Source organism: Haemaphysalis longicornis, unplaced genomic scaffold (genome assembly GCF_048455015.1).
Source record: "Haemaphysalis longicornis isolate Haplotype H1 unplaced genomic scaffold, Haemaphysalis longicornis Haplotype H1 scaffold_1, whole genome shotgun sequence".
Classification (NCBI taxonomy): domain Eukaryota; kingdom Metazoa; phylum Arthropoda; class Arachnida; order Ixodida; family Ixodidae; genus Haemaphysalis; species Haemaphysalis longicornis.
The window spans coordinates 460,160,497-460,271,012 of record NW_027526203.1 but is presented as its reverse complement, the minus strand read 5'-3'; the positions used below and the strand labels follow the sequence as shown (position 1 = coordinate 460,271,012).

The 110,516-nt window shown below is 48.1% G+C and overlaps 1 protein-coding gene and 1 long non-coding RNA gene across 2 annotated transcripts; one reads left to right on the top strand and one right to left on the bottom strand.

The window, feature by feature from the left end:
* Positions 1-9,055: 9,055 nt before the first annotated feature.
* LOC144156133 (uncharacterized) lies at positions 9,056-15,625 on the top strand. Its single transcript, XR_013319692.1, has 3 exons — positions 9,056-9,362; positions 10,901-11,170; positions 14,054-15,625. It is a non-coding gene; the product is annotated as an uncharacterized LOC144156133 (long non-coding RNA).
* A 13,630-nt stretch (positions 15,626-29,255) lies between these two features.
* LOC144156132 (ionotropic receptor 93a-like) lies at positions 29,256-82,026 on the bottom strand. The gene is made up of 14 exons (XM_077687963.1): positions 81,913-82,026; positions 46,177-46,338; positions 45,288-45,548; positions 43,747-43,964; positions 43,016-43,168; positions 42,739-42,870; positions 41,531-41,740; positions 36,725-36,834; positions 36,156-36,243; positions 35,517-35,672; positions 34,903-35,065; positions 33,955-34,175; positions 32,778-33,040; positions 29,256-31,519 (listed from the first exon to the last, which is right to left on the bottom strand). Exons 1-14 carry the CDS (start codon positions 81,986-81,988, stop codon positions 31,060-31,062), a joined length of 2,673 nt encoding a protein of 890 aa, XP_077544089.1. The 5' UTR covers positions 81,989-82,026; the 3' UTR covers positions 29,256-31,059.
* Positions 82,027-110,516: the final 28,490 nt, after the last annotated feature.

Sequence of the window (110,516 nt, the reverse complement as noted above, 5' to 3'; positions counted from 1 at the left end):
CGGGACATTCTCGACGCTTAATGTTGCGTCGGAATAAAGTTTTTTCCTCCTCCTCCTCGTTGTAAACGGCTACCAAAATATGTGAGCGAAGTAACCCAGGCACGGCAAGAAACCGTTTATGGCTAGAAAGGCCATAATTGCTGTGCATCTTGCGTGAACGTAAATTATTTGGCGGTTCAAACGAGTGCTCGGTAGTTAAGAAGAACCGCTGATTGGATCGATTAGGTGTCCGACAATAAGGGTCGCCACGTTTGAGAGTGTAGAGCGCAAGCCACGGAGGCGTTGAAACAGAGAGGACCAGACCACGTAGCAAGGCCGGTTTATTCAGAACGCCGTGGGGTCTCCTTCTGATGCCAGGGGCGCGCGAGCCCTCCGGAGGGTGAGCGCGCTCGTTGTCCTACGTCACGCTGCTGCCGCTGGCACTGTGGCTTGCCGCTACAAGAGCATCAAGGTGTAGGAGGGGTCGATACCGCGACTGTTACCACGGGTAGGTAGTCGTCGTGTGAAAACGGTGAAACATTACCGAAAGATAAGATGACTGGGCAAAATGAAGCATATCTGCGCCAACAAATTTTTTGCCTGACTTGTAGTTGACAATGCAGACATATTATCTGTACGAGGGGGATTCAATGGCCTTGACGTTCTTGGGTGTTCTGTATAAAATACAACCAAAACAGAGCGTGACGAGCTGTGATGATTGTAAAGTGTCGTGCGCATAAGTATGATGGAACTTTTGGGGAGACCAAACAACAGCATACTCCAGTGTTTTCAGTGCGTGTGACTTTTTCTTCCTTTACTAAGAGAACGACCACCTTGTACCACAACACGCTCCCGAAAGCCTGAACCGAGTTGAAGGAAGACGACACCATGGCAATACTCAGTAGCTTTCGTGTAAAGGAAAGTGGACTTCAGTTCATAGAAAAGCACGAAACCGCTCCTGGTGTGACAGCAGGGTTCAGCTGTGTCCAAGCCTACCCCCGCCCCACCCAACCGTCTTGGTCGAAGAATCCAGAATCTGGCGCCGACTACAAGCCGGCCTACTATCCTCGCCACATATTTTCTATTAGGCTTCACATACCATTGCCCGGACTGCCAACTAAGCCCCTGCCACACTGCCCACCTCGTCTTACTACGCCCTCAACGTTCTGATCCTTATCGTTCACCAGCCCCCCCCCCCCCCCCCCCCCCAAGCAGTGGGAATGCGCGTTGACCACCTCGGACCTGCAGGCGCAGCACAGCCAAATCCAGCGGGCCACTCAAGTAGCGACGGCGCGGGGACTACTGAACCGAGGAGGCCGGACACCACCGGATATTCTTTGGGTTTCTATTTTAGGCCTAATAAACATTTCACCTACCTGCCTACCCTTTGTTTTTAGATGCAGAGCATCTGATTCACTCGCCTTGTCCCTCCGGCGTCGTCGGCGTTGTCCGCCCCTCCCCCATTCTCCACGCCGCGCCAGCTGCGCTCTCCGCCGCTCACCCCCTCTCCTCTCCGATAGCGAACACTCTCTCGCGAGGGGCAATTGGATTGGCTTGGCTTGGCTTGGCTTGGCTTGGCTTGGCTTGGCTTGGCTTGACTTGGCTTGGCTTGGATTGGATTGGATTGGATTGGATTGGATTTGGATTTGGATTTGGATTGGGATTGGGATTGGATTGGATTGGATTGAATTTGGGTTGGATTGGATTAAAGTGGATTGTGTTAAATTGTGTTGCGTCATAGCCGCGGCCCGTTGCGTCATAGCCGCGGCAGACGCAACGGTGCATGCGAACACAGTGTGGACGACGGGCTGTCTCCCCGCCTCCTGGAAAACGTCAAAGATCTCACTTATTCCCAAACCAGGTAAGGAATTGGCTATAACAAATCTCAGACCGATTTCCCTAACCTCTTGTCTGGGCAAATTACTCGGACACGTCATCCTGGCCCGTCTTCAAGCCTATATGGATGATCAGGGTCTGTTCCCTCACACCATGCTGTGCTTTCGTCCTAAACTCTCTGCCCAGGACGTTATGCTGCAGCTTCAGCATCAAATTTTGGATAACCCCCTTATCTCCCGGCAAGACACTAAAGTCATCATGGGCATCGATTTGACCAAGGCATTTGATAATGTCACTCATCAAAGCATACTGACCGGGCTTAACCAACTGTGCGTGGTACCCCGCACCTACCAGTATATTGCCAAATTTCTTACTGGTCGCACAGCATCTCTCTCGGTCCAAGGCCTTGAGTCGAATCCCATGCCCTTGGGCAGTAAAGGCACACCTCAGGGGTCAGTCATTTCCCCTTTTCTGTTCAATGTGGATATGCTCCAGCTCCCTCCCCTCTTGGAAAGCATCCAGGGCCTGCACCACAGCATCTACGCGGATGACATCACCGTTTGGACAGCTGGGGGCAGCGATGGTGACATTCAAGACCGCCTTCAACAAGCTGCCAACATCATCGCCACTTACGCCCACGAACGGGGACTCAGCTGCTCATCACAAAAGTCGGAGCTCTTCTTCTATCGCTCGAAGCGTCGCCATCGTGATGCCTGTGCCCCTGATATTCAGGTCAGCGGAATATCCCGACCGTGCAGCCCGTGTCGCCGTAGTTCTCAACTCCCGAGGAGACTCTGTTGCTTCCTGCTCGGTCTCCACGCCTCACCCTGAAGTTGGGGAAGAAGTCGCCATTGCCCTGGCCCTTACAGCTGCCCCGGCCACCGCAATAATCTCCGACTCGCAGACGGCTCTTCGGAACTTTGCGACGGGTCGTGTATCCCCCATCACCGCACACATCCTGCAGACAGCACCAACTCCGCCTGCACACTGCCCACGCCTGATATGCACACCGGCCCATTCGTCCCTTCCGGGTAACGAGCTGGCTAACGAGGTAGCCTGAGATTTCTGCTACCGGGATGCCTCGGATGCTGCCTCTCCACCTCGGGCGGGAGGGAGGGATCGCTTGGTTAGGTATCGGGAAATCACGCAGCACTACCGCCTTAGTCGGACGCACTTCCCCGGCCCTGCTCCCACCTTAAAGCGTAGGCAGTCTGTCCAGTGGCGTCGGCTGCAAACTAACACCTTCCCACATCCCGCATTGTGCCACCTCCACTTCCCCACGCGATACTGCCACACGTGCACATGGTGCGGCGCGCCTTTCGCTTCCCTCCACCACATAGTGGGCGCGTGCCCCTCCAAACCCCCTCTCCATGCTACACTGTCCCTGCCCCTTACCACGGTAGAGCAATGGGAGGCTATGCTGCTCAGCTCCGACCCACAAATGCAAGAGTGTGTGATCCAGCTGGCCGAACTCGCTTCTAGGGCCCACGGGCTCCTGGCCGTCGACTAGGGGACTGTAGTGTGCCGGTGCTCCCAGCCGGGGGCCTCTTTCTTAAAGGGACAGACAACCGATTTTTGTCGAGTATATATTCTCTATCCCAAATGAAAGGGCATCACTTAAAGCACCTTGACGAGAAACGGTTTTGCTGTTAACGCTCTAGAACTTTTTAAATCGAATTTTTTGATCTACGAGCCGTATGTGTCCCTCTCAAAACTAATGCTGGCAACCATGACATAGAGTAGCTTGGCAACATACTTTTGTCTTTATGCGAAATAAAAAACGATATTTAAAAAATTGTTCCCAGCTAAAAAAGTTTGAATCGCAGGTTTTCCTGTTCCTTTATGTGTTTTTTAATGCAACGGTCTATTTTGCACGAATGCGCCATCTGTTGGGATAGACGATAGTATAGTGCCTAGAATATACTAGGCACTGTAACGATAGGTAGAATCTGGCTTTACGTTGTGGAGGCGGGAAGTTCAATTCTCCCCGGGCGCGATGTTTTTTTTTTTTTTTAAGCTGCCGTTGGCGTATCTGGAGACTGAAATCAAATATTTTGGCAGAACAAATGCCCCTGACTCAGACAGAATCGTCAAAGCTCCTTCGCTGGGTCTGTTTACTGAACACTGCCGTTGATTCTGGGCATGGTGGCTCAGTTAGCCACACTGAAGCAACCCAGTGGCGGCGGGCGGCGTGTCTTTAGAATTTTCAAAGTAATGTTTAGAAATACATATACTATTTAGGCTTGTAAAAAAACTTGTGTTAAAAGGTTTTCAATACGTAAATAAACGCTTCAGCAGTTACAGTAGCTGCTAGGTTTGCAGGTCACGTGACAGGGACACATATTCTAGTGTCAAGTTTCGACACTACGAACCGCCACCCTTCCGATTTCAGGAAGTTTGCTGCCAAATTAAAATTCTTTCCGCCAGTTTGTTTAAAAATTGCTTGTGGTTACCCGGCTATATAAAACGCTGGCTTTCATATGAGCTAGAGAACATATACGCGACAAAAATCGGTTGTCTGTCCCTATAACAGCTTTGGATGAATAAAGTTTTCACCACCACCACCACCTACTCTCTCTTCGGCGGTTTCCTCTACTTCGGGCGCGCTGCGCATATAACCGCTGTGCCGTTCTCCGGCGAAGCAACATCCACGCTTGGCTCAAACACCTAGAGTCCCCGCCGCTTTACAAGTACGCCAACGTCGTCATCGACTGGGACCGGCTTACGCAGTCACCTCAACGTTATGCGCGCTATAAAACGCGGTCCCTTCGCCTCTCCGCCTATGCGTCGCATCTACTCAGGGGTTCCCGCGAGGGGAGGTGGGAGTTTTTTTTTTTTTTTTTGTGCGTGTATATATCACGTGTCTTATATTCTCGCAGCTGCAAAAATAAAGATTCCATTGGCGCTGTGTGTTGCGAGTACATTTCTTCGTCCTGTCCTTGTTAGCGCAGTCTTGTCACCAAAGTGTGAATCAACTCGTCCGAATCACCACCCGGGTGAATCGTGTTAAACGCGTGCTTCTTACTTCCCATACCACAGATAATACCTTTCTCATTCGCCGCTACCTAAATATCCTGCCTTTCGCTCGGACCTGTCAAAAAGAGGGATCCCCTCGTCAATTTCAAAGACTTACGATCTCGTCCATCGTACTGGAGTAGCCGACAACAAAACTGGGCAATCTAATCTTGAAGGCTGCGTTTGAGTCGCGCTTGTCGCGAACCCTGTCACAGTTCGGGCTCACCAGTCCGTGGTGGGATTTCTCAACCACCACACGAACGCCACTTGTTTGCCTTATTTTTGCCGAACACCCGCGGTAAAACCACCAAGAACAAAAAAAAAAAAAAACTTGCGAAATTAGCATTGAGGTTGCCAAGCGGGTGCGCGAAAATGCATTTCACGCAGCCAGTTTTCCTTCTGGCTCACGCGTGTGTATATTAATTAAGGGCACGTGTCTCAGAAAGTCCCAGATGCGTGAACAATCGAAGGAGGCTAGCCGCCTCCGAGATGGTCATTAGAGCAAAGTGCGGCTTGGAAGGTGCCATGCTGTACACACAGCCCTCGTCACGGGCGGAAGAGGAGGAGTCACTTGTCCTACACGCACATCTTGGATCGATGAAACCACACTCGCTCGATGGTCGCTGTGAAACTGTCTTGTTCGAAATAAGTACAGGCCCTGGACGGCACAATAAACGAAATGCAAATCGCATGACTGCGCCTTACTGCGTGGCTCAGATGAAGAAACGTACAAGAACTGAGTGCTTCCGTATAGCTCATGGCCTGGAGAAAAACAAAAAGCACGGGAGCTCTGGAAGCACTGAGACCTCTTTTCATCTTGAGATTGGCAGTGACGCCTATATGTGCGCGTGTATGTTTACAGCGGATTCTCCTGCCTGTGACAATTGAATAGCGTGGTGTGGTGGCCGGGTACTTTCTTCGTTTGATTTTATGCAAGGTTTTTGGGTCTAGGTTTGCGTGCGGGGTCGAATCTTAAAAGCCCGTTGTCAGAGGTGGCGAGAAGCGAAGGATGACAAACACTGCTATTCCGACGAAAATGAAATGGCTAATGCAAAAACCGCTAAAGAATTGTGCTTTTATTTTGGTGTGCATGAACAAAAATTTTTCAAGGTTTGTTGATAAAAACACACACAAGAACAAACCCCCCAATACACACTAAACTTTTTAACACCCTTAAAGGTGCTAAAAGGGTGCACTCAACATTTTGCACCCTTTTTGCACCTTTTAAGGACTAAAACATTGCTCCGGCACCCAATCATGAGGGTGCCACATATTAAGGGGTGTAAATCTTAACATTTTTACACCCTTTAAGGTGCAAGGAGGGTGTACTGAACATTTTGCACCCTTTTTGCACCTTTCAAGCACCCAAATATTGCTCGGGCACCCCACCTCGAGGGTGCCAAAATTCAGGGGTGTAATCAACAGTTTCATAGGGTGCTACGACCGTTAAAGGGGTGCTAAAAAGTATTTCTTCTCGATTGGGGTGTTACCACGGCACCTTATCGTTAGGGTGCCTAAAAGAACGGTGTGTGAATGCAAGCATGCAAAATTGCACAAAAACAGGATGAATGTTTAAACCGCACATTGCACTATTTCACCGCCCGTTGAGAGAATAAATATGAACTCTCCACATAGACCAGGGGAAAGGCTCTAAAATTGCTGTTCGTAAATTGAACAAAACGTGCTGAATGTTTAAATTCCACTATGCACTAATCTACTGCTTCGAGTGTATCACAAGGTTCGTTTCGATGTCTGGGTGCACGGGAAGGAAAGGCTACAAAATGCCTCTTGTAGTCCTATAAATAAAACTTTTACGCGAGGCATCGGTGTCCTCAACGAAATCGAATTTACCTAAGAATTTGTTCCCGTATTATTATGCCCCGGGCAAAAATTCCAACAAGACTTTCTTATTGGGCTCACAGCACGCCTGTGGGGCCAATACGAAGTTCTGTCGGCACTCTATCGTTCCAATAGCCTAGTCTTCCAACAGGGAGTTTAACCTTGATGGCGTTTGTGGGGCCAATAAGAAGCTCTGTCGGCACTCTATCGTCCCAACAGCGTAGTCTTCCAACAGGGAGTTTAACCGTGATGGCGTTTACCGGCTCGCCAACACGATAAGTCAACGCCAACAGACGCCTCGTTCGTAATCAGCGGCGCGAGCGCGCCATCAGACAGAACCGACAGACGCCCTGAAGGTGGTTTTTAGGGCCTAAACAGCAGCGTCTATGTCTGGCATAGACGCTAGACGTCAACGTTTGTGTTCTGAATTTTCCCTTCAGTAAGTAACAGTCAGACGGACGATAACATAACTATGTGAAGATATGCTTTGGCTCATACCACGGCAAGCGCAATCGTTTGTGGCTGCAGCCTCGGTTGCTCTTCGTCCACAACAAACTGAATCGGCTGTACAGCTTTTTTCGAGGGCGTGTATGCAGGGGTTCTATCTTCCTTTTTTGCGCAGGCCGACGGGGGCGGTCGTGTAAAATCATTTTCGCTCGTCGCTGCCGTAGGGTTGCCACCTTCCTGGTTTTGGACCGGCCCGACCGGTTTTTTAAACAGCGGGCCGGTTGCCGGTCCATATCTAAAACCAGCCGTCATTAGCCGGTTTTTTGGCTTTCAAGCATAGGCGTGCGCACAGGGGGGGCAGGGGGGGCGGCCGCCCCCCCTAATCATCTGAAGGGGGCGCCAAATTTGCCCCATGCCTTGCCGATGTAACACATGAAAGTAAAATTTCTGCTCAGAAATATTTTGTGTGTGTTGCAATTCCATCACATTGAAATAAAAATTTTATAACCATCCCTCTTTGCACTGCGTTCGCACCGCAAGGCCTTCAGTGAGAAGAGGTCGGGAGTTGCTCTGGGGGGGGGGGGGGGCGCAGCGGTAAGACTTTGCCCCCCCAAATTGAGAACTCTGCGCACGCCTATGTCGACAAGCTGCGCAAAGACACGCGAGCAGAGAAAATACGCGGGCGAGCGCGCTGCCTCAGATGGAGGGGGACCTAAGGGAAGAACAAAATAACGAAATTCTACCGCCGCGGTCAGCAATTGCGGTTACTTTTCAGTGAAGCACATGCAGAGCGATTAACCAAGCTCTCAATCACTTTCAGTACAAACGTTATGTTGATTTCTCTCTAAGAAAACACTACAATAAATGGCACTGCATGTTAAAAAACATGGCGTCTTTTTTCAACACAATCCCCCCTCCCCCCCCCCCCTCCACGGAAGGCCCGTTTTTTTTTCTGGGAAAGGTTGTAACCCTACGCTGCTGTTCTGCCTACCTGCTTGCTGTACCTATTACGTCGCCGCCACCGCAAATCCCCACTTGTTACAAACTCAGAGGTTTTCGCACTGTTAGCAGTCGTTTTACACGATGGGTTTGATGCGCCTGACATGCCAGGAGTGACATCGCTTGTAGTATTAGAGCGACGTTGCTTGTCTGCAAGACGGTGCCGGTCAAACAAGCGTTATCAACGCCATAATTCTAACGGCACATTCCATTTATTTCGTGGCTGCCGTGGCTTGCGCAGAAAAGGTCGGGTTGACTGCGATAGCTTTTCTTGAGTCAAATAATGGAGCTTTGGCTCAATCGCTTGCAGCGCTAGCAATGCGGCCTCGTCTGCAAGACCGGTGCGTGAGAAACAAGCGTTAGGTCAGCCAGATTTTCAAAAATGCAGCATAAACTAGACCATCATTAAAGGAGGCGATGACTAGACACAAGCAACAATATTCGTTGACAACTTACGTAAGTATAGAGTTCTTTTAGGCGCCTTGAACACCGCCCGCCGACATAGCTGTTTGTTAACGCGTCCGTTTACTGTTTTGTAGGTCAATGGTTCGATTCCTCGTCTAACGTGTTTTTTTTTTGTTTTGTTTTTTTTACGTGAGGGTTTCATTAGCTCCTTTTTTAACGACCAGGGTAAGCACCTGTTCCTTGCTTTCTATCACGCCGACATTTACCGCCCTCTTCCTAAACCCAAAGTAGCTCGTTTTCTCGCACGTTCTCTCTTGAGAAGCCCGCCGTGAAAACAAAACCAAAACAAACGTCAAACCTCTTTACAATATCAGTATATATGTCAATTACTTTATGTGTATTCACTTTTTGTGTTTAAAAACCTTAAATTTAAGTTATAAACACATTTCAGACTTTGAAAGCAGAAAGATAATTACCAACATTACAGTAGTAACACAATTTTCGTCAAACCTAGAGGTGCTGCATTTGAAGTCTGGCAACTATCTCTCACTTTTGTGTGTGTTTTTTCATGGCGTTTTGTGCCGAGTGGTTGGTGGCGTGATTTAATCTGTTTTATCTATTTCAAGCTTAAATCATAGTTATAGAAGCTTTATGGGTGATGTCTACCCTTCTAACCTACGCGTGTGTTGAACATGGGGACCCCGAAGAACGATCATCGCCGGATAAAATACTGCGCGTCAAACGTGGATGACATTGCATCAGAACAAAGCGTGTTCGTGTGTCCGCGAGATGAAGACGACAGTGAAGGAGAATTTTACGTTGGAAACATCGTTTTTGCTCGGGTAAGTACGCATTTTTTATTATTCTGTATTTGGTTGGAATGAGTTCTGGTGTTTATGGGTCAGTAATTCGCTAGACCCCCATCTCGTTTGCTCTGAGAGCCTACGTGAGTTAGTATACTTGTTTGGCGCCCAGTCCACCGTTTCCGCAGAAGTCAGCATCAATTTACGCTGAAGCTAGACCTTGGCTACGATGCTCGCGCTATGGTACACGGCTGCTAATAATTTCACATCACGCAAGGCTCTTTAACACCGGGGCGTTTGTTTATGTGTCCCTCAAACAGTGCCTTTGCGGTTGCAGATCGCAGTCGCAATTTCGCGTGAGTGGCACAACGCTGTGATTAGTCCTCCCTCGTGAATACACGCGGTATACCAAGAAATAACATGAACAGGAGGTTCCCTGGAAGTGCATGTGAAAACGCGTACACGTGATTCCACGGCTGGCGTCTCGTAGGTGTTGTGAAATCTCTCCCCCCCCCCCCCCCCCCCACACGAATTCCGTGCAGTGCGCTTCGCAGCTATTGCGCTCGCGAGACCGGCGACCGTACGCCTCGCGGTCTTCGGGCCGCGATATGTGTGCTGTTGTCGTGAAGCTCGACAACAGCGAAATTGCCGTACTCGCTCGCCAACGCGCCCCGACAGCGTACGCGTCGACCGGGTGCTGACGGAGTTGTGCTGGAAGAAAAGCAGGCAAGAGATGAGGGCGCACGAGGTGTAGTTAAACATGAGAATTTACAAAGTGCAAGGTGGAGAAAATAGTATGCAAGGGCCGGAAACGGTGAGAGAGTTCGGGCCGCGCGCCAGCGAGCGAGTGCGGTAATTTACGTTGCCGAGTTTCACGAGTCCGGCACGAATATGACGACGCCCGTCTGAGAGTTCATAGAGGTATAGAATTCACATACGTGCAAATTGAAGGTGAAATGCGCGCATGTGGCCTCGCAGGGAGTTAGCATAGTCTCGGGGTAGTGGGGGAGATTTCACAACGCCTACGAGGCGCCTGCCGATTCTGTCAGAGTAGCTCTCGGGAAGTCTGGGGCTTGATATCAGAGGCATATGTATTGTTTAAATTAGTGCAGAAAATTGAGCCAATTCGCAAGTTCTCATTTTCGCAAAACCGCAGGCCATACAGAGACTAACAAGAACGCTGTAGGCACTCACTCAACTCGATTTATATTGGAGAATTGAACGTGCAGATACAAGTCAGACATTGAAATGGAGGAGCCTCAACTATCACACACCAGTTCCGATTGAAAGCAAGGGATACAGATGAGCTGCTAGCATGCGTTTCATGCAAATTAGCTCAGTAGCTAGCTTTGCATATATCATGCATACCCCACTCACAGTACCTGCGGGTCTAATAAATACATTCTTACTGTGACCTAAATTTCACTTGGGGTGTTCCGGGAATGTTCTTATTAGTGCCTTGGAGATTACTGTCTTTAAACGATTAAAAATCTACTTGATGTAAGCATTCGTGCTTTGTGTGTGCTCTTCTTGTATTTCAACAAGTGTCAGCACACTCACAGATTATGCACCTGCAGGTGCTGCTGCTGGCTGTCCTGGGTCAGCTGCCTTCCAGTCCAGTTTCAAAGGCTTTGCCAGGGCCTCCCTTGGCCAACCGACACTGCACCTGCTTTACCCAAGTACTGCCTGGCCTTTCGTTGGTGCTCCGTACGCTTTGCCGCCAGGAATGGTCATTCATCCATCATCTGGCCGCTTGGACCACCCGTTCAGAAGTCAGCGCATTTGCTCGACACATCGGTCCAGGCACTGCTGCCATATCGGTGCACCCACCGATTATGTATTTTCAGGTTAGTTATTGCATGTTGTGGAACTTGCCATGATGTATACCTGTTAGCAGTGCTGTGGCATCTGATTATTTGAAACATTTTCATGAAGCAGTGCTGTGCGTATGGAGCGTGTCATTGCTTAGCAGAGATATTGAAGAGAATCTGGGGCTGACGACTAAAGGGAAAGAAGAGAAATTGAACTGACTTTGAAGCAAGTATTCGTATGTAATCAAGCCAAGCAAACATTTAGGATCTTTCGATATGGTTTTAAACTTGCAATACAAACTGGTCTACTTCAGGTCATACTGGTAATAATCATACTATACCGAAAAGTACATCCCGCAGTCTGTAGAATTCTGACAGCGCTTTTTTCGCAGTCTCTCATGACAGGCACTAATCTCAATGGTTGGAAGATAGTCGAGGTAGCACCAGTCTTTAAATCAGGAGACGGTACTTCACCATTAAATTTCCCTAACTAGCACCATATGCAAGGTCAGGAAACATTTCATCCACTCTCAGGTCGCTAATTATTTATAAAATCACAATATCACATTCGAGTATCACCATGGTTTTCACAAGGGTTACTTGAGAAACACAACTTTCAGGATTTGTTCACGATCTACATTGATCCATTGACACAGGCTTACAAACTGCGGTAGTTTTTCTCGATTTTTCTAAAGCATTCAATCGCATTGCATACCACAGACTACTTCTCAAACTTCACCCTAATGTCCTCACTTGAGCAAAAGATTTTCATTCTTCTCAAATGCAGTTTACTTCTAATAACTATATACTTCTTTTGCTCGTGCCACTTTGTTGTCCCCCCAGGCAGGTTGCTTGGTCTATCTTCCATGTTGCATATCCTCCCATGTAAGTCTATTTGCAGATGATGTTGTAATTTATCACACAATTTCTTTCAACTACTACCGTCAATGCTTTCAATCTGATCTTAACACAATTAACTCCTGGTGCTGCAAATGGCTAATGTCGCTTATCTCTAAAACAAAGTGCATGACTTTAACGGTGGCAAGTCTCGGATTGTAAATACTTACTTCATTAACAACAGCCTGATTACCTCTTGAGACAAAGGTGTTTTGGTAGGCCGGTAGGGGAGGGGGGATTGCATGGTGGATTTCAAAAGGTACATCGATTGGGAAAATAAGACGTGTGATTAATATTTTCATTTGCACTCCAAAACTCGCTTTATTTCATATGTTTAACCCACTGCCGTGGCTAGGGTGGTGTGCTGTGGAGGCGAATGTCGGTTAGATACTGCTTGGTGTAGCCGCTTTTCAGATGGAGGCAACACGTAAAGACGCCCGTGTTTGGAGATTTCGATGCGCACAAAAATACCCAGATGGTCAAAATTAATGCGAAGCCTTCCCCTACAGTGCTCCCCATATCCCAAGTGTAGCTTTGGCGTGTTAAACCACCGTTTTTTTTTCGTTTTTTTGGTATAGTACCAGCTGCTGTAGCAGGTGCAACTTAAAGGTAAAATTATACATAATGTTTCCAAGAGCTAAATATAAAGGCCATATTGAAGTGCGTTTATGGGTCTATCTCATAGCAGTAGTGAAAGGTTATATACTCTGGTGCAGGTTAAGAACGCCAATGGCTCATGTGTTGTAGTCCAGTGTTTGACAGAATGCCGTGTAGGCAGGTAAAAGCATTATTGCAGTGATGAAACGTAGGTCACTGACCAAGTCAAGAAAGCCATTTAACGGTTTGTTGCTTGTTCACGGTGAGCATGTGTCGTGGAAAACGAAGCTATATATTGGGCATTACGCGGCGCAATGAGTTTGCATAGATATGGTGCAGATTGCCATCCATTATGTTGATAATGTTGGGCGTCGTCTGAACAATGAGGGACTCGAGCAGTAATCGAGAAGATAGATTACGCTCAGTTGTCAGTAATTTTGTCTTGTTCCAGTCGACCACGTGTCCCGTCCTCTCACGGTGCTCTGCCAGTGGACTTGTTTTTGCATGGCCCTTGTTCACTTCATTCCAGTGCTGCATTAATCTTCTGTGCAGATTGCCCGTTTCGCCAATGTACACTGATTTGTATTCAGCGCATGGAATCTAATAAACAATACCCGGAAGCTTGGAGCGTGAGAGGGGGTCTCTCACGCTGACAATGTCAGAACGCAGCTTGCTAGTGGGCACATGCACAATGTATGCACTGCGTGTCTCGAAAATGTGTGCGAGAGTTTCGCCGATGTGTGGGATGTAGGTAATTGCTGCACGTTTTGATGCAGTCGTTGTCCTGAATATAATGCCTAAAGCATTATATTCAGAAAGAAGCGAAGAGGGCGACTAGCAAGAATCCACATTGACGTTAGCAGGCAGAAGCGTCCACAAGGCCTGTGTCAAAACGTGCTGCAATTCTCGTCCTACACATCAATCAAACTTTCGCACGCATTTTCAAGAAACACATTGTGCACATCGTGCAGGTGCCCACTAGCAAGCTATGTTCTGACATTGTCAGCGTAAAAGACCCCCTCTCACGCTTCAAGCTTCCAGGTGTTGTTTATGTTTTGAACAAAAAAAGTGCCATTTAAACGTGACACCTCCTTCCTTGCCGATTTCTGATGCCTGATTGTTCAGTTTGTGGGGATACGTTTAGCAGATTGCTCACATGTCTAACCTGTATTTGTGCTTGAGCAGTCAAACGCTGATGTTAGCAGTGAAGTAGGTGAAAATTGTAGTTTGATTGTAGTTGTGTGCAGATTACCTACATTGTGTTAATTCGTAGAAAAGCAAAATTGAGGTAACCCTGCTAACTGTTCCGCATTGCAGCATTTTATTATGCGAACGTTAAGGAGTTCAGCTGCTTGTTAAAGGTGAAATAAACAGTGGTACAAAAAGAAGAGCATCTACTAAACAGAAATATCTTCACAATCGCAGGATGCCAACGGTCCGCCTACCAACTTGTGTCCTGCATCGTTTCTGCTGGCTGGAGCGGTTCATGGAGCATTTTCCAGCTTCTCAAAGTTTGTGGTCAAGCGCTCCTCCAAGTGAAAGATGCCGCAGAGGGATCTTTTGTTTTATGCCACAATTTCACGTGCTCAGCAGCAAATTTACTCGTAAGGCTTTTTAAATATTCATCACCCAAGAGGGCATGTTACCTTCGTCTTCGGTGGAATGTGTCTGCACTCAGGTTATTTGTGACAGAAACAAGTGGACCACGTCATGAGAGTCAATGAGGCCTTGTTGATTGTGCATGCTTCTGAAATGACATTTTCATTAAGCTGAATACTTTCCACATATTACGATTTGTGAACAAATTATTGTAAAAGTCATGATTAGTTGTACTACACTGCAGGAAGGAAATGCCAACATACGTTTTAAGCACCTCTGATATTTCAGATCGTTGGCTGGTGAGCAATAAAACAAAACTGAAATTTTTTTAAAGTAAAATCAAATATTCGTTGTCACCAGTGCATGACCATAGTAAAAGCTATCTAGTCACCAAATTTAGAATTAGACACGAAATGCCAAGAAAAATAGGGAAATAAACTAGACAGCTGGCTACAATAAACCAATTCGTAAAATTCCTCAATGTCTATCAAGTGATGATTCAGGTGGGTTAGTTAAGATGTCAGTGGGTTTACACACCCAACTTGCAGGGAAGCACATGAGCTCCCAATATTAACATGTTTTTAGTGAAGACCGTCTTCCTTCATTAAGCTGCTTTGCACATTGATGCCAGTCTGATAAATGTCCTGAATTTTTGTTATGATCAATCTTTGTATGGGAACCATATATTTTTATATGATGTCGCTGTGTATTTCTGAAACTGTATCTAGTCACTAATTCCAATTTGTCGTGGTCAGGTTTTTTCAACTAATTCGTAGCTTTTTTAACAATTATGGCATATTTTGTGTGCCTAAAGGAATGCCTCATTGCATGTTTAGCCTATGTAGTGTTGAAAGCGGACATTTTGCTTCAAAGTGGAATGTCGGGCTAGCAACAAGGTACTTCGCGTGCTGCTCACTTTCATTCATGCCATTATTTTTTATATTATCATTTAAAATTAAAAGCCAACCAATTTGCTGTCGTTTTAATTTTGTCACCTACTTTATACTTCCTTTTTTTTCAACTTTGTGTAAGGATTGACTATCCATATTTTTATGATACCAAGGCGTTGGACTGGGCTAGCTGGTACATGTTTGAATGGATGAAAAACCATAGGAAAACCCAGGACACAGAAGAGAACGACAGGACAAACTTGTGCCGTCATTCTGTTTTAACTGTTTCTGTGTTTACCACTGGTTTTTTATGCATTCAAACATTTTTTATGAGTTTGTTGAACAGTGATTAGTTTAGCTGTGTTCAAACAATTGTTGGCTGCGAAGGCTCCCTGTAGCATTTGTATAAGTGCTCTCTGCTTTTTTTTTTGAGCCAATACCCCACCACCAGTCTTCATGAGGTGGTCTTTTGTAGAAATAAGTTGAAATAAATATTTGTTTGCATTGCTTTACATGTTTTGAAAGAATTTCTTGTTCATTCTTGTTTCATTCAACCCCGTTTCAGAATCCTGCTTAAGGCATTTCCTCTGTTATTTTTTTTCAAAACCAGGAAGGGTACTCATCCTCGGTTCTTGCTGAAGCAGCAGTATCCATACTTCACACGTGAGCTCTGAACACACCGTAATTATGGTATGAAACATTCTACCAGTATAAGCCTGCTTTGTAGACGTCATTGTAGATGTCAAAGCTCTTGACAGTGTAGTCCAATGTCTGGTGTAACGGGCAATGTCTACAACTTGTAAAAATTAATTTTGTGGCTATAATGTTTGTGATTATTTTAAAATGCACGTCAACTACTGTTTAGAATCGCTGTCTAAATTGGCAGCCATTTTCCTGGTGGATACAGTAAGTGAAAAAGCGCATGTGTAGAGATTTCAGTGCACCTTAAATGTCCCAAATTTGCTAAAGCTAATCCAAAGCCCTCCTTGTGGTGCACTTCATATCCCATGTACAGTTTTGCGTAAAAACAGCTAAAAATTTATGATCAATTTAAACTTATTTTAATGTTTTTAAATGCAAATATTCTCAGTTTAAGCTGCCATATTTAGAGTAAAATATTTTGTAACAATTATATAGCTACCAAAGGTTTACAGAAAAGCTTTTTGCTTTTGGTTGTGCACCTTCTTATCAAAAGAAAAATGTTGTTAAGAAAGGCAGAAGAAACCCAACTATGGAAATTAGCAAACCCTAAAGCTGCGGATAGAATGAATGTTTTGTAGAGAATCTTTTGCTGATTTCAGTTCTAGTCAACTCTAAAAAAATCTATCGACGTAGAATGCTTACCGTGAGGCACCTCGTAATACTAGCCAAAACTAATGGGCCCTGGCTGTTGGCTTTTCATTTGCAACAGTGACAAATGACCCCACATCCACCGGCAGGGACATAATGCAAGGCACCATGTACAAGCTAGCCTCATGATAAAATAATGTTTTCTGAACAATGGCATTACATTTCAACCATGGGCTTCACCAGGGAACTTGTATGCATTGTTCTGTGATGTTTGCAGTTCTTGTTATTGCTATGTGGGGTCATTTAGTCTAAAGGTATGTTTATAAAACTCCAAATACCACCAAACCTTGCAAGTGCTGTACCATATGAATATTTTTCCGTAAAGCAAAAAGAATAATGCAAACGAAAATAAATGGCTTGGGTACCCAACTTTTACAAGTAGATTATGAGCCGCAGTACGGAGGGAACTATATTATGAGCGTATTACGGAGGAAACTATACATTTTGCATTTGGTCTTCCTTGATATTGAACCTTCCTGCTCAGCTCAAGAATAAGGCACTAAACATTGCAGGTAGCTACCTTGATTGGAAGTTTGATGCAATACTAAGAAGCCAAGGGTTTTAAGGTTCAAGGAAGTTTTGTGTGGTTGAAGTGTTGCACACCTAATTGCTTTCACTGCACAGCATGGTTAGGCTCTGCAGTGAATCTCGAAGGATGTGTACTGCAGTTCGGCAAAGTGAACATATAATTGGTTTTTTACGAAGTTTTGGGTAATCAACTACCTCTAAAGTTATAACTGTACTGAGATGTGGCTCCTGACTTTTTAAATTGATGTTTTAACAATCGGTGACACAAGTTCAAGGAAATTATCAGCTGATGTTGAGCTTCAATGGAATGTCTCACAGAACCGAGCTTGGAAAGCACGAATGTTTCATACCATAATCGTGTGATATTGTGCAATATGTGGTCTCACACCTGCTGCACCTGTGAACCGAGGATGACGCACCCGTTTTGTACCCCTTTAGGTGGGTGCTTTTGCAGAAGATGCTCCTACAGATTGGGGTGCTAAGTAGCACCCTAGGATACTTTTAGGCGGAAAAGGGTGTTTATAAGGCACCTGTTTTCTGGGGTGCTTCAAAGAGGGTGCTCCTGCGGCGACAAAATCCAAGCACCCTAAAGGGCGTAAAATATTCAGTTTTTAGGGTGCTCCTGCGGCGACAAGCTGAAGCACCCTTTTGGGCGTAAAAATTTTTAGTGTGTAGTAGGAAACCTATACAGCAGCAACAGAAGGCATCAGTTTTCAGGGGTGCTCATGGAAATGACAAAACTTATATATTCAATGAGGCGAAAGTTGCGTATGAATAGCTTCAAAACCTTTTCCCCAGTACGCAAGAACAAAAGAAGCAAGCGGAGGCTTTCGATCGTTTTGTTCGGGCATTCACAATGGTCACTTAATTGATCTTGCATGAGCACTTCTAAATTACAGAGCCTGCATTCATGGACTTGGGCTCAAGTACCACGTACCGTAACCAGCGCGAGATTACGCTTGATTGCTATAGCGGCGAATGTGTCACGTCTCTGCAGTCCGGCACACACCTCTTGAGTATCTTCCTCCTCTTGTCCTTAGCCTCGGCGTCGCACAAGGAATTTAGCCCTCCTGGCCAGGAGCGCCAGCGGGCTTCGAGAACTGCGATTCCCGCATCAGAACCGGCGCTTCAGGAGTGAGAAAAACGAGGAAAGGCCGCATTTGCGGCGTGGGGCACGCCAGTTCGTTTTGCGCAGTCCTGTTGGATTTGACGGGAGTGAAAACGAAGCAGATACGTTTCGCCGCCCCATGCGCACCGCGCGCATCCTTTAAGGCTGGCTTTGGCTTTTCCAAGCTCAGGAAGGCTCTTCATGTATTCGCTGTGGTCGGGCCCACATCGAATTCGTGAAAAATTTTCAAGTCCAAAGAACAAGTTTCTTCGTTGAAACAGAACGCTTACGACAAATGCTTACTACACTTATAACGAACTTCGGATATAACGAACAAATTCAGCGTGACGGTCACATTCATTGTAAGTGGGTTCGACTGTGTATATGTATGTATATATATAAGCAGTAGAAGAACCTTCTCGAGGAGTCAGAGGAAATATTTGAGAAAATGGTTTTTCTTGACTGCCAACCCTTATTTCTGTGTTATATATATATATTGTTGCGAGAAACAGTTTCTTGGAGACCGGTGAAATTTATGAAAAAAACGGGAACCACGTCGAAAAAGGAATGGTTTTTAACGTTGCGGCCGGGGGACCGGCCTTCGCCAGAATAACCATTCTGGCGAAGACCGGTCCCCGGCCTAGGCACTTAGGTTTACGCGAAGACCTCATCTACAGTGAGGTTATGCGCCCAGGGGGACACATAATTAGGAGGTAATTATTAACCTAGGTGGCTTAATAGACCCTTTGCAAAAAGGCGGATAATACTGAAAATTCAGCGGTGGTAACACTGGTAATGAACGCGATGAGGCCATTAGAAAGGAAGCAGGTCGTAGCAACACGGGCAACGCCATTGCGGTTGCGCGTTTACGCCCACGGCTTCACGAGTCTGTTGCCCCATCGCCGTAGTCATATTTCTCTCCTAAAGTGGTGTTTTGCGCTACCTTTCGAAGATTAACGCTGGTCAAGTCGCTTCCGCTTATCTACCCCGCTGCACAACGGCTCGTCTGGGGCGAGTCGAGACGTGCCCTTCTTTTCTCCTATTTCTTCTGTGTTTGTTCCTTGCTCTGAGTTCCTCTCATGTTCGACTGCCTCTGCTCGCTGCTGACGCACGCGTGCGACCTATCGCTCCCGCATTAGCACCGCATTCACCGACGGAAAAATTAAGTGCCGCAAGTACAGAGGCGGTGAATCGCAAGCATGATCTCTAGCAGAGACATCAAAATCAATTTCATTATGCATGCTTTAGTCATTTTCGCGAATAGTTTTTAAAGTTTGAACATACGCAAAGTGAGCGCTCAACACAGACGGACCCTTCATGGCCCGTTCATAGCGGCCAGCCGCCGCTACCACGGGGCAAGGGCGCATCGATTAGACACAATTAAAACTCATCAACCAAACAAGGAGGCAGCGCTAAGGCTATTATTTATTAGCAACAAATCCTACCTTTGCTTGCTGCTGTTTGTCAACACTGACGATGGCGTAACGTAGGACTCCACGCTGACATATGATCGCTCGTACTCGTAGGACCTTTCAGCGGTCGACCTCGAAGAATAAAAATCCTGAATATGCCGCTCTTCTATCGAAGGAAGGGCAGCAGTTATTTTCCCATCCTGCAGTGGGAAACACCACTTCGCGGGACGCGTATGCAATTACGTGGACGGTGGACGGTAGCTACTCCATATATATACACTCCGTGGTCGCAGCGTATTCGCTTCCTTTTTAATGGCGGCGCAGCGGGTGAACAGTGTTGCCAGAGTGGCTTGCTGCTTTTCCGCCAACGATTTGGCCATTTTGCAAGGGCTCTATTAACTAAAATTGAATAATTATCTTTTTAGTGGCTGCAGTAACCAGACATGCCTGTATCGGAAAGTTAGACGCAATCGTGTTTCTACGCAGTTTCAATTGGCAGAATTCTTCTAGCGCATCCGTAGTCCGAGATATCAAACGGCGAAGTTTAATTGCCGTTCACATGATTACGCATGCTAGAAGTCAAGGCCGGCGCATAGCTCCTCCCTTTTGTTCTGTATTTCGATAGCGGTTCCGAGTACTGCAGATTGCGATAGCGCCAGCCAAGAATGAATGGGTGCCAGTTATCACTTTTTCCTGTGCCTCCACCCCTTTTTCGAACTAAACACCGTACACAGCAGGCACGTCACAGAAGGGAGGAGCTTTGCGCCGGTGCAGACTGTCGTGCATGCGTAATCATGCGAACGGCAATTAAACTTCGCCGTTTGATATCTCTGACTACGGATGCGCTAGAAGAATTCTGCCAATTGAAACTGCGTGGAAACATGATTGCGTCTAACTTTCCAATACAAGCATGCCTGGTTACTGTAGCCACTAAAAAGTTAATTAATCAATTTTAGTTAATTAAGCCCCCTTAATTAATAACTACCGCCTATTTATGTGTCCCCCTGGGCGCATAACCTCACTGTAGAGGTCGTCTTCGCGTAAAAATAAAGCGCCTATTTTTTAAAAATCCTGTTGACTTAACTTTGATCACCCTATATATTACCCACGTTACATATATGCAACGTGGCTAATAGGCGAGGGCAGAATGGCGAAAGGGACGCTCCGCCAATTCAGTGCCCAGCACAACGCGAGCTGTAACCAGGGGTACACGTACGTATGCATGCTGCAAGGTGTAAATGCTTGTTTGCAACTCTTCGCTGTATTGGTTCACTGGCTTTTGTGGGGCGTGTACCTATCCGTTAGTGCAGTCTCATTCCGAAGCGTGGGAATGTGTCACAACTGGAAACGGCGTAACTGTCCGGTTATGACCGGTTAGGTCTGTCCCGTCAGCAATCTTCCCTTGCGTTCGCGTCACTTTTTGCGATAGGAAACATGTCTCACTTGTCCTGTTATAACTACGCCTGTGAATCTGTCACTGCCCCGAAGAGCAAGCTGAAAGTATTGTTTCTATCGACTGTCTCCTGTCATAGCTACGGCAAACACAAGCAAAGTGTAGCGAGAAACAGTGGAATTATTCACTTTTCTGGCTGATGTATATCCTACCTGCTCAGGAATACATATACCACAGATAGCCTGACTACTACTGGTGCTCTAGGGACATATCGTCACTACACGTCCTTGAAGTTATCGCTCGGCGAAGGGAATCCGGCTGCAAGGCAAAAGAGATTAATTAGCCGATCTCTACAGTCTCGTCGATATTTACTAATAACGCTTAGAGACTGAAATCGAAACCGGGTCGCTTCTCGCTATCGGCCAGGTGAGAAATGGTGAGCGCCCACATCATGCTTCACCGAAAAAACGTCGTTAGTCGCCATGGAAACAGCCATCGTCAATGTCGCGGTACCGAAAAACGGCGACTTTTTCGGCTTCATTGCTTCAGATAGCGATCACGAGTCGATACGCCGTGAAACGGGGTAGCCAAAGTCGCTTTTCGGGGCCCCGTCTCAGCAATGCGCTGGAAGTGCGCCTCCTTTTATTTTTATTTTTACTTTTTTCTCTCTTTTGGCCGAGAGAAAAACGGGGCGACTCTGGTTGTCGTACCACGGACAGATTTATGTGGGTCAGTCCGATTGCATCGCGCGCCGCTAGAAGCCACCGCTTTTCGCGGGGAAGCGTTTTTGTTTGTTCCTCCGTGAGCGAGTGCTTCGGTCGATGAGCAGTTTATTTAGATGAGCGGCCAGTCCGGAGAAAAGTAGTCACGGCTGGCCGCGACGTCGCCCGGTGGCTTGCGGCGGGCGTCCCGGCTGCGGCGGAGTGTAGCCAGGGCTGGCACGGACCGGCAACGCGAACCTCCCTGCCCCGTGCGGTCCCGTCCATTTCTTTTGTCGTAAACACGTCCTAATTGCGATACTCAGTGCCGGGGAAGGAAATAGAGAGAGTTTAAAAGCCAATATAAGTATTTTAAATTTCTAATATCAGCATGATCCTACAACAACAACAACAACAAAGGAGTGATGCGCTTAGTAACCCAATTCACCTGCGGGATCCAGTGATCGTAAATGTACGCTGGCGGGAATGGGAGCATGAACTACGGCGCTGGTGGGGTACGCGATTTTACAAGGCCTGGCGCTTCTTTGAGTGGCCGATTTGTATTGAGCGCTCAAGTCCACTCTTCGAGTTTGTAAGAAAAAATAACAACGCATAAAACACTCAGAATGTGAATGGCTGAAATGTGTTTTTTTTTTAGAATTCTTCTAAACCTGTTCATTACCTTTCAGAAATTAATGAATTCAGCGCGCGTATGGTCGACCATAATACGTGGTCTTAGCTCACTAATCATGCACGTCTGCGTGTAGGTGGCGTTCCCTTTATTGTTGTTTATGATGGTGCGCTTGTTCCAATTTAAAATGAATATTTACGCCAGAAATTAACCTGCGGGCTAATAAGCGGGACGCACTGAATGGCTGTGACGTAATTAATAGCACCTGAGGCTTTTTAACCAACTTGTCTGCATGCATTGGAGTTTATGTGTGTTGCGTTTATATAAATACGGGCTTCGTGCCCGGAAATCGATCCCGTGACCTTGTGCAACATCTTAGCCACTGAGCCACACTAGGGTTTTTTTTTATTTGTTTCTTTGATGACACTCTTTCCATCCAAGCAGACTTTGAGCCGTTCATCCTAACCTGTTCGTGAATATTGCCCCATTTTGAGGTTATTGTTCGAGCGCACCCAAAGGACATCGGGAATATAAGAAATAATTATTGAAACTTGCCAGAATAATTCCCGCTGTACTAAGCGCTGGTTGGTCTTGTTGGCAATTCACTATAAATACATCGCTGTACAGATGAGGATGAAGGAAAGATCGGAACACCACGAGCACCGACTTTTAAGAAGCATATATTGCAGCGTTTTACAAAGTTGGTAGGGGGGCTGATGAAATTTCAAATTGAGGTTTTACGCGCTGACGCCGCACCTTGGCTATGATGCGTGTCGTAGTTCTTTCTGCGCGTGGAAATCTCGACGCACATGTTTCTTATACCTGAATGGATGTAGCTGCGCCCGAATCCTCTAAAAAATATTGTGGTTGTGTGTGCGCTTCCGCGGGGGAGTTTTAACGCGGAATTGAAAAATAAAGTGCATTATCACGTCGGGGCATCAAAATCACGCCGAACAGTTGCCGATGCATGAATCAAAACCACTTGCCCAGAATTGTTTTTTTTTTATTTAAAAGTATTCTATCCACTCGTGGGGAATGATATTTACAAGAAATATGTATACAAATTCCTGTACCGAATATGAAGAACCACGGGAAAGCTGGAATTAAGTGAACAATTGGGGAACTGGCATTGCAAAACAAGGAATAGTGGGAGGGCAAAAAAATATTACTGAGTTTTCAGAGAAATGTCTGCAAAATTGGTGTTTTGTTTAGTTGTTTGTGCCGCTTGGATCCGTTACACAGGAATCGCATAACACAGCGGCCTGTCTTCCTCTGTGGCGTACTACGGCTTCGACAGGCAGGCTGGTGGCACCTGGCCACATATCTTTCTCAGAATCACGGCGCGCACCTGTTCTACTAACGCGCCGTCACGTTTGCCCGTCACGCGACGTGACGTCAGCGCCGCGCGCAATAGGCTAATTCTTGTTCCGCCGCTAGCAACGTGAGGCGGTAGCGTGATGGTAACGCACTCGCCCCCTTCTCTGGAGACCCGGGTTCACTTCTCATACGAACTCAAATGTCACAGCGCAGCAGTACGGGTTTTTACAGCGCACTGGGCGAAAGGTCCATCCGTGCCCCGCATGGCCATTCGCAAAAGCCGGTGCGCGCATGCGCAAAAAAAAAAAAAAAAAAAAAACGTGTTGGAGAGGAGTTTGGAGCCAGAGGAGATGAAATGTCTGGGTTAGTGTCATTAGGTAAGGTTTCCGAGAATCTACCCTCTTTTCTCCCGTTGTTCCGTGCCACCGAAACGATCATTGATCAGTTCGCATAGCGTGACATTTGTTTACACTGCGACGGTTCATGGGCACCGTCATTTCATTGTTTATGCGTTTTAGTCGGTCAACTCTCGTAGGCCTAACTTCTCCTGCCTGCTCTGTGGCTGCGCGCGACGGACGTCATTCCCAACACTAATCAAATATAACGCGTGTAATAGCATTTCAGCAGCAAGAGGGTGTCCGTAGATGCCCTTTCGCTGCATCTTCGGCAGTGTTAATTGTTAAAAAATGACCTGGTCGAAGTTAGCAGCGAGGCCGTAAGAGCGGAAACCTCGCAATGCTGATAAACACCAAAATGGCCGCCGTTGCTGACTTGCGTGCCTCAGTGGCGGTAATCTGAAAGCTGATTTAATGACACTAGTCTGGGTTTTTCACCCCTGAGTAACTCGTGTTGGTTACGTAGTTCATACACTCTCGCAGCCTCGGCGTGGAGTGCGCATGCGCCAAATGGGAGGGAGCAAGAAAAAAATTCACGCATCTCTCCGAAGTGAATCATGACGAGTGGGCGAAGCACTGGGGATCGTTCTTACCGTAAATCACCCATGGCATTGCCCACTCGCCCAAGTAAACGAGGGACAACGCGTGTGTACAGTATATACAATTCCAGTCCAATCCAATCTGATACAATTCAATTTAATCCAATTCAATCTAATCCAATCCATTTCAATCCAATCCAATCCAATCCAATGCTCCTCGCGAATGCGCAACACTGTGTACACGGACGCCAAGCCCCGGACAAAGCGAGGTTGTAAGGTGCTTCGCCCCGAAAAGGGAATGCCAGGTTATTTTGCACCGGTGGTGTGAGCACGGGAAGTGAGCACGGGGTAAGTGCGGGAAGTGAGCACGCACCAAGTTTGCAAGGAAACGTCGCGTACGAAGAACTGAGCCGCGAACAACGCCAGGAGTCTGCCTGCCGTCGCCGTGACGCCAACTCTGCGGGAGATCGGGTCCGCGTTAGCGCAAGCGTCACCGTCGGGCCGACCCTGCAGACCGCCCATTGCTGGCGGTTTTGGGAAGCCGCGTGGGCGGCATCTAAATAAACGTTGTGAAAAACCCAAGCAAAACGTGTCCTTGTGTTCATGGCTCGGCATAAAGGGGCGCGTAAAGTGACACATAATTTCGCAACACCGTTCAGAAGCCCTTTAATATACCCGCGTTATAAGCCTTAAGATAGAGATCGCGGCCTCAACTTTTTTCTTCTTCCATGGTGGCCGCCCATTTTCAGCTTCGCCGCTCAATCCCCTTCAGGGGCTGTTGTAAGGGCCGAACATTTTTTCGTAGTCTTTACAGCGGAGGCCATTTTCTGTACTGGCCAACAACAACAACGGCGTTTTTTCTTTTTTTTCACAGTGGGGCGCCTAATGTTTTTTACCTTAAAAATTCCCCGCATTTCCCCTAGGGGAAGAATGTGAAAGTGCGAATGCACGAGTTGAATTTGCGCGGTTCGGTAATGTTCGCGAAAGAGAGATCACACACACACACACAACTACAAAGAAAGAAAGATGCATTTATTCACAGACACCTATTTGTGTTGTCGTTGTACTTGATTGCTAGAGCGGATCTCAGCTTTGAAATTTCGTGTCAGTACTCCTTTAAGCAGGTGCATTAGCCCTTCTCACGCCCGATTCTTGGCCAATCCCCCACGTGGGTATGTGCCATGTCAGCGGCCAGGCAGCGCGCGCCCATCTCTCCCCGTTGCCAAGGAAGACGAGGAGATTCCTGGCCAATCCCCCACGTGGGTATGTGCCATGTCAGCGGCCAGGCTGCGCGCGCCCATCTCCACGTGCGCGGACATCGCCGGTGGACACAGGTTCAGGGTCGCTTAAGAAGTGCATTAGCACTTAAAATGTGCAGGAACTCCGAACTTGTCGACTTAATGCTTTAGCCGCTCTGCGATACACTGAGCCCCTTAAAACTGCGCCACTACTATACACTCACGCGTTGCTGGGAAGACATTGCCTTTAGACGCCATAGAAGCAGTCAGCTACCCATGAAGGCCCTCTAGAGCATTTTATTAAGGTGGGAGAATTGTGTGCCCCATGAGGCGAAATACGTACCCGGCGTTGCAAGCAGTTGATGGACCGAGAATTCCACGCGACTTACACTAACCACACAATAAATGCCGCGGTAGAAACTGGAATTAGAACCCACGGATGCTCGATTATAGTGAAGTGGCTTCACCACTACCCTAAACCTACGTTTTGCAATATAGGACATTTACGCCATGCGAAACACGGCTTTTGTAGCGTCAGCTGCACTAGCCGAGGTTCAGCAGTTTGGCGTGGCTCCTGGAGAGCCGTGCTGTGCATGCGCGAGGAGCAGTGACGTCACACGGCGCACAGAACGTTGCTCGCTGCCCGGCGTCTCTCACACACCCCACGCGCCCAGCGTATTCGCCGATCTCCGTTCCACACGTGGCGGCCCGGTCCACTTGATGATCATGCGAAGGGTGACCGGGTGTGGAGCCGATGGCTCGAGCGTCGCAGCAACACCGGCGTGCGCCTGTGGAACCAGCTTAGCTCTGGGGCGATTGGTGACGCTGCGCCGGAGCCGCTTGATAAATATACATGTGTCACATAATGCGTATACCCTGTGTGTGTCATTGAAGCAGTAGTAAGCATGATAAACAAGCTAATCCTAGACAATCAGGAAAGCTAAGAATAACCAGCTGAACCTTGGCTCACGCTACGTATATCCTGGCATAGCCGACCTAAGCCACTGCTAATTTTTTTCAGGTACACTTAGGTCGGCTTACGTGCTTTGAACACGAAATAACTTCACTTCCCCTGGCAACACTTTACGTCGCTTCGGTGTCGAGCCGTTTCCATGAAGGCACCATGCTACAGATTTGTAGCTTCTTAGTACTTTGTTCTGAATGGCATTGGACTTATTGCATGCCCTCTCAACGTACATTAGCCAATGGCCATAACATGGCTTTCGACGTACACTTATGAATGCTTACGCTCTTGGAATGCTAAAACGCATGGCTTCCCCTTGCAATTCTCAACTGCTACATTGTGTGTCGGTCATGCTGGTTGCATTACGTTCCCATAATACATATTCGAAGCGTCTCAGCATGAAGTTCCAAATGACCTTCGAACTGGTCACACGCCCACTCAAGGGGATTGGTCACGATGATGGCAGCTGCCGCCAGCAACTTACAGCCGATTCACCAATTTTCATTGCACAATGCTCTTTCATTAAAAGTAGGTGAGCCAGTTCAAGTCTGCGCGAAGTAATTTTCAAATACCTCCTCAACAACCCGTATGCATCCCTATAAAACTCTAACCCTATGTACCGAGCCCCTTTAAAGTTGGTTTCACCAATATACATCAAAGTTTTACTGGGAAGACATTTTTGCAGAAACCGTGTGAGATGTCTTACATGAAAGTGCGACTTGTGGCTGAAATCCGGCTTGTGTATGGTCTAGTTGTCAGGCATGGGTACCTTCCAATGGCTCCAAGCCACTGAGGCATTGGTGGGTGTGAGTAGTATACGGACAAAGTGGCTCATTATGCCCATGAAAGTGTGTGATTGGCCTGCATCCCACCTATCGTACCATGAAGCTGCAAGGTTACTGCGCTCCATTGCCCGAAAAATCGCGCCAGCTATGTGGAATACCACAAATATATAAGTTCTGTATTTCTCTGCTCTACTCGCTCGACCCAGATCTACAGCGTCACCTGCTTACTAACAAGCCGCGCTCCGACGTCACCCTACTTTGTCGTGGTTAGGGGTTGTTTTCACCAGCGCTTGCTCCTTGATTATCGGCGTGGCCAAAAGCCCCGCGTGTCACGTGTGTGCTGGAGGAGAGACAACTGTACGTCTTTTTTGCCACAGTGCCCGATTCACAACGCAGATGAAGCACCTCTCAACCACACTCCACAAACTCTAAAACCGGCCGTTTACAGCATAGACTATTGTGGGTCACACGTGTTTCCCGTCGCCGTCCCTAAAGACTGCAAAAGGTTTACTTCACCTTTTGAAGGCCATGGTACTTTTTGTGCGGCTGTAGGTGCGTTACCAACGTGCAGTGTCCTTAGTTCGCCGATTTCGTCTCGTTTACTTGTTTTGTTCAATGTCTTCGTCTGGTCCGTGGCTTTATCTTCCAGCTCACTTTTCCACTGCATGCGTCACTTTCTCACTTTTCCTCATTCTCTCTTTTATTATATACCCTTTCTTCCCCTTTCAATACCCTATCCCCATCCCCATGTGTAGAGTTGCGAACCGGATAATTCCGTGGTTAACCTGCTTGTCTTTCCTCAACTTTTTATCTTCCTTTTTTTCCCCTGGGGCCTGATAATAAATATGTCCACAAAACCCCATCTATAGCATACAAAGCTACACAGCACGTCTATTTAAAGTTCGCTTCACTGCTCTACACTAACGCATTGCCGGGAAGAAATGTTCATGGGCAATATAAGAAATCCCATGTCAAAGTATGATGACTCAAGACCTTTTAATAAATATCTCGTTAAGACCTCGGCATCCCTATAAAACGGTGTGCACCGAGCCCCTTTAAAGTCGGCTTTATACACTAAAGCATTGCTAGGAAGACATTTCTTCAAATGCAATATAAGAAGTCTGGTATCAAAGTACGAAGGCCTTAGCGCCTTTTATTAATACCTTTTTCGTATAAGGCCGAAGTGTGACTCATTTAGCATTACAGACGGGCAGACGTGTTTCCTCATTGAGTCTACATTAAAATGCTCAAGCATTTTAAAGCCAAGGTAAAAATGAAGGCAACACAGCGTCCGCTCATGAGCCGCTCTAGGCAATATTGTAGGCCTTCCCATTGACCTACCGGGAGAATACCACGTGACGTCGGAAACATGTAAGTTTAAGGACACGCCATGAACGCGTGAACAGTCAGCCGCCGATCCCGAGGACACCACGGCTGACAATACGCAGCAGGTTTAGTAACAGGAGATCGAGGGTGAGGACCAAGCAACTCGTCACTTAACAGCTTGGCTGGCCATCCACATCTGTAGGACAGCATTAATCGCTCCGCAATATTTTTTACCAAAGTGCACGCAGTGTCGCTTTGTTGCACTGTTAATGTACACAAACTGTGGCCCTTACTATGTAATCTACCTAAGAGAGAGCTTTTTTGCGCTAGCTAGGTAAACTGAACCTGCCTGACTGTACAAAAACGGCTGTTTGCTTTAATGACGATATCAGAAATTTTCTTCGCAAAAGACATGGTCTTTTTCAAAAAGTTTAGATAGGCAGAGATTCTTGAATGTTTATCTTTATTGTCAACAACGAGAAACCCTTGCGTGATGTCGTACATGTCGAGAACTCGTGAAATCTTTGTTAGTTACACACAACGTGTGACGTACAAGGCAGCACAAGAATCTTCAATGCGTCGACCTGTTTTAGGAACTACCGTGTAATGCAATCTACCGAGGTAATTAACAAGATTAGAGCCCCGGAACTCCACACAAATCGCTGCGGATGTGTCGAATACTAACGCTGTTCGCAGCCACTTTAGCAAAACCCGTGCCCATGTAGATACGGCGCTTTTCGAGCGTTTTACAAGTCATGGCAAACTGTACCTCTGCGATGTCAGCAGAAACGACTTTTCATCAGGCATTGCCACAATGCATTCCTGAATAACAGATTGCCACATGCCATCTCCACGGAGTCATGTGTTTACCTGAGATAAGGCAACATTCCAAGTCGTTCGTACAGGTATCGGTAGGATCGTCTTTCCTGTTGGTGTTGCAATAATCAGGGCAGCTGTGCGTTTGAAATAGTCACGTGCTTCACACCTTTCGCAGTGAGCTTCTTCGGAGCTAAATGATAGTAATAAATTCTTCTTAATCCTTGTGTGTATCTGTGTGTGTGTGTGTCTGTGTTCGTGCGCGTGCGTGCGTGCGTGTGTGTGTGGTGTGTGTGTGTGTGTGTGTGTGTGTGCGTGCGTGTGTGTGTGTGTGTGTGTGTGTGTGTGTGTGTGTGTGTGTGTGTGTGTGTGTGTGTGTGTGTGTGTGTGTGTGTGTGCATTCCGTGCAACGAAAATTACCCGTGTTGGTGTGAGATGCTATTGTTGTCTGGTGTCGTCGTGCAACTCCACACTAAATGGTCACCGCAAGCCGTAATTAGCACTCTAAAAGGCAAGTGAACTGCACAGATGGCGTTAGCAACGCCGCAGAATGTCTGGCTTTCACTCATATCACAGCTCTATCTTTGCGACGGAAAGTTGTTCAACTGCTCCATTTATGGTTAAGACGTAATCGCCTGTAAAAGGTAAGGTTGTTTGCATGTCCGGACATGACTGCATTAAATAATTTACAACGAGGTGCACATCCTGAGACACTTTATGCAGATTCTGATTCATTTACAAGATATTATGTGTTATCACTCAGTAAAATAGCCGTGCAACATCTGCGTAAAGCTCTCACGTCATGAACAATTTTAGGCTGGGTGTAGCAGCCTTTTATATCCGTAATTAAGTGGTCAACACCGCCACTCGCCGCGAGTTTGTCAATCGCGTTCCTGTGCTCATTTGTAACCAGTTACAAGCCGTTCCTTAAGAGCGGTTCCTTGGTGCTGCAGAAACAGCAGCAATAAGGAACGTTCACGTACTCCTAAAGCCGCAAACTTATCGGAACAAACGTGCAGAATGTTGGTGAGTAATGGCAAGGACAGAAAACAGTTTTCGCTCATAGATTTCATTCCAGTCCTGAAATACGAATGGCTGTAAGTATGACATTGCAGAGTTTCCAACATAATTTTTCCGGTTAATATGGCGCAGCATAACCCACTATCAGCCGATTAATTATCCCCAATATATTGTCCCCAGCCGCTGTTTGTACTTTTGTTCGTGTGTCCTTCAATAACACCAGCACCAGACCGCCGTAGGGCCAGAACTTGGCTGCCCACTGTTAATGTTTGTACGTACCATACAAAATTCGTTATTCATATTCCCACAGATGTTTTAGTGCACGCACCATGATTAGTTTGATGAGTTCTGACTGGCCTGTGCTAGGAGGCGCGTGGCACCTTCGACAACAAACAGTGACAAAGATTGGGAACAGCAAAATCTTAGTAGCGCCTGGCCGGGTAGTTGTAGGGGATGAGGTCGCTGCGGTTGTTGGGGTAGCCGTTGTATCGGAAAGGGCTGTTGGGCGGGCTGAAGGCAAAGCCCGCGTTGTCCCTCACGCCGCGGCCGCCGTAGTCGGTGGCGAACCGGTCTCCGAGCCCTTCTTTGCCGCCGTATTCGGTGCGCGTGAAGAAGGGGCTCTTGGTGTGGATCACGGTCGGCGGCTTGTGACCCGGCGGAGCCGTGAGCTCGCGCTTGCGGCGCACGAACTCGACGAAAAGCGCGGTGAACGATGAGGCAAAGCCAACCGCCAGCACCCAGAAGGAGCCGGTCATGTGGCTGAGGGTGATCTTGCGGATGTCTCCCGCCTGCGGCTTCGACTCCACGGTGCACTCGTTGTCCCGCGGCCAGTGCTTGCGTTTCCAGTGCATCACCAGCCCGGACTCGACCGTGCGCTTCAGCCTGCGCCATTAAGCATGACGTCAGCATCGGAACTCTGTTGCGAACGAGCGTCGTTCAAACTGCAGTTCACAATGTCCCGGCAGCAGAGCGAAGGCCGACGTGGGGCGGCCGCGAAAATTTGACCGTGACACGCGGCGACCCCTGACCGGTAGAGCTCGCTATGAGAGAAACCGAATGACTCGTCCGCTTGTTCTATTGCGGCGTGGCACTTAGAAGCCTGTGCCAAGCAAGGGCATAAGAAACGCAGGAGCTAATTTTAGAGAAATACTTTAGCTGTGTGTTCACATTGAGATTCTGGTGGTTCGGTCTACAGTTAAAGTTGACAGAGCAATAAATCATAACGAACTGGAAATGATGGTAAAAGGGGCATCATTGAAATAAGCTCAGTAGAATTTCTTTGTTCAAGAGTCTATTGAACAGTTGAGGGGTGTTGTTCAAGGCACTTCAGTCACGAAAGCTCTCGCACCAGAAAAGTAAAAGAACGGTGCGGAATAGTGACTGGAACCAAGAAATTAAAACAAGCGCCATGATGTAAAAGTTATATTGCCTGAGCAGAGGAGCTGTAAGCTCACGGAAACCCTCTGGGAAGTTTCAATTCGTCATTCACGTATGGGAAGCACTAGGCTTACTCACCAGATACTTCATGCCTATATTGGGGCGACTATTTAACCTTTTCTTGATTTTGTAATAGATGTTCCGCTAGCAAAAGAATAGTAGGGAGGGCCTCTACTTCAGCTGTTTATCTTAATAAATACCATATGTCTTCCCCCTTCCCCCTCTCCCTATATATATATATATATATATAGAGAGAGAGAGAGAGAGAAAAGAAATAAACTCACAAAGCGCGCAGAAATAGTATAAGTAAAAAGTCGGATACACAGCAAGAGCAATAACAAACAAGGTTTACTTACGTAGCGGCAACGGGACTTGCCTTCATCAGAGTAAAGTTACATGATTTTGCTGTCGAAATCATGTAACTTTACTCTGATGAAGGCAAGTCCCGTTGCCGCTACGTAAGTAAACCTTGTTTGTTATTGCTCTTGCGGTGTATCCGACTCTTTATTATACTATATATATATATATATATATATATATATATATATATATATATATATATATATATATATATATATATATATATATATATATATATATATATATATATAGTATACGCAGCTGCACATGGCTGCTGCGTCAATACACTACTATTCATCACCGTCCAAGGCACGAAAAATGGCGGCAGAACGTTGGTGCTCACTCGTTGTTGAGGCGTTCGAGGAACGGGAAGCCGACGCGCACGGCAAGGGACTTGACGTCCCGGATGACTTCGCCGCGGGCCACGGCGAAGTCGCACTGTCCGGTGCGATTGAGCTCGCGGCCAAGGTAGTGGAACATGGTCACCTCGCTGCCAATGAGCGCCATGTATCCGAGGCGTACTTGCTCCAGCACCCACATCTCGTGGTTAGGCTCAAACGTGATCATCCGCTCGGACAGGGTCTTCAGCGCCCCGCGTTCCTGGGTCTGTGCGAAACACGCAGCGGGCTCAGCGCGCACGTGCAACAGGGCTCGCCGAGCTCCACCGAGCTCTGTGCATTGACCACGCTCACTGAACACACTATTCTTACCATACATGGGCGAATTTTCCTATGCTTAACCTGATTATGCATGCTGCCCAGTGCTATCAAAAAGCCAGTTTATTTTTTTTTTGTTATCGATTCTCGTAATGTCAACACAGGGGACAACTGTTTCCTTTATTCGTTATCCAGTAAGCGCAGTAAAGACACATTTAGTTCTGGTGTAAGCCGTAAAAAAGCTTTTTTTTTCGTAATCGGGAAAGCATTCTCTATTAATATTCCCCGTTGCAACGCAATCGCACAACGCATCTGCTAATGAGAGTAAGCACTTAGACATCATTACCACCAGCGACAACTGTTTCGACCCATTCTTTGACGTCTCTGCTGGCTTGGTGTCACGTCGAAGGCTTTGTGAATTCTCCTGACGCGATTCTAGCTTGCCTGTCACCGCGTCACAAATGAGAATGAACACTTATAGTGTTCTCGGTTTTCCAAAAAAAAAAAAACATTTTCGCTCGAACAGATGCCTTCAAAAACAGTTTTTTCCTTAGGACTGTTGCAGACTGGAATTCTTTACCTCTTGATGTTTTAAAATCAAAAGATTTTGCAGAAGCGCTACAGCGTCATCTTTTTTTCAAATCAATGTGTTCTGCCGTGCTGCTCTTGTAATACATGTGTATAAGATGCAGGGTGCCATGAATGGTTTCTGATATATTTATTGCCTGTGTTCCCTTTCGTACTCGTTTCATTCCTATGTTTTGTATAAGCCCCTCCTGCTTGTGTCAAAGTTTTGACCTGCAGTATCTGTAAATAAAATAAATAAATAAGAAAGTGAGATGAAATGGAATGAAAGGATGAGACCTTGAGCAGGTCAAAGACGGCCTGCCCCTTGAAGGCGCCCCAGCGCATGTATCCCCGGTGGGCCACCAGGTTATCCACGTTGTCCACGGGGTTCCGGATCTTGGGGAAGGTGAGGTCGGCCACCAGGTTGCCGCTGTACGTAGTGAGCGTCACGATGACGAATAGCCACCAGAAGCCCACCAGGATGCGGCCCGAGATGGCGTCAGGCAGGTGGATGCCGCCTGCACGCGGCGAGACAAGGATTTGACACACTCCCTTGTTATTTAGACTTGTTTGCAAAACGGATGGGATTTTCGGTGCGCCTGAGCACACTTTGGTACGCAGGCGGCAGATTTGTCAAATGCGGTGGCTCAGCTATTTTAAAGAGAAAGTTTGAGCTTCCTTTGAGCATTTTGTCGCTGTGTGCTTAGCCCTTGATAATTTCTTGGTAATAACGTAAAAGTTTGGCTTTGACCAAACTGATCATTGCTACCAAATGATTGGCAGCAATTACCAGATGATATTACCTGGCCAGTGGATCTCAGCCCACCGGTGTTTTTGGTTCTTGTCTCCATAAAAAAACGGCCATCGTGGCCAGGAGTCGCACCCACGACCTAATGTTCATTAGAATGACTTGTGGTTGGGCGAGTTGGTGCACCTTAACAACAAGCGTAAACTGCGCAAACACCACAGGGAGAACAGGCCACAAGAGCCGCGCCTGTCATTGTGTCCTGTTCCCTGTGTGGTCATCGGTAGATCACGCAATTCGCACTTTTAAATCACAATGCAACACAGAGCTTTTTACCCAATGTGCACCAAAGGCCACCGTAACTTTCGTTTGCAACCAAAAAATCGGTATGCCGGCTACTCCCATCTCATGCATGGTGCAAAACAAGCAATGGAGATTTTTGGTCAGTTTATCATTTTAAAAAAGAGGACCGGGCGAGCATTTGGACTCCGATCACACACCTTGTTGGATGATGGCTCCGAAGCAATACCATTCACAGTTTTGCAGGAGGAAGAGTCCCTTCTTGTCGCGGAGGCCATAGTAGTCGTAATATGGGCTGGCGCAGTGGATGCCCCACAGGACGGGGCCAATGAGCAGCAGGGAGAAGAGCACAGCCACCCAGGTCTGCAAGGTCACGGGGCACCAAGTTCGCCACTCGGCCAACTCGCGCGACGTATACGCTGTGCGCACGCCCTCGTTCCTTCCAAGCAGGTGCAAGACGAAATGTCCTCACACTGCGACCTTATAAGGTAGCTCGTGCATTTCGAGCGTGACCCCCCGTAAATACGTGTTCCGAACGAAACTTAGCTCGGAAGGCCGTATATAGACACAGCGGACACACGTATTCCCTGGGAAAGCAGGGTGATGATACGCTGCAGCATTTCCAGCCGTGGCTAGGGAATGAGCACTGACCCCTTGGAGACAACCGCCGGTACACAAGGCTGAAGAGGGGCGCCCCTAGAGAATCTCAGTGAAGTTTTCAACCTCTATATCGTGCATGTGCAGCGGTGCTGTCCTGTCCATTTTAGCGGATGAAAATCAAGAGAGTGCATGAAGGGACAAGATGATTACTTACATCCCAGGTGAACGGATCTAGGAAGAGGTACTTGTAGTTCGCTCTCGGTTTCGGCACGAGAATTTTGTACGGAGATTCATCGTAGGCGGACGTGAAGTTCACAACTTCCGACCGCTCCTTTGTTACCGAAAAGCCATACGCTGCGATATCGGCCTCCTGGAAATATCATTCAACGCTTCGCTTACTACGAGAAACACCTACATGAAAGCTGGTTACTCAATAGACTGAAAGCGATCATTGGACCATTGAAGCCTATCTATCATATGCACTACACCAGTGCTAAATGTTTCTGGATAAGTTGGAGATACCGAATGCGCGCCCGCGATTTGTACTCGAGAATGCTAGTTCGCTAAATGTCTTCGCATCGCCAGAGCAACCCGCGGGAGGGTTCTGCTATCATTTATATTTCGTCATTTTGCTTGTTCACCACTACCAGGAGAAAGCAGCGAGAATTCAGCGTATACAGCTACAGTTTGACATGTGAGCTCCCGTGTACCGGACAATGCGCGTGTATTGCCCAGCACACAGCCCAGCGAACATGACAACTAGCAAAGGACCCCAACACGACGCGACGTGCAGTCCTTCCAGCTGCGCTTCATACTTAATACGCAAAATCCAGAGCTCACAGGTTCTGCGTACCTGTCTGTGAAGCATTCCAATCAAGCCGTTCCATTCACCATTTTCGAACGCTCCTGGAATCGCTTCCTTTGGTACCCTCCACTCGTAGCTGGATTAAAGCAGAAAAAAGCACACTTGTAAGAGGGAAAAGTAAGCGTAGTGACTTGAGCTCTGCGATAGGCCTTCAAGAAATTCACTGTGTGTGACCATGTTCTGCCTAACTGTGCACCTAAGAAGTCGCATTACACATTTGCTTATTTTTTGGTGAGTTCGCCCACACGAGCCACTCATGTTAAAAGTTGTTATCATCTAAGCCAAGTGGCGGATAAACAAAATAAAGAGTCATGTAGCCCACGGAGCTTCGACTTTACTCAACAGTGGCAAGTCTCTAACACTGTATAAATAGCCATCCTTGTTAGTAGAATATGCAGTAACCGCACCGCAGTGGGTCCCTTCCCCTCAAGTCGAAAGCGATCTCCTCTGTTAATTAGCTTAAGTATACTTAACATACCGCCATTCCTCGCACTAATGACCCTGCGCAGTCATGTGAAACACCAACAGTGAAGAAACCACCAATCTTTCATCCTCACGTAAAGTTGAGTCCATTGGCAAGTGATGCAATCATGTCCGCCATCGTCCCGGTGACATTCTTAACCGTTCTTCCGTCTGCGGACATTTCAACTGATGCCATGGGAGGGTCCTGCGAGTCGGCAAAGAGAGAAGAGGAACAAAATGAGTTGTTATCAAACCTGCGCGTTGTACGCTTTCCGAAATCAGGTCAAACTTTATTCCTGGAAGCATTTCTCCGAACTAGACTGATCGACCAACAGACCTGAGTAATAATTACCAAAACATGACGGCCTCTCAAAATTTCAGCGTAATTTTGAAGCATCTGAGGAAGTTAAGCAAGTCACCAGTAACGAACGTAATGTCCGCAAAGCAGTTCGTGCGCGAACATTAATCCCTTAGTTTCGCCGAATTTTCTGGCGTCAAGTCGATCTGTCGAGCAAAGAAAACGTGGTGCGCAGTATGTGGGCTGCCAAGTTGGCGTCATTTACCAAATTCCGCTCACTTGCGGTAAGGTGTACATCGGACAATCCGGCCGATGCGTAAATGACCGCCTCAGGGAACATGATCTTTCCATGAAGAATGGCACCGGATCGCATTTGCCCCATCACTGCCGCGAGTGCGGCAAAGGATGCCTTCCGCGACTGACTGAAACAATCATTATAGGAAAGAGTCGAAACACCGTGGCGCGAGAACTGCGTGAAGCGTATTTTATTCAGAAAAATAGCGCAGGCTGTATCAGTGAAGCATCGCCTTCACTGTTTTCGAATGAGTACCGGATCCTAGACAACATGCGATAAAAACATCTGATTCTTGTCTTCAGCAGCGGTTATTTGGTTTTTATCGTACCTTTTTAGATCTCTTATTTTTTGGTGCATGTTTGTGTGTTTGTAGACGAGCTACTTACACCACTGTCTTTCCTTGGAATAAATCAGTTGCTAGTAACGCATCTGTCTCATCGGTCTTCATTTTTTCTGTCCTGGTTTTTAGCGCTCGTTTTTTCCTTAAGCAAGAATCCGACGAATCACGAGCCGTTGTTACGAGAGAACAGTTTTACAAATGTTTTCGAACGCAAAAGGAGTTTCTGATTGGCAGGCGCCTTGGATCGTCTAAGGTTTCGCGATAAACCAACGACGCACGGGCGCTGGCCAATCACCAACTGCTTTTGCCATATCGTACGCGCACACAGCTTTGTGAGCCTAGGCCCTGAACACCAATTTCCTACTGTCTTCCGTTTCGATGGCGCGGGGAAGCTTATATTTCTGGCACACAGACATTTCAATGGTACTTCAAGCGAAAGATAAATGACGTTTTTGTGTATCACAGTAGCCAATTAGCGTGGGCTAGTTCTGCACAAATTATTTTTTGTGCACATTAAGGCCTCCTGCTATTGACTACAATACGATGCTCTAAAGAAAAAACGCACACACCTTACCTGCGGCGCTTAAATTTGGCACTGAGCAAGGAAAAACCACTCAACAAACACTGCTTTTGTGTCATACAACAACCCTTCCGTTCTGTGTCATGTTCCATTGATTGATTGTAGGGTATAACGCCGACGCAACGCAGGCGATGAGGCGCGCCGTAATGGAGGGCTTCCGGATTAATTTTGACCACCTTGGGATCTTTAACGTGCGCCGAAATCTCGAACACACGGGCGTTTTCGCTTTTCACCTTCACCAGAAAAGCGACCGCCGCGGCCAGGAACCGGATCCGCGACCTCGTGCTCAGCAGCGCAACGCCTTAACCACTGAGCCACCGCGGCGGGTTTGTGTGTGTCATGTTCCAATTGGATTCTACTCCATCTTGTTGAAGAAGCAAAGATACCGGCTCGCTATGCTTGCCGTTATTGCAACGGCTATTTAAGGAGCTGCGCTCAAGAAAACAATCTTGAAATGTCGCATTCAATTAACCTCAGGCGTTATCTATCAATCCCCACTCACAAACGTGAGCGGGTAATGACCGAATAACGGAACAAACAAGGAACCGGTAATTGCCTGGCTTAAAAAATAACCCCTTGAGCAATTGTAATTCTTAGTTATGGCATGTGCGCACGCGATTATTTGTACGGGTGTGCGTATGTGTTGTGTATGTGTATGTGCATGTGGGTGTGTGCAGTGTGCATGCGTGCGTGTGTTAAAACCCGCGAGTTACGAAGCCTTAGTAACAGGGTACAAGAGTGGTAAGGTGCGGTCTGAACGTGCTGGCTCACACAGAGAGGTGCGGAGAAAATGCGGCAAAACAATCCAGCATTTTATCGAGCCCTTTGCACAACATTCAGCCGCCAGGCGTTTGAGGAGAGTTTTCAGTCGTCCTTTTCGAAGCGTCCAACACAAGCTGGAGTATTTTCCCCCGAAAACGTGCCTGGGAGAAGTGCGTCTACAGCATGTTTCTAACAGCGCTAAACTAGCTCGACTTTCGTTACTTCTACAGTGCCGTTCTTAAGGTATCGTTCCGGCTGTACGCAACGCACAAAGCAAAAACTCGTAGCATTGATGGAGAGAGAGAGAGAGAGAGAGAGAGAGAGAGAGAGAGAGAGAGAGAGAGAGAGAGAGAGAGAGAGAGAGAGAGAGTAGAGCCCAAGCGGCCACCCTTCCTACCACAACGAGCTAGAAATGGCCTCTGAAAAGGCAAACCACGACGCGCCGACGTCATAAGCCGCGATCGCTAGCTTCGCTTGCGGTGTTTTTCAAGTGTGTTCACATAGTCGCTTCCTTCAGTGTGTTGCCAAATGCATCAGCTGAACAAAATTCCACAACAAAAAGCTGCCTACCGTGAACGTGAGTTCGCCCGTTTGCAGGAAGGGAGACAGCGAGCTCGGCAAAATGGTGTGATCCTTGCAACTATGGGAAAGCGACGGTACCGCGTGTTTCCGGCAGTGTGTGAACGTGAAGCTGCTAGGCACCATAAACTTCTCCGTGGACGCGTAGAGACACGCGGTGCTACAAATCAGTTGAATCAATGTGTTCGCAAACACGCGTTTGTTTTGACGTGGGCCGTCTTTTAACGCTAGGGTTAAAAGACTTCCGGTCCATCGCCCTTCCCGGGCAATGGGCCCGTAGTCTTTTCACAAGTGTATCCTTTTCACAAAGTGACAGAGGCTTTGTCATCATTGTTTTAATATAGTGCGGGCGCAACCGAAACGAATGTTGACATTATATCGCACAACCACGCTATTTGACGCAGCACGCATTGTCTGATAATAGAGCATTTTATGAGGCTATTTAAGAGTACTAGTAGACAAGAAGGAACTGGGTGTCTAACAGAAGACGAGCTCAGACGGGCCTCGCACGTTTGTGTTCCTGGAGGATGACTTTGTACAAGACAACTCTGTGCGTGGTGGAGCACGCTTCACAGGCAGGGCAGAGATGTCGCGTCGGGTAAGTAGCGGAAGGGAGAAAGTGGAGGGGAGCATAGCCCCACCGGTAGCGTAGTGGTCAAATGATCATCGCACCAGACGCGTATTCTAGAGGTCGTGGGTTCGGATCCCACCTCGCGGGCATGAGTTTTTTTCCTTTTCTTTCTTTCTCTAAAAAAACTCTGTCGCAAGGAAAATAAATGACCTACCACATTTTCCCCTTTGCTTTGTTTGACTTTCATAACTGCCTATCCTTATTTCTGTATTAATTCAACAAGTCCCTGATCTCCCTTTCTGCCTTTCTGTTTCTATATATATATATATATATATATATATATATATATATATATATATATATATATATATATATATATATATATATATATATATATATATATACAGGCTGATCAAAGTTCAGTCGACAGGTTTTAAAAAAAATAGGCGGGGTTAAAAACTCCGGGGTTAAAAAAAAGGTCCCCTTCACCCCGAGAAGTCGGAGTGGCGCTGGCTACCACCCCCAAGCACAGGAAAAAAATTGCATTGACAGAAATACCCCAGAAAGTGGAGGGGAAAAATAGCCCCGCCGGTAGCGTAGTGGTTATTGCACCAGACCGGTATTCTGGAGGTCGTGGGTTCGGATCCCACCTGGCGGGCATTTTTTCCCACTTCTTTCCAAATTCTTTATCTGTTTCAATGACCTACCATATCCTCCCCTTTGCTTTCCGAGGTTCTCTTGACTGCCAACCCTTATTTATATATATATATATATATATATATATATATATATATATATATATATATATATATATATATATATATATATATATATATATATATATATATATATATATATATATATATATATATATATATATATATATTTATATGTATGTATATATATATATATATATATATATATATATAGTCTGGAAGCATACAATCTCACACAGAGCGCGAAAAAATAAGGTAAGTGGAGGCATAGACACACGAGGAAAACATTAAAAAATAAAAAACAAAAGTTTACTGACGTTTCAGGAAGAGGACTTCCTTTCTTCAGAGTACCAAAGAAGAAAGGAAGTCATTTTCCGGAAACGTCAGTAAGCTTGCTTTTATTTTTATTTTTTAATGTTTTCTCGTGTGGCCCTGTCTCTACTTACCTTATATATATAAATATATATATATATATATATACGATAGAGAAGTCAAACAGTCAAACTACAATATAGAAGTCAAAAAGACCGGTCCCTGGTCGAAACGTTATGATAAATGTTATGTTTTTCAGCTTGACTTCTCTATCGTACAGTTAACCTCATAGCCAGGAAACTTTTCTCTTTTACTATATATATATATATATATATATATATATATATATATATAATCATTTAGACGCTAGGGGTATCCGCCTGGGCCACAACATTAGTTCGCAATGAGTTCTCAAACTCCCTGCACGTGCGCACAGTTCGGAACGTACGTTAATGACGGCTATGATGAGCTTGATGCCTCCCAGATCTCCGATGATGCCCGGGAAGAGGTCGCGGTTCCACAGCTCCGGAGGGTACATCCCAGACACGAGCGTCCAGTGGCCCATTGGCATCAGCAGCTGCTGGCCGCGCAGCTTGGCCACCGTCTTGAGTGCAAAGCGCGAGCACTGGCCGCACTGGCCGCTCTCCAGCAGCATCGACTGGGCGCCGCACGTTGTTGGGGGCCCGTGGCACCGGGCGTCGCGCAACGGGAGTAAAATTAGCCGTGCGGATGCATACCACTCCAAAGTTGGAACACAATTGGCTTTTTTGAGACGCAATCAAGCCGATGTTCATCGCGTTTAATGTGTCTTTTTTTCTGAAATTGCCTCTGCATGTTTACAAATGATCGGTACGTAGTTCACCAATATGGCGAGTGGCTTTTCTTTGTCACACAGAGGAGGAAAATCGGTTAGTACCTGGAAAATTTCTCGCCAGGATGTTCCCTTGCCCTCTCTTCTGAATACTCCGACATTTCCCTCCTTTTCCTTAGCCTTATCATCTCTTTCTCTCTATTTGTTGTGCAACCTCTCGTACAGTTTAAGAATATTTGCGTCTCTCTTAACCACTACAAAGACGACGCGCTGCAATTATGATAGGTAGGTCCCTACAACAGAACAAGTCCAATCTTTCGACAGAGCAAAGTTCGCAGACCTTCCAAAAGCTCGACCTTCATTTTTGATGGGCGCTTGATGCGTCATGAATTTCGATGGAAAGCTGCCCGCACAGCCTACAAAATTTCGATGCAGCTATAACCACGACAACATTCGCAGGCCTGCTGAATTACCCGGAGCTGTGGCAAGAGGAAGAGGAGGTTTATGATGAGGATTGAGCGTAACTGAGGCGGAGGGTGCGGAGGTCACCATCTCATTCTTTTCTCTGCACATTTTCTATCGTTGCGAATAGTTGCGAAGGCTGAGTTGGCATATGAGAGGAACCATGCGTAACGCTTGGACAGAAAGGAGAACGGCACTCCCCCTGCGCTATCGTATCAGGTTTCGAATAGTGTCGCAATAAGAAGCCATCCTGCTTCGCGAATAAGATACCGATTACAGCGCCGAAAGGCGTTACGGTGGTCATGAAACTGGAAAACAAACTTTCCTATGAGTTCTATCACCTTTAAAATTAGCAACAGTGAGACAGCAAAGAGGTCGCTTACCTTTGACGTGTTAGAAAAAATAAATTTTGTTAAAAGGAAATCATGCGTCCTGTAGGTGCCCTTTTCAAGTTTCTCTCCAATAGTTCTGGCCACAGTTTCAACGGCAATTGGTAAATGGCAATTTTCTTGTACCTGTTGAAAAAAAAAAAAAAGGAAAGAACCCAGTCGAAGGCGTAAATTCTGACACTTCACCTGTTTCATAAAAGGGGTTTCTTAATCTCTGAAGAATCCAGGAAGCTGACTCCGCTACGTTCCTTCCTGGAGTTAAAATGCTTACGGGGCAGTCCACCTCCTCCACTTCAGCATGAGCAACGAGAACATTCGAGCCGTCGGGGAACGTCTGCGTGAAGTTCTCAAAGTCTTCGTTAATATTTTCGGTGACGACGCAGACAAAGTCCCGGTGGAAGGTCATCATGTTATTGTCCCGTATCTGCAGCAAAACAGTTATGTGTGCATCATTTTCCCCCCCTTGGCATTGTGGACCTCAACAAGACTAGGTTAGAAGTTTTCAGAAATAAGAAAGAAAAAAATTTACGGGTGTAAACAAGCTTTATTTCAAGATGTGAGAATACGTGAGCATCACTTCTCGTTGAATTATGAAATCGTATGCGTGGGTGGGTATGTCGGCCGGCGCTGCCAGTGGGGGTTGGTGAATCGGCAGTGAGCCTCTTCGAGCCGCTTTCGTCGTCTCTGGCCAGTCGCCTGAGTGGGTATGAAAAATTCTGGGTGTGTCAACTGACACTGTAGCCAAATGGGAACTGGTTAATTGACCGTAAGCTTCTAACGGCTGCCGCATACCCCCGTTCGCGGCCGATGGAGAATTTTGATTAGAGGTTTCTGGTTACATGCAGCCGATGGGAATTTTCATGGCAGGTTTTTTTTAACTGAGCCAAGTAATACGCAAATGATGTTCACGCAAAAAATAAACCGATCAATCAAACAAACAAACACTACAAACACTAACGTACTTCAGTGGACTGACGGATAAAAGTGGATTTTTTTTCTAACCTTTGTAAGTATTCCCCGAACAAGCGTCAGGTTTCCAGCAATGACATAGTGGCGAATGTGCAGTTCCTCGCTAAATCTAGCGGTGATGCTGTTTATGGATGTTGTTCCAATATCGCAGACGTCCGCCAGACAGACTCGAAACGTTGCGATAGCTGCTGCCTTCACTTTCGGTGATAATCCTCGGAGGGCCTTCACGATGTCTTCTACGTATACAGGATCTGGAAACGTACGGGAATTTACCGTTGAACTAGTGTGTACACGGCAAAGCTACACTCAGGCTATGAGGTGAACCGTAGAGGAGGGCTTCGGCATAGTTCTGACGACCTGAAAGTATTTAACGTGAGCCAAAATCTTCACACACCGGCGTCCAGGAATTCAACCCACGACGTCATGCTCAGTGGAGTAGCGCCTTGGCCATCAGTCACCGTGGCGTATTTTGAGATAGTCGAGAAAAATTCCATCACGAATCTTTCAATAAAATTTGAATGGGCCTCTTTGTTAGGCAACGTAGGACCGACAGTTTGTTTAAAATATTGGCAAAATTAAGGGATGGGATGTTTTGTGGTTTTTTCTGTCGTTATGTTACGCTTTCACCGTAAAATAGTGACGTTGCTACGTTATGCTAGGTTACTCAACCGATGACCGCCTCAGAAACAGAGAAGCCTGAAAACGACGCGCCCAACTTCCGAAGGGGCAAATCTTTTCGTTTTTTTTAACCTGTGCCAGACAGCGCGTGAGCCACGATACGGGCTACGGGCGCAGGTGGGTACGCACGCACGGTGACAGACAAAGTGTGAGAAAAAGTACCTGCATAGTGAACCAGTTACAGCTTTCGATGTAAACTGGAAATGCTGTTACGGGGATGGCTTTCGCACACACCGTGATTGGTCCCGACAGACGCAACGCCTGCATATTGTGGCTGTAGTAAACGAGTAATTAAGTGAACACAAAATATGACGTTTGATTTGCCACCTTCCGTCTTTTACCGGTAAAAAAGAAGATGCACGTTATGATACATTGCGCGCGTAATTTTGAGCAAATTCATTTCGCCAAACCGAACCTAGTCCCGGAACGGACTCGAGCTGACGTATATAGGCGCTCAAGTACAGTCGTTGCTCGCCGTCCTAGGGCTGGTGCTCGGAGTTGTGGAACGCCGAGGAAGTGCGAGCTCCGAAAAGCAGGTGGCGGGATAACCGGCCTCTTCGGGATAAACCCCGCCGTCGAAACCATGGGCTCATTTTACTATTGCCGTGGGTACCCCACGTCGAAATATATGGAATTTTCGGCAGGCTACATTTATTCTCTTGTTGCACATATATGAATACAATTGAGCAGGTACGGTAATTGACGTATTTTTGTTAAGGAAGTGCAGTAAGAATTACTATGTTGTGACGCTTTTAAAGATTGATCAGAACGCTCTGGAGACGGTATACTGGTAAGAGCAACTTGCAAAAGCAGCTTCTACTTATCGCTCTTATTTAAAAACGTGCTTCTGGTTCCCATTTTACGTAGCGCTGTATGCTCCGTGCAGTCCAGCTCACTGTAATCGGGGTCGTGCAGCACGACAATGCTCTTCCAGTGGCGCAGGTCGCGGGTGTTCCTGAGGTCGGACAGCAGCGGCACGATGTCCACCGCGCTGCCGACGACCGGGAAACCGAGCGCAAAGTTGTCCTCGAGGCGTGGGCAGTAGCGGTCCATGACGGACACGAGGAATGTGCTGTTCATGCGCCCCTTGACCACATCGAAGGCGTTCTGGGTCTTCTGGCAGTTGACCACGGTGAACGCCGCGTCCAGAAGGCTCCCTGCGAGAAGGGGCTCGTGTCATCGGCCAAGCCTTTGTTCGTACTGCACGCTACCCGCTTTGCCCTCGACTGGTCACTTGCTGTTATTTAAATGATTACCTAGGTGTAGCCAATAAGATTGCCGGATCCGGTAGGGGTGAGACTGACAGCATCATTAGCGAATTCATGAGTTTCGTCTACAGATATTATATAACTAGAACGACTCAGTACTATGATGATGACGATGACGTTAATTGTTTCACGCGGTCCCATTAGCTACTTCATTTAAAGAGATTTTGAAAACGGCTCGTATACAACAGCGATGCGAGGCGACAAGAGTGATCCGACGAAGAGGCGCTGCTGGCAATGAAGTGTGCCTCGCAAAGCGGGAATGAGATGGTATTCACAGATATTCAAACCCATCCAGGCTGTAGTAATTTTGCCGTCGAACGTCTTAGCGGCCATTTGTATATTTCTCATGGGAGACAAGAGCATGCAGAGTACGTACCGTACCGCAGGACTGCAACTTGGACTAGTTGGTTTAGACTCATCGTGAAAAAAAAAAAAAAAGAATACAGCGCAAGAGAAACCAGGACAACAGAAGGAGGAACGACGCACAGCGCTACGCCGTCCTTCCTCCCATACTTACTGCCCATAATAGCGGGCAGCTGTTCGGCATCCTCGGCATGATCGGCCAGCACACGGAACTGATGGCCCTCTCCCAGCAGGCCGCTGTAGTTCGCCTGGAGCTCGAGAAAGCGCCCCTTTGCGTCCTCGCCCACAAGTTGCACGCTGGGCGAGGTGACCACGGCTGCGGACGAAGAGAGAGGGAGAGAGAACAAGACAGAAACCTGGCTCAGCGGACGTTGCAAATGATCCAGTGGTGGGATAAGCACTGCCAGTGTTCAGAGAAGCTGAGTTAGTGTCCCCTTATAGTTAGGCCAGCCCGTACTAATCTCACCGGCCGACACATGCACTGCTGCCCCTGCTGACCCTCTGCACTGCAGTTGTCTTTCCAATTTGAACGTCGTACTCAACATGCAGGAACTTTAAAGGGGCCATTCAGAGAAAATGCAATTATGTTTTATTCGAAAAATTGGGTGTCTTATTGTGCCCCAGTGCTTGTCCGGCCGCAAACGATGGTTTATTCACTCAGAAATTAATCAATTTGAGTTAGAATTTTGATTCTCCCGCAAAATCGTGTATTTCGTGACGTCTGCCATGACGTAACATGGACGGCTCTTCAAGCGAACTTCAAGAGCGCTGTTTACTCTGCAGCGGACTGCGCAGCCTTGTTTACCGGCAGTTCTACTAGATGACGCCACCATACTGCGCTGCACCGTTGTCCGCCTTCACTTTGTTTTTGACCGTATTATCCCCTGGCTTGTTTTTGTTACGGTACGTAGCAATCTTTTGGGGAAACATGGGGTAACCTCGACAAACAGGGTCACGTAAGACAATGTTGCTTACACCATTCGGCCAGTGTCGTATGAGACAACCCCAAAGCACCGCACTGCTGTGCAGCTATAACAAGCATAGTGCGCGCAGTACCAACGGCAGTACGCACTGGTACTTCTATGTTTACGTTCATAGCTTCCATTGTTTACCCCCACCATTCTTTCAGATATAAAACGAATATTCATTACATATAAGCAAAAATAGCTCCTTGTGCAAGCTTACAGGCTCTGCCAAAATTGCGTTTGCTTTTGCCGGCATCAGCCAATCGCACGGTTGTGCCTATTACGTCCTATGTTCTAGTGCGGGAAATGAGCTTTTTGATTTGGTTTATTATGGGGTTTAACGCACCGACGCTACACAGGGGATGAGGCGCGCCGTAGTGGAGGGCTCCGGATTAACTTTGACCTCCTGGGGATCTTTAATGTGCTCCGAAACCTCGAACACACGGCCGTTTTCGCTTTTTCTTTCTATCAGAAAAGCGGCCGCAGCGGCCGGTAATCGAGCCCGCGTCCTTGGGCTCAGAGCACAACGCCCTAGCCACTGATCCATCGCAGCGGGTGCGGGAAGTTAGCTAGTGAGTCACATGGCCTTTCCCTTTTTTCCTATTTATTTAGCTTATTTGAGCGAAGTTTACGTTAAACGTAGTGTCAGTAACGAGGCAATCTTTCGAATGAACTAAACTTGTGTTTTGTCTGCATGGCCCCTTTAAGCACGCGCTATTAAAGGTTTGTTTCCGTCATGGAGAGCTGCGCATTGATTTAGATCACCGGTTGTCTTTTAAAGTAGTTAGTGCACACGGGTAAGGTCGAAAAACGTTCATCGGATCTGAAATAAAAAAATTGGATTGTTTTGTCATTTCAGAAGGCCGGGGGCCAGCGCTGCTGTTCGGGCCCGACTGACCAGGTATTTCCGGTCTTCGAGCCGCGGTGTGGTCAACCCACTCTCCCACTGCTCTGGGGAAGGAGGGGGGTGAGGTCGTTCCCATAAAAGGCGATAGGTAGACCGGGGGACGTCACAGGTAGGACAGCTGTAGGGGTATGTTGCAGGGGTTATGTTGTAGAGGATATGGGTATCGTAGACGGCATGTGTTTGGCCCTATGAGCGCATCAGGAATGCTGAGTGACGGGTGGGGACGGTGGGGTAGTGTAATCAAGACTATCAGTAGTGATAGAGGATTTAAGTACAGCGAAGTAAGATGCACGGGTAGGTGGAGGGCGGGGCCCAGCCTACCTTCACCCCAATCACCGCAACAGCGGCCTCGCTTCAACCCAGCAATGTCGTGACGAGCATCAGAATCCCTACCCATTACGACTCCATGACGAGTGGTTCTATTCGTCTGGTCCGAGCTGCTGAAGCTCACAACCCCAAGCTTACGATTACAGCATCCTTCTGTGACGCAATGGACACAAGCGCGATATAGCCCCGTGTGAATTTTCCGGCACAAAGTTATTCGGTATACAAGCCGGCTAGGATTCAACTCGCAACAGGTGAGACGAAATGCAGAAATGAATGCACCCATAATTTGAATATTCCTCGCAGGAATGGTTTCGACATGGCTGCTTCTAAAACTGTAATCATTTGGTAGCGTTCATCAGTGGACATGCGAAATTTGACGTCTTACGTCACGTGTTATTACACCGATATTTGCGCGGTTCATCGTCCCCTGGTGTTTTTTATAGAGGATAAAACGTTGTGGACCAATTTTTTTATGTGTGCCGCACATATTTCTGTTTCAAATTCTTATGTGTTAAGAAATGATCAAAACTCTCGCATTGTAATATGACCAGGCCTCTGATTAGTTGGTTAATGATCTTCGAAAAGCTGCGAGTGCACGAGCAAACGAGAACAGAGACGAGAGAAGACCGCGTCTTTTCTATTCCGCGATCGCCCTGCCTCATTTCTTCTTTGTGTTCGTTGATCGCGCAATCATTGTTTTTCGAAGACTCTAGCACTGGTCATCCTTCAAACCTACACATTTCACCCGTAAAAAATGTGCTGGCTTGAGCGAAAACCTGTCTGCAGCGTTTTCTATCTTATGTAACGCGGCAAAATTGGCAGAAATCCGCATTAAAATCGCGTCCGTAGGAGAAGAGCTGCGGCTTCAGAAGCTTTCTCAAAACTATGAATTGTTTTGGACGATCTGAATGCTTAGAGGACGCTGGTACTCATTGGCGCTTTCTTGTCTTTTTGTTTTTGTGTTTTCTCTCCTCCAGAAAAACAGCCTGCGTCGCAGAGGGAGCACGGGAATGCACGCCGTAGGCGTAGACCGGGAATCTAACCCACTAATTCAGAAGGCGATCACGGCCATCGAGAACAGCCTGGAAGGGACGTGCTTAGGGTGCTCACCGGCCAAGTCAGAGCTCCTGACGTACTCCCCCCGCAAGCCGGGCAAACAACCACTGCCCCCGAGAGAATGTGACCGCCTAGAAATAATAACAAAGACGGTCAAACGAATCCTCGAGGTGCAGGAGACCAGGGTGCTGGGCATGTTCATCAACGGAAAAGGCAACAAGGAAAACCTCATGAGAAAGCTGGCAACCAAGACGGCAAGCACGATGCGACTGCGACAGCGAGTGTCCACCAAGAAGACGGGGATGCGTGAGGAGGCGTTGTCGAGACTGGTGCAGTCCTTCGCAATAAGCCACGTCGCCTACACGGTCGCATACCACCAGTGGACACAGACTGAAAAGGCCAAAATCGACGTCATGATACGGAGGATGCACAAGCGAGCGCTGGGCTCGAGCGAGTCGACGAGTACAAGAAGACTCCTACAACTAGGCACCCACAACACGGTCGATGAGCTCATCGGGGCGCAACTGGAGGCGCAGCGAGAGCGGCTATCGTCAACCAAGACAGGCAGAACCATTATCGAGACACTGGGTCAAGGACACCGAACCATGGGAAGACAACGGCAAGAACTCGACCCAGAAACGCGTGCAAATATACGCGTGAGCCCCATACCGATGAATGTACACCCAGAATACAACCGAGAAAGGAGAAGGGCGAGGGCCAAGTACATCGTCGAGCAACACGGCGACGACCCGAGAACGAGATACGTCGACGCGGTGGACTACGGCAAAGGCAGATACGTCGCAGTCACGATCAATGTAAAAACAGGAAGAATAGTCACAGCAGCGAGCGCAAGGTGCGAGAACGCCATGGAGGCCAAAGAAATCGCCATAGCCCTGGCAATGACCGAAGCCGACTGCGACACAATATTGAGTGACTCCCAAGAAGCCGTCCGAAACCTGGCGAACGGACGCGTAAGCAGCAAAGCAATCAAGATCATCAAGAAGTCAGGTACCCGAGAAGACCGGAGAGTGGAAGTCAGGTGGATTCCGGCGCACGCGGCCGAATGCTCGTCGCACGCACCGAACCACAACGAGACGGCCCACAGGGAGGCGCGCGCACTAACACACCGCGCCCCCAGAGTGGAAAGCCGCCCCGAGTGGGAAGGTGGACAAAAACCAAAGATAGGGCCCGAGGTTACGGTGAAGCACTAAAAAACGCGCGACTGTCCAGAAGAGAATACCCCCCGCCCCATCGGGCCCTGAGCCGCGAAGAGGCGACGATTCTCAGACAACTACAGACGGCGTCGGTCACGTCGCCGGCGGCACTACACCGCATGTACCCAGAGGAGTACACAAGCAGCCTATGCGAGGTATGCAAAAAGGGGCCGGTCAACCGGTGGCACATCATGTGGGACTGCGCCACCGACCCAGAAGTCGCCAGCTTCGAAGACTAACCGGCACAACTACAGGAAGCCATCGAATCAAGAGACAAGACGAAGCAAGAGTGGGCCATCCAGCAGGTCTTCACTGCACTCGAAAAGCACGGACTTCGTAAAGGGGCCTGCGCCTATTAGGGAAGCGAAGAAGATGCGACGACCGGCCGCGTCGGGACGGGGGTCATAACAAACCCCCGCCCACTGCAGGATCGATGTGAATAAAGTTCTTTCCAGTCCAGTCCAGCTCAGTGGGTAGCTGCTGAACGCCTGCGTCACTTAGCTACCACGGCGGTATTGTTCGGATGGGTTAAGCAGCCATATCCGCAGCCGTTTCGCATTTTACGGGGGGCTTTCTATTTAAGATATACTATCTATTACGTTTATGCCCAGGAGAGTCCGCAGAGTACGTCCACCCACCTCCGCCGTTATTGAAAATGGCGCTGGCGTCAGGGTAAAGACCAACTTTTTCAGCCCGACGGTATTCGAAGCTGCCCCTTCTATGTACCGACACAAGTGTGTTACTTCTATGTTACCGGGGCGTGTAACAGAATGATGAAAGTACCCCTACTGGTGTCTGCGGACGGTGCGTGCTGATTTGTATGCGTGAGCACACTGGCTATGGGGTGGCATGTGTGAAGTAATTTGGTCCCTTGCCTGTGCGAGCGACACATGCATGCAGACATCGGAGCAGCGCGAGCGGCGAATACAAAAACGACAGGCGAACAGACTGCGTTAGGTGCAGAAACGTAAGCAGGTCCGAGCTAGATGAGGACTAGTCAGTACAGTTGCAACTGTAGTGAAGAAGAAATGTCTAGCTGAAGGACTGAAATACTGAAGAAAGAATACCCAAGCAGAACCCCGACACTGTCTACGAAGTGAGCGCCCACGGTGCGAGCACAATTGTGATCAGCTTGGTTGCCCTGCTTATGCTGCTCGAGCAAGGAGACTGCTCCATCGCACCCGTTCTTTCGCCTTGTGCGTTTTCGATTTCTCGGTGCGTAGGTTCATTTTCACGTTATTTTTACGAAATGAATTATTTGTTGGTGTTCGTTGTACTCGCCGTGGTTGCGAAAAAAGCAGTCATATTCACAAAGGTTTCTCATTTCACCGAATCTGCAGCAGGCTAGCGCGCCCATGTCCTGTGAAGTTCCAAGTAGTGATGAAAATTGGGCTCGTGTGGGGACGTCACTTGAACAAGGACGGCGAGATTCTGCGTTGTGAACGTCAACTATGTAATGCAGGTAACGTTTCTACTATTATTCACTGTTTTGTGACCACGGGCAACAGAAACAACAATGTTAAAGGGACATTGAAGTGAATTTGTCAAGTTCCTGTTTTTGCTTGCACTGCATAGACTGGCTCAAATAAACACACTTTTCATCGTTTGACGGGGCGATAATGCGGTATTTAATTTATAAAGACTGAAAAAAGAAAAACTACCAGGCGCAGTTTGCGGTGGCCGCACCAAGTAACAACAGCGACGTCAATAAAAGGTGCTACGTGATTGGGCGATGTCCACGATTAGAAGTCAAACCAGTTTAGGTTTCGGTTCTGTGAAACAGCATGCTTGGCATCCGACGTAATCGTTGGATAAGCATTCTCGATATTCTAGTAATCGGTATACCGCGCTTCTCCCATGTTGTCGGCTGTAAAATGCGCCAGATAAGCCTACCAGCACGGCTTGGAATCATAACAATCACTAGCCGAGGCGTAAGCAGTGGATGAACGCCCTCCGCGTCACCGAAGAAGCTCAAATGCGATGCGCGTTTCCCCCATCTTTGGAGCTTGCCTGGCTCGTGCCTGTATGGAAAAAGGCGTGTTCGCACCAGGCCAAGGGTTGGCTAATTCGGGACTTTGCTCGAAAGCACTCTGTTTGTGGCAACACCACGCCAACGAGAACTCGCCAGCGCGTCAGTGTCTGTCTGCACGCGTTCTGCGAACTCGCTCGTGGAGTAACGAACGTTACAGCGCAAAAATGGTGAATTCAGTGAAGAAAAAATTGCCCAAAAAGAAATAATTCAACTTAAAAAAGCCTGCACTATCGGTGATTCGAACTTGCGACTTGCAAAATAACAAACCTAGTGCTGGAGACCACTCGGCCCCACGCCAGGGATGCCAGTGGCGCAAATAAAGGTAAATAATGTATAGCCAGTTTACATTTTCATTTCCAGTTTTCAGTTTACATTTACATTTTCATTTCACGCAGCTTGGATGACTATTCCTTGCATAGCGCTCGGGCAGTAAGGGTCCCCCGATTTCTCAATATCTAATGTCTAACGACTGCATTCCTCAGACGGAAAAGTGTTCGCAGATATGTGTTCTAGTTCACCGAGCGCAAGACGTGCTTCCCGCACCGTGGTTTCACGCTGTACAATAAAAAGTTTCGGTTGGTTTTAATTCTTTAGTACCTATGTTAACTCCGCTGACTTTTCTCCCGCCATCAATTGGCCTTAGATTTTCCTACTTGCGTACCAGTCAGCGAGGCGTCGCATGTGCGCTTGTGTTGAGCGACTTGGACTTAGAGCTTGATACAAACTAACATTTCCTGGCACCAACGTGCCGTGGCTTAGTTTCAACTGAGCGAACGAATTTTGACTACCCGCCGGCCGCCGGCCGACTAAACGCTGGGCCGACTGATTCTTTCGGAGGGTCGGCAAGACGTGCAGAAGCCCAGTCAAGCCAAGCCACCTTTTTTTGACGCCATACGAAATGTCGTAGAAAATCGGCGAGGATGCAGAGAGGAGGACAGCATTTTTAATTGATTTTTATACTGAATAAAACCGGGTAAACGCAGCGAGAGTGGTCGAAACAGTGGCCAGACTCCAGACTACAATTTGCGCTAGTAATCCCGCAACGTTTACAAATTACTTCATTGCCCCTTTAACATAGACTTCCTAGTCAAAATGCGGCGTCTCAAAAAATGCTACCACAACACGTAAAGGCTCGTCTGAGTGGGCTAGCGAGTAAGACTTTAAAGTTTCGTCATGTCTCGTCAATTCCACCGATACGTAGGAGAGCTTGATGGCTTCTCAGGTCTATGCACTGTCATTGGAAATTTCTGGGAGAATGGGGTGCAAGGAAGGCGTGATGCGGGATGAGAAGGGCGCGGAGCGAGAAAAAGTGCAGTAGAAGACCGAAGAAGATGTCTGCTTTGGAAATAGACGTGTGTGCCGGCGTTCAACGTTCCATTCCTTTTCTTTTCTGACGTTCCGAGCCCGACAGACATGCACCGTTGATCAAACTTATGTGCCCGAATTAGCGCATGTGTTGTCGCATATAAATTTTTTTCTGAATTTAGTTTGTTTTCTCACTCAGGTTCTCAATCATGGATTAAGCGTGTCTCGTATGATTCATTCTTGCTAATATCCCATTAGTAATTCCTCTCGTTTAGTAGCTCGCCTTATTTTCCCCTCTTGGAGTAGTCTTAATAAGAGAAAGGGCCAAAGGGTGCTTGGCGGTGTGCTTAGAGGCCTGTAAAAGCGAATCGCTAAAAAAACTGGAACCTGAGCACCTCTTATGGGTTCTGATTGCGAAAGCATGAGTGTCGAGTTGAACCCCTGAGACAACTTGCATCCGCCTCGTGTTGTCAAAGGGCTTCGGAGACGCTTGCTTTGCCATCCGCCTTAACGATTTCGGGTCGCTTCCATTTCTCTCCTACACGTTGCGCCGCTGCTCTTTCTTGCCTCGGTGTGAGTGAGTGTCGACGACGGCGGTGAATTGTGCCGCTTGTCTATTCTGTCGTGAAGCTTCGTTATTCCGCTCCCTTCATCCGGGGTGTAATGGCGTGGACGACCACCTCTCGCTACTGCCGCGTTAGCGCCCATGGTGTGGAACGGCTCGTGCTATGAACGGCTTCGGAATGAGCCACCTCTCGCTACTGCTCGCGCTATGGGACGCCTCGTGCAGCGGAAAGAAAGCTTCGTGAAGGAGCCGTTTTCCGATTTCGGACGCCGGAGGCCGGCGTTTTCGCTCAGTGGGCCATTTAGGGTCTTCGCCTTACGAGGCTATTCCCTCGTCATTTCAACTGCCCATACCCACAGTTATCCGTTTCAATGGCCTTTCCTAGGCGATTCTTCGGCCCTTCCACGCACGCACGTGCATTCCCACGGGCTTCCTCTGCCCGCTGACAAGTGCTTGCGTATCCTCAGGCATGCCGCAGGCGCCACAGAAACGCGCTGGCCAGATGAAAAGGCGCGCCAAAGAAGCTCAGCGCATCGATTGGAAATCCTTCCGGTGCGCGCGGCGCGACATCCGACGAGGAAGGATCGAAGACAGTCGCGCCGGCCAAGAGGACCGCCACGCGCGCCTCTTTGTGCCGGCGCTTTTGAAAGCGTTCACGTCGATGACGTGATGGGGTGGGAAAACAATTTTCGCCCTCCCCTTTCCTCGCTCCCCATTTGTGTTACTTTCAGCTCTTTTTTGTTGTTGTTCTCGCTTCAGTCGGCGACCCGGCTTTCTGCCTGAGCGTCTTTCCGTGCCACGTGCGGCTTGGAGACGGAACGCATGCGCCTTGTTTTTGTGGTATAGATCCAGGTGAGCGCTGTGCGCCGCGTAATGTCTCACACTCGGCTCGCCTGACGTAAACAATCGGGAGACGCAGGACAAATACCTGGAGTAAAAACAAGAGGCAATTATAATGCCGGGGCCCGAATATTTCTTCCGTCTCGTGCGCAAGAAAAAAGAAAGAAAGGCAACACGGAAATGGTATTAGATCCAAGTGCAGGTCAACCTGTGCGCTTTGATTTATTGAGTGCGCCAGGCTGGAAAACTTGCATACGTGGTCAGCGAGTAAATTTCCCGTGCAGTTCTTTTTACTGAGACCTCCAATACCGCATGCCGTAAAGTAATCCCGGTGAGTGGGTAACTGTTGTCAGTCTTCTTTTCTACCTTTTTTTCTTGAGAATCTTTCTACTGCTACATTGTGATATCAGTGATTCTACAAGCCTTTATAGGTACGTTAACTTACAACGATTGTTTCATACACTACCATAAAACAGACTCTGCCGTCGCAATGCATCCGATGTTTTATTTCTTTTTTGCAGTATGCTATAAAATATTAGTATCATTGCAGAATAACAAAATAGGATTTTCTCCCCGCATTAGGCCATTTCTGAAGTTGATAACACACGCGATAATTAATCTAAAAGTGTCCGATCGACGGACGAAATAATAAAAATCCCCCAGAAATTTCAAGAATTGTTTACTAATCCGCTCGCATTGACAGGCCACTTCTGTTTCAAAAGCTTATGTTTCCTCCGTGGCATTGAAGTTACAAACGCAACATAATAAATACTATGCCATTGCCCAGTACTTATTAAAATAATGTATTTGTCTTTAACAAAAGTGTGACTTGCATTTCTTAACAAGTCTGCTATGGTGTGTTCGTCTGAGGTGGTGACCCAGCGCGCGCGGCCACCCTGGCACCGCAGAAAAAAAACGTTTATAACTGCAAAACTATTGCTGCTACGAGGTCCAAATTTGGTACAAAGGTGCTCTAGAACTTAGTAAAAGAGCAGTGCGAGGGAATTAGAACTTACATTGTGGATTTCCTTACGAAAATGTGAAAATTCGCGCAGCTCCATCCAAATGCATCCGCCATGAATGGAAGCTTCTAGAACGTCCTATGCGCCAACAACTTGCTATGATTATGAAGCTGTAGAAGCTTCTACGAGAAATTCGAATCAGCAATTAAGAAGGCAACAACGCAGTTCCCCGTTGTGATGAGAGACTTTAACGCAAAGGTCGGTAAGAAGAAATTGGGGGAAAGGTCAGTGGTAAACTTCGGTATAGACAATCGCAATAGTCGAGAAGATACACGGGTAGGATTTTCAGAGAGAAATAGCCTGATGTTAATGAACACATTCTTCTGCAAACAAATAATTGGAAATAGACATGGAAGAGCCCCGCTAGTACAACAAAAAACGAAATTCACTTCATTCTTAGTGACAACTCGGGTATCATGCAAGATGTAAATGTGCTAAGTAAGATTCGGAGCAGCGATAAAAGGATGGTTAAGTGCAAGTTAAGGCTGAATCTCAAAAGAGAAAGCATGAAACTCTTGAAAACTACGCAAACCCGCATGGAGTCAGTCAGAGCCAGGTCGCAGGAGTTCGAAATAACTATTCAGAACAAATTCTCGCTTTTGAACGAGCAGAACGAGGTCAGTGTAGACAGGGTAAATGACAACCTAACACCGGCAATCAGTGAACCAGCAGCAGCTGGGGGAGAAGCAACATGTAGAGAACAAACTGGAAAACTAACTAAGAAAACGAAGGAACTAATTGCCAAACGTAAGAGCATCAATGTGTCAAGTACGGTGGACCGGATTGAATTAGCCGAGGTGTCAAAACTGGTTACCAGAAATAAAACAAAATAAATTCGTGCATATAATATGACACTGATCGAGAAAACGCTGCGAAGAGAGGGAAATTTGAAAGCAACTAAGAGAAAGCTATCCATCGGCAAAGACAGGAAGGTTGTACGCACTCAGAGATGAGCAGGGAAACATTACACACAACTTGGGAGAGATAATTAAGGTATCAGAACGATTCTAAACCAGGCTGTATGCCAGCGACGTTAGACTAGGGGAAACTACTGAGAGTACAAGCTCAACTTGCGATGTCCTACTAGTAACTAAAGAGGAGGTAGGAGAGGTTGTCAAAGGCATGAAAAGCGAAAAAGCTGCAGGTGACGATGGCATAATCGCGGATCTTTTGAAGGAGGGAGGAGATATCGTACTCGAAAAGCTTGCTGTGCTATTTTCGGAATGCTTGAAGACTCAAAAAGTACTCACAGCCTGTAAAAATGCCAACGACATCCTGATTCATAAGAAGAGAGGTCCCAAGGACCTCAAGAATTACAGGCCCATCACCCTACTCTCAGTTGTTTACGAGCTGTTTACAAAAGTTGTAGTTAGCCGCATTGGTGACAGCCTGGATTCCCATCAACCCGGAGCATAGGCTGGGTTTAGGAAAGAAAACTCAACCATGTATCGCATGCATGTAATGAACCAAGTGACAGAAAAATCCGCGGAGTACACTAAACCCCTTTACGTGGCATTTATAGATTACGAGAAAGCGTTTGATTCTGTACTCCCCGCAGCCGTTTTAGAAGCACTAGAAGACCGGGGAATAGAGGAAACCTACATAACACTTCTAGAAGACATATATAAGGAATGCACGGGCAGGATAACCCTCCACAAGCAAAGCGATAAATTTCCCGATCCGAAAGGGAGTAAGACGGGGAGGTACGGTCTCTCCAAAACTATTCACAGCATGCCTGGAGGGGGTATTTAGAAAGATTTACTGGGAGAACATTGGATTAAGGATAAACGATAATTACTTGAGCCATTTGAGGTTTGCAGGTGACATAGTCTTACTGAGTGAGACTTGCGAACACCTTCAAACAATGCTTGAGGAACTACAATCAGAAAGCACGGCCGTGGGGCTAAAAATAGATACGAATAAATCTAAAGTAGGGAGGAATAAGCATGCCAAAACTGTCGCCTTCAGCTTAGGAAACGAAACGCTGGAAGAAGCAAAAGAATATAACTACCTCGGACAGATGTTTAGTGCTGACCCCAACCACGAGAGAGAAATCTGGAGCAAAATAGGTATGGCTCAAGAACATAATGGCTCAAGAAGCACCATGTTTTCCCCACACCACGCGCAACAGAGTCCGCAAAGCTGCGCCTAATTTCGCACAAAACACTCCTCCTATTCTCCTATCCTCCCATTCTCCTGATAGCTGGATTAATGAGGTTGGCGAAGAAATTAAATTCGTTGGCACTTGGATTAAAATCGCTGTACCTGCATTAAATTTCATGGCGTCTGGAATAAATTAGATGGCGCATGGATTAAATTGGCTGGCGCCTGGATTAAATCATATGTCGATTGGATTAAATTGAGCGGGAAAGCCGGTAGTTGCGTAACACTGCATAAACCTTTTTGGAATCCATGTTTATGCTTTGATAGTGCATTGTGTCCACAATAAAATTATGAACGCAGTTTTCAACAGCATGCTCAAAGGGATTCCAACTACTTGAAATAGAGGTAGAACGGTAATTCTCAAACGATAAGAGGTCACCAATTAATGCCGAAGCGTTAAATTCCCCATTACGCAAAAAAAAAAAAAGAAACCATCGTCTGGAGCAGGCGTGACTCTAAAAATGTTCTTAAACGCGGGATACGGATAATCAAACTAAATAGAAAATTTCGTGGCCAGGGATTCGAACATGAACCCATCGGAATGCGAGTCGAACACGCATCATCTGCACCACAGCCAATCCTTGGTTCCTCAGACATGGTTAATGCGTTGTGCGTTCGATTTAGAAACACATGTTGTAGACGTGTCGAGGTCTAGAGGGAAAATGTGTGCATGCTAATTACACAAGCAGGCAATTACGTTCACGCTAATACCGTATGTGTAAGGCGAACAAGGGCGATTGGCAGACTCTCTCATCAATTTTCTAGAGAGAAGAAAACGACACAAACAGGACATGATTGTGCCGACGACAATAAGAGAACATAGTACTTTCACCGATGCTGCGTCCACAACAGTAGATGTTCTACGCCGCGCCATGACAGTATAAAGGGGCAAAAGAGATCATCGGTCCTGTGTCTACTGCGATAGACTCTCGAAGACACGTCATAACTGAATAAAGTCATCGCATTGCTTGAAATGAAATGTAATCTTTCATGCTTTCGCATCCCAACACACAAGCAGTGTTAGGTGTCTGTCTGAATTTGCAATGAATTAGTTTAACACCTGCGACATGCCCAATCAGCCGGTATTTCCCCCGTAGTCCTTAAAAATATTTGATTTTTCACTGGCTCTGGGGTTTAATTGGCTAGTGGTTTAAAAAATGCATTAGGGATACCGTCAGGCCCTGCAGAGTTTTAGTCCAACGTTTTATATCATGTAATACGCCCTTCGTGTTACTTCTAGGTCACTGTCGGAGTGAACGACTGGGTGCTGAAATTCATAATCACCGGTTTCAGAAAAAACGCTCTGGAAATAGGTATTGAGATTTTCAGCAATAGCACGATAGTCAATCTTAAGCCATTAACCTTCATTTTGCTCATGCTGTTTTTAGGATCACCTGAATAGCACAAAGCGTTTTGGGTGCTATTTTGAAGGAATTCTGTCGACGTGTTAGTATAAAAATGATTTTTTGCCTGTACAAAGCTTGCTAGTAGGTTATCTTTCAGATAACCTACAGGGGTGCAGTTTTTTGCCCACTTGTTGCGAAGTCCTTTAATTTTACGCTTCACGTATTTTACGTTTTACGCCTAATTGAAGTGTTCGAACGGTGGTCATTAATTTTTCTACGCAGTACAAGAACCACACCCCGTAGGGGAATTTCTTGACAAGCAATTGTCAGGAGGCCTCAACATAGTTTAACAAGGACCCGATATGCGCTGTAAGGTAATAAAATATAGCTACATCATTCTTCTTAGTAAATTCTTGCGCTAATGTGGCTGACTGAATATTTTAGTTCGGTCTAATGACTTATTGCAGGTAAAAAAAACACAGTTTAGGGTAAATAATACCGAGTTAGATTACGACGGTGCCGTCAGAAAAAAATCCAGTTACAAACAGACAATCCAAAATTGAGTTGTCACAAGTAAAGTCATTCACCACTTGAGGCTGAGAAAAACCTGATATCTAGAATTGAACACCTAGAAGGAGTACAGCCATAACGAAGATCGTCCCAAACAAGTGATTGTAAATTAAAATCACCGGTTAACAAAATCTTTTTATAAGGAAAATTCAAACGTCGTTCAGATAACTTGTTCAAGAACAACTCACCAGTATCGGGTGTAGGATGTAGGACACATCTTACACCTTCGAACATATTGATCCAGCAAGATCTTTTCTATTTTATATATAAAAAAAGCTTGCATGATCCCCAATTTTATCTACGAAAGGGGCATCACTGGTATCTTTTATAATAACCGCCACGCCGCAACCACGAAAGCTTATATCGCGCCTAAAAAGATCATATCCAGTAATACAGGGGGAACTCTACGGTCATAAATTTCCTTCAGGCCAAAACTTTTGCCCATACTTGGCGCCTATTTCAAGACACGGCGTAGTTGCCTTTGCGGGGCCTTTAACCTGCATCACTGCAGAGAAACCGATTCCCCGCCTTGCTAGACTTACATGCGTGGCGACAGCTTTGAGCCAGCCAAAACTCGTTCGAAGTGGACACTTCAAACGGACGTAAAATGGACAAGGCTCAGGAATTCCCACCTTGGTCCGCCGAAATTTCCCCGCACTTTTGGCGGATCACCTCCTGGAGGTGCCGCTCTCTCCAGCGCAGAGCACATATATCTTACGTTTATTAAATTAACAGGGACCGCTGTAGATAGGACGCAGGGGTCGCCAAGAAGCGGGATACGCACAACGAACTCTCTTCACAACTGAGCATAAGTTCATAACACGAGGTGCTCAACACTCCACTCCGTCGCACCAAACACAGTACAGCGGTGGCAGCTTGCGCAAACAAGTCCATCTGCGCTCGCACGTATAGACAGTGCATGGAGTCACGCTCGGCCAGCAGGCTGCGAGGGAGATTGCAGGGAAGGGATGGATCCACATGCCTGAAAGATGCGCGTGTTAGGTCTGACTTTGGATTTGGATACGAGGCCCCGCGGGGCCTCCCAAAAATTGCCACGGCCGACGCTCTTTCACGTCGTCCAGGCGGGGTATTAGGGAAACATGAACTATTTTAAGCTAACATTTCAAAACACGGAAAGGAAGTCTGAAGAAACACAATGATGAAGTGACAAAGCGCAACAATACCTGGTCTTTCTCAAGGAGACACACAAGTTGCCCACTGATTAGGCAAGAGTAAAAACAAATATTTCCGTGGGAAAACTTGCACATAAAATAAACGTTCGATGTCATTAAATAAAAGCGTGTGTGGGCACAGTTCTCTTTGTTTAAAATTGGTTTGTTCTGTTTACATTTGCTAAACAAAAACATGCTAACTTCTGATAAAACTCGAGGCAAACCCAACGGCGCGTTCACTGCATTCCTATTGGGCACGCGCAGCGCGCGCATCGCTGCACCCTGGTTCCCCTGGTTACAGGCAACGATGTTCCAGTTGGTTGCAGCGGGTTTGAAGGTGCGACAGTGACGGCGTCCCCGCGCGGCGTCATATAGTGCTCTTCTCGTTGTAGCTTCCACATTTTTTTTTATTTCATCCGGAAAACAGGCGTTGTTAACGCATCAGGATCTAATTCAAGGTGCACCGGGGACGCGAATCATGGTAGTTTTAAACATCTTGATTTCGGTATTACAACTTCTTCCCGCTAAGAACGTTGAAAAAACAGTACTTCGCACATGCGAATATATACGTATATAATCGCTCAATGGGTTCAGAACTGATTGAAGACTGTTGTTGAAAAGAAACTGGGAGCTTTCTGGCCTGCAGTTAAATGAACTCAGGAAGCAAAAGCCAACTACATGAATTGGCTCCTCCCGCGTCGTGCGCCGGCCATGGTGTGAGCAGATGTAGCGGCGTCTCTGCACGACGTCCTTCCAAGCTATCACGTTCCCCGATTGAAGCGAACAAGTAAGCCTTGCACGACCTGGAACCGCTTCTCAATGGCTGTACGGCGGGCGCGAGCACGAGTTCTTGGATAAACAGCTGGACAGCAGAGCACATCAACGTAAACGAATAGACGCTGTGCCAATGGAAAGAAAAGGCAGGCAGACTGTTGACGGTCAAGAAGCGTTCTGGAAGAAGAGGCGGTAAGCGGGAAAGGATGGACGTCTTTGAACTGGGCGTGTTGCAAAGGGTCGAGCATACTTCCTTTTCGGGGAAACGAGATTCCCACTGCACCCAGCCGATGAACCACTTCTCAAGGGACAGTGAGCTACGTACCGTTCATACATACTGTGTTGAGGAATCTTGGCTCCTGACACCAGAAACAATCTCGCAACGTGCTGATCACCCGTCTCGACGCCTGCGCCACATTAAGGAGTTACGATTCCAAGATTGGCGATTTTTTTCCCCCGAATGGAACATGGGCGATGGATTTTGTATCGGCGGCATCGAAAGCATCGTGTGGTTCATTTCCTATGGGCAGGTAACAAGCTTGAGTTTGGCTCAGCGTGTTACTTTTACGTAATTAGAGAGTTTCGGGACGACGCTCACACAACATTTGCGGTTCAGGTCAATTGCGACTGGTCTCATGCAAGGACGCCAAGCAATCGGTGGACCCCAATTGAGGGGTGCAGAAAATGTATCCCTGTGCATTTTTGCGCCATACTGGTTTTCGGTCAGTCCATTGCAATTCTGCAACGTTTTGCGTGGCGCTCAAAGCTTCTCAAATGAAGGGAGGTGAACTCTGGCTTTAGCTAAATGCGTTTACTAAATATCTTCTCGTAAATCTTCTCGTTCGTAAATATCTTCTCTGCCAAAAAATACCTGCTTCTCGTAAAATCAACCAGCGGGGTTTCGGTCTGCTTGCCCACAGGCGGTGAGCTTTTTTTTTTTTTTTTAACTCTGCCGATGTGGACACGTCGGCCGAGTCCAAATGCGATCTCTCTTCAAACATTCAGCGGGATCGAATTAGCCGTTTACCCCTTGACTGGATTCGACGCGGCATTGTAATGAACTGGTATAAATTGATTAACAGTTCTATTCTGCATTACATACCGCTTGTTAGCAGGGCCATTAGTGTACATGCGTTGCACAGAGAAAGTTGAAGAAATTTCAGTCACAGCTCCAGAAAGCTAGCGAAAGTGATTTAAGGTAAATGAAGAAGAAGACAGACAAAACGACATTTTAGGCATTGCTCTTCAAACTGCAAGGGGAAGTGTTTCACAGCTGTACCTCAGGTAACCAAGATCACTGTCATACGTTGGAAATTACAGGTCAACAAACAAGTAGTAAGTTACGAGGTGTAGGGCGATCTTTCATATCGGGCTAGACTATACACTGTAAAAACAATCCGTAATTTTACGGACAAATTACGCACCAGATGGCCGTAATAAAACAGAGCCGTGTTCCGTTTGATGCAGAACAAAGAAAACACCCGTAATTTAACGGAAGTACCCTCTGTCCCTCAGTATACGGATGCTCTCTCCATCACACGTCAAACGGAATCTTTTTCTGCGTTGCAAAATACGGGAGTTTCCTCTGTATGATGCAGAACAGGAACAGATCAGTTTATTAATAACTGCAAGAAATATGTTGTCGTGTCGATCGTCGGGAATCGATCGAGAAGCGAAAACTGCGCCCCGACAACATTCGTGGCGTAATGAATGCGGCTCTGTTTCGTTAGTGTCTAAAGTGTAGTAAACTTAGTGAGGACCATGAGGCCCATACCGCTCAACACGAGCGCTGTACCTTGTCTTTACGACGCTCCGGCGACGTCGCTGCCCCGGACCTGCAAACTGCACATGCGTGTGTGTCCGGCACACTTGTAGAAAATATAAGGTCATTTGCGTGCAGAAGCAGAGTTGCGGAAGGTAATTTAGTTCTTAAGGAATCAATATCGGCCTAAGTATTTAGCCTAAAGCTTAAAACCAAAGCACAGCAAGCACTATTCATTCAGTGCGAAATCGCAGTCGCAGCCAGTCACACACATTTTTGCGAGCGCTTTCTCGAAACAGCGGAGTTGATGGCAATCAACTATTGTGGGGGCTTCGCGGAACCTTACTGCGCAAGCGCTATTTAAGAAATCGCACTTCATCAGCCAGGAAATCTGTAAGCCAGCTAGTAAACACCGATGTATGGCACACGCAGTGTGGGCATCCATGTAGTATACAGGTTGTTCGGCACAGGTGCAGCGTTCGTGCGGTGGTGCAGAGTTAAAAAAATGACTGTACCGGGAGGGGTAAAAACCTTTTTTTTACAAGCTGCACACAGAAACACTACCAGTTAAAACGTGGATGCAAAGCAAGGATATTTATCTGCCATGGGGTGCCGATTGCTTCTTGTGCAAGAAGCCCGAAAGTGTAGAACACGTTTTCTTGGATTGTTGGGATGCCGTCTTTTTTTTTTGGGACGCCCTCCAATGAACTCTTAAAAAAGACCTTCCTCTAACATCCCACGGCATTCGGTACTTATCTGTGATGCCGGAAACTACCGTATGACTTGTTTTTTCTCCTGGGGCTGCACGGAATCTGGAGGAGCCGCATGGCTGTTAGGAATGCGGATATAGATGCGCGTTCAGTGTGCTCCTATTTCGTGGAAAATATTTGTAAATTACGCGAAATTTTCGTTAAGCAAGGTTGTGATGATGACTTGCTGTCAGTAATGCATGAACTTACTGTAATAAAAGTGAACAAATAGCTGCCAGCTGAAAGTATGGCAGTGATGTTTGATACAATCAACCATCTTGGTTGACCTCTCCCCTATTTCTTCGTAAGTGTTATGCTTTGGCAAATAAAGATAAAAAAAGTGCGGTGGTGCAGTGGTCTCGAGCGTCGTGCCCATTCGATCGACGTCGCGGGTTCGATTCCTCGTCGAAGTATTTTTTTTTTTTTTTCATTTCTGAAGGTTCTATCAATTCCGGAAAGACGTGCTTTTTGAAACGGAGTGTTTGTTTTGTTACGGCCTTTCCGTACTACGAAATGTCCGTTCTTCAAATTCTTTCCGTTGTCTAAATTACGGAAATGTGTCCGGAAACATTTTACCAGCAGCTTTCTCGGTAAAATTGGCCTTTTTTTTTACAGTGTACACATGTAGTCTGCATTCGGCTAGAACGTTTACCAATGGGTGGTCATACCCGCAAAGCTCTCCACCTGGATAGTATGGGCCGCTTACAGGTGAAACGCTTTCACTTCGTCTAGAGCGATCGGAATCGTCGTAATTTGCTTTGTTTTGTTGATTTATTGGATCCACCCGCCACGGTGGCTCAGTGGCTAAGGCGTTGTGCTGCTGAGCACGAGGATGCGGGTTCGATTCCCGGCCGCGGCGAACGGTTTTCTGATGGAGGCGAAAAGCGAAAACGCCCGTGTGTTTAAGATTTCGGCGCACGTCGAAGATCCCCAGGTGGTCAAAATTAATCCGGAGCCCTCCAGTACGGCGCGCCTCACCACCTGGGTTGCGTCGGCGCGTTGAAAAAAAAAATGATTAGTTTGATCCATCTTAATTCCCTTTTGGTTCCTGATTATTCATTTTGATTCATCCTAATTCACTTTGATATACGTTAATTCATTTAGTGATCCCCTTTAATTTACTTTTATTTAAACTATTTGACTCTGATTCCGCTTAATTCGCATTGATTCCTCTCCAGTTACTTTTTCCTCGTAATTCACATTGCTCCATCTGAGTTCAGTTTAGTTCATATTAAATCAATTTATCTACAATAAAGTGCTTCTCTCTCTCTCTCTCTCTCTCTCTCTCTCTCTCTCTCTCTCTCTCTCTCTCTCTCTCTCTCTCTCTCTCTCTCTCTCTCTCTCTCTCTCTCTCTCTCTCTCTCAATTTGTCTTCCATAATTCAGTCATCTATTCCCTTTTACACAAATTTACAGTGCGCACAAATTTACAGTGCTCTAAGCGCAATTACACGTAGCAGGTCGACATAATGATGACGCAGCAGTTTTTCTTAGCAAAGACTCGCGAGAAAAACGATGAAGCGGCACCGGCGCGACCTTAGCAGCGCCCGCTCTGCGTGCGCCTCACGAGCGGTGCCGCCAGTAAGGGTCCTGGCGGCCCAGGCGTCCTCTGTAGCAGCAGCGGCCGAAAACGCCGACAAATACAAGCTGATCATGTCAGGGTGGCCGCGCAGGTGCAAGCTATCTCGAACCCGGTGTCACATGGGTGTTACCGACAGGGGTCGTCCGTGCAGCCCGCGGCACGCCGCTCTAGTGTCATCGACAAGTGTGGTGCAGTCTGTAGTCTGTACACGGGTTGAACACACGTTTCTACGTCGAAGGTCACTGCCCTTTCGCTACTTTCAGCTTTATTCAGCTAGAATCATTGATCTGTTGGGATGGGTATTTGATTTTTGAGCGTTCGGTTTTTATATGAGTATTTGTCAACAGTTGCAACTAAATCTTTAACCACGCACCTGAAAAAGATGCTGTTCCCTGTGCAATTGTACCGATCTTTGTACAGTGCGGGCCTCCCTCAGCCAAGATGTTCTTTGCGTGTGCATATGTTCGTGCGAGCCTTAATGAAGTCTGTTCATTGCCCTCCGAAACACTCCCAGTTGAACCTTGGATGAAAAAAATTAGCAGTGGCTTAGCTCGGCTATGCCAGGATATGCGTAGCGTGAGCTGAGGTTGAGCTGTTTATTCTTAGCTTTCCTGGTTGTCTAGGATTAGCTTGATTATCATGCTTACTGTTGCTTCAATGACACACACATGGTATACGCATTACGTGACCCATGTATATTTATGAAGCGGCTCCGGCGCAGCGTCACCAATCGCCCCAGAGCTAAGCTGGTTCCACAGGCGCACGCCGGTGTTACTGCGACGCACGAGCCATCGGTTCCACATCCGTCCACCCCTTGCATGATCATCAAGTGGACCGGGCCCCCACGTGCGGAACGGAGGTCGGCGAAGACGCTGGGCGCGTGGGGTGTGTGAGAGACGCCGGGCAGCGAGCAACGTTCTGTGCGCCGTGTGACGTCACTGCTCCTCGCGCATCCGCAGCACGGCTCTCCAGGAGCCACGCGAAGCTGCTCAACATCGGCCAGAGTAGCTCAGGCTACAAAATGGCTGCTGCTCAGCTAACCGTGGATATGCAAAGTTAAAGTTTTGCTTAGCCTGGTTAAGTCTTGGTTTCTAGTATACTACTCGTCCAAAGCCTGCCTTTGTCTACCGTTGTGGTCCCGTTTCCGGCGTTTTCCGAGCCGAACGGCTCACCGGGCGATATCCGCGAGGGGGGTTATGGGAAGACCCCCACTTTAGTCTTGGGCTTGGCATGGCAATTGGATTCTTAAGCGGTTTTTGGAATTTGCTTTCTTCGCTATGCATTAGCACGACTACGAGCTATACGAAGAAGCCGAAATCCTCCCTGTTCTGTAGTAGCCGTGTTCGGTGAAACAGCAGGCAGTGCGTGGTCGTACCTGACATTGATGGTGCCGCAGTCAAAAGAAGCCTGACTGAGCCGCCGCGGAATTTGTAGCTGACGAAAAAAAGAAACAAAGCGTACTTCGACGAAGACAAGATACGGCAGACACGGACGCCTGTATCCGTCCTGTCTTGTCATCGTCGACGACTGTTTAAAGCCAAGTTTTCTTTTTTCTGTAGCTGACGGGCGGTGCACCAGTTCACCACGAAGGCGACGTTTTCATAGGCACGCTCAAAAAACTTTCCAAACCATCGCCTCCTGTATGTAAAAATACAGGAGGCGATGTCCAAACGCTACAAACAACTTATTTGAAATAATGGTAAAAATAATAAAATAAGATCATCTAATGAGTTTTCCCCCAAAATATTAATATTGTTCGTAAATACCACTTTGGCCTTCACAAGCAGGCACAACCGTTCCGGCAAAAATAAGCTTTACTTCATTTTTCCTTATTTTTAAAAGAGCCTGTTATATTTGCCACTAACATAATTGCACACTATTATTCGCGTTCTGTGGCACTTTGTTGACATTTGCGGTGACTAAAACGCTTCAATCCAAGCCAATGATGAAACTAAGCCTAGCGCATGATGCAATGGCGGCCCATGACGACCCAGACGGCCTTGATGTGAGCCGCATAGACGCTAGCGCCAGATTCCTCTCTAGTGTACATTGTAAGAAACTCTATGTATGGAACACGGCCGGGCTGGAGGAGCGGCGGGCGCGCGCGTTCGCCGCTGCTCCAGTCCGGCCGTGTATGGAAACACCGTCCATCGGCGTGTGGGAGTTTTGATTTGTCTTCCCTCCGCGTTCGGCGCCCGCTCACGCAAGCGTTATCTAACTTTGTTGCTGCGATGAGTGAAAAAGGCGCTCGCAGCTGAATTCCCTTCTTTATTTCGTGCTGAGCGCCCAAAGGACAACGGAAAGACGTTGGTCTTTCCGTAACAAGTTTGGTCACGAACTCTCGTAACTTGTTCGCACTGCGCATATGCGGCCCGTCGCCAAAAAGCGCGGCATGCACTGAAAGCCACGCGTTCCGTTGTTCGTATTTCAATTTATCACGACAGTACGAAACGCAGCGCTGTGTTTCGTCCGCTCCGTTCTTCTGTCCTTGCTGCCGGCCCCCAGCTTGCATAACGGGACGTGTTAGCAGCATATGCTCTCTCATTCTCTAATTGGGCATCTCTGCACTGCTGCATACAGCATTTTACGCAAGTTAGCCGCATTCAGTCAGTTGAATTCCGCCTTGCAGGAAGCCAGCGCAACATCGCACGCCTGCCACTTCCAGGCAAGAAAGATGCATCCTATGTGGTACGATACATCATATCTTCCTCTACTAAGCCTTCGACACAGATAAAGAGAAATTAACTTGTATCAGTCAGCCATAAGTCTTCACCAAAGAGAGATAGAGGAATGGCCCTTTTGGAAGCAAAATGACCGCTAGTACCAAGCACATACTTACAAATCTTTGTTGTTCTTTTTATTTTGTTTTTGTTTGTGTACATTCACGAGTGTTTCAATGACAAAATTGGCTCCAATCCACGCTGTGAAGGTGGTTGACTGCGAAGCTGTTAACGACACCCACAACGATTACCCGTGAGACGTCACTTGAATTTGCACACGTGGCTCTACAAAGAGTGAAACCAGAGACGACCGAACGCAGCAGCGACAGCAGAAAGAAAGCGAAGAGGAACGCCTTGGGGAGGGTGAGGAGGAGGCCAGCACACGTGGCTATGGCGTCATCTCTCTCACTGCCTCTCCCTCACTCTAGTTTCTTGCGTCGCCGCCAAAGAGCGCCCTCCCCTTCACCAGACGCTGCTGAGTTCGCCGCTAATCCAAACCACATGAACGGCGTTATCATACATTATGCTGTTTGCCCTTCACACGAGGGTTTTGAATGAGCGCAGGTGGTGGACCCGTCGCTGTGCGTGTGGGCGTAGCTGAGTCGGTAAGACGACGGGCTGTTGCTCCGTTACTTTATTCGGGTCCAGGTTTGATTCCTGCCGCTGCCATTCATTTCTTTTATTAGTTCGTGGGAGTTTTGTGTTGACGCCAACGGTCGCGATAGCGGGTAGAGGAACACGGCTTCGCAGTAAAAATGCCGTTGTGAGTGCAGCGCTTTACCTGTGCCTCATTTCACCCCATCCTTGTCGTTTCGCGCTGGGCACACCCATTATGAACTTCGACCGACTCGCCAAACTTCATTTTAGTTCCTTCCACTACATAGCCCTGTTACTCCATGGACATGCTTACGTCAATCATCATTCGACCTATACCCCGCAATACGGTCCCCCAAATGCATAAATAAATAACAACACAGCGAACACATCTGCCGTGTTACCCTCACTCTCCCTATTACGCTACCGCCTGTTCAACGAAAGCTCCTGCTGGAACCATCAGTTGAACGGGCATACATCACACCAACGTTCTAAATCACATGACAGCCTAGATATAGGGAAACGCTCGCACAAACCATCCTGCATCATGGACACCACTTCAACCACGTAACTGCCAGGAGCATCTTGTCACGAAGTCAAAGACGACGCAGTTGTCTTCAAGGGAAACAAGTTTATTGGAGCGAACTTGTGCTTCCCTGACAACTCAAAGAATACACAGGCGGCGAAGCAGCAGTCAACAAAGTGACGTTCTCAAGCGAGCGTCGACGATTCGAATGCCGCGGCGTCTGCTCTGCAGGCTTTTATCTTTCGGCGCGAGTGTTTCTGGAACCGTCTATTTACATCCAGAACATTGTAGATCAAAGAAGATTATCCTGGGCTAGTGACGCTAGGGCGAAACAGTCTGCTTTTCTGAATGAGATAGCCCGCGCGGCAATATTGACCAAGCTGCCCTATGAAAATACGTCTACACCACTCCATCTCGGAGCACGCCCATGGGAACGCCGTCCCAACATTCACGTGAACCTCGTATGTGTGACGAGCGGGTAGTGTTACGAATCAGCGCGATATACGCCGGCTACAGAGAAGTGTCGTGTACTGCGGAAGAGTTCTATGCGTAGCAATGAAACCAGCTTATCAAGAGCTTTATGTTGGGACAGGCCGGAGCCTGCCTTTTACACGGCCACTCCGGGCCCGTGAGTCATGGTTACAGCCGCTGCGAGAACCGGTGCGAACTGACTCCAGCAAAAGCATCTTCGGGCAAGCCTTCTGCAAACAGCGGATGTCCGGTGGACTCTCTCTCTCTCCCCCCCTCCCTACGGCGTAAGACCAGTGGGAGTTGTTTTGTGTATTTGTACTTTTTGGTGCCGTGCGCAACACGCTGAACGCCTGTTGATGGTTGGGAATTCTGGGTACTTATGCTCGCCCTTACGCGAGCCAAGGCAGTGCATCCTCGGGCTCCGCGGAGAACGTTTCTCTGCCCGTTCGAGTTGCCACGTTTTAAGCACGCCAGTGTGCTGCTTCCTGTGCCATCGTTTTTCTCTACAAGCCATGCATTAAACAAGTTAAGTTGGCTTGGGCTCTTCGTTGTCAATAAATCTCTTGAAAGCCACTGGCCAACCACACTACCTCGACACGATGGAGGGTCGTATGCGTACGCCTTCGTCCATGTGACAGTAGTCATGAAAGGGAACTGAAGGACTAACGTCATAGCTCGTGTTCAAAAAACACTGAGCAGTCGCATCCCGTAGCCAGAGGGCAACCCGAATTAGCACAAAACTCACCCCAAGGAACTGCCGATACACCTTCGCGGCCGCACACCACTCACCAGAGGTGTTGCGGCAATGGAGGGGCATTTTTATGGGACAAGTAGCTTTCTTTTATTTACCAAAAATTTGTGTCTGCACGCGCATGCAGCTGGCTTCACGCGCTCACCGCAGACATACCCGTCCTGCCGGGGGGAGATTTTCAACGTGAACATCTCACAGCCCCCGCGACCTGAATGCGGTTCTGCATGGTCGAGCGGTGTTTGGGTTGTGTTACACAGACAAAGATGCCTACAACGCGGGAGGGAAACGGACAGCCTCGTGTTTGTATCCTAGCGCCAAACTGTAGTTCTTCCAAGTTTCATTCAGCTGATTAGCTAGGAAATATGGTCCAACAAAAATTACGAGCAACCATGTTTTTTTTTTTTTTTGTGCATTCCTTGGCTGCGATCACCTTCGCTGCTCATTTTTTTTACCAAGTGAAATGGCATTGCTTTTTTAACAGCGGAGCTGTTTAAGCTTCAGCTTGGTCCGGTGACGTAGGCAAAAAAAAAAAAAAACAAGCCATCAAAAAAGACGCTCGCGGCGCCTCCTGGCGACGACAGAGAGCGAGAAAGCAGCGCGCGTTAGCAAGAGCGGAGGGCATGCGCTAGTTTCCCGGCCTATAGCTTTCCAACAGGGCTCAACTCTAAGTCCGGCCCAGCTTCCAGCAGCGTCGAGAGCTAGCCTCACAGCCGGGCTCAACTCTATTCGGGGAACGCCCGGCATGAAAGAAGATCGACTGCTTCTTCCCCCCTGGGCTCCGTGTCAGTGGGGGGGGGCAGACCGGAACGGCCTTGTAAAATCCGGCTAAACTTGGCCTCACCCCTCAATACTTACCCTAGCCTAGCAAGAACATCGCAATCCAGCAAAAGTTAGCAAAGCCTAGCAAAACCTTGCAATACCCAGCAAAAGAGGGAAAAGCTAGGTCTATTCCCAGCTCCGCTTTTTCTTTAGCCTTGCACCACTAGTAAAAGCTGCGCCAAATTTTTTTCTATCTTTCGAGATTCTACTGGGTAATTCTTCAACGGGAATACTTGCAACTCGCGCATTCGTCGCTAATTCTCATTAGTGGCTGATTTAGCTTCTCTTGTTGTGATTGATTTCAGTTTTTCTGGTGATTTGAAGGACGGAGAAACAGACAGCTAGATAGGCAGGCAAGTAGGAAGAAGGAAAACCAGGCTAGGGCGGAAAGTAGTTTTTTAACTTCGAGGGAAGTGCAGAAATAGCAGGCGACATGCCCAACGATGTATCAAAATTGCTTTTTGATCCGACCCTTCAAGGTTGTGCAGCCGAAGTTTCCGAATAAACACCGTATGTTAAAGAAGTTTGGCGTTTGCCCTCATTTTCAACCAATAACATACGGAGTTTTCAAGGTGAGTGAATTCCCCACGAAAGCTTCAGGGTGTTACGGGTCAAGGATGGTCATCTCCCTCCCGTCGACCCACCTATGTTTCTGACTTTGTCTTAAGGCGAGGAAAACTCTGGAATTTTGAAGTCACAGATCCAAATGGCCCTGTTCGCTAGAAAATTTATCTGTTACGGACCTTTTGCAAGACACCCGCCGTGGTGGCTCAGTGGCTAAGGCGTTGCGCTGAAAGCACGAGGTCGCGGGTTCGATTCCTGGACGTGGCGGCCGCTTTTCTGATGGAGGCGAAAAGCACATACGCCCATGTGTTCTAGATTTCGGCACACGTTAAAGATCCTCAGGTGGCCAAAATTAATCTGGAGTCCTCCACTACGGTGCGCCTCATCGCCTGCGTTGCGTGGGCGCGTTAAACCCTACAATCAATCAACCTTTTTCAAGGGGTTTCGGTCACCCTTCTTACACGCCCACTCTAATAACACCCGTGGTTGTGCTTCACTGCAGCTCACTTAAATAAGTAATGATTGTGATAAAAGGAGAAATGCAGGTCAGTGACGAGGCTTAGCCCCGATTTGACGCGAAAAGTGTGTGTGGGCTGTGACATGGCGCAATAACGTTTTCAGTTGCTTGATGGCGTAGAGTGCAGAGCACTTTTCTTTTATTCGAATCGCACACCAGACCGTATTATTCTTTAATTCTACGCCTTGTACGCCGTGATTGGTCAATCAGGTTAATTTTGGCGCAGTAGACGAAAAAAAAAAAGGTTTTGTGAATGAAGCTCACGACACTCGAAAGCGTTCCGAATTCTCAAAATTTGCATCGCAACATCAATTTTATTGGCGCATTTTCCTCCGGTTAATTGCGAAGCGGCTTTCTACTCAGGCATTTTGCAGTTTCGCCCTGTGCGCTCTCCAAAGGTCGAGCATGAGGAACGTGGAGTGGCTTAGCAGTGATGCAAGGTAAGGAGCGAGAGGTAAAATGCAAAGAATCGCTTCGCTGCGAAATGAGCCTGCCGTTTGGTTTTGACTTTTTACATACCGACTTCCCCAGAGGGTTTAAGAGTGCCACAAGGATCAGGATGAACGACGCTGGTGGTGGCGTCTCGACCCTCAACGAGGCAGCCGTCGCGGTACTTACGGCCGCCAGGTTGCGATTTCAACGAACGAGGGCTCGTCGTCGGCTAGCTGAGTCTACTGCCTCGGGACTGGCTAGAAATGGACGGCGCATCCCCTGGTCTGTATTAGCTTCGGCCCCAAGACGCAATGCGGCGCCGCTCCGACCGACACCTTCAGGTACTGTCACTCAAGACACCAGTGTGTCGATCAGCCCACCACCCTTCGCCCATCGTTGTCGCAGGGCCAACAAGGCGGCAAAAAGTACAGGCGTCGTTCTCCGACCTAACCCAACTAAGGCCTAGGTTGCTCGAGACATGTATGAAATCGATCACCCTAGCGACACCAGGAAGCGAGCTTTCGGCCGGATCTTGCAGGTAGGACGGCCCATGGGACCGCAGTCATGCAGCTTGGGCTTGGAGGCTGCTTTGAAAGTCTAGACTTGAAACCACTTTGAAACTCCTGTTTCATTGTTCAATTATGCCAATTCATTACCACTTATTGTTTTCTATTGGTTTCGTGCCAGCAATGATTACTGCCTCCTCAGCTTGTGTACTTGTAGCTGTGTAAGGTATTTCGACATCTATTCGCCCCAAAATTGCCCAGCCTTCAGGCTGATCAGACGATTAACTTTAGGATTTTACATCAATTAGCTAGATAGCGTTGCAGCCACGAATTTCACTTTTAGGCACCCTTGAAAAGTAAGCTATTTATTGGTCCCCTTATAAGCGGGTAGTTGGACAGTTATGTGGACTACCAGGGAGGGGCTACAGACTTTTTAAATTGCGCATTGAGACAACACAGATTTTTTTAGTTTTATAGTGCTAATGACACGAAAACGGGAAGTTTTAACGACACCCATTTCATTTCTTTTTGCGGTCTGTACGTCCCGCAGGTGAGTATCTGAAGTTGAAGAGAAATAAAGATCGTCGTAGAACAGTTAACACCATAAAAAGCATTACGCAGGAATAAAACCAGTAAAGAAACTCAAGGCAGGAAAGTTGCTTGTTGTATTGCCTTTTTTTTTAAATAGAATAATGTGCAGATGATATCCTCCACCAAGGAGGATGGGTGTTTGTTCCCACTGCGCGCCTGGTGTTCTGAAAGGCAATGGTCTATGGCCACATAGACGGTAGTTATGTGACAGCACAAGCGGCGTAACACTAAGAGATTAGTGTACTTAGGATACTCTTGTAATATGCAACAACAGCCTTTACAAGCAACCTAAAAAAGTTGCACGCCGTCTGTTGGAGATTCGCCGCTAGGGGGTACACACGAGTGCAACGGCCTCGTATGGGCTCCCAATTCTTCACTGGAAATCCGCGAATCGCCTCAATCGACCACTCCACCTGTACCACCAACGGATTCCTAACGTCCAGCGGCATCGTCTAACTCCTTGCCGGCCAACCAGGACCGTCTGCCCCTCAAAAAACCGGAACCCAAGTTCTCAACGCGCGCACCAGCGCTAGGCCTACAAATCAGGCCTAGCGCACCAAGCTGCCGCCACATCGCAGCCATCGGCCATGCCGGCAGGCGCGCAACCCCAACTCCCAGCACTGGCTCCCACGGCGGATGACATGGACTTCGACCAGCACAGCGACCGCACCATCCCCCCAGAAAACCCCTGGATTGAAGTCTTACGCTCCCGACGAAATAACACGGAATTGATGCCCCAGCGGCAAGCCACGACAGCATCCAACCAAGCACCGGGCAAGCCACTCACAGCTCTGAGAACTGACTCTCCGCGCAACCCACCACCACGACTCCCAAGAGACAACTACACGATCGTCTATCGGCCACGATCTGGACTCAACGTTGCCACCTGGGCCCCTCGCAATCTCACTCACGGCGTCGCCACCACCAGCAACATCCCTCTGCAAAAATTTTACGACCGCGTAATAGTGCAAGTGCAAAATTCACATAAGCTTGTCGTCGCAAGCACCGCCCATGAGGAGTATGCACTCGCACTCAGCACGATCAAGACCATACAACTCGGAGCAGCAGAGTACGAACTCATGCCATATATGAAACCTCCACCGGACACCAGCTGCGGTGTCATCCACGGCCTGGACTCGGGCGTCACCTCCGATACCCTCCTCGAACTACTGCAAGCCAACAAACCTCAGCTCCTACATGCCCGCTTAATGGGCCGCACCACCTCGGCCTTACTGACATTCCAAGGGCCCCACGTACCATTTTATGAGAAGGTTGGAAGCCTTCTGTACCGCTGTCACCCCTTTCGGAGCACCGTGCAGGTTTGTCGACTGTGCGGTGACATTGGACATCGACAAGACGTGTGTCCCAACCGCGACAACCCTAAGTGCCCTGACGGCGGACTGAGTGATCCCCAAAAAGACCACACGTGTTCTCCCAACTGCAAACTGTGCTATCTTCCACACACGACAGCCGGCAAAGGCTGTCCCAAGAAACTGGTTCCAGCTCACCCAGTGTCTAAATCTCGGGCCTCCTCTTCCGGGGGCGCCCCACCATCCACTAGAGCCGACGACCCACAACAGGTGAGCTGGTCTGCCATAGTATCAGGCACTCCCACTGCTCATGCCTACCCTCCCCTCCCTGCACGTTTCCTCCACCCTCCGCCTATCACCCCTACCCCCTGAGCTCCCTTCGCAATAGAGCAGCTGCTAGTGGAAATAAAGCAGCAAAACGCCACAATGCTCGCGCACATAGAAGCTCTCGAACCAGCCAACCGCGCCTCCCAGCAATCCCCAAATGAAGCTCCGACCCCCGCACTTGCTACCATCTTCCCACATCCTCTAACGCCAGACCTCGCCACGTCTCTCATCAACGAGAAAATCACAACTGAAGTCCTTCCAATGGTACAAAAGCATATAACGGACGTTCTGCTTACCTTCGACAAAACGTTCAAAGAAACCGCTGACACCATACTTAGTCTTACAGAATCCATCACCCAACGTCTTACTGCGCTCGAGAACGCAAAAAGCAAACCAGACGACCGTCCATCCCCAGGTCAAGAAAGCCAAGCTCTCCCCAGAATACGATGCCGACTTAGCCGCCAGCACCCCCCCCCCCCCCCCCGATGGCCACTAATCTTAACGCAGTGACTATTTATCAATGGAGCTGCCGTTTCTTTCAATAGTAACAAAGCCCAACTCGGTTACTACGTCACCCTATCCCCACCCGACATCATCGCGCTTCAAGAAACGGATACCCCGCAACCCCAACTATCCGGCTACGCCACGTTTACCCATGACCCCGGACACCGGATGGCGGTTCTGGCGGCGAAGGCATTAACCTCCCAAGAACACCCCATATCCTCTTCGATTGCCGATACTTTTGTAGAAATCATTCCTATGCGACTTAGTCAACCAAGTCTATTCATCCTGAACATCTACAGTCCTCCCCAACGTCTCCTCCGGGATATCGATCCGCTCCTGAACGAATCAGCCAAGATAGCCGGCACAAACCCCCTGCTTTTGCTCGGCGACTTCAACGCCCCCAACCATTCATGGGGGTACCCTCAAGCGACCAAGAAAGGCACGGCACTCCTTCATGCAGCCCAACACCACATGCTTACGCTATGCAACGACCTCACCCTTCCAACTCGACTGGGAACAAGTGCCACTCGCGACACAACGCCGGACCTCACATTTGCCCTCAATGCACCCCATCTAGAGTGGGCGCGCTTACCAGACACTCTTGAAAGCGATCATTACATACTAGCCCTCGCCTTGCCCCATCTTCCCCTTCGACGACGCATCGGACAAGCAACGCTCGTAGACTGGTCATCTTTCTGCAAAGATCCTACATCCCTTCCTCCTGCGGACGAAGACCTCGATCGATGGACTGCCAAGCTAACTGCTCTAGTGCGGAAACACACTAAAATCATTCCCCTCAACACTGCCAATCATTCAGTCAACTTCCATCTCGCTCATCTGAGGGAGTCTCGGCGAGGCCTCGTCAACAAATGGAAAACTCGAAAACATAACCGCTCCCTCAAACGCAGGATCCCAGAAATCACCCAGTGGGCCGCTCAATACGGTGAGGTGCTGAGAACCCAGAATTGGCGATCTTTCTGAGACAAACTTGGAGGCACGTTGAGCACCAAGCGCACATGGCATATTCTACGCCACCTCTTAGGGTCCAAACCCTCCAAAATAACACCGCAGCAGCAGCTACAACGACTCATTCACAACCATCCGTATCCACTAAACCACTTACTAGATGCGGCCCGCACAATACTTTTTGGTTCCCCTGAAAACTCGCCAATTCCAACGACCTTACCATACCTTGGCCTTCCTAACGCCGATCTCGACACTCCCTTCACGATCCAAGGATTAGAGCAAGCTCTCGCGCGCTTGACGCGCAATACCACGTCGGTAAAAGACCGCATAAAAAACAAAACGCTCCGCAACCTAGACGATGAAACTCTCTCATCCATCCTTACTCTCTTTAACAAACACTGGGAATCCGGAACCCTCCCCCAACAATGGCAGCATTCAGACATAATACTCGTACCGAATCCCCAATAACCTGTAGCCATCGACAACCTCCGGCCGATTTCTTTTACTTCGTGCCTGGGCAAGCTGTTCGAACATATGGTGCATTATCGCCTAACAACCTACCTCGAAGACAACGATCTCTTTCCCGATACCATGTTCGGCTTCCGTGCCCACCTATATGCTCAAGACGTACTCCTCCAACTAAAAGAGCAGATAATAGATAATTAAACAAAACCCAGCCCATCACCATCCTCGCTCTGGACGTCCAAGAAGCCTTCGATAACGTCACACACGAGGCCATCTTACGAGGTCTTCAAGCAACGAACTGTGGAGCGGCTACTTATAACTTCATCCAAGCCTTTCTGAAAGATCGGACAGCCACAATACGCCTGGGAACCATACAATCTGACCCTTTCCCCACGCCGGCAAAAGGCACCCCTCAAGGATCTGTCATTTCCCCGTTTCTTTTTAATATCGCCCTCCTCCAACTTCCAGCTAAACTCTCCGCAATCCCCAATCTCCACCACGCATTCTACGCTGATGACTTCCACAATATACTTTGACGGCTTCCACAATACACTTTCTGAACTTCTAGAAGCACAGCAAGCCCGTCAGCTCGCTCGCCTATCCCTCACCCCCACGGGCCGCACCTTTTGACACACCTGGGTCGTTCCGTTCCTACTTCATTGGACGTACCACAACGCATGTCCCCCCAAATCCGCGTACACATCAAGGTCTCGCCAATTCTGCGCCATATGCACCCTACTTACAACGTGGGTCGAAGACAAGCACGCGTTCGTCTCCTAGAGAAACGATACTTCAACGACCCCGACACCCGATACACGGATGTCGCAACCTACTCCGACCGAACAGCCCATACAATGGTTGCCCTCAATGCTCAACGCTCTATCCTGACATCCGCCACCATCACTGATACCAACACCACTACTGCCGAAGAGACAGACATAGCCCTCGCCGCCACCACAGCACCTACCGACTAAGTAACCATCCTTACCGACTCACAGCAAGATTGCCGGAAATTTCTGACCGGATGCATTTCACCTCCCGCCCACAAGCTTCTCCAGACAATAACGACCCTGTCACATCCAAATTGCATGGACCCCAGGTCATGCCTCACTCCCAGGGAATGAGGCGGCGCACGCCGCTGCCCGCGATATCCTACTCCGGGCATTCCCACCGAGGGCGAGCGACTTGGCAGCACCGTCCTCCAACCTTCCCGTTCCCAGTCGCAACACCGATATACTGCACCACTCCCGTCAGCGCTGCCGCCGTTACCCACCCCCTCAACCCTCCCTCAACACTTGCAACGCTCGATTATGGCGCAGACTCCAGACGGAAACATATTTTAACACCCCTATTCTTCACCATATATCCCCCACCACATACCCTTACAACTGCCCTACCTGCCACACTCCCAATACGATGTACCATCTTGTATGGGCATGCGCCGACCATCCGAACCCCATCCCTTCCCCAACCCCGGAGCAGTGGGAGCGCGGGCTGACCAGCTCTCAGCTCGGGACTCAGGAACACCTGATCTCCCGGGCTAGAGCAGCAGCAGTCGCTCGCGGCTTTCTGAACTGAGAAGAGGCAACCCACCTTTTTTTTTTTCTTTTCTTTTGTGTCGGCTCAAATAAAAACGTTTTTCCACCGCTACCACCGTCTGTTGGAAATCTCTAAGTAGTGTACATGCGATAGCGTTTTCAGGCATGGTGAACTCGCAGTTTTCGGGGTAGAAGAGGGGTAAGTTTGAGAGAGGTATTTATAGCTGCTAAAGTATAAGGGTGCATAAAAGAGTGTAGGAAGAATTGAGGAGCAGCGAGGCGAAGGAAGTAAGGGGAAGGAACGAGAATAGGGCTGATCCGTGTAGCTGTCCGACAAAGTGTCTCACGGTGCTGGTTTCACCCTCAGCGCCCTCACTGCGGCACCAACAAAACCAGAAGTGGGAAAACGTCGGGGTACGCAGTTGTGGATAGGCCGTAAGCAAAGGAGATCGGCGCATCTGCAAACTCCTCGTCGTGACCTTCGTCCGCATATCTCCCTCTGAAGCGTCCCAGGTGACAGCAACAGAATGAAGACGGGGGAAACACTCAAGGAGCGCACATGTCTTGCGGCACGAGTTGTTGTGGAAGCTTCGGATGAAGGCTAAAGAATGCGCAAGAAAATGTTTCTGCGGGGTTAATCGGCTGTGCTTGCAACTGGGTTTATATGGTGTACTGCAAACAATAGCCCAGTCATTTCGATACTTTTGAAATACACAAATTAACAGGCACAATAAAAAAGAACGACGAAGGCACACAAGCGAAACGGACGAGTGCTACTGGCAGCACAAGTTTATTCGAAAATGCTGTTTATATGCACAACATGAAGCCACTCAAGAGTACTTCCCCGTGACATGGTCATGCATAAACATGCAATCCCCTGGACACGTCCCCAAACGATAAGGCGATAACATACAAGAAAATTCGGACAACGTGACGAGATTGGAGGGTGGGGGGTCTGAAAAGGGGTAGGTCTGTCACGAATATCACCGAAAATACGAGTTCTCCACGCTGACCATACGATGAATACGTGTTGCTATATGTGTGTGTGTGTGGGGAGGGGGGGAGAGATTTATGAGCCACATTGCAGGCACAGCATTTATGTATGATCACGACAGCAAGAGGTGTGTGGGATTTAGCACATAACAGTCTGTTCATTTGTCTGATAAACAAAGCGCCGCCGGTGCCAGTGGCCGTGTGAACTTGCATGCGATCGCGCCATTTCGTGCGAGTAAGACCTCAGGGGAGCGTCTGACTGTAACTGTTGACGCGGCAAAAAACGAGCCCGCTGTTTGACGCGGCGAAAAAAACACCTGGCCTGGGATGCGCGTGGTATATAGTGTCCGGTTACGGAATATTTGGACAACCTCGACTGATTTTACCGCAGTACTAAATGGACAAGTATTTTGTGGTTTCAATTACATCATCCACCGGGCCGGTGGCTGGTGCGTATAGGGCTCATGAGCAAGACGGAATTGTTGATATTTTATAAACACGGTGATGTCTTCCGTTTGCGTGTTCGTCGTTTGCGCCTTTCCGCTCGAAGTGACAAAAACACAGCACCATGGCGGGTGTGAAGGAGGAGGAAAAATCAGAATGGTGTTGCGAGCAGGTCAAGGCGAGAAAAAAAGGGGTGATTTCCTTCAATTCCTTCTTCACACCCCCACCATGCATTCACGTGGCGTATCCACGTTCAGATATCGCGGTACCTGTATCAAGGTTTTATTGTGTAATTTTTACGGGACAACCGTCGCCATGGCTCACGTCACACAGTACATCGAATATAAACTAACCCATCGCCATGCCTGCTGACAATTGTCTAGACCGCCTTGGCCAATGTTTTGTAGCCAGCATGGCAAAGGCGGTATGGTCTGTAGTTCGTTAAACAAGCCCTCGAATTTGCGGGACGAGTTGGAAACACGTGCCAGAATGCGTCGCTTACCAATGTTGATGTCGACGGCATTTGTCGGCCCCACGAGGGCGCGAAACAAGAGAAGCAGCGCAAAAGACGCCGCCATCCTCGGCGTGCGTGCCAGTTCACAAGTGACAGCGCTCACGCCGGGGTATCGACATCTCGCGCTCTTCCCTTCCCGCGTCTTCCTCTTTCGTCCGCTCTCTCTCTCGCCGCTGCCAGACGCTGGGCGAACTTGGGAAAAAAAGGGTCACCTTAATTTTTGCCCTGCAATAGAAGTAGGGCAAAACTTCCCCGTGCCACTACAATACGGGAGGGAGGGCGAAAGGGGGCGTTGATTTACATCTGTCCTTTCAGGGACGATTTCAGGAGAATGACGTCAAACGGCCTCGTCGCCCACGAACCAATCACCGCCAGGGACAGCACTGTAGTAGTCGCGGAGTGGGCGTCTCGGCGGAACCAATCAATAGAAAGCATTCATTCGCTCGGTTTCTTGTTTCGTGCATAGCTTTTGCGTGCTTTTCTTTTCTTTTGGCCAGAAAAAAAACGAACACAACAAATATGTGCCAGGCTGAGAAGGGACACGCTACGCGAAGCACAGCGATATCTCCACTCGAACGAACGACAGAACAGTGTTTTTTTGCCTTCTTTCTTCTTCTCTGCACTATCCCTCTCCCCTGAAAAGCATGCTTCACTGCGAGAAGACTTTGCTTGAGGAGAAGTTCGACCTTGGTGTATTTGAGTTGGGCGGGCATGAGGCAGGTCCATATCACGACACCACATCTGATTAGAGTAGAGACGGAGATGGTGCGATCGTTGGCGTACGCCGATCAGCTAAGAGCGCGTGCCGAAGTTTAAGGTGGTTTTGTACACACGTACGTTTTTCAACAGACAAGGTGCAGCGTACAACGGAACCCATTTCGCCGCTAAGTTTACTCTTCAAGAACTTCGATAGATTGCTTCAAGGGCACACAGCACCGCATTTTTGTGTGTGTGGATTTCTCTGTTTCGTCGATTGATGGGAAAATTTAATTTCAGTCCTGCTGGACGACCAAACCAAATAAACAAGAGCAAGGCCACCCGAATTTCGCTTGTTCAACCAAACACGTGTCATGAACACAAAAAGACATCGAAAGAAAAAAACATAGAACACTGAACCTTTTAGGTTGACGCAAGCCTAAATAAAAGTCATTTAAAAACATCCTGCTTCCTTTCATATTTCTTCACATTGATCTAGGCTCCAACCGTGCCGGTGGGTTTTTTGCATAAGCTGGACGCAATTCATTACCGACGATATTGTGGATCGCTCTTTTACCGCGCACCATAAAGGATCTACGGGTGATTCTCATTTTCTGGACACACGATAAATATTTTTCTATAAAAATATGGGCAGATTTTTTTTATTTAAGTTCAAGACATTCTTGTCGACAGCACTGAATTATTCTTCCTTCCCGCTATGCTTTTACGTTATTTATCCCAATCTTTATTATGTATGCACCACAATTTCCACGAAATCATAGGTATTCATGCGGAATAAAAATAAAAGGAAGTTTTTCTAAGGCTACGTACTACTCAAAGCGGCCAACCTCAGTCACTTACTAAGAGAGATTCAGTTCGTTCTGCCATAGCAACTGCGCATGCTCAGAACGCTAACGCTACAATCGGTGAGCTGAGCAAGTAACGCCTTCCTGAGTGCTTGCTGCTCCGGTTTGCTCAGATGAACAGTGCCTATGTACCCCGGCTTTAATTTCCTGCGGGCACATTCAGGTCACGCTAAATGTCTTTTCACATATGCATTATAAATTAACACAATAACGCAAAGCGACATCGTCCAAATGTGTTTTGTTTATTACAGTATACAAAATTACGACTTCTTCGCCGTTTTTTAGGGCTAGTTTCCTCCACAGTACCCTGCAAGTAGTGGCACTGAAAACACCAAGTTCTCTCCGGTTGCCGAACCATCAGCTAAAACGTGATTTCCGCGCATGACTCCTGCAGAGCGATGGGCATTATCACCGGGGTGCAAGCGCAGCGACACGTAAGGAAACACTCAACAAAAACTATGTACGGATTAGCGACACTGCTGCAGCGCGAATTTTACAGCGACAGCTGCCAAAAGTTTATTAAATGGGCTACTTTTATAGGGGACACTTTTTCTAAGCGTGCCTCTGTCGCCGTGTGTGCGCGGCCGTGTTGTCCGTCACCGTCACCAGCTCTTAAGCGCCCACTCCTTTGGTTTCGTGGTGCCGTCGTCCCTCGATGTAACCGAGAAAACGAAAAGGACACCAAAGGCAGACGAGGTATAGCGAGCAGCAAAGCGGAGGAGGAAAGAATGGCGAAAGTGTAAGGGGGAGGGCAGTATGCCGAGGCCGTGCAGGACCTAAGTGAAAAACTGCGCCTTGGAGTCTAGTGGCGCCCGAGAAAGGAGGCGCAAAACCAGGCATCCATGAAAGGGAGCATCTTTTCTTCCAAGTTCACAAAAACCACAGAAGCCCAGCACGCGCTGCGTGCTGCACGTGCATCGGTCCTCCTCGTTGCGTGGCTCATCCGAACCAAGTGACATTTGCGCGAGAGGTTCAAACACAATTCGCAACAACATGCTCGGCGGCGGCGACGCGCAGCGAGATAACGCCACAGTAGCGCGAACCATCGTGCATTCGCTGGTCACGCGATCACTTCCTGAGACGGAGCAGCTATGCGCCCTGACCGAGAAGACTGCAGTCCACGCTGCGCTCAAATGTCGCATTAGAGAGTATCGTAATCGCCAGGCAGTTTTTTTACTGTATTACATTGCAATTAATGGGCCCTTGAAGTCCAGGCCACGCATACTTCGAGAAGAATGAGGCGGCCCCCGCCACTGCCCGCGAGCATACCTTTCAAGCCTTCCCCTTGTTGGCAGACCGATCGATGACCTCTAGCGACGACATATCCAAGGAGATACACCGATGTCCTCGACCAATACCGACTGGAGCACCGCATCTACCCTCCACCACGCACCTAGGGGACGAGAGAGGACGCCATTACCCTCAGACAGCTGCAAGCAAACACCTACACCTCCCCCCCCCCCCCCCCCGGTACACTCCTCCATGCCATGCACCCACCTACATACACATTGACCTGTAAACAGCGCCCAGTGCCCGCCCCCAACACTCTCTACCATCTGGTGTGGGAGTGCGGACACTCACTATCTCTAACCCCACCTACAAAACCCCACCCTGTAGCCGTCGGAGGACCCGCTGATCAGCTCACGCCCACAATACCAACAACTGGTGGACAGCAAAGGATCAAGGCTTCCTGGACTAAGGAGGCCTTCCACCTCGGGACGACTACAGTTACATGAACATTTATTGCTTCTCCTTTATTAAATTGCAGACACACGTGATTTACGAGCTCAACCAGCCTCAAACGAAAGAAAAGACATGCTCTACAAGCAATCTAAAGCAATCTACAAGCAATCCAGCACCAGTCTACGTTAATCAGCACCTATTCCCCACACTTAAGAAGCTTCTTGCGATGGCTGTTAAGCGGAAGTATGAAAGTAAATGGAAGACGGTCTGGTCCTACAACGGAGAGATTTTTGCAGAGGAACACGACGACGAGCCAGTCATACAAATTTTATGCGAGAAGGACCTGAGCAAGATGGCTCCTAGACAAGATAGCAGCGTTTCCGACACGCCCCCAGCGAGCGCTCAGGGTGCAGTTGGTACGCACAAGGAAGCAGCGCGCCTTTCCGGTTGCTGACGGTTGTAAGCAAAATGGACTATAAAGAACTGGTATCACCAGGAAATCTAAAACTAGAAAATAAATTTCAGCCCGCTCTGCACATAAATTCACGCTCACTTTTACAAAAAGAGGATGACATTGCTTTTCTACTAGGTCAATTTTCTTCTGAATTCAGTACCATACTGGTGACTGAAACTTGGTATTATGATAAAAACAACGCGCTGCATTTACCTGACTATCAGAGGTTTTTATTGAACCGTGCTAGTGGACGTGGGGGCGGAGTTGCAATTTATACTAAAGGAAAGCAGTACGACATAGAGCCTGAATTCAGTTACACAAACTTTGACTACGAACTATTGACTCTGCATAGCACAAATGAACTAACCTCGGTCCTCTACCGGCCACCGCATGGAAAAATAAGTTTCTTGGCGCGTATGATAAACTCTTAGAAAATGTTCGCATGAATAGCCTACATCTGGTTTCTGGTGGTGACTTTAATCTCGACATTTTAGAGAGAAATAGGAATTTTTGTCAGTTCAATGAAACACTCGATTCGTCGGGTTTTCTAAATGTGATCACGACTCCTACCAGAATTACAAGCGCCACAGCAACGGCTTTGGATCTTTTTGTGACAAACGTGGAGACGCGTAAAATTAGTACTGGCACGCTTGTAGTGGGCATCAGTGACCACTGCCCAGTTTCTGTAATATACACAAATGGTATAGTGCACATTGAAAATGATGAGCCTATTGTTTTTCAGAGTGTAACCCGACGTGCGTTAGACTCATTCGAGTATGGCATTATGAACTACGATTGGTCTTCCGTGTTCAGTAAAACAAATGTGCATGATGCCACACCGAGTTCATTGAACAATTTATCCGTATTTACTCAGCCCACTTTCCAGTGAAGTCGTTAACACCTTCTAAGAAAATTCGAAAACCTTGGGTTACGTCAGAACACGTTCCTTTGATAAAAAACAAAAATCGCCGTTTCCACTTCATCCTTCGCACGCGTTCGGAGAAAGTGCTGAAGGACTTCAAAAAGCTGCGCAGTCAGTTGAATTCGGAACTGCGGCATGCAAAGGTCGCTTACTATCAGCAGTTATTTGAAGATACAGCACGACAACGCCCCGATGCTACGTGGAAGGCAATAAACAGAATTCTAGGCCGACAAAGAACAACGGATGTTCCAAAAATGATAACAGCTTACAATGCAGAAATAAACGGTCCTGAGCTTGCTGAGTAATTTAATATCTACTTGCTGGGCAGCATTTCGGCGCACCAAAATTTGCCATCGCAAACACCAACTGGATTGCGTTGCCTTCCTGAAAGCCTTTTCCTTGCCCCAACGGATGAACGTGAGGTATTCCAGACATTTATGGCCTTACGGAATAGTAGAGCGCTCGATATTGAAAATGTTCAAGTAAAACCCGTGAAGTATGTTATATATTTTATTGTGCCTGGTCTAGTACATATTTTCAATTTAGTAATTGAATCTGGTGTCTTCCCTGGCGCAGTGAAAATTGCCCAGGTTTCCTTGATTTTCAAATGCGGAGACCGAAGCTTGCCATCCAATTACAGACCAATATCTGTGTTGCCCGTGTTCTCAAAGGGTCTTGATAAATTATTATCTTCTAGAATAACAACGTTTTTCGATAAAAATAGTATAATAACGACTTCCCAATTCGGTTTTAGGGCCGGGCGATCGACTGAAACGGCATTACTAGCGCTCAAAGAACACATTGTCCACAACATCGAGCAAAATATGTTTACCATTGGAATTTTTATTGATTTTTCAAAAGCATTTGATTGCCTGGATCATAAAATTCTTTTCAAAAAATCCAGTGTTATGGTATCCGCGGAAACCCTTTGGAATTGCTACAGTCATATTTGCAAGATAAAACGCAATCTGTTCCCGTAAATAGTGTTAAATCACCTTATTTGCCAATATCATGCGGCGTGCCGCCGGGGAGTATTCTAGGTCCGCTTCTTTTCAATTCATATATAAACGACATGGTAAATATAGGCTCTGCTGTGAAATTTATTATATATGCTGATGACAGCACTATCGTTGTATCTGGAAAAAAATATATGCTGCAATACTTAAATGTAATGAAGTTCTTACTCAGTTATCCCCCTGGGGCTATAGGAATAAACTAAAAGTAAATCCAAGTAAAATGAAAGCCATTATATTCCGCTCTAGAAATAAAACTGTTCCACACCATTACACTATAACTTTTCAGCAGCAGATTGTAGAAATAGTACCAGAACTTAAAATATTAGGAGTATACTTTTCTTACAATTTGAATTGGAATGCCCATGTTGATTAACTTTGCAAAAAGCTCTCCTTAGCCACGGGAATTTTATTGCGCTGCCACTCATTATTGCCTCGAACAATTCAGCTGCAAATATAAATTACTGCTGCCTAGTTTGGGTAACAACAACCAAAACCAATATAAACAGACTTCTTGCAAAGCAGAAAAAAGTTATCCGTACAATTGGAAATCTAGACCGAATGTGCAGCATAAAGGAGGTATTTTCCGCCTTTAACGTGATCCGCCTGGACCACACCTATGACTACAGACTTTTACATACAAAGTATTTTTCACCACCTGCTGTCGCCACATTCATAAAGCAACTTGCTTCACTAAATTGTCGCGAAGTTTCTATACACACCAGAAACAGGGATATGTGGTTTGTGCCATATTTCCATAACAATTATAAATTACAGTCCCTGGCTCATAACGTACCAAGCACATGAAACAGATACAATAACACAATCGCATACAGCAAACGTGAGCGTACTGCGCTGTTCTGTAAAATATAAATACCGCATTTTTATTTGTGTGTTTACATCCATCTGTTTCATTCAAAAAAAACTTTTGCACATCTGCAGTTTTATGGCATTATATAATGCTGTGATATGATTACATATATTTGTGTACTGTTCTCTAGCATTGTGTCAAGCTGTGTTGCTATTGTTAAGAACGCTTTGTATTGTTGATATGCCATTACAAGCGCACATAAATATGTTGAGTGATTGATTGTAGGGTTTAACGTTCCGACGCAACTCAGGCGATGAGGCGCGCCGTAGTGGATGCCTCCGGATTAATTTTGACCACCAGGGGATCTTTAACGTGCGCCGAAATCTCGTACACACGGGCGTTTTTGCTTTTCGCCTCCATCAGAAAAGCGGCCGCCGCGGCCGGAAATCGCACCCGCGACCTCCTGTTAGCAGCGCAACGCCTTAGCCACTGAGCCACCGCGGCGGGTGTACATATATATATATATATATATATATATATATATATATATATATATATATATATATATATATATATATATATATATATATATATATGTGTGTGTGTGTGTGTGTATGTCTAGAGTTACGTCCGGCGGAACTTTAAGCGCCTTGAGTTTAGCCCGTCTTAACCTGTAAATGATAGAAGTTACGTCCGACGTAAGTGAAAATAAAGAAAGGTACGTCGGACGTTCGCCGACCCCGAAAATCTTACGGTACGTCGGAATAAAGTCCCTTCTTCGATGAAAGGACTTTACGTCGGACATACCCGATGCCCAGAGGCTAAAGAAAGGCACGGCGAACTTTGCCTGTAGATGACTGTACAGTTCCGTCGGATGCGCCCGCAGGTGTATCCTGAGGTTGTCCCATCTGGAAGGTTCATCTTATGAAAATGATATAAAAAGGCATAGCAATGGTCCTTGTCTCGAAAAAAAAAAAGGAAAGGAAACAGGAGGATTCGACCCTAGGACTTGTGTTCACGAGCGCGAGGTGGTTCCTCGCCGCCACGAAGCCAGCGAACCTTTTTTTCTTTATTGCCTGCTTGGCGACAACACAACACGCACTGTTCAGTACACAAATTACTAGCTCCAGCCACCAATCGGCTGAAGGGAGTGGCTTAAAACATCTTAAATTGCGCTAGAACATCCAGAATGGGTAACCACTCCGGCTCTTCCGGCATCACTCGATAAACTTCTCTTATATAAGCAACGCTTTCAATGAAGTACTCTCGCACTGTGCGAGCATCCTCTTCGGCATTTTGAACCGCCATGCGAGTTTTCCACATAGAATGCAGACTAAGTGCCATGAACATATCACAGGGCACACCTCCATCATTGTTTACGGGCAAAAAGCGAATGCCATAAGGCGTTAATGGTAAGTCTTTTTTCAGGCTTCGTTGGAGGATGTCCCAGTGAAACACCGCATCCCAACAGTCCAGAAAGATGTGCTCAATTGTTTCCAGCTTTTGGCATAGTCTACAGTTAAGTGTCCATGGGTGTACATATAGTCCTTTTTCCTGCAGCCAGGGTTTTACCGAAAGCGTGCCGCTATGAAGTTTAAAGAAGAAAGATTTAACAGATGAACGTACTGGCATTCGTTTCACTCTTTTTAGAACATCTTTTCCTGAACCCACTGCATATAACTGACGATAAACCGGAGCAGGCAGACACACATCAATCATATCTTTGTACAAACGTTTCCGCGGTACACTACTCAAATACTCCGAGGAAAACCTAACCCTTAAAATCCTAAAAGCATCCACCACTTCGCGCAAGAACCCACGCACACGTACACATCGCATTTCAGAAGTTGAAACTAGATAGTCTGGAATGACATCACGTAGTCGGACTTGTACCACAGTACGTACAAAGCAATCTCTCTGATCTCTCAGAAACATAAACCTAGAAACTATTTGTCGGATAAACAAATGTGCCAGTCCCAATCCACCACTTTTCACCGAGCGAAACAAATTAGTTCGACTCATGCGCTCCCAACTTGAGCCCCACAAAAACACCGCAAACACTCTGTGCAGCTTTCGTATGTTCCTTCTTGACATACAAATCGCCTGTAGGACGTACCATACCTTGGCAACAGCAAACACATTACATACTGATGCACGGGCAAACATTGACAGATCCCTTCCCCCCCATTGTGTTAATTTCTCTCTAACTCTATCAGTCTCTCCGTCCCAGTACTCTCTAGCATCCTGGTAGTTTTCAAGGGGGATGCCCAGATACCTGGCCGGAGTTGTCGTCCAAGGCATGTTCTCGAAAAACACTGGCTTACTTTGCCAGTCACCGTGCCAAAATCCTATGCACTTGTTCCAGTTAACTGCACTGGCAGACAACTCGCAAAATCGCTTTAGATCGTTCACCACCTCCCTCACACTTTTCCTATCACTACAAAAAACAGCGATGTCATCGGCATATGACAAAATTTTAACTTCACTGCAGTGCAAACGGAATCCGTGTATATTTTCATTTTGAAGAATCTTTAAACAGAAGGGTTCAAGATAAATCGCAAACAACAAGGGACTCAAGGGGCACCCCTGCTTCACCGACGACAGTATATCAAAACTTCGTCCCACTTTTTTGTTTACAATAACACGAGCTGAGCACTGAGTGTACGACATCTTTACACCTTCGAGGATGACGGATCCTACGTTAACGTGTTTTAACACTGAGAAAAGAATGTTATGCGCAACACGGTCAAAGGCCTTCTGCAAATCAATTTGGATCATCGCCACGTGGCCCCCTAGAGCGTCGCAACACTCTAATACACTTCTTGCGACATGAATATTGGTAAAAATAGATCGTCCCTGAATTCCACATGTTTGATGGGTTCAAACAATTGTTTTTATAACTCCTTGCAATCTTCTAGCCAAAACCTTCATGAAAATTTTGTAATCAACATTCGTTAAGCTGATTGGCCGATACGACTCTACCGCCAACAGCTTTTCAGGATCATCAGTTTTAGGAATTAACACAATATGACTATTCCGGAACGAAGGCGGTGTTCTCTTGGATTCATACGCTTCCGTTATGACCCTGTACAAAATTACTGCTATATCTTCTTTGAAGAACTTGTAAAACTCGGTTCCCAATCCATCTGGCCCCGGTGACTTCCCTATGGATAATTCGTCGATGGCGTTATTTATCTCCTGCAAACTGATCGGCGCCTCTATGCTTGCTCTGTCATCATCCCTTAAATTTGGGATTGACGGCAAGAAAGTTAGCTCGTAATCTTTGCTGCCTTGCTTTTCAGTTCCCAGCAGTTCCTTATAATGTTCAAAAAACGCGCGCTCCACGACTTCAGGGTCCCTAGAAACCACATTATTGTATCGAATAGCTTTAATCTCATTCTTTTGCGCATAACCCTTTTCGTCACTCAGGGAACGTTTGGTTGGCGTTTCGCCCAACCAGAGTCGCTCTGCGCGTGCGCGCACTATGGCACCCCTGTACTTCTCGATGTCAATGACCTCCAACTTATTTTTAACTTCTCTTATTTCTTTTGTAAAAGTTCCGGGCTGTTGAGCCTCAATGCCTAGCAAGAAGTGCAACTGGCTTTGTAGTTGTGTTTCCTCCTCCTTTTCTTTATGACGTATGACGGACGATCTTTCTATTGCACTTATCTTAACGTCACTTTTTAGCTGTTCCCAGACAGTGATAAGTGACCCACTTTCTGTTCCGATTGCCTGCTCCAATCTTTTCTTTACACCAGTTGTGAATGGTTCATCATTCAGTAGTCTGACATTGAATTTCCAGGTATCCCAGCTAAAGCGAGTTTTTCTTTGCTTCTGACCTATTGTAAACGTCACCATGCTGTGGTCGCTGAAGGAAAGCGGTTTCACGTTGTAGGCCTCGCACAGAGGCACAAGACACAGTGATACGTAAACTCTGTCCACTCTTGCATGACTTTCACGTTGAAAATGTGTGTACTGTGGTGCATTCATGTTCGACAGAACACACGCGACGTCCTCCAGGCCAAACTCATGCACTAGGCTATTTAAAACCATCGCACTCAAATCATGTGTCGGCGGTTTTTTTGCTCTATCAGCGCTCGAACAGACGCAGTTGAAATCGCCAAGAAATATTACGTGCCTTTCGCAGTTTAAATACACTTTCAAACTTTCAAAAAAAAGGCGGCGATCCACTTCCTTATTTGGCGCATATACACAAATCACTCTCCATGCCATTTCCGAGTACAAAAAATCGCACACAATAAAGCGACCACGTTCGCAAACACTGACACTTTCTTCAAAAATTCCCACAGAATTACGCAGAAAAAGCGCACATCCAGCTGACGCGCCTACCGAGTGGGACACGCAAACGTTATATCGTGCTCTGAAAGTTTGCACCATCTGGTCCGTTTCCTCCTGACTTTCAATTTTCGTCTCTTGAGCGGCAATTATGTCGATATCGTCTTCCAGAAAAAGGCGGTTAAGCTGGTACTGTCTCCTTTTTGACGACAGGCCCCTGACGTTGATTGTTGCCACCTTAAGTGCTGAAAGGAGATTCGTTGCCATTCACATTAATGAGCGTGTGGACAGGATGGTGCTTTCATTAATGCCAGGAAGACGAGCGAACCGCTGTAGTCAGCCAAATGCGCCGTCGAAATGACATAGAAGCTGTCATGTGCCCCATACCAATTTATGGCACCTGTTCCGACCTCGACAATATCCTTACGTTGTCCTGCCCCTCCCATACACTACAGACAGCACCACGGGTACGGGGCGTGGATTCAAAAGCAGCGCAGAATACACTACTGCATTACGGGCCAGGAGTATCAGACACAAGGATGACCGACGCTGGCTCACTCGCCCACCGGCGCACACCACTCGCGCGACTACGTCGGCGTCTTCGCCGGCGTCGACGCTGTCTCCCTCCTGTCCGGGGGGACGCTACGCTTGAGCTTCTGTGTGGAACGCCGCCCCAGCACCACTTTTCAAGGCGGCTCGTCGGAAGCCGCGTTGTCGCCTTCTGTCATTTCGGCGTTGCTCTCGCGTCCACGCTTTCCGCAGGTGCTGCTAGCGAGGTCCTTGCTCGTGTCCATATCGATGGCGTCATCGTCAGACTCCTTCCCACCGTCCGCTTGGTCGGTTTCCAGGATAGCTCCTCCTTGGGCAGCTTGGTTCACTGGTGGCAGTGATATGTCGTCTGTGTTGAGGCCCGGCCGGTCATTATCTTTTCCCTGCCCCATGCCAGCTTGTACGGTGGGTGACTTGCACGTCGGCAGGTCCTTGAGCTCATGCGTCGACGCTGGCTCGTCTCCCCCTCCTCCAGCGGCGACTTCTTCCGCTTCAGTTTCATCCATGAGGTGCTCAGATTTGTCGTCGCACCCCACTGGTCCGGCGACAGTTGCGTAAGTTTGCACGCACTGTGAGGCCTCGTGGCCAAAACGACAACGAGTGCAGCGCGGAACACGACACTCCCGTCGAACGTGTCCAGAACGCTGACACCGCAGGCAAAGCGGCAGACGCCCCGGAACGACTACGAGTGCGTTGTCCCCGGCGATTCGGAGCTGGTGGGGCACGTCGTCGGGGGAGACGCCTGCCTTGAGCTTCAGCGACACAAGGCGCGTTGTCGAGCCCTTGTCGCCGCACCCAGACACACGCCATCGGTCTCTTGCGACGTCAGTCACTACGCCGTACGGCGCAAACGCGGCTCGCACCATGTCGTCGGGCACACCATAAAGAACCCAGTGCACTTTAACTCGCAGCACCTGGTTGTTCGGGTCGATGGCCATGCAGCCGAAGATCTTTTACTTTTACGTCGCGAAAATCAACCAACTTTTTGGCACTTTCGGCGTCCTTGAATGTTACTGCCCACACGTGATTCATTTGGAACGCTCACAACGCTATCACGTCGGGGAGCAGTTCCAAGCGTGCGAGCGCGTCTCGAAAATCTTCCACTCGATAAGGCCTCGCTTTGACGTCAGCGTGCAAGAATACTGTGTTCAAAACGAACCGACCTGATGGCAGTTGAGGCAGAATTATCTGGTAGTCCTGTGCTTCGTTTTCCGTTGTCCTGTTTCCGCGGCCCGAAGCCGCAACGACCGCTCCAACTGGGGAGCTCGACATCTTGCGTCCGCTCGTTAGCGCTACCGGAAGCAGCGAACCAGACCAACAATCGAGCGACCAAGGCAACCACATAGCACAACCTCAGAATACACCTGCGGGTGTGTCGGACGGGCCTGCACTGTCAGTACGCCGTACCTTTCTTTACCCTACTTTAGCCTCTGGGCATCGAGTATGCCCGACGTAAAGTCCCTTCAACGGAGGAGGGACTTCAAATTGACGGACCGTAAGATTTTCGGGGTCGGCGTACGTCCGACGTATCTTTAACTGCTGGGGTCTAGGTACGTCCGGCGTACTTTATTTTTCATTTCCGTCGGACGTAACGTCAATATCATTTACAGGTTAAGCCGGACGTAACTCTAGACACTGGCTTAAAGTTCCGTCGGACGTAACTTTAGTTTTTGATTTTGGGTTACGTCGGACGTAACTCTAGACACTGCGATATACGTATGTATGTGTATATATGTATATATGCATATGTATATATTTTAACCCATTTTTAATCTATTGTTACTCAGTGATTTTCTTTGTTTTTGTTTTTACTACAAATTCTTACCCTTTTTTTCTTTTTTTCTTCTTTCATCTGTTTCTCTGCCGACCTGCTATCAAACACTGTACACTGGTGTGTTCACGCTGGCTGCTATGTAATGGAATGGTTCCCTGGCCTTCGTCAAGCTGATTCACAGCTTTTAGTCAGGGAACCGTCCAGAATTCATTCTGGAAATAAAAATATTTCATTTGATTTGATTATTCAAAGCTTTAAATTGTTACAGTTCAGAATTTGCGCTGAAAATCCAAGCACACATACATGCATCAGGCAGGTAAAGCCACTCTTGGGGCTCACATTGCGTAGAATACACCCTAGGTTCCCGTTCGCACCGTTCGCGAATAGTGATTTCGTTGAAGGCGGAGGTTCCGTATGACAGACGATCACAGGAAGCAGTCGTGTGAGACTGCGCTGTTTTCTTTCTTCTGCCTGAAGAATTCTGATTACGTGTGGGGTACTGTGGATAGGATATCTCCTTCAGTGTATGCTGCAGGATATCCCAGGAGAACACCGCGTCTTTACACAGAACATAACAATGGACCGCATTTCAGGTTGATTACACAACCGACAGGTCGCAGACCATGGCGCGAAATACCCCTTAAAAAGGAGCATCTGTAGAACAGGACTGTTGATGCGTGAAATTTTAAAATTATTGTGTTTGGGGCTGGTTAACACGCGATAAAACAGTGTCGTCCAGAACACGCTCAAATAGTTGACGATGCATTGGCACAGAAAACAAATTTTCAGAAATACGCGCGCCATCCACTCCCTGAAGTGATTAAGCAATAATCTAGCGAGAAACGCACTTCGAGAAAGTTTAATGTGCCCCAACTTCATTACGAAATCTTCAAGAAGCCCTAACCATAACTGGCCCAAAAGAGCGAATAAAAATGACGAATGTCACACAATCAACGAAGACGTACTAGCCGCAGAAACTGGGTGTCCCAATTTTTTTAAAGATCCAGGAACGAGCAGGCGAATAAAATGCCGGAAATGTCCAGCCTTCCCCTACCTGACCTCCACCATTCCCTTTCCAAGGGTTCTCCAAGGGTTCGGACGGACACATTCGGGACACCCTTCAAACAGCTACCCGAAGGATCGAAACATACACGTCTCCGCGGCCTCTCCTGTTCTCTACAAAAGTCCGAGCTTTTCCTCTTTCGGCACGACACACATGACCCCCCCCCCCCCCCAACATCTCGATTACCACCCAATCGGGCAACATCATACCTACCGCCGACACCATCATAGTCCTTGGTCTCGGCCTTCATAGCAAGGGACACAACCTGGACAGTATGCGAGAACTTGAACGTGGGGTATACCAAACTACCAGACTAATATCTCGTCGAAGCATAAGAGTGTCAAGGAGGGCAACCTCATTCGACTCATACAAATCTTTGTCCTGTCCCGAATAGCATACTCGACCCCCTTCCTAACCATGAAACTAAGCGAAAAAATCAAAATCGACGGCATGATGCGTAAATGTTTCAAGGTAGCCCCCGGACTCCCTCCAAAAACATCCAACGACCACCTTCTTGCACTGGGTGTCCACAATTCCCTTGACGAGATAGTGGAGGCGCAACGCACCGCCCAGTTAGAAAGACTCACTAAGAGTCACACCGGCCGCCACTTGCTTACTTCCTTAGGCCTTTCACCCCCCACCCCCCCCCCCCCTTCAACTATCAGCAATCGGCAGACGTTCCCCCTTCCATCCGCCATACGCTCCGAATCAAACCTCTTCCGCGAAATATGCATCCTGTACACAATGACGATCGCAGAGTGACTGACTGAAAAGGCGTACCCTCCAGGCTCCCCCACTCTATACACAGATGCAGCAACATATCCTACCAGAGCGGCGGCTCTAGCCACGGTGGTTGACTCGAAACAAACCCGGCTGGCTTCCGCCTCCTTACCTAGACATCCCCTACGGCGGGAGAAGAGATCGCCATCGCGTTGGCTATGACCCACAGTCCCCACCTTCAAACAAATATTATCAGTGACTCCAAATCAGCCATCCTAAATTTCCTTTACGCAAGAGTTTCCCCAGCAACTTTATCAGTCCTTTTGAAGGCACAGAATATTCGGTCCCGCTCTTTCACTCTCGTCTGGGCTCCCGCTCATACCGCGCTACCTGGAAACTCAGCGGCCCACGAAGCCGCTCGAGCTTTGGTCTTCCGAGGGCTCTATGGCGCCGCCAATGATAGTGAGATATTCACTCTGCGGGACAGGCTGCACACATAAAGGGACATCCTCGCCCATTACCGTTTAAGCCTAGTTTAACAACTGGAAAGCAAACTTAGGTCTGCGTCGGGCAAACTTAGGTCTGACGTAGACGCAGCACGAACTGACGCTGACGCAGACGCAGCACAGTCGCACGTCGCACAAACTTAGGTATGTGCCGCGTCGTTTTAGGGGAGAAGCCCTTACGGGCTGGGGCTCATGTCTCATGTCGTCATCGTAACCGTCGTCTCATGTAGTCACGGTACTAAAACACCCGGACACTCGTTTACGCCTCGCGCTAGAACGTAACGCGTACTAAAAAATTGGCCGCGTATCTGCTCCTTTCGTTGCAAATGTCGTCAAAAGACGATAGTCTTTGTAGACATTTGCCAAGGAGATGCCCACCTTTGCTTTCTCGCTCACCTATCATGCTGCTCCTGTACCGTCGCGCTCCTCCCAAGGTAAACACACTAAAGGTTTGCGCAAGGCGATTTGAATTTACCGCGTTCTGCTGCTACAGGCCGGGTTCCTTGATGCCAGCGCTGCAGTACGGGAGAGACGCGCGTGAATGGAGGCGGCCGACTACAAGGTTTATAAAACCACGTGGCCGTGCTCCACGTGCGTTCCAAGCAGAACGTGGAACCCAGCTAGCGAAACCTGTCGTTGCTGTTGCCGCGTGATTTTTTCATATGCCGCCAGGAGGCGGCGGTTTTCTGCAGTAGATGTAGAATATCATTTGCTATCGAAAAACCAAGCATCCATGATTTTGTTTAATAAAGGAACTCTGTAAATATCCTTTGTGTACTAATTTCCTGTCTTATATTTGCGTAATGTCTTGTTCTTGTTCAACAAAGTTGACAAGTATGAACATATAAACAGGGCTTAGACGTTTACATTTGGCTGTGAGTATATAAGACTATTGCGCAATATCAATTTTACTTTGGCCGGGTGGCTGAATCGAGTCACAGACAGACATACAGACAGACCAAAATTACTCCCCCCTCCCCTCGCGGGAACCCCTCTGTAGATGCGACGCATAGGGGGTTCCGTTGTTGTTTCCGTTAGGTTGATTCTCCCATCGCGTGAAACGTGCCGTGAACTTGCTGCCGCTGCTATGACGCAACGTGGCGCGGCTATGACGCAACACAATTCAACACAATCCACTTTAATCCAATCCAATCTAATCCAAGCCAAGCCAAGCCAAGCCAAGCCAAGCCAATCCAATCGAATCCAATCCAATGCCCCTCGCGAGAGAGTGTTCGCTATCGGAGAGGAGAGGGGGTGAGCGGCGGAGAGCGGCGGAGAACGCAGCTCGCGCTGCGAGGAGAATGGGGGAGGGGTGTGGACGGACAACGACAACGCCGTATGGAGGGACAAGGCGAGTGAATGAGATGCTGTCGCATCTAAAATTTCTGGGTTTAAGTAGCCCAAGAAAGACTATCGTCTTTAAAAAACACCGGGACACTCGCTTACGCACCACGCTGGAACACTTCGTAACGCGTACTAAGAAAACACCGGGACACTCGCTTACGCCTCGCGCAAGAACGCTTCGTGCCTAAAGACACGAGACGTTTACAGCAAAGCTGTATACCTATACACCAAACGGTTTCATATCCGATGGCAAAAACGCCAAGGCGCCAGGAATACACTCACACACTGCATGCTTCGCCCCTTACCAGGTTTCACGTTAGTGGAGATGACCTGAGAATTTTTTTTTTCTACACAGTACAAGAACCCCACCCCGTAGTGTATACGGTTTCGATAAACAATTGTCAAGAGGCCTCAATATAGTTTAACAAGGACCCCTAGGTAATAAAGCATAGCTACATCATTCCTCTTAGTAAATTCTCGCGCTAATGTGGCTGACTGAATATTTTTAGTTTGGTCTAAGGCCTTATTGCAGGTGAAAAAAAAACAGTTTATGGTAAAGAATACCGAGTTAGATTACGACGGTCCGTCTAAAAAATAAAATACAGTTAGAAACAGAAAATCCAAAATTGAGCTTCCTCAAGTATGGTCATTCACCGCTTGAAGCTGAACAAAAACCTGATATCTAGAATTGAACACCTAGAAGGAGAACAGCCATAACGTAGATCGTCCCAAACAAGTGATTGTAAATTAAAATCACCGGTTAACAAAATGTCTTTATTAGGAAACTGCAAACGTCGTTCATATAACTTGTTCAAAAACAGCTCACCAGTATCGGGTGTACGATGTAGGGCACATCTTGCACTTTCGCAAAATATCGATCCAGCAAGACTTTTTCACTTTTATATATAAAAAAAGCTTGCATGATCCCCAATTTCATCTACGAAAGGGGCATCATCGGTATCTTTTATAATAACCGCCACGCCGCCACCACGAAAGCCTCTATCTCCCCTAAAAAGCTCATATCCAGTAATACAGGGGGAAACTCTGCGGTCATAAATTCCCTTCACGCCAGAAATTTTGCCCATACCTGGCGCCAGTTTCAAGACGCGGCGTAGTTGCCTTTGCGGGGCCTCTAACCTGCACCACTGCACGGAAACCGATTCCCCGCCTTGCTAGTCTTACATGCGTGGCGTCAAAAGTGGACATTTCAAACGGACTTAAAATGCACCAGGCTTTGGATTCCGCCCCTGGTCACCGAAATTTCCCCGCCCTTGTGGCGGATCGCTTCCTGAAGGTGCCGCTCTCTTCAGCGCAGGGTGCATACATCTTACTTTGGTTTTAAATGCAGAGCATTTCAGTAACTCGCGACGTCACCCGCGTTGACGTCCGTCGTAGTCCGCACCGTCGTTGTCCGCACCCCTCCCCCTACACTATATAAAAAAAATACTATCCGGTGCCTGGTTTCGATCCCTCGACCCTGCGGGCGGAACGCAATGTACATGGTGCTCTACCCACTGCGCCACAAAGCCGACACAGAATGGGAGGCTACGAACGCGCCTTATATCCTTGACTTTACTGCTGACGAGCGCTCTCTCGTCAGCAGTTGCCACAAGTGCAACAACATTAACGTAACGCAAAGTACTTAACGTCGTGCGCCCCCGGAAATGCTCTGCATTTGATCGTGCCCCTCGCGAGGGGGATGTTTCACTGCGTCGCCATGCGAACAGTTTGCCACGCTTTAGTTTCAGTTCCGTATCTCCCCGCCGCGGCCGTGGAGAGAAGGCGGCCGGCCGCGACTCTCGCCACCGCGGCGCTGCGGTTGCGAGTTGCGTAAGGAAAGCGAGCGTCGTCTGCTAGCGGGGAGCGGAACGCGTTCCGCTCGGCATCTCCGGTCTTCGCCACTTCTGGCTGCGCACTGCAAAAGAAATAAATTTTTTTAAATACAGAGCATTTCAGTAACTCACGATGTCACCCGCGTTGTCCCGTCGCAGTCCGCACCGTCGTTGTCCGCACCCCTCCCCCTACACTATATAAAAGAAAATACTATCCGGCGCCAGGTTTCGATCCCTCGACCCTGCGGGCGGAACGCAATGTACATGGTGCTCTACCCACTGCGCCACAAAGCCGACACAGAATCGGACGCTACGAACGCGCCTTATATCGTTGACTCATTCAAATTACTGCTGACGAGCGCTCTCTCGTCAGCAGTTGCCACAAGTGCAACAACATTAACGTAACGCAAACTTTAACGTAACGTAACAACATTAACGTAACGTCGTGCGCCCCCGGAAATGCTCTGCATTTGATCGTGCCCCTCGCGAGGGGGATGTTTCACTGCGTCGCCATGCGAACAGTTTGCCACGCTTTAGTTTCAGTTCTTTCTTTGCTGGGGTGCCGACGAGCGGCGCCACCTCCTCGCACTTCGCCGCGGGAGGATCCGCGGCGGGGGCGAGAGATGGCGCTGGCTTCTCCGCGGCCGTGTCTGCGGCCTCCGCGGGCACCGGCGCCGGCGCGGGGTCATCGCCCTTCTTTAAAAGTTTAGTTCGCACGCCACGCAGGTTTTTTTGAGTGAAGGGAAGGTGCTGCTCGGCCTGCAAGCGTAGTGGACTGGGCTGAAGGGGACAATGGTTAAATCCGCGACTCGCGCGCTGTTGCCTAAGGGAAGAAAGTTTTAAATGCGAATGCATTTCTTAGTCGGGGGTTGTCGTGCTCCGTCGGCGTGCGCCTGCATTCCTCCAGCGCGAGCGCACGTGAGCGCGCGCCTCGTAGTTCTGCCTTCGTCGTCGTCGTCGTCGTAAATGCGAATGCATTTCTTAGTCGGGGGTTGTCGTGCTCCGTCGGCGTGCGCCCGCAGGTGTTATCTCTCCGCGCTCCTCCTCGCCCCTAGCAACAGCTGTGGCGCGCCTAGCAGCCGGAGCAGGTGGTAGCTCCGGCGGGAGTAGCGGAGGGCAAGGGGAGAGGAGGAGCGCGCTCGGGCGTGTGAGGGCGCTCGCATCGCGGAGCTCGGGCGGAGTAGCGGAGAGTGAGTGGAGAGGAGGAGCGCGCTCGGGCGTGTGAGGGCGCTCGCATCGCGGAGCTCGGCGGGAGAGAGAGCTCGCGCGCGGGGCGGGCGTGTTGCGCGGGTCTCTCTCTCCTCTCCGCGTACCCTCTCTCCGCTCGCTGCGCTCGGAAAATGTATATAAAAGCAGTGGAGCGCACGCCTCTCTCCGTTACTGCTTGCCGCAGCGCACTCATCGGTGCACCCAATGCATTCGCATTTCCGCACGATCCCCTTTGGGGAGGTGGGGGGAGTTTTTTCTTTCCGGCCTTTCTTATGTGGCGTTCCCCTGCTACCACGCCAACAAAAAAATTCCCCCGCACCTCCCCGAAGGGAATCGTGCAGAAATGCGAATGCATTGGGTGCACCGATGAGTGTGTTGCGAGTAATGGCGTAATTAATGACGAGAGTGTGAACGTAATCATTTATTCATCAGCACCTGTTTGTGTTATCGTTGTACCTGACGGCCACAATGACTGCCTTGTGATCGCTAAAGTGCACGGTCAAAGGGTCTTTGAGAAGCATACGCGCGTCACAGTTTCGCGTAAAGACCAGATCAATGCAACTCCCGTGAATGGTAGTGGGGCACGTGTCGAAGCCGGCAGAGAGACAATGCATAGAGTGCCTGGTCTGCATGTACTCGACCAGCCACTCGCCACTCTTCTTGCGCACGTCAACGTTGAAGTCGCCAACCAAGACTGTGGGGTCAGAGGGTTTGGAGCTCACGCGCACACTTTCCATAGCCGCGTCCAGCTGCGCGGCGACGGCGTCTCGAGCGAGGTTGGGCGCGAGGTACACGGTCACCACAAAGACTCCGTGTCCGGTGTAGGCAAGGGTGTACAAGTCCTTGTACGGAGACGTGTCTCGAACGGGAGACGTGGCAACGGCGTGCGATATCAAGTTCCCATACACGTTAGACACGAGACTAACACCGCAGTACTCGCCGTCCTTGCCGCTTCGAGCAAAGTAGTACTCGTTGACGGCGTCATCAGCCACAGCAGTAGCACTCGGGCAGACACTGCGATCGAGGACGAGGAGTGACGCCTGTCGTTGTTGTCGCAGTTCTTCGCTGAAGGGCAAGTAGCGCTTGACGAACACGTCCACACCACCGGCTCGGCGGAGAGATAACACCTGCGGGCGCACGCCGACGGAGCACGACAACCCCCGACTAAGAAATGCATTCGCATTTACGACGACGACGACGACGAAGGCAGAACTACGAGGCGCGCGCTCACGTGCGCTCGCGCTGGAGGAATGCAGGCGCACGCCGGCCAACGGAGCAAGACAACCCCCGGCTAATAAATGCATTCGCATTTAATATAAAGTTTATTAAAATAACAGGCACCGCTGTAAATAGGACGCAGGGGTCGTTAAGGAGCGGGATGCACACAGCGCACCCTCTTCATAACTGAACATAAGTTCATAGCAGGTGCTCAACAACACTACACTCCGTCGCACCAAACACCGGTGCCAGTTCGCGCAAACAAGTCCACCTGTGCTCGTACGTATAGACCGTGCATGGAGTCACGCTCGGCCAGCAGGCTGCGAGGGAGATTGCAGTGAAGGGACGGATCCACATGCCTGAAAGATGCGGGTGTTAGGTCTGACTTTGGATTTGGATACGAGGCCCCGTGGGGCCTCCCAAAAATTGCCACGGCCGACGCTTTTTCACGTCGTCCAGGCGGGGTATTAGGGAAACATGAACTATTTTAAGCTAACATTTCAAACACGGAAAGGAAGTCTGAAGAAACACAATGATGAAATGACATAGCGCAACAATACCTGGTCTTTCTCAAGGAGACACACACGTTGCCCACTGATTAGGCAAGAGTAAAAACAAATATTTCAGTGGGAAAACTTGCACATAAAATAAACGTTCGATGTCATTAAATAAAAGCGTGTGTGGGCACAGTTCTTTTTGTTTAAAATTGCTTTGTTCTGTTAACATTTGCTAAAAAAAACATGCTAACTTCTGATAAAACTCGAGGCAAACCCAACGGCGCGTTCACAGCATTCCTATTGGGCACGCGCAGCGCGCGCATCGCTGCACCCTGGTTCCCCTGGTTACAGGCAACGATGTTCCAGTTGGTTGCAGCGGGTTTGAAGGTGACGGCGTCCCCGCGCGGCGTCATATAGTGCTCTTCTCGTTGTAGCTTCCTTTTTTTTTATTTCATCCGAAAAACAGGTGTCGTTACGCATAAGGATCTAGTTCAAGGTGCACCGGGGACGCGAATCATGGTAGTTTTAAGCTTCTTGACTTCGGTATTACAACTTCCTCTTCCCGCTAAGAATGTTGAACAAAAAAAAAAAAAAGCGGCCGCCTGAAAAGAGTGAGACACATGTCAACGTTGTCAGTACACACTCACGAAGAGAACAAAGGGAGGGGGGGGGGGGGGGGATTCGGAATGTCGAGGAAACGAACTGCATCTGGATCACGGCGTAAGAATATTCTTACACCGTGATCTGGATGTATTTCGTACAAGCTCAGTTCATTTAAAGCTATTTAAACTAACAATACCTCATGGCGGTTATAACGTGCCATTTAGAAGTTGATTGATTGTAGGGTTTAACGCGCCGACGCAACGCAGGCGATGAGGCGCGCCGTAGTGGAGGGCTCCGGATTAATTTTTTGACCACCTGGGGATCTTTAACGCGCGCCGAAATCTCGTACACACGGGCGTTTTTGCTTTTCGCCTCCATCAGAAAAGCGGCCGCCGCGGCCGGGAATCGAACCCGCGACCTCGTGCTCAGCAGCGCAACGCCTTAGCCACTGAGCCACCGCGGCGGGTGCCATTTAGAAGTTAAACGCGAACATAAAAATATGAATCAGCACTAAATCGAAGATTGGGGCCCATAGACGTCGAAAATTTGTGCGGTTTGGGTTTTGTGCATAGAGTCGTGTTACCATCCCATATTTGTTGAACACAAGCACGTGATAACGCGAGTTCCAGAAAAAGAAAGCCTGTGATTTGGGTGTGCTGGCTCATGCTTCTGTTTTCACGTTCAATTTGTGCATGACTGTGCGTGACTGAACAAATGCCTGCTTTGCATCCCCTGAACAATGCGCGAAGAGAAATGCTTAAGCATTGCTATGCGGACTCAGTGAGGAAAGCGATTTATTTGTCTGTAACGCTTGATGTCTCCCACTTCCGTCGCACACGAAAAGGCTTTTAATAAAAGGCGCTCGGCACTTTATACCTTCATATCATGGCGGCAGGCAATTATGTATTCTGTTATAGCCATAGTTGTCTGAGTGTTCATGCAGGAGAAGGTAATCCAGAAAGCCTAGAGCAAAGAAATTTGCGTACTGGAGACACAATTTCACGCGCGCACGCACGTGCGCACGAAGGCTGTCCGGCATTCGTGAGTGATGGTCATGAAATTCCACGACAAAAAGAGAAACAATAGTTTCAAATAATACACGTAAAATAAATTTCACATTTCACAAAACAGGAAACCGACAAACAAAACAGAAAAGGTTAGAGATAACGTCCTTAAAACTGATGTCGTGCCGTTATTCCATGGCAGAATCGCAACGCTTCAATCGGCAAATCACGGTGATCATTGAGTAACATTGGCTGGAACCATTTAACACGGTAAAACTAAAGAAATAAAATGGAGTCGCCCACTGTTGCGCACGTTAGGTGTGGAATGGTCTGAGCATTTGCACCCAAAAAGTCGCCACCAGCCGGAACTCAGTTCGAATGGAAGGGAAATTGACATTCGTACTAATTTGATTTCGAGACGTGGCATATGCTTTGTGTATTGCGAGATGTCGCAACGCGTGTCACATCGTTGAGCAAAATGTTACTCCTGGCTTCATGATTCGCATTTCTGGGTGCATCTATTGCAGGGGTTGGTAATTATGGTGCACTGTGGCGGAGCAGACCCACGAGAGCCGGAAGTATTTCATTCACCGATTTTCACTTCCACGCAACCTAATAAAACCGAGGCAAAGTCAGGTTGGCGAGTGAGTGAGTGAACAACTTTTTATTTGCCCAGATTTGTCGCTTAACCGTCGGTCAGGATTCCTTGGTCCCTGGCGGCGGTCGTGGCCATCTGGACGAGCCGGGTCTGGACACCCGGGTCGGAGCTGAGTAGCGCGGTCTCCCACTGCTCCTTCGAACTTATGTTGAGTGCAGGCTGTCCTGCCTTACTGCTTTGCGGGTCATTTCTCCGGAGAGGGCAAGACCATACCATGTGATGTAGGTCAGCCCTGTCACCGCACGCCTTGCATTTATCTGAGTAGAGCCCTGGGTAACATCGGCTGTAAGCCACTGGATTGGGGAAACAATCTGTCTGCAGCCGTCGCCACGCTACTGATTGCCATTTGCTCAGTGTCTTGTCTGGGGCTGGGTATAGTGCCCTTTCTAGTCTATAGTGGTTAACTATATCTCTGTAGTACACTAGCCTGTCCCTGCCTGACCGTCGTATCGAGTGAGCGTCTGTGTCAAGAGTTTCGACATCGGCTCGGTCAACGAAACCTCGAGCCGCTTCGTGCGCACACTCATTCCCGGCCAGGCCAGGGTGGGCCGTCGCCCATATCAGTTGTATTTTGCCCCCTCGCTCCATCGTCAAGCCGGATTTTAGGATTTGGGACGCCTCAGATGAGATGGATCCCCTCGCGTAGTTTAGAATGGCTGATTTGGAGTCGCTTACAATAACTTTGGTCTTGGAGGACGCGACCATTGCCAGGGCAATGGCCACCTCCTCGCCAACCTCCGGGTCCGTCGTTCGGACCGAGCCGGAGGTGATGCAATCGCCCTGTCGATTCACTACCGCTAAGGCCATAGCGTCACGGCTGGTATATTCGGCGGCGTCTACGTACATCACGTCCTCGGATTGTGCGTATCTTTTTTGCAGAGCCCTGGCTCTGGCCTGTCGGCGATCCTGGTTATGTACCGATGCATGTCTTAGGGAGTGGCGGGATATGCATGTGGGTCCGTATCTCCACTGGTATTTCGACTTTCGTGCCTTGCGCACCTCTGTGGTTTATGCTAAGAGAATCCAGTATTTGTCTCCCTGCCTGAGTCTCAGAAAGCCGTTCCTTTTGGGCGGTTAGTTGGGCTTCTATGAGCTCACTGAGCGTGTTATGGAGGCCCAGCGCTTCAAAGCGTTCGTTCGATGCAGTTACAGGTATACTCAGGGCTTGTTTGTGCGCTCTCCTTATCATAGCATTTATTTTATTCTCCTCATCCCGCTTTAGGTTCAGGTAAGGGGTAACGTATATGATCCTACTTAAAACAAAAGCCTGTACCAATCTCACTAGATTATGCTCTTTCATTCCGTGGTGCCTGTTTGCGATGCGCTAGATGAGCCGAATTGTTTGATGGACGCTTTTTTCCAGCGCCTTTATGGTTTCTATGTTGTGTCCATTGGCCTGAATTCTGAGGCCCAGAACCCTGATAGTCTGAACTGTCGGGATACGCTTGCGTACCACCTGCAAAAAGGTGAATGTTTGGAGCGGTCGAGTCGGTTTTTCGCCCTCTGCTGGTCGGACGGTATATTAGCAGCTCCGATTTTTGTGTGGAACAACTCAAGCCTCTCGGTTTTACGTACCCCTCTACAGCCTCGATAGCCCGTTGTAGAGTGTCCTGCACATGCCCGTCGCTACCCCCAGCCACCCAGAGCGTCACATCATCGGCGTATAAGCTGTGATGTAGTCCCTCTATGTTGTTTAGGATTACTGGAAGGCCCATCATGGCCACGTTGAAAAGGAAGGGCGAGAGGACAGACCCCTGAGAGTACCTCTGCTTCCGAGCTCAAACGTGGCCGATTGCAGCCCCCCCTACGGCAAGTGTAGGCGTTCGATCAGTAAGAAAGTTCCTGACATACTCATACGTCTTGTGGCCTATTCCTAGTGTGTCCAAGTTATCTAAGATAGCAGAGTGTTTTACGTTGTCGAATGCTTTGGTTAGGTCAAGCCCCAGAATTGCCCTAGTATCTAAAGGGGAACAGTTCTCCCCGTCAATGATATTGTGTTTAAGCCTGAGCATGACGTCTAGCGTCGACAATTTTGGGCGAAAAACCTATCATCGTTTCCGGAAAGAGTCCTTCCTCTTCTGCGTAGCTATTAAGTCTTTTTAATATCACGTGTTCCATTAGTTTACCTACGCATGACGTAAGTGATATTGGTCTTAGGTTCTCTATCTGCAACTTTTTACCGGGCTTCGGGATCATCACAACCTTGGCTGTTTTCCACTGCCCCGGGATTTGACCTCGGTCCCAGCACACGTTCATGTACCGGGCCAAGGCCTCGACGGAGCCGTCGTCCAGGTTGCGCAGCATCTTGTTCGTTATTCCGTCTGGGCCCGGAGAAGATCTGGTCCGGAGGTCCTGAATGGCACCTCGTACTTCCGCCACCGTGATGGGACGGTCCATAAGGTCATTCTCCTTGCCCGTGTATGATTTAAGCTGCTCTTTGGGGTTCGTCCCTATATATCTATCACAAAGTGCCTCTAATAGGTCATCCGTCCGACCCTTCGAATCGGTCGGACAGGCCCCACGCACCCCTACGCGGACAGGCAACAGTGTAAGTGGAGACACATCACCAGACCTCACGTTTACGAAAAACACACGAACAGAAGCCACGTGGCTAAATACACAAGAAAACTTGGACAGCGACCACTTCACGATTGCGACCACATTCGAGGCGGGGCTCGCAAAATACAAATGGGGGAGACGACTCAAAATTATAGACTGGGATACTTTCCGTCAGATTAGAACAGCTGAACTTGACTCAAGCGATAACGCCAGCACCCAAACGAAGGATATTGAAGATATCGAGGAATGGGCAGCACAGATACGTAAGTAGCGTAGACCAAGCGACTAAAGACATACCGGAAGAGGCAAACCTCTGCCAGGAATATTCTAGGCTACTGCATATGTGGGAGGCCAAGCAAAGCCTGCAAAGGCGACTACAAAGACAAAAGTTAAATCGTAATTTACGCAGACGTCTGGCAGCCCTGAACCGGAGATTGATGACTATGCAAACCAGCTTTTACAGCAAAATTGGTACAGAACATGCGACAGCATGGAACCCCAGATTGGCCTCGCAAAAACTTGGAGCATTCTCCGCTTCCTAATTGACCCGGAAAATAGCAAAACCACTCAAAAGCACAACCTCAGGTTGGCGAACATAATTTTTTAGGGGCGAAGCCCCTAATGGGCTCGGGCTGTCGGCGTCTCATGTGGTCACGGTACTAAAACACCGGGACACTCGTTCTCCAACACCTCACGCTAGTACGTAACGTGCACTAAAAGAACACACCGGGACACTCGTTTTCCAACGCGTCGGGCTAGAACGCTTCGTGCTTCAAAGACACCAGACCTTTACAGCAGAGCTGTATATCTCTACCCCCCAAGGATTTGTTCTCCGTGGGCAAAAACGCCAAGGCGCCAAGGTCTAAGGCGTCGAGCACTCAGCATCCAAGCTGCATTACACACTTATCATAACTTCTAAATCGCATCATACATCGAAACCGCATCACGGAAACTGCACCATACACTTATACACTGCATCCTTCGCCCCTCCCCAGGTTTCAAGTTAGTGGAGATGTAACCGGTTTTTTTTTCCTTTGAATATTTTTGTTACTACAATAGCAGTGCGATACTTTGCTGTGTTTTGTGTTGTTTGTTGTAGAAACTGTACAGCGTGCATATTGCCCTTGGCTGCTTAGCGCCAGAATTGGGCTGACGGGCTCGTCAAGCCGCTTCTATGCAGCTTTTATCGACGGCCACGCCATGTACAAACGGCGAGTAAAATTCTTGAATCCTTGGGGGCAACAAAAGTGGCTCAATGGGCCATTTTACGAATAATGAGAGGAGTAACCCTTAGGGACCGGAAACGAGCTTCCTGGATCAGGGAACAAATTTGAGTAGTTGATATAGCCCAAATAACGAACAAAAAATGTGGACTAGGGAAAAAATGGACTTGAGCTGGCTATGTAGGGATAAGAAATGACAACCGGTGGACCACCAGGGTAACAGAGGGGATACCAAGAGACAGGTCTAGAAGACGAAGAAGAAGAAGGCCAGTAACACGATGGAGGGATGAAATAAGGAAAGGGTGGGGAGGGGGCGGTGCACCTGATGGACTCGAGTATCGCAGGACAGGAGCGGTTGCAGGTCAATGGGAGGGGCCTTCGTCCTTCAGTGGACGAAGTTGCTGCTGAAGTTGCCAGTGTTGCTGCTGCTGCTGCTGCTGCTGCATCGACAAGGTGTGTCGCGACAAAGCGAACTTTCTGGTGATTGCTCTGTAGATTTCAATCGAATTACTGAAATTGGCCCCTAGGACGACTCTGTAATTACGCCGATCGAGTTTAAGTTACTTTTCATTATTTGGTCGTTCGCAGGGCAGTTGTAAATACTGCGCAATTCCGGTCTGCTGTCAATACATGGGCTTGTATGGGAAGAAAACGGACGGCCGCATGTTTGCACGCTAGACTAAAACTCTATTCCATCCAAGTATCATTCAAATAATTAACAAGAAAGTATGCTAAATCGCAATTTAAAAATGACCACGTATCTGCTCCTTTCGTTGCAAATGTCGACGAAAGACGACAGTCGACTGCCCCCCCCCCCCCCCCCCCCCCCCTTCAAGTAAATGCCTCTGTTTTATTTCTTTCCGCTAACTTCTCATGCTGTTCCTCTCCGGTCTCCTTCCTCCCAAGACAGCACGCTAGAGGTTTGCGCACGTCAATTTAAATTTACCGCGTTCCGTTGCTCCAGGCCGGGTGCCTCGATTCCAGCGCTGCCGTGCGGTGGAGACGCGCGTGAATACAGGCACCGTACTCACGCGTTTATAGAACCCCGTTGCCCTACTCCACGGGCTTTCCAAGCGGACCGGGGAACCTATC

Coding starts and splice junctions, on each gene's coding strand:
- LOC144156132 (XM_077687963.1), bottom strand. CDS start 81,988: ATGGCGGCGTCTTTTGCGCTGCTTCTCTTGTTTCGCGCCCTCGTGGGG. Junction 41,741..42,738: donor TTTTTTCTAACACGTCAAAG/GTAAGCGACCTC, acceptor TGCGGCGCCCAG/TCGATGCTGCTGGAGAGCGG. Junction 36,244..36,724: donor GCCAATGGACTCAACTTTAC/GTGAGGATGAAA, acceptor GCTTTAATCCAG/CTACGAGTGGAGGGTACCAA.